Raw genomic sequence first — 141,840 nt, 5'->3', positions numbered from 1 at the left:
CATATCTGAGACCAAAATAAAAAAATATACTTTACGAAAGTCTTCTTAATAAAAGCAAATTAATAAGGAAAGTTTAGGTTCAAGCTAAAACAAATTGTGCGGTAAATACTAAGCTTAGGGAGAGAAAATTATACCAGCAATAACATTCAAAGAAGAAATGGGACGAGGGGGAAAACAAACACAAGATTAATTTTAATATTAAAATCATACCTTATGTATCAAAATAAAATTTACATTCAAGGAAATTGTGAACCCAAGGGCTCCTTTCAACTATTTGCAGCCTACAAACCACAAGTTGTGCTAAGCATGATCAAAGTACTTCACAATTAGTTTGGTTTTAAATCACTGTAATTGTCAGCCTAGGTTGTAATCAGAGAAACATTGTTTTGAAGCAGCAGCAAACTTGCCCTGGTTGTAATCTGGGGAAAATTCGAGAAGAACGCTGGGATCTGGTCAGTTAATGGCAGCACAGTGCTTGGGGACAGAGCTGCGCTGAACACGTTAAACATCAGAGGGACTGTCCCGAGTTCGCCAGCCAGCCTGCCCTCGTCCGCCGGTGCAAAGACCTCTGGGGCTGCTGCTTCTCTGGTCAGCTCCCTGCCTCGGTTTCTCTCTTGGGAAAAGCGGGCGTGACATCAGAGAGTCTTTATAAAGCGCAGGTCATGAAGTGCTGTAAAATACACGTGCCTCGGGTGATCCTGGAAGGTGCTTGCGTACGTTAGTTGTGGGGATGGTAGGAAGAGGCAGCCAGGGGAACGAGCGGCGCAGAACACTTGGATGGAGGAGACTGCGGCAGTGCCAAGAATGCCTGCAATGCGAGTATGAGCCTGCTCGTGCATTGCTCTTTTAATAAAGCTGGCAGCATGTTATCTGGAAGCTGCAATGGGTTTCCTAATAGATTCCTTGGAAGTTTCAGGTTGGAGAGCCCTTCCAGGGGCTTTGCCAACAACACAACAGAAAAGAGGATGAGCTCAAATGCTTTGTAATTAGGAAAAGAGTATTTCTTGCAATTAAAAAGATCTTCAGGAATACAGGAAATAAAGCCAGTCTTTGAAGGAATCATGCTTTCTGGACATTAAAAGGGTAAAGGTAGCTTTAACCTGGACTCTGCTGTGGAGAAACTGAAGGAAATTTCCCCACTGGAAGCCTTGAAAAGAGAATTTGCTGTGCAGTACAAACGAATAAAACAACAAGGCTTTGTGCTTGAGGATCTCAAAGCGTTTTCTGCTCTGCACCAGGAAATGTAATACCTCCTGGGAGCTGTGCTAAATTGGAAACAGGGACCTCCTAAAAGCTAGCTCAGCTCTGCTCCGCTCTGGCTGAGCACAGCCATGCTTCCACCCGCGTTGGTGGAAAAGACAAGCGATGTTTTGACAACTTGAGTCTTCAGTCGTGACTTTTCTACAGGGATGCGGGAGATCAGCAGGCAGCGTAGACTTAGTGAAGAAGCAGTTAAGGGAAGAGAATTCAATTTGCCACCTTGCCACCAGTCAAGTCAGAGGCTTTCCTTGGCCTCAGAATGACAGAAGAATCATCACCTCAGATGGTTCTTAACAGTGACTCTCCTCGCTCCCAAAAGAATGGGGTAATGTTAGGGTGGCAGTGAGGGAATGCACTGGCTGAGGAGGCTCTGCTTTGGACTGGCCGTTTCCCCAGCTCCGTTTCAGAAGAAATGCAGAACTGAAGGAAGTTCAAACCCTGTTTTAGTTTGTATGAATCACCTCCTCTGCTTCTGTTTTCTTCGAGTCGCTAAAGAGACATCAGGGAAGAGAAGACTGAACAGCAGCGAAGGGCAGGCAGTGTGACTGTGAAAGCGGAGGGGAATAAGTAGTGGAAGAGATGAGTACTGTAAGGAGCAACCGATACCTCAGCTTTTCATTTGGGGAAGGTAAACCCTTTCCCAAGAACCCGTTTGGGTTCAAGTGGCACTGAATGGAGAGAGCCCCAGAGGTGGCTGCCAGAAAGGAGGCGATTGTAACAAAGCAGAGGGGCTCAGGGAGGAAGGTGTACCTGTATTGTGCTCTCCTAGTTGAATGTAAACAGATTGTAGCTGTCTTTTTGGTCTACTTTTGCAAAATAACTTATTGCAACTATTTATTTAACAAAATCACAATTAGAGCAAGTAAAGGAACGCTCGGGTGGCGTTGTGCACTGCCAGAGCTCCTAGCGGCCCAGGTTTTATCCAAACCAGGCGTGGCCGTGTGGTCATGGTCCTGCCGAATTACCCAGAGCACTCGGCAAAGTTTTTGCTGGCTTTGCTGTACGAAGTCTGGCACAGCACCAAGAAAATGGCACAGGCAGGTGATACCTGATCTGCCCTATCAAACTGTTATGAATTAAGAATTCGTAGATTGAGTTTATATCAAAGCAATGATTTTTATCTGGTTGTGGCTTTTCTGAACCAATGCTAAAACCCCCCTAACTAGTTTCCACTATACCACTGACTAAGGACTGAGTAGACCTTTTGGCTTTGCTATCAATTTATGTGTTTGGAGGTGCATCACATCAGTTCTCTGTCACAGAGGTGGCAGGAGGATGTACCGGCTAGGGTGTGATGCCATGACTCGTTACCACAGTGTGTTTATTTGCTTCTTTTAATGTGGAGAAAAAGCCTGTTATGCTCTTGCACGATTTTGAGCACCCACACTCACCACTGCAATTCTGAACGAGTCCCAGTAACACGTCAGCGACGCGTGTGTTTGTCTCCAGCCTCTGATCACATACCTCTTGTGACACACGCAGGCTAATGCACCCCTGTAAATTTGTCCTCGGGTGACTCGGCCCACGCTAGTCAATAAAAGATAGTCCATAAATCTGACGGGTGGGAGTGACAGAGTAATAAAGAAAGGGAGAAGAGGTGAACCAAGACTGATGCTGGGATTTTTTTTGTTTGTTTCCCTTTTTCATGAGTGGGTGAGCATCGGAGGGAAAGAGGGACAGTCTGTGGGACATGGTGATACAAAGATTCTCCCGTTGACTGGCTTGACTCAGCAAACCAAACCCTTCCCCACATGGAGCCATGGAAAGCAGAAGGCACAGAGGGAGAGAAGTGATAGTAAAGCTGCACCCAGCCCTCTAGCAGCAGCAAAAGCCAGATACGGAAATTGTTCCCTGAGCAGGCAGGACCCAGAGTTGTTTCTTTAGCTTCCCTTTGGCTCTTCTAAGTTTCTCTTGCTGTCAGGAAGAGCTAGGTGAAAAGGGTGGGGAGAGGGGGGGATTTGTGCAATTCTTCCACTTGAGTGTAGAGAACAGAAAGCAGAAGGTGCGGCAAGAAGCCTTTTAAAGTGGTTGTAGATGTGTGAGATCTGATTCTGTTTTCAAAAACGTATCTGTTAGATGTAAGTGCATGGGAGGTGATTCCAGCTCCGCCGCCTTTCGGGGGCGAGGCAGGAGGGAGCTGGGCTGCAGAACGGGCGGGCAGCAGCACCGTGCTGCCGGCGGCGAGAGCCACCGTGCGATCGGCAGGCTCTGGCAGCAGCGACGAGAGGGGAAAGAGGCTGGTTTTTACTCTCCTCACTAATGTCATTGCTAGTCATGGCCAGACACTTATGTTTAAAATCACACCAGTTGTTTGTGATTATGCTAAGGGTTACTCTGGAGATGAGTACAGCTAGCTGGCAGGGTTTTAAACATAGCAATCCCTGCCTTTGGAGATCACCTAACATCCTGCTGTTTACTGGATCTAAAAATAAAGCGTGTTTTCCCAGAGCAGGGAACCTAGCCTGTACAAAAAGGCAGGTATTTCCAAGCAGGTTTTCCTGGTGGTAGGTATCCCTGGTTCATCCAGCAGCCTATGCTTCTTCCTTAACGCTCCTCACATCGCTACTTGCCTTGGATGGATGGGGACTGGGGGCTTGTCACGTACCTTCTTATTCAATAGGGAAAAAAAAATAGTAGCTGTGTGTAGATTTATTTCTGAGGGAGAGAGAGATGTAACAGTCTGTGTGATAATGTTCCGAGGTTATAGGAATAGATATCCTCTCGGACAAAAAGAAATGGTCTGATATTCACCCTGCACAGACCCAATGTCTTGCAATAATCATACTACTCACTAGTAGTAAGATTCTTGTTGCATCTGAACTAACCTGTGATATGTCTGTGGTGGGCCACAAGTGAAGACAAAAAGGGACAGATATAAAAGGAGAGATGTGATAGGGTCTTAATTTAAGGCTGGCCATGGACTGTATATGACATTCTTGTAAGTAAACTGACAGTGTCCAGGTTTATAATAGCTAAACTCCTCAGTTTCCTTTACGTAAACATTTCACTCTAATGGAATATTATACCCAGGACCATGCTTCAGCAGACATGCATGTATATGAATTGCATAAAGATAGACCAATAGATAAATAGATATCTGGGTTTAATAAACACTCACATTCTAACAATAATAGGCTGGTGAAATCTTACAGAGAGGGAGAGAGAGACTGAAGGAAAATACAAAATAGTGTCAAGAGTTTACAGACTGGCACAACTGGAAGCACTCAGCATCAAAAGAATGAGGGGAGAGAGAGGCCGAGACGGAACAGGCAAATTCTACATTAATAATGTTCTCCCATCTTGCAGTGAGGGATGGTGAACAAGCCACTGAGGTGGGTGCCTGCTATTTCTTCAGAGGTGAAATCATCATCATCATCATCCAAATCAAAGAGTTTCACTTATGAACTATGGAAGTAGAAAGATTCAGATATGTTTATCCAAAGTCAGAAGATCTCTAGGAGTTTATTTTCCTTGAAAGTCAGGTAGATGCTTTTGAAAATTTTATCTTTGACTTCTCTTGAAGGCAAGAATGCTTTTCCAGTAGAGAGAGGTTTTTCTTCTGGACGATCATTTTCCTGTATATGCTTCTTGACGTTTTCCCCACTATCATTCACCAAAAAGGGGGGGGGGGAGTGCCAAACATTTCCTATCCCCTCCCAAACAAATATCTCTTCCAATTCCTGTTCTGGGAACTGAAATCCTGTAACGACGGCAGCTCTCTACTGAACTTGTTGAAATTGTACCACTTGACAGAATGCAGTCCTGACGGCTGGCATGGAAAGTACAAGGATTCTACATCCGAGAGCCTATGTGGGAGGGCTCAAATAATTCCCTTTGATTATTTCCCATGACTTCAGAATTCAAGGTAGCTAGGTGAGAAGAAGGAATCGCTTCCTGACAGTAAATGAGCAATGAATCAAACGGGGGGAAAAAAAGGGCTTAAGCTGGGAAAATTAATTTCTAAGTTCCAGCTTGCCCAATCTGGTCTGTCTTTTATATTAGCATTGTCTGTTACCCAAGTAAGGTCAATGCAGCCATTACCTCAGCCCAGACACCCTTTTTCACTCTGTTTTTACAGTGCCTGGGTTTATTTTTCTTCCCTTTATTTGGCTCTGTGCCATTTCGTTGGCTAACATTCACCTTGGCTGGATGTACTGAGGAAGGGATGTTCATGGCTCCATCTGCGGTGTGCCCAACGAAGCCCGCTCTTCCCAAAGGCTCATGCCATTGATTCTGTCTGCCACCACGCTGACCCACTGCGTTTTGGGGAGCCAAAGACTTCAGAAGCAAGCCCCTTTTTTAGCTGTCTTTAATTATTTTTCTGAGCTATACTAAAGAAAAATTTCCCTCCTTTGCAAAGAAAAAGCAATAAAATAAAGGGGGCTGCATGGCGCAAAGCAGCCAGGAGAAGAGCACAAGTGGAGCCCCTACACGCGTGTGGGCACCGCGTACTCTCCCACCAGGGATCTGGCAATCTTGCATGCATGAATTGCCTTGCAACGGCCACTCAGCTGTCATTCTGTCAGGCCCATTTACAAATCGCATAAGAGGTTTAATTTTGAAATCTCTCCCCCCCCCCCCCCTTATTTTTGCTGAAATGGATTTACAATGAAAGTATTTGAAAAGGAATAATTATCTATATGAGCAACAGCAACACAATGCCTGCAGCCTGCAGCGTGGGGGTTGGGCACAATCAGAAGGAATGAATCTTAAGTCTGAAATCTGCTTTTATATATGTCTACATATTTACAAAGAGCTAGGTATTTGTAAATACCTGTAAAATATCTGGTGGATGTTTGTGATGTGATTTTTTAAGTTGTGCGTGTGTATGTCAGACATGTAAAGCTTTTGTTTTTCTTGTGCTAAACACCACGTTTTAAAATAAGACTCCCGCCATATGATTGTGTGCGTTTTATATCTGAAGTGATATTCACCAAGAAATTGGTTACCAAAACCTTAGAAATGCTTTCCAGAGCATTCCAGCCCAATTTATATTTTAAAAAGGGCGACCAGCTCGCTCTCTGAAAGTGCGGGAGAGCCCGTTTTATGCAGTAGTGGACATGAAGCTGAAGCTTTTTCTATAGTCTCTGTCCATTTCTCTCAGTGAATTGAATCCAGTCAAAGGTCAAACTGGCCAGAGGCACTTTTATTGTCATGGTAACCATGACTTAATCAAACAATCCTGAGATTCCAGGTTTGTGGGAACAGGCAAAGATCTGAAGAGACTGGAATTAATCAATCAAAGGGGGCAGGGAAGAAAATCCTAAGATATATGACTTATCCTTCCAAATCTATTACTCTGTCCTTAAACACACAAGAATTATGCCTTGGACAAAGCCTCTTTTCAGACCAAATACCTCTGATTTTTGTTTTCTTGTCCTTTGCATCAAATTTCCTAACATACCTCTGTCCTACAGCAATCAAGCCTCAGCCCAGATTTAACCAACAAGAGAGAAAGAGAGGAAACAACAATTTAGGAAAGATGAAGATTACTTTGCAAAAAGCTACTTAAGGGGGGGGGGGAGAGGAAAAGGAAAACCAAGGAAAAATGCAATCAGCCACCTTTGATTTGAAAACCTATTTAAGCTTGTTAGTAGTGATCTAATGCAGGTCTACAGGCAGTAAGTGGTTGCTCTGCTTTCTGGCCAACTGCTGCATCTTCTTGGGATCCCAAGGCTGCGGGGCTTGCTGTTGCCTCAAGCACTGGAGTCACTCAGCAGTGCTGAGTTCGTACAGCCTCTGCTCTTTTCTGAGAGCCTGGCTGCTTGAAGACTCTTCTGAGGCATCTGGTGAGCACTGGGGTTTGGTTAGCCTGGATCTCAGCTGGGGCTAAGGCTACTCTTTTATAAGGATATTTTGTGCATCTTTGTGTTTATTTCAGAAGCAATTTGTATATGTCTTACCTCCTGTATTTGGCTTGTGAGTCTAATGGCTGCGTTCCTCTGTTGGAGGAAGAGGTAGATCTGTAGGCTCTGCTCCACCACCGTACTAATGGGGGGAATGTCTTGTGGCTTTTGGGCGCCTGACTGCAAGCTATGTCCATGTGCCATTAAACCCCCAAAATAATTCTTGCTTTGGCTTCTAATAAAGTTAATCTCTTGCTTTGGCTTCCTCTGCCCAGAGAAGTGATAAATAAAATAGTAAAATCATGGGGGTATGACAGGAGTAGGAGGGTTTTGCTAAAGTCTGTGTGGCAGTACATTTGACTTGTTATACCCGGTTAAGTGGAGGTATCACATGTTGTTTTCCAACTTTAGAGAAGAATTAGCTAGAAACCTGAAATATATCTGCTCTTTGAGGCTTTGCTGAAATCGGGTGTCTGGTGGGTGGGACTGGTTGTGTAGTATGCATGTGCAGTTACACACTTTGTGATATACAGTCATGGAAACATTGAAAAGATGTTGACTGCTATGCCATGCTGGAAGCCTGGTTTTATAATGGCGTATAGAGGTGTTCACCTTTCTGCCCTGCTCTCAAATGCAAGGCAGGCTGAGAAGCAGCCGCCTATTGTCCGGTGACTACTCTGTCCTAGGGAGATTGCTGCTGAAATTTTGCTATATTCATGTTATATAAAGAAATGCAGGTAATTACTTGCAAACCCCAAACCTAACTATTTTAATGGCAATCAGAGCATGAAAAGAACTGATTGCTTCTTGTTCTTAATGTAGAGGTATCCTTACAACAAAATGTATCCTCTCGATGCTATTGTGGGTGACCTCAGCAAACAGACTCTAATGGGTGAACTGTCCCAGAAAACAAGCTCCTTTCGCACTGCCAGATGAGCGGGGGGGTCACCTGCAGAGATAGTTGTTGGTAGTTAAAATATGTGGAAAAAAAATTGTGTAACAGAGCATAGCGGACGGATGGAACTCCATGGAGTGCCAGGATACTGGCAGGGCAGAAGAGAAATTACTGAAGCCTGAGCATCAGACAGGGAAAGGGGAAATTAGTAGTTGAGGAGGTCTGGAAAGAAGGAACACTGACCTGTGCCCGAGGAAGACGTGACCTTCGGGTGTGAGAAGAGAGAGGTCCTCTCTTGGCTTGGCTGTAAGGAGGCTGCTGGTACCCCTGGGAGTGCTTTGGAAAGGGGACGCTTGAAGCCACGTGGGAGGAATGGAAAAGGGACTCAACATGGAAGAATAGCAAAGTTTAGAAAACAACAGGATGGAGGAGGCAGAAGGCTGATCATGTCGAGAGAGCCTTTTCCAAGATCTGTACATATAGGAGCAAGCAAAGGAAATAGAAAATAACAGCGGAGATGAAATGAGAGAAAAGGACAGGAGATCAAAAATGGGAATTAGGGGATTGGATGAGCAACTACATGAGTAGAGAGAAAGCAACATTTCTGACGTGGGGGTAAGGCTTACTTAATGGCAGAGCAAGAAAAAAGTTTGAGGAAGAAAGGCTGTACAGGGCCTGCTCTGAGGATGAACAGGGGCTGTAGTTAGAGATACTGGTATCAACAAAATTGAGGAGAGTTTTCCTATTTTTTGATAGCAAAAGGCTTTTCTTCATTTGTTGTCCAGTGTCTCAAATAATCTTTAAAGACCAGGGCAAAGAGCAACACTGATAGAGATGAATCACTGCCTCCTGCAGAAGTGCTGAGCACCCTTGCTATCAAAACTACTAGGAGCAGCCGGCACTCAGCACCACTGTGGAAAAAACCTTAAATCATCTTTGCTCCTAATCTGCTCATCTTCTCAGGACAAGACTGAGGAAATGGGTGAGACGAGGGAGCATGGGCAGGTTATACGCAGAGCCAGCACCACACGTGACCTGTGCTGAAATGAAATGCAAGTATGGGAGGTAAAAGCCCCTGTAAAACTCCTTCCCCTTTGCAAAAATACACTCTAAGTTAGCTTTAACACTTAAGTACCATGGTTCCTGAATGCTACCTTTAAAGGTTAAAGCGTTTAAACTATAGGAACAGCCAGGGGCAAAAAGAGGCCCATTTCAATTTGATATGTTGAGGTCCTGCAGAAAGCCAGGCTGGGGGGTCTCTGAGCTCTTTGTGCTTTCCTTCCCTCCTGAACCTGAGATGGCTCTGAGGCCCAGGCTGGGCTGTGTTTCACTATCCTTCTTTCTTTCTCTCCCTATGTTGTAGTAAATTAGCCATTTCCAAAGGGCTCAAGCAGTGGGGGAAATTCTCCATCCCTGACTTGCATGCTGCACAGGGCTGCTTTGCAGGAAGAAACTGAAAGTAGATCAGGAAAGACCGGTGCATGAGGAGAAGAGCTGCACCTCTGCCAAGGGTTCCAAGCTTTGTGGAGACAAGCAACATCCCTCTGCACCATGATGAGCACTGCCGGGGCCGGGTGGGACTGGCCCCAAGCGGCATCCCTGTCTTCTCAGGGGGAGCTCATCTGCCTTTCATGGTAGATGACAGGACACCTGCCTTCCCTGGAAGGATCAGGATCTGTCCCAGCACACTGTGATAGACAAGAGTTTCTTCCCATTTCCCAACCTTTATCTTGTCCCTGCTCTTTGAGGCAGGCGCAGGCCTGACTCTTACTGTTTTACACAGCATCTAGCCCTGCTCCTGGTCAGTCTGCTAGGTGTTACTGCAATACAAATAGCAGGACTGTTGCAGTATACGATGAATGTTTAGCTTGCAGAGATATGAGAATACCCTGCGGACTTTACCCCACACTGTAATCGAAAGAGTACTCCTCCGTTTACTCTAACCTAAGCCTTTCTGCAAGCTGCTGCCTTTTACTGTATTATCTGGTATGATAGCAATGATATTAATAGCAGGAACCTTCCTTGCAAAGAACCAATTCCAGCTATAGCGCGGCTCCAGTTGTACTCCTTGCCTGCACTGCTATCTCTCTGCACAAGAAAACACTTCCAGGTTTACTCCAGTGGTTACAATTAATGGCGATCTCCATCCATTTATCCTGCATCAGCATAAACAGTCCTATCTGTAGGTGGTGCCTGCTGTCAGCTCCCACCCTTTAAAACGATGCTGGAACTTCCTTGCTCTCAGAGTTGTGAGCAAAGGTCTCCAACACTTTCTAGGCAAGAGCAAGCCTGAAGGTGACTACTGGGGAACAGAAGTGTAAAATCTTCTTTCTGGAAGCCCTGCCACAGAGAGGTCTTCTACTGTTGTGCTTCCCTCTTTTAAAGACATCTCTTTAAAAACCTTTACAAATATATGGAGGGATTTGCAAGTGATCATTTAAGGGATCAGGAAAGCCCAACTACTCGATAAAGTTCTTTTACCTTTAGTAAAAGAATGCTAATACTGGAAAGCTGCCATGTGCTGTCACAGGGTTGACCTTACAAAGAGATGTCTTAGAATAGCTGCTTTTCAGGAAGGAAGAATAGCTGTGTCTGAGCAGGAAAGCTTTCTGGGGGTCTCTTCCAAGGCTTGCTCTTTTTCACAGGAACAGATCAAGCTCTGAGAGCCACTTCTCTGTTACCATGATAGACCTCGCTCCTGCTGTTATAGCTGTGCGCAGTTACATGGGCAGGCTTCAGTCCTTTATAGGGTAGGTGAGTATCTCTGGGGGTGAGAAGTCTGAGTAATGCCGACTACTGGGTGCTTAATAACATACTTTCTGGAATAAATTTTTTGGGAGAAATGTTACCTGCACGAAGCAAAGCCTGTAAACTGTGTGTATACCTTAAACTTATTGTGCAAGTACTTGGTAGAGACTACTCAGAGTCCTAGCAGCTGAGTTTCATCACATTCTCTATCAGATATTCCGTGTCTCTGCTCTGCCCTCTATGCCGCCTGGACTGTGGCTTTGCCAGGGAACTCGGAGTTCCACAAGGTTCTGCTTCCACGTTATTAAGCTCCAATGTGACGTTTCTCAATAGCATCATTTGGAACAAGATCATACTGAGATATACTAATTTCTTTGTCAGTCTTCATCTGGTTTTATAAAATAGTTCTAAATCATCATAAATTCTGATATATATCATTGAACTACCTCTCCAAATAAATCCTACAAAAGTCTATAATAGACCTTTCATCAGATCTGTTAAGGCATAGAAGCAACACACAAAGACGATTGGAAAACTCTGGCATGGAGGTGTTTTCTTCCAAATAATGGTGAGCAGAATATTTTGTTATGAATGTTGAACTCCCTGGTGAAGGACTAAGGGGATATGTCCAAGATGTCTTGCTAGCTGATGTAAGGAGAAAGCTTTAAAAGTTAGTTCCAAAACTTTTGTGTGTGCAGGTCGGGGTGGAAAGCACCTGACTCAGTTCAATCAGAGGAAAATGTCTGATACCTAAATACAAGTCAATTCCTCCTCTTAAAAAAAAAAAAAATCCATTAAAATTTTTTTAGAGAATAAAACTAATTCTGCCTCCCTGCAATTTTTATTACAAAGAAAACCTCTTCCAAGCTCATGAAAAAAGAATTATACTGCTAAACAAATCCTGGAGTCTTGTTCTGACCTCACTTTACAACAGCACGTGAATGTGAAGTTCAGTAGAAGTTGATGAATTTACACCTGTCAGTGTTCGCTTGCAGAGTATGCAAGTATTGAATCGGAGCCCCGGCGGTGCGGACACGCAGGCAGGAAGCTGCATCAAGCTGCTTTTGAGGAAATCGCACTTTTCAGATAAATATCAGTCAGCTGCAAACATTTTTCTCTCCAGGATGTGTGTGCTCTTCGAAAGTTTAGAATAAAAATACGGTGCTAGGAATTGGGAATACGGTTTTCACATATTTGATTACTTCAGCATTCAAGCAGCATGATAATATTAGTGGTAGCCTTTAACATGAACTTTGTTCTGTAACTTCCAGGCTTCAAAAACTAATGAGGAGTAAAATTGGGGAAAAACAAGTCTTCTGACAAGCTGGTCTTCAGCACCTTTTTAATGGATAACAGATTTGCCATCATCACGTATCACTTGGAATATATTATGACAAGACACAGAGGCTAATATAATGCATTGTCTACAAAGGGCTGGTAAGGGGTATATAGTAGTGAATTTCTTTTAAACTTGATAGAGGATGAATCGGTTCCAGTTACAGAAGCTTTTGAATAGTTTTCTCTGCAGAACCTAAACCCAGAGTCTCCCAGTGCTGATACCCAAGGTAACCAGACAGCATCAGATACTTTGTTATAGAAGTTGCAAAATGGTCTCTCTGCTTCTGTGAAATTTGGAAAGCAAAGCATGAAAAGAGCTTCTGACTTTCAGCACTGAAGAACAAATCTTCAGGAAAGCACAGGACCCAGGCAGACAACAAGAAATGTCGGGTTTTCACTGTGCTGAGCTCTGTTCCCAGAGGTACAGTGACTTTCATGCAGCCTGAGTCTGCCTCATTTTCATTTCCAGTATTCCGATGTGAATCCTGGATGGGTGTTTCTCGGCTCTTTTAACTGCCTGGCTGCTGGATGCTTGCTGCTTTCATAGGTTTAGCTGGCAGGGGGTGCTTTAGAGAGTGTAAAGGCATCAAAAGTTCCTTCCCATACAGGGAAAGCAGGGCGATGAAAGACGTGTAAACCTAAAACTTAAAACCAAATACCTTGTGTTATTAAAAGACTAGTACATGCAAAATATTTTTTTATTAAAAAAAAAAAGTAAGTTTGATCACCAGAGCAGTATTACCTGACGTGATGCACGCTTCCCCGCAGCAGGCACAACTATTTCGCTAATCAGCTACTGTCAAGACTCCCTTTTCTGCTCTGTTTCTTCCCTAGCTGTAAATGGCAGATCTAGAAATATATCCCACTTCCTTGTCCTGGCTTTGCCTTTTCAGTCAAGAAAGTATAGTGCACACTTAAAACATTTTAAAAAGCGCTCTTCAAACTTCTCCAGGCAGGTCGATGGATAGTTGAAACTGGAATGACCCAGGAGCACCGAGTAATCTGCTGACTTCCCCCCCCACACACACTTCTGCAAGCAATGATTTGTTTTCCTCCTTCCTCTTAATTAGCTCTATAATACACTCAGATTGTAAAGTGAACTCAATTTTGTGTCTCTTATATTATCTGTAGTGTCTCATTAGCCTTGGTACCATTATAACCCCTCTCTGAGTCATCATTTGTATATGGATGTTTGACATATCAGCTGATTGTCCCTTTTTCTCTTTCCTTTCCCATCTCTTCTGAAAAGCAATGAAACTATTTCTGTTGATACTTAAATATCACAATTTCTCCCACTATCGCTAATAGCATACTGGTAATATGAAGAACCTTCCTGCAGTGCATTTTTTGTGTGACGTAATGGAAACAAGGTGGAACTCAACAAAAACATCATTAGAAGTTACCCTCTTAAAATCCATTCAAATAAGAACGAGCAAGAAGTTTGGACCAAGCAAATGTTGTTTTCCAGGGATTAAACGTTGAATGAAATATTCCCAGAACAGTTTCAGTGAGGGCAGATTTGACATGGGAGAAGGTACCATAACGTTTAGATGCACGTGACCATAAAGCAGGCTCTAGTGCACAGAAAATGGGTGCCTACGTGCCACTGCAGACCACTGCGTCCCAAAACTAGCCCTGTTTTCACCATTCGCATAGGGTGTGGTGAGAATAATTTCCCTAGGGCTTATAAACATTTCTCCAGATATATGCTAAAATGGGATTTAGTGTCTCCTGCTTCTATATATTGGACAGTCAAAGTAATGTTAAGCTCCTTTGGGCTTTCTCTGCTCTGTGTGATGTAGCATGAGATTCTTGCATGCATATTGCTTTATTTTTGTTTTGTCGACACCCATGGTCACAACCTGGTTTTTTTTTTTCTTCTAGAGACCTTTGTACAGGGAGCTGCCAGTTTTTAAAAATAAAATAATTAGAAACATTGTTACTTTTTTTAAACTCAAGATAACAAATTCTGGCAGGTTTTTAGTACTTGGTATCTCACATTTTTCTAATATTTTTCTTTGCTCAGCTTCCCTGTTGTTTCATTCCATGCGGTCTCACTTGAGTCTTGCTTTAACTATGCTAAGTTCTTTTGTTTTCCTATTCATCTTATCTTCACAGCCACGTTTATTTTTCCTATTTAATGTCAGACAAAAATTTCTTCTTAGTGTTACAGTGCTGATGTAGTGGTACCCTCAGAGCCAGAAAATGCTTCTCAGGAAGCACAGCTTCTATGTGCAAGTGACGGTGCATGCAGACGCAGCGTGCACTTCACTGGACTGGGGCTTCTCCTTGATGCGGTTTTGCAGTGTGTTTGAGCAATTACTTTGCTGCAGCAATGGGATGCTGAGCTGCCAGTCTTTCCTCATTCTGTGGTCTCCTGAAACAGCATATGATTAGGAACCATCTTAGAAAGCTACGGGTCTTTGCTCTACAAGACCAGGGCACATTGTGTTCAACTGGTATCCTTGACAGATTTTAGCTTTGCAGAATTTTGTTCTTGCTGATAAAAAAAAAAGTCTCCCTAATAGTTAGGGCTCAGTTAGGGGCTTACTTGAGAGAAGTAGTGCTTGGTGAGGTCAGCCTGCCTGGGGGTATTGCTGAAAGACCTGATGCTGCTGCAGATCTGCTGCAAAGGCACGTTGGTGGCCCTTGCCGAGGCTCTGCCCAGCGCTGGCAGGCGGTGCTGGGGCAGGGGAGCGCTGGCTGCTGTGTTGGTGCTTGGGGAGGCAATGGGCACTTCTGCAGAAAAACTTACTGCCCAGCACCTGCCAGGCTTTGTGTTCCTCTCTGTGTTCCAGGGGAAGGAAAAGCACTGACAAACAGGACAGTGAAAGGTGGCAACGAGCCCATCTTCCTTTGCATGGGTGTGAAAGCGGGTGGTGGGCTTGAGTCTGTGCTTTTCCAAATGCAATAGTTTTGTCTATGCATCCCCTGGCAAGTAGCTCACTGGGGAGATCCCTGTTCTTACTTGGTTAATTAAGCATAACATGTGTTACCTTGCACAGGCAGGTCGGGACTTGCACAGAAATTGGAAGGCTCCCTTTCCATCACTTGCTTTATTTTAGCTTTTGGAATGGGTGAGGATTTGTTTTCCTCTCCTGAGTAGTCATGCCGTTATGATGGAGGAGCTGAAGGGCCCAATTACCCACCCTGTGATGTTGTTTGTGAAGCAATTAGAACTGACAGAGTGTGATTAAAACCAAGAGGTTATCACTTTTTTCTTCAGGCAGGAGGGGTGACTGTTTATAGATGAATATGCACCAAATCTACAATGGGAATAATTTCCTCACCCACTATGTAATCTCCTCTACTTCATTACTGGCTGAATGTATATAGGCGTATAGTTTTTTGCGCCTGAATTAACACTTGTAGCTAATAGCAGTAAACTCACAAATGGACTATTACTTTTTATAGCCTTTTAGCAGAGTCAGCCTAATGGAGCAAAACCGTTAACAAATTAAGATACATTTGACAGGGCTTCAAGCAGGAATCATAACCCAGGAGTCACCGTTTGGGACACAAATGCAAAGCTATCTGTAGAACTAGCCTGTATCTCAGCTGGTGTGTGATGGCAAGTGCTAAACCACAAAAAAAAAAGAGTTAAGACAATAGTTTTCTGTTCTTGGTGAGATTTTCAGAGTGAGGAACTGACTTCTTTTAATGTTTGTAAAGGGCCTGTCACATCTGTAGGGCTACAGCATATAAAATAATAATGATAGTCATAGTAAAAATAAGTCATATTTGTCCACTTATGGCACTGTATATATTTTAGATGTTGTATGATTATCAGGCTACAGGAACATCTGATCTTCTGAGGAGAGCGTCTTTAAGCCATGGGTAGCATATATTTGGCAGTGCAGATGTAGGGCCTGTGGTGTTGGCCCCCAGACCGTGAAACAAACCAGCGTTAAGAATGGCTGCAAGAGCTATCAAATATGTTCAAAACAAGATGCCTTTTCTAGCAGACACTCTGCTATAGCCTAACAGGGCGTGGGGTTTCTTGGGGAAGTACGTGGCTTCAGCTCTGGTTTTTTTTTGGTTTGGTTTTTCAAGTGAAGAAGTGGAGGTGGCTGGGCAGAGACTGCGTTTGCGGAGCAGCTGGATGTGCCCTGGCTCCTCTGGCGCATGGAAGTTAACACAGTAGCTGTCCACCTCAGAGCTTTCTGCCTCTCCTAGTCTGTGGCTTTCAACCTTGTCATTCTGCTTTTTCTTAGGGGTTTCATAGAGTATCTGATCTCTCTTACCTCTTCAAACCCCATCTCGAAGACAGTATTTCAGTCAACTCTAGCTCTTCCCTTGTTTTGGAGCTGGCTGATGGGGCGCTCGCATCTGACACTGGTTGATTTTTCTGCCACACCTTTCCACAACTTGACACTACATTTGATAAGACAGAGATGCGACATGTGCCTTGAAGCCCCAGCGTAAGCTGTACCCTACCAGGGGGCTTTTCTCCAGTGCATTCTTCTTATTGAGGCTTGTTGACTATATGCAGCATCGCATCATGCACCTGCGTATGCTCCTCTTGAGGAGTTCAGTCTATGCCACCAGTTCCTCGATTGCTATGCTAATTAGTAACTCAAAGCCCAAACTTGGAGACATTCAGGTTGTTATTACTCCTCTTTCTCTATCTTGAACCTTCACTCCCCCCTAGGCTTGCTAAAACTTCATTCAACATAACGTGAAGGCTTGTTCTCTTCCTAATACCTTGTGATATTCTGCTAAGAATTTCCAGTGTTACAGTTCCAGCATAATTATATTTCCCCATAGGTGTAAAAAGTGTCTGTATCAATAGCTTATTAAAAGTGTAGTAAAAATTATGACCCCACAATTTTGCTATTAATATAACAGTTCAGAGCCAAGAAAACTCCCTGATCCTTCTTACGCATCTGCTGTAACATGGTACAAGAGCAGAACACCTTAAGCCAGTTTAATCCCTTCTTTTCACCCCCTAGCAATATACATTGGCCCAAGAGAGTAACATGAATTGAAAGTTTAATTTAGTAATATGCAATAGTGATAATGTCAAAAGAACAATCTATAAAACCCACACAGAACAGGATTACACAGTACATAGGGGAAAGCCTAGAGCTAATACTTAATATAGCAAAACGCAGCCAAAAATAACTTCTCATCCAAGGAGCAAAAGAGTGAGAACTCTGCAGGTGCCAGAGCAGAGGAGTCGTGGCAAGCAGCCTCTGCCTTCAAGTGTGCAGCTGGCCCCATCAGCCATCCTCTGGCTGAGCCTCCTCTCTGCTGGGAACCCACAGAGGTCACGGTGCTTTCCATGAGCGCCAACCGTGGGGACAGTGACTGAAGTTCTTAAAGTCTCTCACTGCTCCAGTTTGACAGTGCACTCAAGCATCAGAGCAGCAGACACAAGTGGCACACATGGAGAGCAAGCCATGTCCAGTGCGCAGCAAACAGGCGTCTCGCAGCTCAGAGCATTTCAGTAAGTGAAGCATGAAACCAACTGTTCACTTCAGCTAAATTGTTCACTTAAGCTTGGATGATTAAACTTCCACCAGCAGCCAAAGTATCCTGCAGCCTTAGCAGGGGTACGGACACATTAACGTTTCACTAGCTTTGCCATCATTGAGCAATTTTCTCTATAGTCTTAAACCAGTAACACTCCTGTGAGTGGAAAATGTTTCAGCCTCCAAGGGGCTGGCAGGTTTCAAACACTTTCTAGAGTTTGGTTTCTTGCCCTTTCTCTAAAGAGAAGAACAGGGAAGGAAAGAACAAATGTGAAGGAACAAAACTCAGTACTTTCCTAGCATTATTCAGCATGCAATGTACAGCCTCCACCAGGAGAGCAGAACTCGCTCTTGGAGAAGTCGAGAGGGAGGGATGAGATGGGGGAGTAGATGCCAGCCGGGATCTGGCTGCCCTGCAGGTTTCCTGCTCTGCCATGTGTTTCTTGAGGGATGGGCTGAGGTCCGAGCTGACCATCTAGCCTGCCTGCTGCTCGGCATTGGCACATCCCTGTATGCACACGCCAAAGAAACTGCAACAGCAAATGAGTATGTGGTCAAAATATGGGACCTACTTGTCTCTGTCAGTTGAAGAGTCTGAGTCTGGCAGGTAGGGCTCTGTTAGCTGTTGTGTCTGTACATCATCCCCCCTCTGATTCCTCTTCCGCCTTCCCCAGTTCTGATTTACTTGCTGTCCTTCCCTTTGCTGGAGTTGATCGCTCCCTTCATGGTGTAGTCTGAATTAGAAGAGCCAGGTCAGCCTGGCAAAGCTCTGCTGCTTTAAACTAACTCATCTCCTCTTGAATGCCACACGAGATGCTCAGCTCTCAAACAGCAAAAATCTCTAAAAGACAGGAGGAGGCTGTGGAGATGAGAAATGAGGGCAAACCAGGAGAGCTACTTCTCAGTTGAAACACCGGCAGCTGCAAGAGGATGTGTGCCCGTAGCCTAGCTCTGCTGCATGTTGGGATCAGAGTCCACAAGCACAACGGAAGAAGAAGAAAAGCAGGTGGGATTGTCCTTCTAGCCCCTTCTTCCCTGAGAGGGGTAGATAGAAGAGGATGATGTAGCAGCAGTTTTTGTACAAGTTAGCAATCTTCTCTAAAACTTTTCTCACCAGCATTTCTCAAGTGCCAGAGCCTGGACGGGTTAACGCAGGTCACAGCTGGCCTGTGCCAAGGTTTCACGTCATGCTGCCTGCTCTTATGCATGGGTCTCCCATGATTTATTTGATACTTCTTTCAAAAGCTTTACTTCTAGCTAGTCAGCTAAATTACTCATAGAGTCGTTAACATTGGAAAAGACCCTTAAGATCATCAAGTCCAACTGTTAACCTAACACTGCCAAGCCCACCACTAAACCATGTCCCTAAGCACCACGTCTACCCGTCTTTTAAATACCTCCAGGGATGGGGACTCAACCACTTCCATGTATTTGTTGTCATCCAGAATGGGTGACATACTGTAGGCTGGGCCCCTGGCTGAGCGGAGGAGGCATGTTTCCCTCCTCCTGTGAGGAGAGAGGGGTCAGGAAGGGCCGTGTCTCTGCCCGGCCACTGCAGCCTTTCGAGGTCCTTGTGGTACTCTCCCGCTCTCCTCCTGTGGTAGACATTGCTCTGTAATTTCCTGTATTGTGGTAATTTTTTTGAGTTTTATTTTGATAGTTGTTAAGTTGGTGATCATATTTTGCCCTACTCAAAGCTTTGTGTGGTGTGTGCCAGGGTTTTATTAGCAATAGCCTCTGCGTCAGGCTGCCGCTTACCCAAGGGAAAATCAAGGCTGCAAGGAGGGGGTTTGCCCAGGGCTTTGCATATAGGGTATGGGGCACGTCCCAGTGCAGCTGTGGGCCAACACAGGACCACGTCACCTTGAAAGGGCAACTGTGAATGTTGTGTTCATGGCAATGCAGTTCGGAGCAGGATGAGGGGTCAGGCAGCAGAGATATGACCACCATCAGAACTGTATGGAGTGAAAGTCAACAAGTCCCTTGGCCGCTGAGCCCAGGGCACTGCCAGGTGACATGCCTAGTCCCCCTCACGGCCTTGTACGCTGGGTGAAGCAGTTGCTGGACTGCAGATAGAGTGGTTGCACTTGCTCCGTGGCCTCATTGACCAGAGGAACATGAGGCTGGAGACGGGTAAGGGAGCCCCACTGGTAAAGTGAGTTTTACATCAGTGGCTCCCCAGCTGGTTTCTGCTCTGTTATTAGGGAAGAAAAAAAAAAATCTGGTTTGCACTGTTTCTGTGGTTTTAAATATCTCATTGTATTACATCAGTCAGATGTGGGGATATGATAGATGGGGTGAAAAAGAAAAGTGCCATCCTGTTCAGTACAAATGATTCTGCCCTGGGCTGAAGAGGGCAGAAGGAGAGAATGACAGACAAGTGCTCAACCAGCAGTTGAAAGGCAAACCTGAAAAAGAGCTGAGAGGAAATAGGAGTAAAGGAAAAAAAGATTAAGATCTGACCTAGATACAAAGATCACTCCCATCCTGCCCCCCATTTGCTAGGTCAGGAGAGGTAATGAGGAGAGCAAGACGTCCCAAGGATTGCTACGAAATTCCTTCCAGGTTTTGAGCCCACATAAGGAGGCTCAGCAGGAAACACAAGGTAGCTGCGCTGCACCGCGTGCAAGCTGGCATCTGCCTGGGTGCTGGTGAGGTCAAATGCAGGGGAAATAATCTTGTTCCCTCTGTGTCCCCATTCCTCAACTCCTCACAACATCAGGTAAAAGCCAAGAGGTGGAGGATGGTGCACGTGGAGCAACGGGTGAGCATTATGTTAGCCTGCAAGTGAGATGCTTTTACTCAATGCTCGGCTTAACAGCAGCATTTCAGCTCCCACCGCGTGCAGAATCTGACCTCCTCAGTTCTTTTTATATGCTTTTTCCTTGCCCTGTGAAGGGTCAGGCTCTTCCCGTTGTCCATCTCGAAATAAAGGTGTGTAGCTCAGCGGAACAATGTAATCTAATGACAACCTGCCAGTAGGTGATGAGTTTAAAAATACCAAGAGAGATCATGAGAAACAGCAGAAGAATAGAACTAGGAGTAATAAAATAAGGTCGATAAAGGAAGAGTCACCTGAAAAGTCTCCTGGGAGGTCTGCTATGCCAAGGCATGGCCTCTTGGGATAAATGTGAGTCTTCCTATGAAACCATTCATAAATTATGTGAACTGTTTGCTTTTAAAAGCCTTGTAGCAGAGACAGCCATCCATATCAAGTCACCTGTTAACACTTGGTATTTCCAGCCTCTTTGCTTGTTGCCAGTACCCTGATTACAAGGCTTTCTTACACTGGTGAGTTACCCAGTCTTATCTGTGCCAGCAAGGCTTGCTCTGTGTGGAGCTTATTCACAAGAAATTAAACAGAAATATTTCTTGCTCAGAATTCAAGCTATTTTACTTGGACGTTGATGTCCTATGTTCATATCCTGGACTTGAAGTAAATTTTAGAAGTGTTTGAAGTGACTGTTAAATTCTAGTTTAATTTTTCAAAGTGACGTGGGCACCTCACTCGTGGTATATTCAACCCATTTGAATTTGGAACCATTTAAATTCTGGACAAGGTTTGGATCACATATTCCTCCGGCCAGGCTTGGATCTCTTATTGTAACTGAATCCAGACCTTTGCGCTTAAACTCTCCAGTGTGAACTGTGAAGGAAAAGCACCCATGTGGCCTCTGTTGATAAAACCTTTGGGTACTTGTGTGAGATGCATTTAAGCAGTGTTAGGGTTTTTTTTTTTTTTGTGGAAAAACACATTTGACATTTGTTTTTTACTGGTCTTTAGAGACTGACAGTGAACACAAAAAAAACCCTCACATGTAACATGAAAATAAATCTTTTATCTGCTGGCTTTCATAAACATGGCACACAATGCTTTTTTCCACTTCACAATTTCAGAAAAAAATTGATTTGATCCATTTAAGTGATGAATGCCCACGAAATAAAACCTGTTTTCTGGAATGATGACCTTGGGCAGATTAGAGCAGCTAGGTAAGAAATCCAGCAAGTATTTATCAAAGGCTTCTAAGACAGTGCAAACTCTAGTGAGTTCAAAAGCAAGAGACTTTTAGTCTTCATACAACTGACAGGGTCATAACGTTTCAAGAATGCCAGGAATCCTTGTGACTGTTCCATTAAACACCCCTGATTAGTGAATGTGCTGATAAACTTCGAGAGTCAGAGGTCAACATTGTGGAGCCGAAGGTACCCCAGGTATCTGAAAATGTCTCCAGAATTCATGCTCCTCTCGCCCAGTTAACCCCTTCCATCACTCCACTCACGGAGGCTCAAAAATGAAAAGAGTAAGTGTCTTGGATACAATGTTTTCCAGACAATTCTGCAGAGATGTCGAGTTATTCTGCAAACTATGGAAAAATGACCTCGGGCACCTCCCATGGAAATGTTCTCGACAGCTGGTTGTTCTTTGATTTCAGCTTGAGCTCGTAGTTAATATATGTGTAAAACACTGCATTGCCACTGGCTCATCCAGCCTCTCTCCCCTCAATTTCAGGTGATGCAATGATGGCAGCAGGCCGTGCAATAAAGTACGTCCAGCGCTACCAAACTGCAAACACGACTGCGGTTTCAAAATACTCAGCCAGGACCAGTCACACCACCCTGTCACTGCGCAAAGCTCTCCGCTTTGTTAAGGTTTTGTTGCAAGAGCTACAGCTATATACCCGCCAAGTGCCTGTAGCAAGCAATTGGGAAATCCATAAAAATATGGGCTGTCTGCCTGACCATCGCTTTTACAGGCCATTGGTTTAACTGCAGCACAGTCAGTAGGGTCCCAGGAAGGCTGAATTATCCCAGCAGCTCCCCGGGGTGGTAGCGCATTTTTCAGGCAATTGCCCTAACTGGCAAGCCCACCCCAGTGCGGTATGGACGTTGCTTCTGCCTCAATCTCCCAGGCAGCAGCACAGGGCTCAGAGTTTAACCGGTCCTGCAATATATGGCTTTTCATTCCACGCTCTGACTATGAGCTGCTGGAGGTACTGAGGATTCATGTCCGCTGAGGGCCACAGCGTGACCCCATCAGTTTCTTTGAAAATCAATAGGAAAAATGTTGGAGAATGCAAAGGAAGCAGGAGCAGTCAAAGTAAAGACAAGTGATGTCCTGCGATGGCTGTAACGATTCTGAAACACGCAAGGTCACAGATAATTAGGAACCTAATTCTCCTTTGAAAGAATCTGTCAAGTTACTTCCCTACCTCAAAAACAGTTGCTGATTGATGTTATTTATGGGCTCACAAACTCCTTGAAGGTAGTTCGAATGGAGGTTGTACAGCCTGTACTCTCCAGGTGGAGTTAGGTAGCCACAGCTGTAGAAGAAAACCCAGGTAAAGAGGTTTTCATTCTTGTAGGAAAATAGCCTTGATAGAACGCGTTTCACAAAGGTGCCAACACTGCTACAAGTCAAAGCCACAATGCGGCAATTCTGTTAATCGAACCCTCAACAGTTTCTGCTAGAGAGCTCTCCCCGTTTGGATGCTTTACTGTGCTGCAGCTGTTCAGAAGCGTTGTGAAGTGGGGAGAAAAGACACAGGAACGATGGAGCTGCCTTGGGACCAGGCAAAAGCGTGAAGGGAGCCCAGGGCAGGTGGGGAGGCTGAGCAGGCACTAACGTGAGCTTTACAGAAGGAACCAAAATTCAGGGGCTCTTTCTCAGTGTATATCGCAGTTACCACTTCGGGAAGAGGACGCTGAGCTCTGTAGGCTGCATCTGGTGGGATTTTGAAGCCCATTTGTACCAATGCAGACTACAGTGATGTGCTGCTTAGAGCTGCAAAGCAGGAGAGTCAGTAGTTAACACTAAATGTCAGGCTCCTTTCTCTCTACCACATTTCTACCCAATTGGTTTTGGGTTTACTTCTAATTGTAAAAAGTGAGGGAAGTGCTGGTGTCCTGTAGGAGAGAGGTAAAAGGTTTTCTACTAAGCAATTGAGTTGGTTGAGAAGAGGGGCTCCTTTCCCTGGACTCTGCATGTGCCTGGAGCTGGTGGCGAGGGAGCTATGGCATGGATCCAGACCCAAAGCAACTTCCAAACAGTAGAGATGCAAGGCAAATTTGGACTTCAGCACAAGTGTGGGTGTTAGCTCAAAATCTATAACGCAAAGTTGACTTACAGCTCAAAGGCCAGGGCCGCAGCCAGTGAAACAGCAACCCCACAACTCACAGACAAGGTTTTGGGATTAGGCTAGGTGGTAGAAACAGCCAGGAGAAAGAAGAGGCTATATGAGCCTCTCATATAGGTATAATTTTTAAAACACTGTAATTGTGAACTGTGTTCTGAGAGGTCTCTGGTAATGAGGTGTCTTAGGTTTTTTTCCAAAGCTAGTTCTGCAGTTTTTTCACAGCTGCGTCAGCCTCAGCAAGGTCCTAGAGGAGGAGATGGGTGGTCCTTCTCAAAAAAGAGCAGTGTAGCTGCAGTTGTTTGGATGATTTTAACTTCAGAGATGTGGGATAGAGACAGGCCATAAGAAAACGTGGTTGCAACAAGAAGGATAGAACATATAAAAATATGATTAAGTTTTCAAAATCCTGAATTCTGCCCCATCCTGGGTGGAGTGAGATGTGAAATTCAGGCCACAATGAGCTTTTGGCTGGCTCCACGTGGGTTCAGCTGGCAGAGCTCTTTCAGTACTGAGGATTCAACCCCATTCAAAGCAGAAATTCCAAGTTCTAAACCCAATAAAAACTCTGCTTCGAAAACCTGACATTGCTGCAAAGTGGCAGCCAAGAATTTACCTCACCTCTAGTTTATACAACTTGGACATTTAGAAAGCAAAGACATGAATAATTAGGTATACAGTAAACATTACAAGGCTGTCTAAACCTTCCTATATGGTTATGAATTATAAATTACATATGTCCTTACATCTGGGTATTATTTTTGGCAATGGGGTTGTTTATGGCATGCTATTTTGTTATCTAGATTTGTATCATCAGAACTTCAAAACTACCAATATAGTCAATACTCAGTACAGACACGACGTGGCCGGAGCACGTGAGTCTGTTCTGCCAGACCGGTGCTGGGGTTCTCACAGGTCAACTTGAGCGTCTCCGTGTTGCAGTATAATAGTTGGGAGCATAGAGTACGTATAGGTGGGGGGACATGGAGCAGACATGAGCAACTCTACGTGATCTAGCTCAGCTGGGCAGTTATTAGCCTGGTCTCGGTGCCAGCCCTGCCTGAGCCAGTGCAAGGGAGGGTGGGCAGCAGTAGCTGGTCCTCAGGGTGGGAAATGAGAAGCTCCGCAGTGCGGGGCAGAACACAGCCCGTTTTCTCAGGTGAAGCTCAAGCGCAGCTGGGAAATCCTGTGCAGGATTTGGAGAGCTAGCTCAGCTCTTGAGAAATATAGAATCACAGAATGGTTTAGGTTGGAAAAGACCTCTAAGATCATCAAGTCCAACCATTAACCCAGCACTGGCAAGCCCACCACTAAACCATGTCCCTAAGCACCACGTCTACCCGTCTTTTAAATACCCCCAGGGACAGGGACTCAACCACTGCCCTGGGCAGCCCGGGCCAGGGCCTGACAGCCCTTTCCGTGAAGAAAATTTTCCTAATGTCCAATCTAAACCTCCCCCAGCGCAGCTTGAGGCCGTTCCCTCTCGTCCCAGCGCTTGTTCCTGGGGAGAAGAGACCGACCCCCCCGGCTCCAGCCTCCTTTCAGGCCGTTGCAGAGAGCGATGAGGGCTCCCCTCAGCCTCCTCTTCTCCAGGCTGAGCCCCCCCAGCTCCCCCAGCCGCTCCTCCCCAGCCTTGGGCTCCAGCCCCTGCCCCAGCCTCGCTGCCCTGCTCTGGCCACGCTCCAGCCCCTCCATGGCCGCCTTGGGGTGAGGGGCCCAGCGCTGAGCACAGCATTCGAGGGGCGGCCTCACCAGTGCCCAGCACAGGGGAACGATCCCTGCCCTGCTCCTGCTGGCCACGCTATTTCCGATACAAGCCAGGATGCTGTTGCACATCAATGTCCCTGTGCCAGAGGCGTCCCTGATGTGTGACGTGATGACAGCGTTACCTCTCCTGGGAGCGCTGGGAGGATAAACTCTCCTGACATGGTGAAGCGTGCTGAGTCTGCTGATGGTAGATGATCTCAGGGCATGCCTACACCAAAGCGGTGAGATTGCAACTGATGCAGATCTTTCTACTCAGATAGGCTCCCATGTGGGCTGCACTACCCAGATCTCAGCTTGGAGGTTGGGACATTGTGTGGCCACGGTTAAGTTGCTGTTAATTTGCAAGTAACCCGACGAAAGCAGCTGAGACCTGTGCCTCCTCCAGCGATACCCATGGGTCTGCAGGACAATTAGATACATGTGGGAGCATGGGTTTCTAATGGTCACCATCATGTTGCCTTTGGGTTTCTTTCTGCTTTTTTTTGTTGTTGTTATTGCAGACTGCATTTGGAGAGGGACTGTGTTATCCTACCTGGATTATCGATTATTGTCAATGCCAAAACTGGGCCGGATTATACAGCGGCTGGTGCAAGACCAAACCTGAACAAAATGCGTGTTTGGTTTCTCTTGTTCCATCCCTGTGGATCCAATCCCATTCACACAGATCCCTTCTGTATCTCTTCTTCAATTTAAGATGGCCTTAAAGTGAGAAGAAATGCTGCATTTGATAAATGGGCACTTTAACTTCACAGTCTCTTTATTCTGATATTTCCGCCCCTCATTTTAGTAGGTGAGCTTTTGTTTCTAACAAGCCCTGTACTAATTGGCAGATGTCCGTTGGATATGTATGGGACTGAAGCCTGGATGTGTTCTAACACAGAGCTTTGGTCATCTGTGAACTTTCGCATTTTCCTTTGAACAAAAGGCTACTACTTAAGGGGAAAAAAGAGTCAAGATCCAATGATATGTCATGTATCATGTGTGCATGTGTGTCCCAGCAACTGATAATATCCTATTTCATCAGCATTCACCCTCTTCTCTCCCTTCTATTATTCAAAGTTTTTTTTTTTTTTTTAAATTTCTTATGCGGGGCACAAGCAGAACTTTCAGTCCAGCACAAAACACTTCAAGTGCTGTTGTTGCTCTGTACGTGGTAGGCTCTGTCTCCTGCTTTCCAGCATTGAAGTATCTGGAGCCCAGATTTGTAGTCAAGATTTCAGGCACATTTTTGTGGCTTCATAGTTCTTACTTAGTTTAAAAAAAGAAAAAAAGAAAAACTATTTTAATAATTTGACCTGCATTTTCATCATTTCTAATGTCTGTGGCATCCTTCCAGATGTGTTTCTGCCTGCCTGACCCTCCTGTCAATACTTATTAATTTCATGGAAATCTTTTCAAGTGTGTTTGGAAACACACAAGTTACTGTAGGGTCACGAATGAGCCCAGAGAAACGAAGCAGGAATGGTCATGCTCCCTACAATAGTTGATATTTCTGTAGCTTTTTCTGCCTTGCTCTTAAAAACGGGCTCTACACATACAGGCCTGTCAAACACCCCTGAGGAGGGAAGTTGCTACTTGGAGGCGAGAGGAGGCACCAAGGCATTAGTTACCAAAGTGAATCAGTGAGTCAGTGGCAGAACGAGGAGGTGCGTAAGCGCTTCTGCTGGAGAAGCGAGACGTGGACGCCTCAGTCAGGGTGAGAGCTTTGGCTACTTAAATAACCATCCACTGAATTGATCTGGCGGATGAATGGTGTTGAAAAACTTAGCGCTCCACAGACGGCAGGACCGGTGAGGTCGAAGTGTCCTCAGCGTGCAAAGTGCTTACCCAGAGCTGTAGCTTTCTTAATTTGATAGGCTTACCAAGTCAGTGTAAAACAAAACCTAGCTCATGATTTAAACCTAGAAACAAAACTTGTTTTTTTCTGACACAACCATAGGAGAGGCTACTTGCTTTGGGTTTTTTATTATTCTGCCTCATTCATACAGCTAGAGAGCTTTGTTTATGGCCTTCAGCTTTCAGAAGAAAAGTCAAGAAACACCAGCCAGAGCTGAAAAAATGTAAAGGACGGGGGTGTCAGTAGCCCTGGATGAAGCCTGCCCCAGCGCTGTGGGCAACTGGTGTCTTGGCAAACATGGCCTCTTTTCCCCAGCGTTTCTCCCGGTGGGAATGAAGAGCCTCCCAGGCCCAGGTGCTTGCCGCAGGGGTGGTGGGGTCAGGCGAGACGATTTTTGGAGCCTCCTCAGTACGGTGAGAAGCGCTTCTAAAGAAAGGGTGGCAAACCTGAAGTAGCAGTAACACACGGAGGAGAAAAGCCCTGTGAGGGGAGGTCGTGGCAGGAGCTGGGCTCTCTGGGGCTCTCCTGGGCTGTCACAGCAGGCAGGAGCCGATTCCTGAGGAAAATACGACGCAACTTGGAACAAAGTGAATTTACAACGTCCTGGGCTGCAGCCCAGTGCTGCGCTAGAGAAAGCGATGGAAATGGGGCAAAACCCGCATCCCTGCGAAGTCCTAGTGCGAGCTCCCGCCTCTGCCCCGGAGACCCCCGCGGCGGCGGCTCGGGCAGCGCTCTCCAGCCGCCGGCCCAGGCTGCAGGCGCCCACCCCAGCCGAAGCGCTGTGCCAAGCCTGCGTTGCAGGGCTGCCGAGCTCCTGTCCCCGGCCCGGCCGGGTGATCTGGTCCCTTCGGCTGTGGTGGGACTGATGCAGCTCCACGCCAGAGGATTAGAAATGGGGTGAGGCTTTCCCAACTGCAAAGGGCTTTCCAAAACTGCCCTCTCCTGGTTGTAAGTGCTTCAAAGCAACTATCGTGACCTGATGTCCCAACGTGCTCTGTGGATTAGGCCAAGGAGGGCTGGCATACATGGGCTGTCGGGTAAGCAGGGGCTCCTTCAGGCTGGGGAAATCTTTGTGTGGCCCAATGAAGCAGCCGCACACGCGTCTGTACCAACACAGGGGTACACAGGGACTCAGAGTGCCCAGAGTCCCTCAGCTACATATCGGAGAGACCCGACTGCACTTTCACGGGTAAGCACAAGTCTGAATTTGCATGTTACATTGCACATTCAAAAAGAAAAGAAAGGCTGGATTTTGTGGAGGGCTTTTCCTAGAGGAAATTGAAAAATATGTATCTGACATATCTGAAGACTTGGTTTTAACTTGTATCCTGATTGTTCCAGATGTTCCCCAGATGTCAAAGGGAACCAGGCATTGAAACAGCAGAACACATTTGTTTTAACAAGTTCTAACTTCAGTATTGCCAAAGAATTAAAAGCCCTGGGTTTGTTTTGATTTTTCTTTCACTGGTAACTCTAATATCTATTAATTGTCTACTAATCTAATTGAAGGTGAATTAGTTCCTTTTTATTCCAGGCAGCGTGAGGTCGATACACATCCTGAACCCGCCTGCTTCCCAGTCTCTTCTCTTTGGGTTTGTATGGTACTGAGCAGCTCCTGGCAAAGAAGTGCTATAAACATTGGCAATGATGGATGCACGCCACGGGGGTAGAAAGAGAGAGCTGAGCTCCTCCACAAAGGGCTTATAAAACTCATCAGCTTGGGGCTTCCCTCCTCAGCGCTTTCCTCCACAGATACATTTGGGGGCATGTGGAAGCGCTGAAGGCGGCAGGAGAGGCGGGGGGCTGCCCCCGTGGGCTGGCAGAGCCTCCTTCGCCGGGCCGGCTCCCCCGCGGGGGGCGGCCAGGGCCAGGGGCCCCTGCGGGCCCAGCTGCGGCCCCGGGCAGGACCTGGCTGGCGGCCCGGGGAAACGCGGGTGAGGGAAGGGCGTGCTTCTGCCGGGGCCTTCCCTTCCCGCGCTCCTCTCCCTTCCTTCGCTTTCTGCCTAAGTGAGAAATCAACATTCAACTAAGATGTAATGTGCAAAAAATGCATTTTTTTCACGAATCATTCCAAAATCAATATTGTTTCCGTTACCTCATCTGTGTCCCAGGGAATCAGGTGCTCCTAACGCTCCTAGGACAAATTTCTTTGCAATGAAGGAGATGCTGTCAGTGGCAGAGACTATTGATAGTGTTTTAAGTCCATAGAAGCCAGAAGCTGGATTACGGACTGTGCACAGGTGCGCTTCTGTAAGTTAAGCTCCTTGAGCAACGCGGATACAATTTGTGCGCGTGGATTTTCTTAGAGAAGTTTGATTATGTCTGTTTTGCGTGCACCTTTGGCAGCGATCAAACTTACCGCCGGCAGGGAAGGCTGTGCGCGGCTGGCCCGATGCGAGGCACCGCGTACGAATCGGGGCCGGTGCTGCCAGCGGCAGAACCCTCTGCCCGGGCTTTCGGAAGGAAGCGGTGGCCGCCCGCTTCTCCGACGCCCTCGCGTTCGGCCCCGGCTCCGGCTCCTGCCCCGGCCCCGGTACCGGTACCAGCTCCGGCCCCGGCCGCGCCCCTCGGAACCGAAGGCACCCGGGAGCCGCCCGCGCCGCCAGGGGGCGCTGCCGCAGGCGGCCGCCGGCGCGGGGCGGGGCCGAGGCGGAGGCGGGCGGCCTGCGGGGGGGGGGGGGGGGCGCCGCGCCCGCCCCCCGCCCGCGCCTTCCGGCTCGGTGACCCGGCAGCGCAAGCGGGGCCGCGGCCGCCCGCTGAGGTGCGGAGCGGAGCGGGGCCGGGCCGCGGCGCCCCTCGCCCTCCCTCAGGAGCAGCGGGGCGGGGCGGGGCGGGTGGCGGCGTGGCTCCTCTGCGCCCCTCTCTGCCGGCAGGCCCCGGCCGTTCTTTAAGCCTCGTCCCGAAGCGGTTCCCTGGCCGTGCGGCTGCTGGGCCGCCGCTCCGCCCCGCTCGGCTTCTCGGCGGGGGTCTGGCGCGGCGGCGGAGGGCGGGCCCGGGCACCGGGAGCTGCTCCCGGGCCGCGGGGGGCTGCAGCGTCCGTCAGCCCCTTCCCCGCTTTCGCAGCTGGTTTTCCCTGGCGGCGGTTTCGTGGTGACGCCGTCCTGCGCTCTCCCGCTCCAGGCCCAGCACCGGCCGTGCCCGGCAGCTGCGCGCCGCGGCCCCGTCAGCCCGCCCCGCCCCGCCGAGCCCTGTGGCGGCCCGCGTCGTCCGCTGAAGATGAAGACTGTTCTGATGGTGGCGGAGAAGCCTTCTCTGGCTCAGTCCATCGCCAAGATCCTCTCGAGAGGTGGGAGGGACGCGCGCGGTTCCGTCCCGCTGCTCGCTCCGCCGGTGGCGGGGGTGAGGGGCTGCGGCGCCGCTGCGGGCGCGCAGGTTCCCGGGCTTGGCCGTGGGCGAGGCGCGGCTGGGAAGCCCCGCGGCCAGCCGCCGGGGGTCGCGGGGCAGCTGCCCCCGGAGCGGTGGCGTAGGACGGGGGGCGGTTCAGCGATGACGGGTTGGCGCTGCGCGTGCTGTTTGTGCCCGTGTGCTGATGTCGGTGCAAGTCAAGGACAAAGGAGTCTGGTTTTGACATCTCACGTAGCTGACGTGTGCGTTAGCGCATGTGGCTTCTAGAAAGTGCCGACCAGGTAACAAGTTGCTGTTCCGAGATTTTTGAAGCTATAGTAAATATCTTATAAATCACGTGGAAAGCAAAATATGTTGACTATAACTGTACTGGTTTAGAAAACTAGCTGTATTCTCCTAAGGATATCCTGGTGGGAGGGAAAGGATGGAGGGGGTAATGGACAGTTTCAATTGAAAATGACATATGCTTTAAAAAAGGTCTAAAGTGATAATTAACTGAAAAGAAAACTTGATCAATGAGTAGAATTTTTTGGTCAGGTAGACCCTAGCTGTAAGATGTAAGAAAAGGGGGATGACATTTCACAGTAAATAACTGTTACTTCAATAGGTTTTTTTTGTCCTGTTGACGTTTATGATCTTATTTCCACAGGAAACATGTCGTCTCGCAAGGGACTGAATGGTGCGTGCTCCGTGCATGAGTACACTGGATCCTTTATAGGACAGAGCGCCCATTTCAAGATGACATCTGTGTGTGGTCACGTCATGACTTTGGATTTCATAGGTATTTGTTCATGAAATGTTTTAACTGACAGCGTTTGTAAAACTTCTAATAGGGCTTCTAATAGGAAAATACTCATCGTGGAAATAATTCAGGAAGAACGTTAGAACTAGAGAGAAAAGCACAATGAAAAGACCGCTTGCGGTCAGCAGTTCTTGATTTTTGTTTCTAGTTCTCTGGCTGGCTTCTTGCATGACTTTGGGCATGCCACTTACGTTTGCTGTGCCTGAATTATGTCCCTGGAAAATGAGGGGAGATGAGGCTCAATTTGCTAGCCTATAAAAGTGTTTTGGTACTTTGGATGAAAGGTGATTAAGGAATGCAGAGTCTAAAGAGATGTTCTCTAAAGCATTGTAGCGTATTACTGCAAACTAGAGACATGGTAAGGATAGTGGGCGAGGAATCCTGTCGCTAACTTTGAAGTGTGGGACTAGTCATGCGACTACTGTATTTCCTCTAACGATAATGACCTCACAAGTTTTATGAGAACTAGATTTTCAGTTATTTACACAGTGCTTTGAAGAGGTACACTTTAATGTAATTGCTAAGCAATATTACTAACTGTTACTTCAGAAAAATAGAAATGAGCAAATGCGTTGATACGAGAAGGTGACACAGGATGCTCCATGGCGTAACAGGGCTGAGACATAACTCGCCGTAAGTAATGAACAGTAAACCAGACTGCAGTGTGCACATTATGCGTGTACTGTGAAAACAAAGAAAAATAGCTCCCTCCCCTTCACCTGATCGATTTATTGTACAAACAGAAGGTGTTTTAATAGCTCACGTTAAAATTTCTGAAAGGTGTGTAGTATGGTGGGTTTTTTTTCTTTCATATGTTTCAAAACGATAGCTGCAATTCACACAATGCTAAGGGGTCCCTTGACATACAGTAAAGCAAGATGTGTTAGGGTAGAAAGCTTTCCAAGGCAAATCGTGAAAGCCAAGTGTTTTCCAATGTAATGTTGTTTGCTGTTGGTTTATTTATTTATTTTTTAACGTATATTAGAGCTCTACTTAATATACTTCTGCTTTTCAGGAAAATACAACAGCTGGGACAAAGTAGATCCAGCAGAACTTTTTAGCAAAGCTCCCACAGAGAAGAAAGAAGCTAATCCCAAACTGACCATGGTGAAGTTTTTACAGGTATTCTTTCTTATGAAGTTTGAGATATATCTTTTTTTTTCCATTGGCATTCTTTTCCTTTATTTCATCCAGAGCATATTCCATCTTCAAGGATTCATTGTTCCTATTCTTCCTCTGTTGGGGGAAGCAGTGAGACCTATTTTTATCCCATCAAGAAAAATAAGTGAAATTATTCTGTGGTTCTGGAAAGCAATAAAAATTATTAATAAATGTTGAAAGAGTAGTGTAGCATTTTGCTATGAATTAGCCTTGTTTTTTTTAAAAAACCAAATTCTTACAGGTTAGCTAGCTTTATTTAAGAACTAGAAGTGTAACCTTCTCCCAGCTCTTAGAGTGGGTCAGTGGGTCAGTTACGTTAGTACAAGAAATTGAGTCTGTCTTCGCCACAGGTAGTTCTCTGTTGGAGGGTAATGCCAGAGCATTCCATGTCCTTCAAAACGTTCATTACCTATCTTCCCTCTACTGAGGCAGACAGGCCCTCTGAACGCACTGGTTCTCGCTCTGCAGGTTGTTGAATGTTTGGTTTAGTGGGTCTGTTCACTGGCTTCCCAAAAGCGGGCAGTGTTTGGCAAGACGCTGTACAATATGGTAGAGTTATTCTAGGGTCGAAGAGAAATGAGTACGTTCCTAAATAAGGGTTTTCTTCCCTGCAGGAAGCAGCTTTTTGTCAAGGTTAGATCTATTTTATTAATTTTACTGGTTCTTACGCTGTCTGAAATCTTTGCCTTGTTGAATTCACTTTTGCCATTGCCTTGTGAGTGTTTTGACTTTCGATACGCTGCTTCTCAAAATTGGGAGTGTTGGATGCATGTTTTGTTTCTAACAGCAAGTGCCAGGAATGGACTTATTTTAAAAAAGGCATTTACAAGCTATGTTGGTTATTGTTTGCTCTTCACATGCGCCCCTCTGAGAGGAAAGTGGTAGTTTGGTTGCTTTTACAAAATATACTTTCTGAAAGGCAAGTATATGTGGCGTAAAACTGATTTCTGTCAGATAAATTTAGACTTCGTGATATCTTTATGAACTAGGAAAGTATTTCTTGTTTTGGGTTTTTTTTTTTTTTTTTTAATGATGTGGAAGGCATCAGAAGGCACAGAAGGGATTGTGCCCCAGGCTGTACACACAGACTGGCAGTTTCAGGAGACTTTCACTGCTATAGAGCTATGCTCATTTTTTTTCAGGTCCTGCAGAAAAGCATCTTGTAGGCAGACTTCTGGTCCCACGAAGCACAGCTTGCTTCCCTCTTCAACCACTGTTTAAGTACCTGCAGACTTCTTGTCGCTTCTGCTATATTCTTCTAATCGTTTTTTCACCAAATAAATTATCTCTAGTACTTTAAAATAGAAACAGAAAGTATACAGTCAGTGAGGAGGTAGGTCTTTTTTTGAATTGCTGAAGAACTGTGCTAATTTTTCTCACAGGTGGAGGGAAGAGGCTGTGATTGTATTGTCTTGTGGTTGGATTGTGATAAGGAAGGAGAAAACATCTGTTTTGAAGTAAGATTTCCATGTTGAAGACTTATAATACCATAATATATTTGTCTGTGACATAAAATACTATCGGCGTGCTGTTTTATGGATATACAGTAAAATTCAAACGAAGTTGGATGAAGTCTTAAAGGCGTGGAGGGCCTTGGTGGAAAAACTCCTGTGCTTTTGAACTCTTAAGATGTCAGTTAAAGAGTATAAATCAATTTGATAGCTGTTGCTCATCTGAGATGAACAATAAGGTCTCTTAAATGTTTGAACATTCTAGTGCTTTGAGAATTGGTCTGTATTTCACAGCTGGATTGGTATTTTTGCTGTCCTTATGAAACTTGATCTCTATTGTCTTTTGTTTATTAAGCAATTAGACACTTTTGAGCACAGAAGCTGCTTTTAAGTGTAGGCTTACCACAGAAATGTGGACTCTGCACATAAAAGGTATAGAACTAAAACTTTTTAACGTCCTGTTCCCAGAAGTCTACATGAAGGTATTTTTTTTGGTTTTTGTTTAAAGAAGCACATTTTATCAAGTTCTTTAAATACCACTGTATCATAACTGGGCCCTGGTAATACATAGAATAAACCCAGATACAAACTGATACGTATTCACCAAAAGGTGCTGCAGCTGCACTGGTGAATTTCTTTGCGCTTAGCTAAGAATATTGCTTCACTTCCAGCAGTTGCTGTTTAATGAATAAATCCTCCAGTTTTGGTACTTCTTAATACTCTTCTGAGTGGATAGACAAATACTGCTCTTGCTTATCAGTTAGTGTATTGGCATGACATCTTACTGAATTAAGAAAGTAGTTACTTATCAGCAAAGATTTTGTGGAGAGTGAGGTTTTTTTCTTTAGAGAGAATAACTGGCTTAAGCCCTTACCTTTCAAATACTCTTAAAATATGCTTCTGATCTTCATTAGGTTCTTGATGCTGTTCTTCCTGTAATGAACAAACCTCGTAGCACCGAAAGGACAATTTATAGAGCTAAATTCAGTTCTATTACTGACACAGACATCTGCAATGCCATGAATCACTTGGGAGAACCCAATCGCAATGAAGCTCTTTCAGTGGATGCCCGCCAGGAGCTGGACCTTAGAATTGGCTGTGCGTTTACAAGGTGACAGCATAGATTACAGATAGTTTTATGAAAGATTCAGGAATACTGCTGTGTCCACAAAATATGTCTTGGAACTCTAGTGGCTAATTCTGCTCAGCACCAAACTGAAAAATTTTATGCACGGACAAATAAAAAGAAATAATTGTGTTACGGCTTTGAGATAGGTAAAGTACTATCAGCAAGTATGGTATGAACTTATTTTGTGATGTTCTCCCATGTTTCTTTGGGAATAAACAGGATTCAGTGAGGCAAAGTAATTATGACTTAATTAGCTGTAAGAGATGATATTTCTCAGAGTGCTTTTTTCCTAATGCCTGACTGATTTAATAGATTACTCGTATTTGTGTGTATAAGTTAATGAAAACTTCTGCTTTTCACGGGAATGAGGATATTGATGTACTTTTTCCTGTTTTTTTTTTTTTTTTTACCCCTCTCTTAGATTTCAGACTAAATATTTTCAGGGGAAATACGGGAATTTAGACAGCTCCCTCATCTCCTTTGGGCCGTGTCAGACCCCAACACTTGGATTCTGTGTTGAAAGGCATGACAAAATCCAGTCATTTAAGCCTGAGACCTACTGGGTGTTGCAAGCTAAAGTAAGTTTTACAATACTTGTTTGTGTGTGAGGAACATATATTTTTTACCAAAGAAATGCATTTATATTTTAATTTTGTTCATTCACAAATTTGTAGCTGCTGACAAGAATTCACAATGCCTACAATTTACTCATCTGTTCTCATGCGGTTCACATGTGTGTCACCACTCTCTCAAGGACAGATTCCAGGATGTCAGTTTTGTGTTAAAGTGGTTATTGTCCGCTGCTTATAAGAATTCTTTAGTGCTAACCATCTAAGCTTAGACTCAGCCAAAAAGACTACTTAAAATGGTTTTCTTTTGTTCCCTGGGGTCCTTGGACTGAGTGTGTTGTTAATTTGAATCCAGGAATTAATTAGGCTGCCAACAAACATTGGCATTGCTGAGTATTGGAATTTTAAAGCAAATAAAATGCTCATTGTGTTAATTGGCAATTGAGTCCTCTGAATACTTTGGCAGCTTATAGCAGTTTTATAGCCTCACTGCTGTCCAAGCTCTGAGAGCAAACCAACATGGTTTTACTGCTTGTGATTACAAGGATTTTTTAAACAAATAAGGGATAGATGGTAAAAAGTTCCCATTTTTAGATTTTAAAATAATAATAAAAAAAGATTAAATCTGGTGTCTGCTGTCATCTCTTTTCTGATGCGTCTCGTGTGTCATGCTAGGAAATAGTTGGTGCCTGTTTTTGGGGAGTTGTGTGCTCTCTCATATTGGTTGCTTCATATTTGTTTTTGTACATGGGACTTAAAACATGACCTAGTTACAGTTTAATACAAATGACTGATTTTGCTAAATCAAAATGGTAAACTTTGAATTTTTGCCCGCTTCAGCCTTTACTATTCTCAACACTAAAAATAAGAAAAGTATTTCAGTTAACTGCAGTAATAATTCCAGTCATTCCCCGTGACCCCAGAACTCAAAGTACTCCTCCTTTCTCAAAAGCCCCTGTGAAAAAGTACAGCTGCACGTTTGGAGCACTTGTGTCCTAGTACAGGTATTAATAGGATTTGCTTATTGGATTGTTGATGGAAATGTGCATTCTCACACTTCTAGTGATAGAGTTGGTGGGAATTAATTTTATTTTTTTTTGTCTAATAGGTGAACCCTGAAAAAGAAAGTTCGCTCACTTTGGATTGGGATAGAGTGAGGGTGTTTGATCGTGAAATTGCTCAGATGTTCCTGAATATAACAAAGATGGCAAAAGAAGCAAAGGTAATAATATTTACTAGGTGGTAGTAGAGCCATGTTTCATATAAAGGAAATACAATTTAATATTTCATTTGCTGCATATTGGGGTGTTTTTGTTAAATAAGCACGTAGAATATCTGTATCTTGTTTTTTACTCCATTCAAAGTTGTGTAAATGCGAATAAAAAGCAAGAGACTTTCTTATTGTAGTTCGTATTATGCTAGTGTGGTCATCTCGGCAGAAGCCGCTTCTTAATATTGACTTCAGAAATAATCATCACTGAGGGTAGGAAGTCTTCATTGCTAAACCTGCTAGGAAATACTGTTCAGACCTCTCCAAGCAGACCTCTTATTTCCCATGAGACGTTGTATAAATCGGAATTTAATTACGTCTATGGCAATATTCCTGCAGTTAAATTTTTAATCATGTGTATGGTACAGTCGTTGTAGCCAATTAACTTCTAATTCTGCTCTGTTCAATACTTGTTTGACAGTATGTTTGGATTTAAGTGCTTATAGCCATCAAGGTTCAAAGACTTCATGAAGCTTTTAAAAATCAGGATCCTTATAGTTAGGACCATTACTTGGAATAAGCACTAAATCCTTGTAGCACTGAAAGCACATGCTGCTGAGGTAAATGGGAAATAAAGATAGCGATAAGCTACCTTGCTGCCTTCACAGTTATAGGCCTCAGGACTGTAACTTTGGAATTTGGTAAAATTGCCTCCAGTCAGATTTCCTAAAGTAAAAATATATTGGTGGTTACTGCTTTAAGAGAACAAAACGGGTATGACAAGAATAGATAATGGTGGGTATGCCACATGTTATAGGTATGATTGAAATTATACATTTACCAGTTACCAAACTTCAAAACTTTTACTGGGAAAATGCTATTTTCTAGGTAGAATCTGTGAGTAAGAAAGAGAAGGTGAAGCAGAGACCACTGGCTCTGAACACGGTAGAAATGCTACGAGTGGCCAGTGCTGCTTTAGGTATGTGTAAAAGTTCAGATTTTCACACCGTTTTAAAGCAAAATATTTTGACTTCTCAGACGAAATAATCAAGGACGTATCAAATATAGATTGATATCGTCCTCTCCCTATAATATGTCATTTTGAGGGAAGGATCAAGTTTAGAAAGCTTGTCAAAAGTGAAATGTTGTATAAGATCAAGGTGACAAAAGTCTTACGGAAAGGCCAAATGATGATTTATTTAAATGCTTTGATAAGGTATACTTTTAGATGCAGCAAGCAAATCGTAATCAGAGTGATGTGTAGATGATTTTTGTTTCCTCTTATCCCATCTTAGGAATGGGTCCACAACATGCCATGCAAATAGCAGAGCGTCTTTATACTCAGGGTTATATTAGCTACCCTCGAACAGAAACTACCCATTATCCAGAAAACTTTGACTTGAAAGGATGTTTGAGACAACAAGCCAATAATCCTTACTGGGCAGAAACTGTGAGTACATGAAGCAAAACCTGTACTAACGTTCTCTGGTCTGTGTTTTAGAATGTATCTTACTTGATATATTATGACCTGTGGGTCTTCAGAAACAATAAATATCTGTAATTGCTTTTATTTATGGATGTTGTGTTGCTATGGATTTGATCTGAAAAGTTTCTTGACCTGCTAAGAGAGACCTGTTATCCACTTCAGCCAGCCTGTTTTCTCTCTCTTCTTTCACCCAGGTGAAAGCATTACTGTCCGATGGCATTAATCGTCCCAGGAAAGGCCATGACGCGGGAGACCATCCTCCCATCACTCCAATGAGAGCAGCAACAGAAGCAGAATTAGGTATAGGCAAACTCAGTAGTGTTGGAACGCTATGTGAGGAAATTAGTTCCTTGAGGTATAGGAGCCAGTTTCAAAATCCCTGAGTTTCAACAGAAAATATGATTATTTGAATAGCAGGAAGTGAAGAGAGAGCAATCTTTATCCTAACTTAAACTCCTGGTGACAGTGAAGTTCAGAGCTGCTCTGCTGTTCAGCAATTGATCCTAGGGACCATAGTACTGCTAAAGCAAAGGAATAGCCAACTTAGCAACTTAATGCCTACTTCCGCTAGGAGAAATTTGCCCCAGAATAGTAGCTTCCAAGTATTGAAATTTTATTGTATTTTTGTGCTTGAAAGTCAAACATCAACTGCATTTTAATTTAGTCTCTATGGTTTGTGTTTTTTATATTAAAATGTAACATTTGACTTTCTGTACACTGTGTTCCCTCAAAGAAGGATTTTAAGATCATAAGAAACTGTGGTGAATGTATGGTATTGTTTATTAGGAATAGGTAAGATTGTAGTAGAAAACTAGTAACTTCTGATTTTCATGAATCAGTGAAATAATCTCTGATAGAAAAACAAATGCTTTAAAATTGTGAGTAATTGTACAGGATGCTGAATGGCCGTGTAAGATTTTTTTTTTTTTTCCTTTATATACACAGCAAGAAGAAATATGCAACGCCCAGGACTAAGAATTAGAAGCTGTTCATAGCAGTGTAACCTTTCAACTGTTCGATTTCCTATCTGTAGATTGTGAATAAGGAAACTTTTTGCTTTGAAATTTAACCTATATTAGTGTTAATAAGTAGTATTTTAGAGTGATCTGTTGCAGGACTTCAAGCTGACCAGTGTGGCAGTTACCACTAGAATCCCATTTTAGGTTTTAGATTAGGGTGTGATCTCCAGAAGCCCTAAGCAGTAGATCATTATATTTTTGTTCATATGTCTCTTTTTTTTTTTTTTCTTTAAGCAAAAAAGAAAAGTCTTTTCTACTTTATCCTCTTATTCAAACACATTGCGAAATTGGAGATGGGCTGGCTAAGTTGTCAGTCTTTCTCCAAGAGCATCTGGACACAGCTCGTGTCTGTATGACATGACGATTCTACAAGCAGGAAATTTTAAAGGGGAAACTGGATGGACTTTTGAATGTTATTTTCTTTTAGGTACCAGTTTTTCCTGTGATACCTGTGGAAATCTGGTACCTTTCAGTGCAGATTTTACGTAGAGCTGCAGGACTTGAGTTTTGTGGGTAAGATGTTGTTTATCCTCAGGTGGAGATGGATGGCGACTATATGAGTACATAACTAGGCATTTCATTGCCACCGTCAGCGCTGATTGCAAGTACCTACAAACCACCATTTCTTTCAGTATTGGCCCTGAACGTTTTACCTGTATCGGAAAAGTGGTAACTTCACCAGGTAAGACAAATCAGGGAGTAAGTAGTTAGCTACAGATTTTTTTTTCCCCATTAATACATTGAATGTATATAAAAGTGAAGCTCTGGACGCAAGTACAATTTTGCAGACATTTTTTGAGCTATTAAGACCAGAGAGCAAATCTTTGTCTTCATTTCCATACTTCAATTACAATAGAAAAAGTCTTATTTTTCATGTAGTGGTCTTAAAGACTGCAGCCACGTTTGCCTGCTGAAGACTAGTCTTTTTATAGACAGTGAATGCCTTTTGAGGGTTAAATTACAGAAAGGTAGATTTTTTTTTTTTTCCTTGGGCTTCTGTAAAATGAATGTAGCACCACCACTGCGATTTTTATGGTAAGCTGGCCCGATAATCCTTGTTACATTAATATGACTTGCTATTTGTATTTCCTTTTTGAGAAACTCTTCCCATCCGTTCTGGCACTGTGCTTGCATTCAAGGAAAGCATTTACTGTTTTTTGGTACATCAACCTGACTCAAGTCACGCACAACATAGATCTGATGGAGTGTAGTGGGAGATACCGTCTTGTGCTATATTGTCTCAGTATTCCTAGCCTCAGATATTTTCTGCATGGTGTGGCAGGCAGCCTCTTAACTTTGATCCGTATAACGTGGCCCATGTTAAATTTAGAAATGTATACCTTGGCCTTTTGAAAGCTGTGAAGAGCTGCTCTCATTAGTTTTGTTTGTTTGTTTCTTTACCTCCAGGGTTCACAGAAATTATGCCATGGCACAGCATCCCGTTAGAAGAGAGCCTTCCCCACTGTGAGAAAGGAGATCTTTTTCCAGTTGGTGAAATAAAGTTGCTGGAAAAGCAAACCAGTCCTCCTGATTACCTGACAGAAGCAGAACTTATCACTCTGATGGAAAAGCATGGCATTGGTAGGAACTTGCTTAACTTACATTATCTTGTAATACGTCCACCAAGAGTGCAAAGAGTGTGAATCGCTCCTCTGAGCTCTCTCTGTCGGTAATGACCTTTCAGTATTCATTTGAATAGGTCCAGTAACGATCTTTTTTTTTTTTTTTTTCCTTTTCGTTCAAACCACGATGCCTGTAGCACCTCTTCGCAGGTGGTAGATTGTCCCTTCCTCCACATTCCTTTCCCTTTCTTATCCTTATGCCTAGTTTCTGGCCAAAGCAGTATCCTTTCATAACACGTCCTTCTTATTGTCAGAAGGAGCTGATGTTGTGTGGAAGAATGCATCTCCCCATTCTTAGGAATTATTTCCTTTACAGCTTGCTCCAGCTTTGCTGGCTCCAATAGACCTTATATACCTTATTATTCAATTTACCACAATACTACTTTTCTTTTTTAATCTGACTTATTTGCGTTGATGCATTTTCAGAAATTTGTCCAGTCAAAACAAACATAGTCTCTTACTCCACTGTGTTTTTCCAGAATAAGTGACTGTGAGAATAGGTGTCTTCCCAATAGTAATTCCTTGGAAGAGTTGAAGAATTCAGGTTAAAACATATGTTTCAGACTTCTCAGAACTACAACGGACGTAAGAGTTACTAGAGAGAGAAGTTACCCACCTGAAGCTGGGTAACAGTAAAAAGGTATCTGAATTGTAAGCAGTCTCAGGAGCACTATAATTAAATAAGTCAGAAATGAGTAATTCGATGAAAACTTTGTTTTGTTGAGGATGGATATATTGTTTTCCTTTGTGTGGCAGGAACCGATGCGAGTATTCCAGTGCACATTAACAACATTTGCCAGCGAAACTACGTCACAGTGGAGAGTGGTCGGAGACTAAAGCCTACAAACCTTGGCATTGTTCTGGTTCATGGTTATTACAAAATAGGTCAGTTACACGCTCTTCCCTTACCATCCTCTTACCTTCTTTTCCCTTCAGTATGTTAAGGGCTGTTGTCACTGTATAAGTAGCATTTCTGTCTGAAATAATGCATTTAGGAAAGTATTACTGATTCCAAAGACTATAATAATTAAAACTTATTTGTTTATTTTGATGGCAGTTTATGTATGGACAGTTTGCTACCCCCATTTGTTGATCTTTCATTGCTGCTTCCCTGTTGCTGTTGTCTCTGGTTTTCTGTTAGATGCAGAATTGGTTCTTCCCACCATCCGCAGTGCTGTAGAGAAGCAACTCAACTTAATAGCTCTGGGTAAAGCGAATTATCATCAGGTCCTAGAGCACACCCTTGACATTTTCAAAAGGAAATTTCACTATTTTGTGGATTCTATTGCAGGTAAAACTTTTTACATGTGGAGTTCCCTACAACTACTTAATTGTTGCAAAGATGCTAGTAGAAAATACTTATATATTAGGTTCCTCTCAGAGGTTTAGGCTTACTGAAAAGTTGTGTACCAGGACTGGAAGTTTCCAGTTGAATTAAGGTGCTTTCCAAAAGGAAATGGACTGAATCATGGCTTCAAAACTGCACCTCAAATTTATTTTGTGACTCTGTAGCGGGGAGTTTTCAAAAACTTCAGACTAGCTGAAGTACTTACCCTTGTGTGTGCGTGCATGCTCACTGCAAAACACCGTGTATTTAAAAAGTCTTCCTAAACAAGGAAGAGCATTGTGAATAAAATATTTTCATTCCCGCTTCTTCTTCACAGGTCCTGTAGATGATTTTGTGCAAGATTTCCTCTTAAGAACTAGAATTCTAACATAAATGTGATTGTCTCTTTTGCAGGTATGGATGAGCTGATGGAAGTGTCTTTTTCACCCTTAGCTGCCACGGGTAAACCTCTTTCCCGCTGTGGTAAATGCCATCGTTTCATGAAGTATATTCAGGTAAGTTCAGCTCATGCTTGGAATTTAAATTTCAGTTGTTGGGGGGCACTTAGTAGAAACCCCTTTTCCATTATTGAATGTGGATTCCAATGTGGTTGTCAAGAGTGCATTTCTAAAACAAAAAGCCTGATGGAGTTTTTCCGTGGGGAACAAACCAGAGAGCAGCCCCGGTTGGATTTACTGCAAGTTTTGAACTCTGTTGATACTACCGTTTTTCAGAAGATTTGTATTCTATTTCCAGGCCAAACCAAGTCGTCTGCACTGCTCTCACTGTGATGACACTTACAGTCTCCCGCAGAATGGTACCATTAAACTCTACAAAGAGTTGCGTTGCCCCCTAGATGACTTTGAGCTGGTGCTGTGGTCGTCTGGATCCAGAGGAAAGAGCTACCCGCTCTGTCCATACTGTTACAACCATCCTCCCTTCAGGGACATGAAAAAAGGTAGGAATTCTGTAAACATGCAGGGATCAGCCTCACTTGAAATAAATTAAGTGCAGTCTATACAGTGTGCTTTTTCGTAGTTTTTAATCAGTGTTGCTTAATATAAAGGGCTGTTCAAATTAGATTACAGGTACCTAACATTCACATCAAACTCGCTGACCCAAATTTAGTAGTTAACTCTTTTCCGAATACTTGCACAGTTGGTGACCTTCGTAACACACAGTATGCAGTGAAAGACGCTGAGATTCTGCCACCTTGCGAGTTAGAGTATGCTTGGTATGGATAGGACTATAGATTAAGACCAGGTCTTGAGAATGTTTTGATACTGAGGTAGATGGTATGTCAAAAGCTGTTGAAGGATATAAGAAGGGGTAAAAGTTGCAGTTTGGTGACTGTGAGACCAAAACTTACTTAAAGTAGTGCTTTGAAGATCTGAGTATCAGGAGCTTTTTGGCATCTTTTTATTACCATCTTCTAATTAAAAATGTCTTGCACTAACGGTGTATAGTGCAAGTATAAAATAGCATTTAGTTAGGAGCCATACATTTAATTGAAAACATTATTAGTTTTCATCACTCATGTGTCCAAACCGCCTGTTCTGTACAGTGGCAGTATCTGGCAATTCTGAAAGCCATTATAGAAAAATTTTCGAGCAAGGGATTATTCTGGATCTGTGAAAAGGCAAGTTGCCATTTGGGGAGTGGTTCCATTTTTTTAGTGATTTAGAAAACCTGTAATATACTAAGCTGTCTTTGACTTCTGTGTCTCGCTTCCTCCAAACTGGGTACTGTGGGTAGCGATATAAAGGGTTCCTCGTGGTATGGTTTTACTCTTCTTCCACCAGGAATGGGCTGTAATGAATGCACCCACCCCACGTGCCAGCATTCTCTTAGCATGCTTGGAATTGGGCAGTGCGTTGAGTGTGAGAATGGGGTTCTGGTGCTAGACTCGACATCGGGTCCCAAGTGGAAGATGGCATGCAACAAATGCAATGTGATTGTGCACTTCTTTGAGAATGCCCACAAAGTCCGAGTGTCACCGGAGACCTGCGACTTGTGTGACGCAGCCCTTGTGGACGTAGATTTTAACAAGGCCAAATCTCCTCTACCTGGTGATGAGACCCAGCATTCAGGCTGCATATTCTGTGATCCTGTGTTTCAAGATCTGGTGGAGCTGAAACATGCAGCCATGAGGCACCCCATGCACCGTGGGGGACAAGGAAAGAGGCAAGGTCGAGGAAGAGGTAAAGGCCGGAGGCCTGGAGGAAGACTCAATCCAAAGAAACCCAAGGACAAAATGGCAGCTCTGGCTGCTTACTTTGTATAATGGCCACACAACAGAAAAATAAACTTCTTATAAAATTTTGTTTCCCTTTAAGTTCATTTTTAAGTATTTTTGATCTTCACTGCCTTCCTGTTCTTAGAGAAGTTAAACACCTTGATTTAATCACAAAACAAATTCTTCTGGATGATCAGTTAGTAACTGAGTAAGCCTTTAAGCTTTTAATTGGAATTCATTGGTCTAAGTAGAGCTCACAAACGGCAGGGAGATTCGAGCAGTCCACCTAGACTGTTACCTGTGGCTGACAGAAAGGAAATTAAATTTCCCTCTTCTGTCATTTCTGGGGCCTTTATCTGCAATACAAGTGCCGGGAATATAAGAGCTGATTAAGAGCAGTGTTATGCTGCTGTAGTCTTTAGGTGTGGAATGAGACTTGCTTCATCTGAATCTTCAAGAATAAATGATTAGTAGCTGTCAGATTTTTAAATTGTATCTGCAATAGCAAGAGCACTACTTCAAATCTGTCACTCTGCTGCATAAGAGAATAATGCCAAGAGACATACAAAATAGAAATTATAAATGCGTGGGGGAATATCTGCATTGAGCAGTGATGCCCAAATTATGGTCTGTGCAGCCGAGTTAGTATCTTCTGGTCAATGGGCCCCAGTTAAATGAGACCTCCTGCTGCTGGAGGTCAGGTAGGGTACCCATGCTGCTCTTTTCCTCTGTGTTCACACAGCTGATCATACCTGATCGAATACAGTTTGTACTGTCTGTCCCCTAAATTGTCATTTCAGTGTTGGTTCGTTTTGTCACCAAAAGGAGGGCGTCCTCTTGTTTTTATAGGGAGCTGTATCTAACCACTGTGGCACCGGGTGCCACGTTACAAAATCTAATTGTATAAATATATAATACTCTCTCCTTTCCTTCCATGTGTGCATAGCTGATCTTATCTGGTCACCTGATCAAGTACAGTTTTTGTCATCTATGCCCCCAAAACAGTTTCAGCACTAGTTGTGGTTGGATGGGAGGATGCCATCGCAGTTTAACGTGGCGCAAAGGCTACTGCATTTGAACACAGACTGTGCAGAGAGCAACTTGACACGTGATTCACTGGCAACAGAAAGGAAAGACAAGTCCCTGCAAAAGGTAATGTACAACTCTGTTGTTTAAATTGGCACAGTGTGTGCATTGACTGAACAAGAGAACACAGACGAAACACCGCAGCCCCAAGCCTGTTCCTCTGATCAAATGATTATACAGTTACAGCTCAAACATGAACTATGTTTTAATAGTATTGCTTAAAAGACCAGCCATAGGTGGAAGTTTCTTTTTGTAGTTCTTGTTTGGTTTTTTTTTTTCCCCCTAAATATTAAATGTTCTTTCTGGTAAAAACAACTGTCTTTGCATCTCCCTTAGCCTGGAGCGAGTAGCTTCGTTTCACGTTTTAAAGATCATCTTGCTGTAAGGTCTCAGAGCCATAGATCTTAGCATGAACTATAATAGCTTTCAGGGTGCTTGTATTGATTCAGTTGTTCCGGTCCCCTCCCACCTCTGTAGCCTGCTCTGGTACACTAGGATACGGCTCTGAAAACACCTGTGTGCTCAGCTAGCTTCTGCTGCTGTGTATGACACTGGCTGTTGGCTGGGACTTCTGTGATACTTGGAGACGGTGGCCCTGGAAGCGTGGGAAGCCTGTCATTAGTCATTCTTCATGGCTTTTGAGCTGTGTGAGAACACCTTCCTTTCTCCAAGCATGGCTTTTATTTTGGCCATTTGCAGGCAAACTTTTGCTTGTAAAATCTCTTTGCTGTATTAGTCCCGGTGGAAATAAATTGCTGGGATCTTTCTCTCGAGTGCCTAGAATGAGCTGTTCGCGCGTTCTGGCCGATTTCGGTGGCTCCCTCGTAACCACCACAAATGGCGAAGCTCTTTCTGATACGGATATATTGGTAACTGCGAACAGTCATTCAAACCGTCGGTGCCTGTGCCTGAGGGACGAAGGCATTGGTTTTGCTCTGCCCCGGCTGCCAGAGAAGCTTGTTCTCGCTCTGGAGCCGGGCAGCGCGGGGTGGCCACGGCCTGGGAGAGGGCCGTGCGGTGCAGGAGGTGCCGCCGCGGGCTCCCGGTGCTGTGGCCTGCACACAGGCTGGTGGTGGCAGTTGTCTCCAGAGTGGAGTGGACAGAATGCAGAGGTGATGAGCGCTTTCAGTTTCTGCTTAAAACTTAGAGGCGTATTCCTGGGATTGCTTTAAAAGGTACAGGAGAGCAAGAAACTTGTTAAAATGATGAAGTCCCTGGAGACGTGTTTCTGACATTAAGGTGAGCACTACGTGTCTCATGTCTATGGTTCTTACTGGAGAAAAGAAAGGAATTATGGCTTATGCAATAAATCTTCTTTCGGTTTATATTCCATGGGAAAAGCTCAGGGGAAAGCTTTTATTATTTAGGAAGTTACCTTTGAAATAGCATCATTCACTCGAGAGGAAATTGATTTGGCTCCCATAGCTGATGAAAGAATAAAAGTGAATTGATCCATATGGTATGTCTGCACACTCGTCCCTGCTGAGATGGCACTAGCGTGCTCTAGGAAGCTTGCTTTTGTCAGCCCGGGGAGAGGGAGTAGCACCTGGTCTGCCTACAGAGTTGCTGCCAAAAGACAGACAGACAGCACAGCGCTCGGGATTAAGAGTAGTATCAAAATACCAATTTTTGATCTGATAATTATTTTTGTGTGGAAGGAAAAGAAGGATTAGATCTCTGATAGGAGCCGAGGAAGAATGCAGTACAGACAAAAAACATCTGTCTGAAAGTGACCCGTAGCCATTTTAGGGCTAGTAATACCGAAGCGGTGATTTCATTCTGTATCTAGGGTTGCGCTCTCCTAAATCATTCAACTATTTTACAACAATTTTTGTTCTTGGAACTGCCAGTAGGGAGTGATCATAGCAGGGACGTTGCAGGATAGAGGCTGCTATAGTTCAGCATGGCACTACCGGCTAGGGAAGAGGTGGGATAAGAACCTAACTTTAATGGCTTAGAAATCTCTAAAAACCTCAGCAGCCTCTGTTGCTGAACCCAGTTAACTTTGTGCCCAATGCTTCAATCTGTTACGAATCCTGAACCTGTACTAGGTTCAGCAGGAGTTCAGAGCACTCAGATCCTTCACAAAACAGCATCCAACCACGGAATTAAAAGCCTACTTAAAACAGTGTGATAGTGGCCCTCTCTTTTTCATAGATAATTTATTTTTATGGGATCCTCTGTGGAGTGTCCCAGTATAAAAAAATAAGCAAGTTTTGAAAGCGTTAATTTTGCTTCCCCTTTCTTTTTCAGAGAGCTCTTGCGATTTAAAAAAGTGTGAAGTATATTGTGTTTGCTAGCTTGTTCAGTAGAATGGGGACGGCACACGAGCTAACGGTCTGAAATAGAGATGTCTGAGAAGGAGAAAGCAAGAAATCAAGGTACTGCAAATGCTTGCAGCACTATTATTTCACTGAACATGTACTAGTGCTTCTGGGTAATGTGTTCTCTGTCCCGGCTCTGCAGCATCTGGTATTTTATTCCTTCCTCCTCTAAAAATGTTCTATTCTATCCAGTTACCCCTGGAAGATATTGTAATGTGAGGACAGAATCCTTATCACTCTCTTAATACCTGAAATAAAAAGGTATTTCTAGTTGTCCGTGCTGGAAGCTGCTGCTGTTTGGAAGATAAGACGTCTCACCTGGTCGTGTCTAGATGATGGAATATCGAAGAGGAGATGGGAATACAGATAGCATTACAGGTGTTGTCACTGGGGGGGAAAGAGTTTTGAGGTTTGGGTTTTTTTTCCCCCAAACTGAATATTCAAGTAAATGTCGTGATAAAACTATTTAATGCTTCCCAAGTGAAAGGCCCATGTTTTTATGGTATTAAAAATCGAAAAGCCAGTAGACAAAGTAACAAACTAGAGTCCTGTTTTTTGGGAAAGCCTTTTGCTGTTTCTTGGTTGTCTGAGATAAATGAACGGCACTGCACTTTGGCGCTACTCTTAAGCGAGTTAGGCTGTTAACTCGGCTGTGCGCGAGGCAAGAAGGGTTTTAGCTGATACGCTGCAAGTACCCCAAAGGGCCTGAAGGACCTGGGGGAGGGGGCAGCGCAGGCGGCCTGGAGGCCTGCGTCCTGCTGACCTCACTGGGGGCTTGGTACCCTGTTACCTTTGTCAGTCTAGCGTTCGGCATTTTCATTCACGCTTTTCTTGGAAGATTCCAGCTTGGGACGAAGATTGTTCCGTCTCCCTTTTCTAAGCCAGAGGTGCTCTTAAGTGAGCAAGGAAAGGTTATAGTTGATTTGGTGGACGTAGTTAATTAACTACAACTAGTTTGAGAAGCAGCTCAACTTGCTATCGCTCTTCAAAATCGCTCCGCCTTTAGCCGACAGTCATTTGAGCGGCGGCACCTTCTATTTTTGCCTGTGATGAGGTTTTGAAAGCTCGCACGTGTCTCTCGCCGCGAGCTCTTGCACGGCGAAAAACCTGGCACGGCCGCGGCATCCGGTCCCCTGCAGCCTCTTCACGGGCATGTCGGCGGGCACGGAAGCGGCCTGGGAGTGCGAGTAAGGAGGCGGGGGCGCCGTCCCGGGGGGCGCCGTCCCGGGGGGCGCGGGGGAGCGTGTGGCCCGCGCGCCCTTGCCAGCTGCAGCCTGCGCGCGCGCGGCCGGTCGGGGCCTGCGGCTCCGGTGCAGAACCAGTTGGTGTTTCGGGACGGAGGAAGCGCCGGGCGGCGGGAGAGCTCGGTGAACGGTGTCGCCTCTGAACGCGTCCCCGTTCCGAACACCCCCGGTTCGAACCCGTCCCCGTGTCCGGTGGCGGCGGGCGGGGAAGGGCAACGGGCGGGCGGCGCCGGGAGGGACGCGCCCGTCCCCCCCGCGGCGGGGGCCGGGCCCCGCCCCGCGCCCGTCATCGCGTCCGGCCCCGCTCTCCCTCCTGGCCCCGCCCCCGCGCCTCGTTTAAAGGGGCCGCCACCGCCCGCCCCCCCCCCCCCCGCGCTGTCCCCGCCCCTCGCTGCCCCCTCGCCGCCCGTGCCCGGCCCGCTCCCGGCGAGGCGAGGCGGCGGCGGCCGGGCAGCGCGCCTCAGCGCGGCGCCGCCATGGCGCTGGGAGTGGAGGCGGCCGGGGCTCCCCTGAGCTCTTTCCTGAGGGACTTCCCGGCTCCGCTGGGCCCGGGGGAGCCGCTGCCGTGGAGCTCGGCGGGAAGCGGCGCCCTGAGCAGGGCCGAGGTGCCGGGCGCGCTGGCCGAGCGGGCGCGGAGCCTCCTGGGCGGCAGGTGAGAGCCCGGGGGCGGCGGGCGGGGGGGGGCTCCCGCCGGCCTCCCCCCGGGGCGGCGCCGCGCTGACAGGGGCCGGGGGAGCGGGGCCGGGGTCGGCGGCGGGAGCCGCTTCCTCCCGAGGAGGCTGCCCGGCCCGGCAGGGCCCGCGGCGGCCTTCTGGCGCTGGGGGCGGGCCGCTTGACTCCCTCGGGAGTTTTAGCGCTTTTTAAAAAATTATTATTATTTTTATTTCCCCCTTCTTAATTGTTCTCGTAAATATTCTCCTGGAAGCTGGGCTTTTAATAGCGTGCTTCTGTCACGGGCCTCTTGCCGAGAGACCTGTGCCTTTGCAGTAACGTTTGCGTGCTCTCAGAAATATTTCTTTCCCGCTCGGTGCAGGGGGGGTTGAATTGCAGCCCTGCAGTTACCCTGACAGGGCCGCTCTTGCGGTGCAGCGCCGACAGTCCGAGCTCAGGCCCCTGGGGGCAGCCGCCTGGAGGCCGGGGGAGGGGGAGCCGGGGGAGCCAGCCCGCCGGGGGAGCCAGCCCGCCGGGGGAGCGGTCGGCTTCCCAGCCCTCCTGGGCTGTCCTGGTGAGCAGGACGGGCTTGCGTGGGTTTCTCAAGGCGGCGTTTTCTCAGCACTTGGCGAGCATGGTCGCACCACCGCTGGAAGACGCAGCCCTCCTCGCCGCGGTGTTCCGTCATCCCCTCCCCTCGGGGGATCTGGCAGCCTTCGCCCTTACCCGTTCAGACTTCAACGCCGCTAAGGGCTTGGATGCGGCTGACTTGTTTTGGCAAGCTTCACCAAGAACAAGTGGTCTGGCTCTGGCCTCTTGTCTCCGGGTGCCCTTCTGTGCCCGCCCCCGAAGCGCTTCGGCCGTAGGGCCTGCGCGTTCTGGGTTTTGCGAAGCTCCTACCGCGGTCTGCTTCGTTAGAGTGTTTGTTAAGAGTCAAGAACAGGGATTGTGGATGGTCTAAAAAAATCTAAGCGGGGAGCTGGCTTTGTGCTGCGGTACGGGGGATAACTAATGAAGACGGGGAGTTAAGGGAGACTGGTTCTGTTTAGGTATGCTGAGCGTTACCTGGTTACTAGAGGAATTTGATAAAGGGATAGGAAACAGGGTTTGAGTTACTTGTCTCTCTAGCTGCCATCTGGTGCGTTTATGAACACCGAATAGATTTTGTTGTTGTTGTTGTCAAAAGTGGTTAGGTGATTTTTAGGTACTTAAATTGCCTTCAAAAAATCAAGTTACTTCTGTGCTTTATATTATGTAAATGCTCCTGAACATAGCATCATTCAGTTAAATGGTGTGCCTAAACCTAAAAGTGAGAAACGCATGTAAAAAAAAGTTAGTTTTTCAGGCTGCAGTTGGAAAAGACCCAGTTGATGATTGCATTACTTAGTTGTGCTTTGACTAAATTGCTCTTGAACAAAACACAGCTGTTGCGTTCCTAAAAGAGATTGGAAGTTCATTGTGTGCACTGAATCTTTGAACTCTCGGGAGCAAGGGTGGTTCTGGATAAACGCTTTAAAGAACAGAGTAACGCCAGTCTTGAACAAATAGTTATCGTATGGCAACCCATCTGCCACGTGGGCCAGGCTAGTGTTTTCTAAAATTGTTTTAGAGAGTATGAAGCTGTAGAGATATGGGATAGGTTCTTCAAGCTGTAGTGATTTTTAAACCCAGTATTTCTGAGTTACATATCTGCGAACATTCTGTTGTTCACTGCTGGGCATATTCACAAGTGGAAGCAGAAGCAGAGTGCTGCTTTTGCAGTGCTTTCACCCCACCTGTCACTCCTGGTGTTTACGCAGAAAGGAGCCTGCCCTGTCAGAAGCTGCATTTTTCACATACCTGCCCTGCGGCCAGTTCTGGTTAGACAGCCTGCTTTGTGGAGCTTCTGAAGTCCTGAGCTGGCAAGGAAAAAAAAAAAAAAAAAAAGGAAGGGAAAGATAGCTAAAGAAAGCAAAGCAGAATAAAAGTGCAGAAATGTACTTATTTATGCTTCTTTTCACAAAATGTACTTGGAAAACAGAAATACGTAAGGAAAGTGTTTTTACGGATTCTCGTGGCTGCCTGCAGGGAAAACGGTGAAGCAACCCTGTGTGTGAAGCTATGTGCTTGGGCACAGTGCTGCGTACCCCAAGCGTCAAATGTAGGGATCCCAGCAGACTTGCAGCTCAGTTTTGGTCTCCTGTGAGAAAGAGAAACCTCATTTTGCAATCGCAAAAAGGCTGCAGTTTCCTATTGGGTAGGCGAAGTTCTTGCATGTGGGGGAAAAGACTGGTAGAGCACAAGGCCAAGACAGGAATCTAGTATGTTGAAAGTACAGGCCCTCTTCTCATAATCCATGCAATTAAGGACCAAAACTAAAGTCTCTGTGTGAGAAATTGCCAAACATTATGCTTTCTTTCCCATGTTCCCGGGTTCGCTACTGCAGATTAATTCAAAATGCAGCTTCTAAGGTTAAATAAACTTTTCAATTGATTTGAATCCCCCAAATCCTCAATAAAAAAGATCAGGGAATGTAAGGAAATAGGAGAAAGAAGGATGCTAAAGATTTTAAGAAAAGGAAAAATAAGGGGAGGGATGACACAAGACATACAAAAGCTTGTGTAAGAGTTCTTAAAGATGCAGAAATGATGCCGGATTAGGAAGCGAGTTCACGAGAGGTCACTGTAGCTTAGATCCAGCGATCTGCTGTTGCAGGCTATCACGGTAGCATCCCTAACAAACAGATTGGCAGCTCAGTGGAAAATATGCACATTCAAATATTACAGTGTAAATAAAGCCAGGTTTAACACTATGAAGATGTTATTGGATGTACCTTGCTGACTTCTGGCATCGATGCTTGTTCTGTATTTCCTCAGTTTAACACTCCAGCATCACAGAATGTATTTTACATGATGATTAGTAATGATGAAGGGTTTCTCTATATATCAAAGTGTTATTGGGAATAGTGTTTGGCACACAGTTCTTCTTCTTATTTCTGCGTTGTCAGATACTTCATTCACACCCACACAGATGTGTGGGTCATGCCTTGAAAGGCCCAAGCCAGTAAAGGTCCAGCAATATCCTTGGTTCGTGAGGCAACATATGGTGATGTTTAGCTTGTCCTTCCAGTTGCTTGGAGGCATAAACCTTTGTGTCTTTGCAAGGAGAAACATTCTTCACCACCCATCAGGATTGCTGGTGAGAAGAAAAAGGGGTAAGGAATAACGTTTGTTAGGTCCAGTGAGGAGTTTTTGAATGCTATCGCTTCTCTAAGGCTACACACATCTCTTACATGGAAGCAGCCAGATATCTCAGGCTAACCCCCTTGAATGTCTTTACTAATCTAAAATGAATTATTTTAACAATCTTCTGCAAATGCAGCTAGCGTAGCCAAACACTAGCTAAGACAGCCAACCACTTTCGCTTCCTGGCAGGACTTGCACTTAAATTGCTCATACGGTGAAGCTTTGCAGGTGTTTCTACTTCGAATAATTCGTTTAGATCAATGGAACTGCCTGCCTAGTATGGAGCTAAATACATACATAAAATTCTGAAGAACTGGGGCAGGCTTAAGTAATCTTGTTTTGCAGAATTTTAATTAACATAGGCTTTTGGGTGAGAGCTGTGTGTTCTGACAATCTGTGGAAATGGGTGAATGTGAATGAAGAGTCCATATTGGTTACTTCCAAAGCTTTAGAAATTAACCTGAAATTTTACTAACCTGTACTGAAACAGAGCATGAGATGAATTCAGACCCCCGAATACAGAAATTTCTCCTTTCCCTTGGTAGCAGCTGAAACTTGTATGACCATCCTGTGACATAGCCAAAGAACAATGTGAAATTCCAGCAGCCTTCCTGTTTGGGAAGACTGTACTACAATAACAGCTGTGAGACTTGGGCTTCCTGTTCTGCCCCCTCCCTTCACATCTCTCGGTTGCCTCAGCATCCTGTTTTGCGTCTTTGTGTTTTACGCTGTAATGCTTACACCCAAGGTGTGGCCCTGGCATCTTTATTTTCAGCATTTCCCTGCTTTTAGAATAGTTAATTCAGCAATTCTGATATTTTGATGTTTTTATGTGATGTAAGCTTGAAGAGGGGGGGGGGGGGAAATCTTATCTTGCCTCTGGTTTACCCAATCTCTTCTTAAAACTCCCTTTAGCCCCTTCCTCTGTGAAAACTGCTAATACCCTGTCTACTATGACCTCTGCTTTTAATAAATCCCCTGAAACTTACTTCCTTATTCCTAATTTGTACCATTTAGTGTATGTTATTGTAATGCACTAATACTTCTCATTGCTAGGAACATGTGTACAGTATCAGCGATCCGTTCACTTCAGACAAGAAAGTGAATTTCATGTGTGACTGCCTGCAGACAAACTTTCTCGTTTTCCTGGGACCGGTTGTGCTTGGTAGCGAAAGCAAGCACGGGATTAGCAGAAGCAGCCTACTCTTTCAGGAACACCAGTGTTCTCACGGCTTTATCGTTAATAACGTTAGAATTGGAAGCCTTGATAAAGTTAACACATAAGAGGAACGTGGTACTCTGCTGTTTACTAGTTCATGTAGCAAACAGTTAACAAACCGGCTCCGGTGGTTTTGGGTGGTGGTCAAAACTAGCTTGTTTTCTGTTGTGAGTGGTTTGTCCCCTGCTGCTTCTGAAGCTGATGGCAGGACGATCAATAGCTTGAGAGAAATGATGTGCAGCTCACGCTGCATGTGTGCAATAAAGTTTTTGGCATAATAAAGTTATGGATAATAAAGTTTTTGGCAGTTCTGACCTGCCTCCAACAGTATATAGAGGCTGGACAAACCGTTAATTTTGTGATCAGCAAATTGCTTTTCAGAATACATTTCTTAATTTAAAGCTCCCGGGGAGTTTTCCCTGTTACAAGATACCCTCAACAGTAATTTTGGGAAAGAATCGCTTTGCCTTTAAAAAGAAAGCGTATATATGGGGATGCCTGCAATACAAGAGAGAAAAAACTTGATGAAATGCTGAAAAAAAGGATCAAATCTATAACGATGAGGACACTTTTAAGGCTGGCTTGCTGGTGTTTAAATCAGTTTCTTTGGTTCTGCTTGAAAAACTGAAATTGTCTTTCTCTAGAACTTGCGTATTTTGCTCTTGTAATCTGTGTAAAACACCCTTTCTGTTGCTGTTTGAATTGGGCATCAAGATAAGAAATACTCAATTTTGAAACAACAGGTCTAGGGCTTAATTGAAAAGTGGCTTTTGTGGAACTAAGCCTCTCCTGTGCTGCTGTGTAGTTTTTCTTCCCGCTGAGAATGAAATGGAAGTAGCAGGTGACTCTCCATTGCACGTTTTCTGTAAAAACTGTTTGATGATGACTGAAGGGCCTAAACAGATGGATTCTGGATTCTAAAGCTGCTGCTTCTGATAGTTTCAGAAGAAAATCTGGAAAAAACTGCTTCATGTAAAGATGGAAACATAAAAGATGGAAGTTCTGTGTGTGGCATTGTTTATACATAGTTTGTTTTGATTCCGTCTTGTTCATCTACTGTAAAGACCTGATGTCATTAACACAAGAAACAACTTCCTATGCATGGTAGGATGTCGGACGTTCTCTCCTCGACAGATATATATTTGTACTTTTCTGGTCACTGTCACCCCGGGAACTCTGGGTGCTGCTGTAATAAATACTAATGCTTAGAGCCACTGGAGTGGAAACATTCTGTAGTTGATTATAAGAACAAAAAGGGGGGAGGGAAATAAAAGTGACAGGGTGGGGAGAAAATACTGAATACAAGCAGCTTTTGTTTATGAGGAAACTTGTGACCTGCTATTATTTTGGCAGTATGAGAGGATCTTTCACTTAGTAGAGAACTGCTAGCATTTGCAGATCTGCACTAAAAACACTGTGCTGATAGAGCTGTAACGTGCTGGAAACACGCTCCGAGTCCACAGTGGCAAACTTTGCTTTACTGGCAAAGCTGTGCCGTATGTGATCTTACGGTATTACAGAGCCTGGGTAGCAAGTAAGTGCAAAAATATATCTTCCCCCCGATATAAGTCAGCTGCAGCTGACTTATGCTAGAAGCTTTTGCTACCAGATACAGCACCTCTTTGTTCCCCAACATATGCATATATGTATATATGCATGCATAGATCTATATGTGCGCTCTGAAAGGAAAAGAGGATCGTACAGTGGTGCTCTGGCCTGCAATACCACTGCTGCCTTGTTGCCGCTACTTTGGTGATAACACCTAGAAAGCACATTGTGTAACTTTTTTTTTTTTTTTTTTTTTTAATGGGAAAGGTGACAAGCGCCCAACTTGGCCAATACAGTTAGTAGTCTCTTGTGCTTCTCTTTATACAGACAGAGATTTCCCAGCAGTACTGTGGGAGAGTGTGTGTTTGGGGCAGGGGGATGTGAATTATTTTCCTTCCAAAAAAAGTAAATAAAAATTCAGAAGGCTTTGCGTAAACACTGGGTGTTTGGTATGTCCTGGTGAGGCTTTGTACCACTCTCCACCAGGTTACACAGAGCTTGCTTCTCTCTGCTCGACGTGCTGAGGAGCAGCTGTTCAGAGTCTGCCATCTGCTGCGCTGCTCTGCTTTCTCAAAGCTGCGGGAAGCTGTGGACATAGAGCACAACAGAAAGCCTGTCAGCTGTGTTCGAGCCTTCGAGAAAAGCGTAGCCGTAGCTGAGGCTCTGGACAAGATGTGGTGGCCTGACCTGTGATGCTCTAGATGCTTTCCCCTTGCCCACAAAGCTGTTCGCTAGAGACGTCTGAATGTACCCTCTTAAACTGGAGGAGAAGAGGCGGTGGGGGCATCTTTGAAGCGGTGACTTGTTCGCAGCACTCACTGCAAGTGCGCGGTGACTTAATGACCCAAATAAAACCAAATAGGAAGCGGTCTTGCTAGAGTTTCTGCTTCCTGAAGAAACTTGTGTATATTCTGTCTTTTCTTTCTGACGGCTGGTAGGTAAGGGGTCAGTAACAGTCTTATGGTTGATCTGACACATAGGAATGCACCGTGGCTGTGATGGCATGGCAGCTGGTCTTTCAAAGTGAAATAAAATGGAGAACTAAATTGTATTGCAAAAGAGAAACAAGGTGAACAAGAAGAGAAGTAAGTTCTGTTCTGTACCTCATGCCAAATCTACGCTATGCAAAATATCGTAATTGCTTTCTGCTTCCGTGTGTAACTTTATTTTGGCCCACAGGTATGTATATCAACAGAAGTTTTGCATAGCTCCTTTCAACAGTACTGTATGTGTCCAGTAGTCCGGAGTCTTTCAAGGAGGAAGGTGGCATATAAATTTAAGTGTGTTCTTTATTGGCATAAGTATTGCTTTACTCTTTAACTTACCACTTTTATCTATATTCAAGTTTTTAAAATGAGGCTTGTATTTCACCATGAAGTGTCTGGAGGATATGAACTCCATGCTCCAGCCGCTGGTGATCTGACTGTAGCTGGTGGTGAAGCTACAGTGCCTCATCTGCACTGTTACAACATGCATTAATTATTTTAAAATATTTTTATTGTGGTCAAAACACACCCTTTTTGTTAGCAGAGAAATAGCCTGTAGCACAGAAATTCTAAGTTTGTTTACTACTAGCCTGTGTAGGCTGAGGCTAGGTAATTAGTGTTGCATGTGTCATAGAAATGGGGCTGACACGTTTCTTCTAAGACTCTCTTAAGAGAAGGTAGCATCCTTTCCACGTAACATACCCCACCAGCTTTCCTCTTCGTCCCAACACAGTTGTTTTCCCACTTAGGAAACAGCTACAGTATTTCTTCTGATTCGTGAAGATTAAATTATGCTTGGTTCAGCCTGTCAGCAGCGTGTCTTGGGCTTCTGTGAAAGGAAGATTTTAACAATAAGTGACATTCTTCTTTGCTTACAGAAGAAGGTTTGCAGTCTGTTATGGTAACTGCAGTGGGCTTCTACTTTTACGCTGGTTGCCATAGGTACTGTTTCTGCTTCCAGATAACTCTCTAGCCAAGTGAGACCTTGTAGCTCTCAACTAAAGAAGCAGTTGTTATTCTTCTTTAATTATATATTTTGTTAACTCTTGAAGCCCCTGATTCAGAGGATGAAATTAGAACCAGTAAACATCGGAACTGAATGGAAGATGCCAGTGCCTTGGAGCTCCATTTACCTGAGCTTGAGTAAAAAACCAGGCTTACCAATATGGTCATACTAGTATTAAGAGTTTGTAAAGTAATTGACAAATACGTTCTGCTGGGAACTGAGGTTGAACTAAATAGGTCGGGTCATTTTTTAGGCTTTTATTTTATCTTTTGTCAATGTGTCGGAATCAACTGCTCAGTGTTGTTGTTGCTGGCTGCATAACAAATAAAATCCCAATAAGCAACCATTTTCTTTGTATAGATTTGCAAAACCATGGAGGGGGAGGAAATCCATAGGAAGCAAAGCTGAATGAAGCATATCAGTACTGAGGAATCTCTGAATTTCCTTTTTAGGAACTGGGTGGCAACTGGAAAAAGTTGAAGGATGTGACGTAATAACTTGTAAACCTTTTCTTTGTTACAGGCATCCTGTAAGCAGAGGTTTATACAGGATTGGTGAATTATAGCACTTACTATATTGCCTTTTGTTTAACCTTCTTTTTATGGACCCAGTTCAGCAAGCCAGGGCTCTGGAAAGCAGAAGTCTACGAAGTTCAAAATCAAAGCATTAAGCCCTCTTCCGATGCTGAGCTGGAAACCCAGGCTAGATTTGAATGTTTCCTCCAGCATAGCAGAGGAATTCTGAAGAGGGCTGAAGCTGTGGCTCTCACTGTGCATTTAAATGCATAGCTGTTTCACTTAATATTTTTTGTCTCTGTTCTTGGAGCTGAAACCTACTTTAACTAAAGCTTCTGACTTCCAGCAGCATCAGCTACACTCCTGAGATTGTTTGCGTGGCTTGTATTTTCCTAGTCCTTTCTCTTCCACCTACACAACCAAAACTAGGAAGCAGGATGGGGGGGTTGCTGCCTCCGTTTCAGGTGTGCTTCCTGCCTGACCTTCTAAAAGGTTGTCTGCTAGTGTCGGAGTGATTATAAGCAGGCATCGTTGCTGTTAACCTGGGTGGGAAAGGAACTGACTCCCCTAAACATATTAGCCTGAAGAAAAAAAAAAAAAAAAAAGCCAATTTCTGCCTTTCCTTGATGCGGTATGACTGCAGCTAGCACTGAAAGGGCCGCAAACACGTTGCCGTCTATTTGAAGTACCGAAATGACTCATTAAAGTAGGCCATCACTGCTACAGAATGTGTAGCATAGAACACGCTTCTGTCAGCAGCCTGCTGACTAACACAATGCTTTCTGTTTGCTGCCACAGGAGGTACTCGTACGTGGCTGTGAGGATATGACAAGGCCTCTCTTTGAGAAACACAATGGCAAATGCATTTCAGCTTGTCGTCACTGGGATCTAAAACCTCATGGTCTCCCCCTCCCCGCTCTTCTGTACGCACAAAACCAGTCATCTCTGTTGAACCTCTGCAGAGACCAGTTGCTTCCACCATTTCTTACTCTGTAGCCAACCAGTTTTATGCAGGACTTCCTAAACGTTTCCCGGCAAAACAGTCTTGTCCTTGACTTGCTGTAGGTGCCTTCGTGTGTAATTTGCTTTGGTTGTATAATTTGATACTTTGTGGGTATCAAACACTCCATGAACAATGGATAAAATGCTTTTTATGGACGTCCACGCTTATTCTTCATTGTGCTCTTAGAAAATGTCTAGAATGTGTGTCATGCGCTGTAATTGTTGGTGCCTGCCACAGGAATATAGCGAATATAAAAGAGTTATTTTCTAGTAGCCCCATTTTAAAGTTGGATGGGGCTTATTTGTTTACAGATTCAAAAGCAGTATAGCAAGTATGTGCTTCCTATAAAGCATGTAGCTTGCATAAAGTGTTGAGTAAAAAGGAGAGGGTGTGTAGATCGCGTAGCGTTATTGTCTTCTAGATGCTTACCTTCAGCTGGATCACAAGTCTTGGAGTCTTTTCTTAGCCTAGTCTCCAGTGCCAATTCTTTGCACCTTCTTCCTGGGTGATTTCTTTGGGGAACTTCTAGTCAGGAGCAACTGAGTGTTAAAGGGCTGCAGGTCAGTGCTGAGCATGACTTTCTTGTGGAGGGAAGGGAACTGCCGTCTTAAGTAACCTTTTTGGAGATTTGCGTGTACCACAGTGCAGAGATCCCGATACTGGCTGTGGTGAGACAGTTGACTGCAAGCAAGAAATGTTGTGTAGTGAGTAGCAACAAAATGTTTGCATTCAGAGGCTAGGATTGAAGGTAGCAGTTCCCATCTGAGAGCTCAAGAGAAGGAGGTACCATCTGCGACTGGAGCGTGAGGCAACAGTTTGAAAACATGATTCATACGCTTCTTCCTCTTTGCATTCTTGAGAAAGCAGTTGTCTAGCTGAAGATCTTACTAAAGATTTGTATGAATAAATATTGAACATATGGTTTCTTCTACTAGTTTACTAACGAAGTTGGAATTATTGATTGTGTGTAATGCTTTCTAATTCTGAGGTCACCAGCCATAAACAATGGGGTTGTAGCTCAATTTAAACTAATGCAGTCTATTTTGCTTTCCCTTCCTTTTCTTACCGGCAGAGGTGTTTCACCACTTCTTGCAGCATCGTTGATCCATGCTGCAGTTGATGAAGTCCTCCAAACAGACTTGACTGAATTTAAGCAGCAAGGTGTGGAAACAGAGGGAGAAGGAGATGAGGAAAGGTTCACCTGTAAGTATACTTTTTTCCTTCTGTGGTTTTCCCAGAGGCTGTCTGTTGGAAGACTTCAGTGTTTTGAAATGTTTCCCAGAATATTTGGTTAGGCTGTCTGGCAAGCAGCAGTGAACAGAGCTTTATTTGCTCCTGCTGGGTATCTGTGGGATGAAAGGTAGCTATGCTAGTTTTGTGGGCAAGATGCAAATGTGGCGATGTCTGGAGCCCTGGACTGATCGTGTGGGTTGGCTTTCTGGAAAGGGAAGAGAGTTTCTCTTCCCCAAAAGAATTAATGACTGTGTCCACTGTGCTTCCTGAACTGAACTAGTTAAGAACTTTTCTTTTTTTCATTGGATAATTTCACTTAAATTGAACTAGTTCAGTTCCTATCTTAAGCTGATAACCTCTTGTATTTTCTGAAGTGCCCTTTTCTCTTTGGTAGACTGACCTTAGCTAATTACTCCTATGTTTTGACATTGGCATCATCACAGTTGCTATTGTGCAGCCATGCTGACACCGTAAATTCATCCATATAATCCATCTTGCTTTTGTCTGTTCTTGGGGACAGATTTTGGGCCCTCTACAACATGAACATCTTGAAACTCCAGATCTTTCTCTTGGCAAGCTTCTCAGTAGTCTCTGTCTTTATCGATGATTTCTTCTCTCTCCACCCTCCCCTATGAAGGTCACCAGTCCTGCCAGCAAACCTGCTCCAGCCTGGGCTCCTCTCCATGGGGCCACAGCTCCTGCCAGGAGCCTGCTCCAGCGCGGGCTTCCCATGGGGTCACAGCCTCCTTCGGGCATCCCCCTGCTCCAGCATGGGGTCCTCCATGGGCTGCAGGTGGAGATCTGCTCCACCATGGACCTCCACGGGCTGCAGGGGGACAGCCTGCCTCACCATGGTCTTCCCCATGGGCTGCAGGGGAAATCTCTGCCCTGGCGCCTGGAGCACCCCCTGCCCTCCTTCTGCACTGACCTGGGTGTCTGCAGGGTTGTTCCTCTTGCATATTCTCACTCCTCTCTCCAGCTGCCATTGTGCAGCTATTTTTCCCCGTTCTTAAATCTGTTATCCCAGAGGTGCTACCTCCATCACTGATGGGCTCGGCCTTGGCCAGTGGTGGATCCATCTTGGAGCCGGCTGGCGTTGGCTCTGTCGGACATAGGGGAAGCTTCTGGCAGCTTCTCACAGAAGCCACCCCTGTAGCCTCCCCGCTCCACCCCACCTGCTACCAAAACCTTGCCACGCAAGCCCCATACAGTGGTGTACTGCGGAAGAATTTCTGGTGTTAAGGTACTAAATTCTATGTCAGGTTTCACAAGCTTAATCTTTAAACAGCAATGTGTGTCTAAGTCTTCTGGTCGGTATTAGTCAAGACATTTACAAATATGTAAACTAATAGCTGTAGACAAGGCTGTCTAAGATGCTGTCCTATTTAGTTATATTTGTATATGGGTTGACTTAATATTTAAAGGTTTTAATATCTTGCCCATTCACACCTGCATATTAAGCAAACCAAAAGTAGTTCTGGTTAATATGTAGTGAGTGCTAATCAAAGATTTGTGTTTAAATTTAGGCTTTTAATTCTCCAGGCCCAGCGATGCATCTGAAGCTGGCCATCCAGCATTGCTGAGAAAAAGAAATGCTTGAGAACCAGGAGTTATAAGAAGGAATTCTGAGGACGCTTTAATGCTGGCAGTGTTAGCAGGAGTCAGGATAAAATAGAAATAGGAAAGATAGTTCATGCACTGCAGTTCTTTAGGAAACACATTAGTGACCAGCAAATTATTTTTGCTCTATAGATGATCTTTTCAATGCTTTTTGAAATTTGTTGATTTAGCATTGAGGCAGGGTTCTTACTCAAATAACAAAACTTTAAATTATTACCTATTCTGAGAGAGACTGCATTGCAAAGCGAGACCCAATGCCAAACACCAAACCATTCAGTCTGATGAACAATGAGTTTGGATTAATTGATCTTTGGGACCTATCCAGAAAAGGATTTAAGTGTCTGGCCGGAGCTTTTCACACTGTGCCCCATGGGTGTTTACAGTTCTGCTCTGTAATGACAAAGCAGGGAAGTGGCGGAAGTGTTCTTCTGTCCCTCTAGCTCCTACAACCCCGTGTATTTAAAAAGATAAAGACAACAGCTTAAAATTCTAATCTGTTCAGCTCAAGTACGAGTTGAGCTATTGACCTCAGTAAAACATTCTCAGACTTCCTTGTTGGTTCAGTGGAAGTGGCTCAGTAGGACATAACCTGACCCACAGCCAGGCTAATGCTTTTTCAGTCCTTGTGTCCAAGATAACAGCAATCTCTTATCTTGAAGGCTTTTCTGCCCGCTTGGTTATTTCCTTTTTTTTGGTTTTTTGTGTTTTTGTTTTTTTTTTTTTTTTGTAGGGATGCGCTCCTACCATTATATCTTGTGCATTTTACTTACATAATAAACATTTATGTCTAATATGCCAGACTGATTTTGGGGTATTTGTTACGATTTTTGTAATGTAATCACCTACTTGGTAAGCCTCTGTTTTGAAAGAGAAGTAGCAAGTAAAGAAGCTGCTCTTATCCTTACTGTTTCCCATTGCAACCTTCTCTCCACATTATTCTCAGGAGCCTATTTTAATTCTTGCAGAGCCTGTAAAGGCAGAGTGCTGAATGTGTGTATGTAGCTCCAAGGAAAGACAGGCCAAAAGACGGGGTAATGTAGGAAAATGGGGCACACAACTTCTTGTTTTCTCTTTGTGCTGTCAGTGCTGGATGGAGAGTCGTTGCAGCGCTGCTTCTTCAACAAGCTTCGGGATGTTTGCTGTGAGTGGCAGCAGCAGTTGCCACCACTGAGACCACTGAAGCGGTTCCTGCTTGTTTCCATCCACGCCATCCGTAACACTCGCCGGAAAATGGAGGACCGCCACGTTCTGCTCCCGGAGTTCAATCAGCTGTTTGGTTTATCAGTAAGTCTGGACAAAATTGGGGGGGCAGTTTGTTAGCTTTTGAACAGTCCTGTAAACACAATGACCTAGTGATGGACAATCTGTGAAATGGTGAGAATTTGTTGCCACAAGTTATTTATCATGTGGGTGCTGGGACAAGGACTTACTGACTCAGATTGCCAGGGGCTAACTACTGCCCTGATAAAGAAGGATCTTGTGACCTTAGGTTTCATGTCATAAGTGATACAGAGAGACGGGAAGTTCACCTAGTGTTATGGTGCTGGAGTTACAATGCTCTGGTGACTGAGGTAACTGATACACTAAGAAAAGAAGGGGGGAGAACAGCAGTTGTACAAGTGCCAATTAATGAAGCTGCAGTGGGACTACGTAACCAGCTGTCTGCTGTTTCAATTCCAGATTATATTCAAGGATCTTAAATGACTAAGAGCAAACAAAGAAAAGTAATTCCCCTGCAAAGTACCCATTTTATCCATTTTGCACATGGGTAGGCTGACTTAAATTTCCCTTACCTATGCCACATTGCATGGAAGAAAGCACAGAATAAAGAACCTTTGCTTGCTGCTACCAGTCTATGAGCTGTTTTGGTTTTGAACATGAATACGTCTTCCTCTCTCTCCCTCCCCGTAAAAGGATGACATCGATCGCGCTTACTTTGCGGTATTTGATGGCCATGGTGGAGTGGATGCTGCCAATTATTCAGCAACCCATTTACATGTGAATGTTGGGCTACATGAAGAGATTGTTAAGAATCCAGCTGAGGCCTTGAAATGCTCTTTCCAGAAGACAGATGAAATGTTTCTTTTCAAAGCCAAAAGAGAGGTGAGTGGGTAGAGATTAATTCCATTGTATTTAAATAACACTGAGAACTGTTGGGCAACATGGTATTATCCAGAAAATTCTGGCAGCACAGTTTCTTTGAATCACTGACTTCTTTATGAAATTATGCTACAGGTAAAGGTTTTCTTTGATCAAATTATTTCTTCTTTGAGGAAAAACAAAGTGCTTGCAAGTTCAAGATGAGTGATTGAAAAGAAGTGTTAAGTGGTTTAAATGATCCTGACATACCAATTATTTCGGAGAACACTCTGCTGCCTTTTTGCCTAAATTAGGCAGCCTCTAGATGTTCTGTTGTCCTACCTCTCTTCCTGATAATATGGTCACTATCTTCCTCTTTCTTGTCCCACCATTAATGTCACAGGTGGTTGTAAGCTGAAAAATGTATTCTGTGATTTAAATCAGACTCTTCAGTTCATTGAGCTTATTGATCAGCTTTGAATCAAGTTGGTATGAGGAACATTCTTTCTTCAAATCCACATAATGGGAGGATGGTTTATTATACAGTTTAATGAGAACTCTTTTATTATAGCAGTAACTGAATATGGAAGTATTCACTGTTAATACCTTCATTTCTGTCAGTGAGGTACAAAAGAGGGACCAGCATCTTCATGAGGTCTGACTCTCGCTGTTCTTTACAGGGAATCTGGGACAGTTAGGTTCCTTCCTTTGTTGACATCCTCATTTAAATACCCAAGGATAAGGGGATGTATGCGGAGCAAGGTGTCCGTAGCTGCTAGTGGTAGAGTGGAGAATGTGAAAGGGACTGGGGAGACCTGTGTGTGTTTGTGAAATGTTCATACTACTGAAGGTCAGATCCTCTTTCTTTTCGGTGTGTCTCTGTGTTTTGAACAAGGTCTTAGTCTCCCAGATCAGTTTTGGAATTAATAGCAGAGAAGGAAGAACATAACAGAGGCAGTATTAACCATCTGCATGTTAGAATATGTAAACAGTTTATTGCAAGTCTGTCTAATATCTTGTACCTTTTTTCCAGGTACCTGAATTATGATTGGCAGGTCTCTTCTACTGCATTTAAGTGTGATTAAAGCTAGGTTTACAATATTGCCATGTAACCTAGTAGGGCTTGTTGAATACTCGCCTAACATACCTGTTTTCTTCTGTAGAAGCTGCGGAGTGGTACCACAGGTGTATCTGCGTTGATTGTAGGGAACAAGCTACACATAGCATGGCTGGGGGACTCACAGGTAATGCTCGTGCAGCAAGGAAAAGCTGTGACATTAATGGAACCTCACAAACCAGAAAGAGAAGTAAGTCTGACTTGTTTTTTTCTGCCATGTCTGTGTTGTCAGAATCTCTCTTGAAACCTTTTGGAATCAAGCCTTCTTAAGTGTTCAGTGCTTTCCGTAATAACATGTATTGTATGGTAGGATTCAGAGAACTGACAATTTCTTTTTTTCCATCCACTCCTGTGTCTTGAAAAGGTGATCCCTACAACTATGCCTCCTTGACAGTACTGATGGTACTGGTAGTCCTGACTTCAGCTCCTGCTCAGACTGTCTTTTCAAAATTTGTAGCAATTAAAGACTTTCACAGGATTTTTTTGTGTGTGAATTTAAAACTGCCTGTTATAAATTAACTTTTAATTTGAGATTAACAACAATTTAAAATGTTAGCATAATGCAAGTCTTTCATAGTATGCTATACTGTCGTTCAGAAGCTAATGATAATCTACTAGCCTAACTGGCTTAAAGTGTATTGCATTTTCTATATATTTTAAATAGCCAGGTATTTTATTACATTAAATTTGATGGGGATCTTGCGAGGCTAGATAGCATTGCATGACCCTTTGCCTTCATAGCACGAATATTTGTAATAACTGAGCAGTTAAAGGAATATCAATGCAAATGCTATTGTTACATAGCCTAGTTATCTTGTATGCTGTTTTTACCCAATTGTTGTATGGGATGGGAAGAAGTGGCAGGAGAGGGTACTCATCCATATGGGAAAGAGCACAACGATACAAAAACTTAAGAACTCTGCTTTTTTATGGACAAGCCATGGTATTGTTGGGAAGTAGGTGGGTTGTTTCCAGTAATCTTAAGTGCATCTTTCCAAGCTAGATTCTGATGTGTGTCTTCGCCGTATTCATAGTATAAATACAGAAGGTGAAGCAGCGCTTGTTTTGGGTTGTGCCTTTTCTTCCTCTTCGACTGGATAACGACAAGGTCAGTAAGCCATGGGTAGGCTTTCAGTACAAAAATTATATTCTACTGTTTTTCAGGATGAGAGAGCACGTATTGAGACTCTGGGTGGTTGTGTAACCTATATGGACTGCTGGCGGGTTAATGGTACCTTGGCTGTTTCCAGAGCAATTGGTAAGATAAACCATCAGAATTAGTATAGTTCAGATTAAATTTGATTAAAACACACCACCTGAGACTGTATGTTTTCTGTAAATGATGTTTTGCTCAGCATCAACCAAATAGTAAACCATTCGTACTGTCTTTGCCATAGGGCTAGCTTACAGCTATACAACTTACATAGCTTGCAGCTATATAATCTTATGGGTTTTACCGTAAACACAGAATATTGTTTTATTTTACATACTAGCCATGACAGTCCTAATTCTTTTATACTTCGAAGTCTTTTGCTTCTTTTAAATGTCTTTGATACTGTGGCGTTCTACAGTAGCTTAACAAACGTGGAGTATTTCGTTTGTATAAGTGGAGGAAGTAATAAATGTTCATCTGGCCTTCTTTATGTGTCTGAATGTCTGCTTTGTGGGTTTTTTGTCCGCTTCAATATTAATATATCTTTCTCCTGACTGCAGTTCTTAAGTCAGATCTCTGCATCCTCCTTCAAATCACACATATCCAGCAATTTAGGGCGTTTAAACTGTAGTATTCCAGAATCTTATTAAACAAGCTTACTTTGTTACTCACCAGTTAGGGCAAAAAGAGAAAAGACACTGGACAAGTACAGATAACTGTAACGTGCAAGTGGAAGCAAATTAGTATAAATTTGTAGAACATTATTTGGGTGAATAGCAACCCATGTTTAATAAATATGTCCATATGAAACTGATGAACTAAACACAATGAGCAGATTCTTATGGCATTGTGCTCTGTATCTGGATAGCTAAGAAAAATCTTATTTTCATAGAGTTCTGAAGGCTGTACAAGAGGCACACCTGCAAAATGAAGGCCTGACTATCTCCTTGCACAAATATATTTCAGAGAGAAAAATCTTCGAAAGAATTTCCTTAGTTTCCCCGCGAAATTGGGAAAGCGTGAATTAGAGTAACTCCTTAGAAACCCACTGGATTTGGGGAGGTTCCAAGCGTTCTTAAAGGAACAAAGGCCTTCCATGCTTATTCCATAGCTTTTCACTACCCTTGTCCTGCATCAGGTGCCTCTGGAATGTGATCTGGCTGTCCTTGAGGACGGTAAAAACAATTGGTGGGTGAAGAAGTAGCTGTTTACATTTGAAGTAATAAAGCCTTTGTTTTGTTTGTCTTAGGTGACATATGTCAGAAACCCTACATCTCTGGTGATGCAGATGGAGATTCATTTGAGCTGACTGGTTCTGAAGACTACTTGCTCCTAGCCTGCGATGGATTCTTTGATGCTATCAAGCCATATGAGGTTGTAGACTTGGTTCTAGATCATTTAATGCAAACCAAAGGAGTGGGTCTCAAAGCAGCAGAAAGACTGGTGGCTGCTGCAAAGGAAAATGGATCCAGCGATAACATCACTGTTCTAGTGGTGTTCTTGAGGGATCCTCAGGACATCTTGGCAGACTGTCTCAGAGACCCTAAGAGCCTCGGGGCTGGTGATGATGCTCGGAGCTCACCCTTTAATTTCCTCAGCTGTGAGGCAGCAGCCACACAGTGACAAAATCTGCTTAATCCAGAACGTTCAAATAAATTCACGTAAGGAACCGCTTTCCACTGAAGAAGCCTCTAATACAATAGGCAAAATGTGTCAGGAAAAAAATGACAAATGGACAAATAACAGAAAGGCAAGACTCATTTTACTGAGTTCCCGTTTGCCTTTTCCTTCCTTCCCCCTCCGTTCAAAAAACGCTGAGCAGATGTGGAGATTTGTACAGCTATTTCGTCTCTGGGAGCAGACTTCTAAAGTGTGTCCCAGGGCTGCTGGTCATATCCCTCTGCCCTGGGAGTGGTAAGAAACCATAATATGTATAAGCTAATGGGTGAGAATGCCCGTTTGTGAATTCTGAGTGAAAAAAGAACGCTGTATGTTGTATTTAATTGTGATGTTACTTTGGAGATTGGGCGGAGAGAAGCTGTCAACCATCACAGAAAAGCTTGTTACTGTTTGTGGTCTGTAGGAACAGGCTTGGTGTGCGAGAGACTGGGTGACACCATTATGCTGTGTAAGTTGCTTTTGTTTTGTACCAAAGATGATATTGCAAGAATGATGCGACCTCTTTATGCAGATATTTAATTTTGTGTGTATGGAGAGGAGAAAATGAAACTCAATGCTCCAGAAAAAGAGCATGAAGGCTAACTAGAAATATCCCAGCTGCTTTCTGGGATGCTCTGGTTTATAAACTGGAATCCAATATTTAAGTGCACTGGATTATTCCTCCCTAACAAACACACTTTATTGGCTGTTTGGCAACCTGAAAAGAAAGGACCCTTATTGTTGTACTTGAGAGAGATCTTTACAGCGTGTATGCTCTAGCAGTTAAATATGCTCTGTTTCTGCCACTTTTTTGTGTACTATAACAAATGAGAATTTTATTTTTATTCTAAGTGTTTATTTGTTTATTTACTGAACTTTACAGTTGGAGGAATGTTTTGCAGTGTTACTTTATTTTGTTGTGGTTTTTATTTAAATTAGAATTTTAAAGTGGCTGTGTCTTTATTATCTGGTTTTAAAAACTGACTACCCTCAAGTGCCTTAAATATTTCACCCAAGGACTGCTGGCTTCCTATCATATTCTGGTGAGCCAGTTTATAGTTTTTTTTAAAATGTGACTTTTTTATTTCATTAATACTAATGTTTAATGCACTTAAATGTTTCATTTTTGTGACTGATTTTAGTGGGAACTAGGTTTCAAGAAAACGTCTTTCATTGTTGTCAAATCTTGTGGCTTGTAGTAAAAGCTTCGCAATACTTACTGTGACTTACCCCCTGCCCCATGCAAAAAGCTCTGGTTAGTTAACCATAAAGTAACAATCTGAGTCATCATCACTTTCATTTAAAAACAAATCCACTTCTGACCTTCACAAGAAAATTTAATAACACAAACTAGGAACAGCTTAGTAACCGTTTTTGATTAATAGATGGTTAATTTGGCCATACTTCATGAACTTTTCGGGGCTAAATAACTTTCTAAGGATATGTGAAGCTAAGGTGAGGATGAAAGAATCTTAATGAATGTATACGTTGTTGTGCAACTGTTATATATCCATTACAGGCTAGAGCCTCTGGTTGTGCTTTGCCTTGTCTTGCCTTGGTAGCCTGGCTAGCAGGACGCAAGATCTGAAGGCTCAATGGTAAACGTGTTAGTAATTTCTGTATCCAAACAAGAGCTGCTCTACATCTGGCAGCAAGATTGTGTGCCTAATTTAGAGGCACATGGCATTGCAGTATGTCAGTCTTGTTTATTAAAATGTGTTGAACATATTAATGTTGCTTAGGGAGGAAGTTCAGGTAGAAGAGTTGAGATGGCTAAAAGGAAGAACAGAGCAGCGCTGTTCGTGTCCATAGAGTCTCTGAATCGTTGGCTAGTGTGGGGCAATGCAGTTACCCGAGCGACTTGAGTTTTTTGCTGGATTACTATGGGCGATCATACGGTTTAACATAGAAGCTCCTCAGTGAGCTACCCTCTCATTACATAGCGACTCAGGGACTTCCTTGTCTTGCTATGCAACAACAGGAGCTTTTCTTCTGAGAAGGTTGCAAGCGCTTTTCCATCCTACATTTTGCTGTCCTAAAATAGGTGGGGAAGGCTTTCTGTGATGGCAGCCTGGTAGGGTAGGTGTTAATTTTTGTAGTGAACCTACTTCAGTTAAGGAAGCCTTTAGACTTGCGTAGTAATCCCTTTGGATTTACCTCTCTTACCTCTTTGATTTCTAACCCAGATATTCAGTGTCATGCTAAATTCTGATGACCACTAGTGCCTCTTGGTGTCTTGGAAATAGTTCTCATTATTAATATGGTAAGAATCATGCAGAATTGTTTGACTTCACTGCTATCTGAGGTTTATCAGGAGAGGGGGAAGCTATTGTATTCATGAAGGGAGGTGTGAAATGTTGGTAGGTTCCTAGTATGGTTTAGTTTCTGAAATTTGCCAAATTCCCTGGAACGTGGAGGAAACTGAACAAGCCAAATTCTTTGTAATGATCTTTTCATTTCAACCTTTTTGGGGCAGATTTGTATTACAGAGGAAACAAAGTCTTAAGTCTTTCAATGCATTCTTACAGCAATGGGAGAATATCCTTTTTGGTTTGAAATTTGATAGATTTCTTTTTTTTTTAATGGAAGCTAAGTGAAATGGGCCTTTAGAAAGCTGTCTGTGGTAATCAAAAAACTTAATTCTCAAGCTATGCTCTAGGGAAGAAATTCTGCATTCTGAGAAGCTGTTCCCTTATATAGATGTTTTCATTCTGAATGACTTAGTGCCTCATTTCTTTGAGATCTAAGTGGATAGGAATAGTCTTTGGGAACTCATACAGATTGCAGCAGGGATAAAAAATATTTCTCTAATTTTTCAGAGACTTCTTACTAGCTTTAAAAAGTCTGGTCAGGTCTATAGGAGTTGTAACTGGGTCAAAAATGGCAGTTTGTATCCTATCAGTGGAATAAATAAGTTGTAATGTGTCATCTATAGTAAAATTCCAAATACTATTTGGGGGGAAAATTGGTTTTGGAGATGTCTTACCTATTGTTGACAGCCTGATCAAAACCTATGGAAACTTCTTTTTTTTTTTTTTTTTTTTAACTGAAAAACCAACATTTCAATTTGATGTTAAATCAGTAACAAAAGTATGACACAGCATGCAAGTATGGATTTTGGAAGTACGCTTTTAAAATTCTATTGAAAATGGTCGTCAGGATGGTCTTACCCTTGGGATGGCAAGGCAACCTCCAATTATTGTTTCACTTCTGACTTTGGTATCGCTTTTAGAAGCCACCAGCTATAATGCATAATGCTGTTACAAGAAGTGTCACTAGTATGGGTGGTGAGGAGAGATGGGAAGGAGCTCTAGCAGAAGGTATGAAGTTGAACTACATAATCCAAAATATGGAGTGGTGCTATGTTTTGAATTTACAGTACTAATCTGCTACGTTAGCTTTTCTTATCTTTCCTCTTAAAACTTCTTGGATTTCTGGTGCTGGCTGTTCTGCTCTGTTTTCTTTCCCTCCTTTGGTTAAAAATAATATGTAATTTTGGTGAGAGAATGCTCTTGCCTCTCTGGGCCTTCCCGGTGTCATGTACAGTGTACTAACACTTGTCCACCAATGTCAAATCAACTAATGACAGATTGACTAATTTGCCTGTTTCCTTGTTGTCTTTCTAACGGACCTGCAACAAAAACAATTCTTGAGTCTAGCCAAAATCTTTGAAGCTGTAGAAGTTAGCCAAAGGACTCCAGACAAACGTTCAACGAAAAATGAAAGTATTTCATATTTTACTAGACTCCAAATGAGTGTCTGCTGCTGCATTTTCGCACCCAGCATCAGAAAAATTGTTCCTTAAAGGAGCCTGCATTTTTAAAACAGAGCACGCTTAAATTCTTGTATTGTGCTTGATTGAAAACTAGCTTTAGTCATTCTGCTTAGTGGGTATCCAACATCTCTTCTGCTTATGGGTAATTTATACTTTTACATTTCCTTCCCTTCCCTTCCCTACCCTGCCCTCTCCTACAAACAAACATACTGAAGACAGTGAAGTCTTCTGGGTCTGACATAGACAAGATTACAATTTTACAAATTACATTTGTTGGGGGATTGGTTTTGGGGTTTTTTTGAGAATACAGAGGATAGAAATGGAGGAAAATTTTTAGAACAGAGGGAGATTAAGTAGAATCCACCCTCTGAGTGATGGAGGAGTGAAAGAGAGAGACAGGAATGCATTTAAGTATTATTAATGCCTATTTTAAAAAGGAAGTGGGCTGGAAAATAGAGCTACAAACGTCAGTTCTTTAGAGCGAAATACCAGTGCTTGAAAGAATTAGAAGCACACCCATTAAAAAGGCAACACTCAGATGCGGTAACTCTGTCTTCAAACAGCCATGGAAGGAATCGCAGTAAAAGCATCCGAGGTGACTTACTGTGACCCCTCAACACTGTCTTGGAAGCTAATGCTACTAAATGGATTTTTCTAAACACCCTTAGGTGTAAGGTGGTGCTACGAGGGAGCATTCAGCGTATGCAGTTACTGGTCACTGTGCAACTGCTGCCATGAGTAAACGCCACGAAGTGTGTTAATGAATCGATACGGCTGGTGAGCTCTCATAAGATGAGTAACTGGGCACGGAGTGGTTACAGCAGAGTTGGCAGTTGAATAGTGTTAATCACAGTGATGACTTTAATAGCATTTAATAGACACTTATCTGAATTCAAAGTCAGATGAGATACTGCTCTATTTAAAAGCATTTCCAGTGCTATTAGCTTTCTGTCATGAAAAGCCACTAAAATTTCCATTTTTTTGTTGGATGTTGGGAAAAATGCTTCTCTTGCTTTCTGAATTTTGGAGATAAGTTGGCTGTCTGCACTGGAAAACCCATTTTCAGTTGATAGCTTAAAGCAGCTCTTTGGGGTTGAAACTTGCTTCCCAGGCGATCCTTTAAAAACTAACAAAAAGGTGCTTCCAAAACAAGTGGCTGAGGAACGTGGGTATTTCTAAATGGCGTTGCACAAAAGGTAACCAGTAAATACCCTCAATCTGTAAAGGGCATGGACAGTTAGTTGAGCTGCTTAAAGTCTAAATTAAGATTGCAGCTCCACTCTTTGTGTAAGTGAGACTTTGTTGGTTCGATTACTGGTGTACTTGTGGATGCAGGTACTTACTGCGCAGCACCAGACACAGTCTATTTCGGTTCTTACAGTACTGGAGCATCAGGCAAATGCTTTAGGGAAAAGGTGGGGGGATGTTAGCCACAACAGAGCAGATTGTGGATGATTCATATATAATTTAGCTCTAGTTAAGCCTGAATTAAATTTCCCTGCTTAGTTCTATTACTGTCCCTTTTAGAATTGGGCCTGTGCTGTCAGACAAAATCCTACTAGGAAGTAATGGCCCATTCCCCCTTTTTGAGGAGCAAACAACTACTGATGGACAAAATGTCATTCAGGAAGGGCTGGAGAGGGAGAAAAATGAGCTTTGAAATGAGTGCAAAACTTCCCAATCTACACTAAGTTATGTATTCTGTCGAAACACGTGTTTATAGCAGGTCTGATTGCATTTGAATAGTTGTGCTGGAAAGCAATGGGGTTTGTGCCAAGCTGGTCATAACCTTTAAAACTGACAGCAGCAAACCCAAGAGGCTAGTCTGCCCTCTTCCCTAAATCGAGCCGCTGTAGCCCTGCTGAGTATTCGTTTTGCAGCGTTGACAGCTCTAAGAGCTAAGCCAGCCACTTTCTGCATATGTTTTGGTTGTTTTAGTATATTTATTGGATTTTACTTTATCTAAAGTTATTTCTGTTGATATCAGTCATGTCAGCTGAAAAGTAATCAAATGGAGACATGAGGGAGTGACTGGACCTGAACACCTATCTGTCATAGACACTTATTAAAATACTACCTTAAAATGAACTGGCAGGCTCTTGTGATAACCTTCTCTCTGAGTAGAACAGGAAACCAAAATCCTACCGAGAATCACTTAAACCTTTATTCCGGTGTGACCCATCAGAGCCTGAACGCTCACAAGCCTTCCCCACAAGCTGTTCAGTGTTGCTAGTTTAATGTGTTTTCCAAGCTGTGCATGCTGCTGCTGGTGCGCACAAAAATAAACAAAAGACAGCTGTGTTGGCAGCAGAGAAAATTTAGCAAGACGCAGCTTTTGTCAAACAGAAGGGGACAAAATCAATAGGAAAAGAAATGTTTTCAAGCTTCTTGGAATGCAAACAATGGAATAAAGAAAAAAGCAACCTAGAAGAGTTGGCAGCGCACTGTCAGCTTAAAACCACTGTTTTAAGCAAATGAATTTGGCTGCTTTGTAGCATCTGCTTTATTTTGTTAACAAACTCCTCTCAGTCAGGGTTTCATGTCCTGTTGTTGATACGTGCTTTTTAGTCTGAAGAGAGAAGATACATTTAACTTTCTAAAAAGCTGAATGTATCTGGGCTTTGTGACTAGTTAGATTATGATTATTGAATTTTCTCTCAACTATTAAGCCTGATTACTAATTTCCAGGAGATATTAATATAGCAAGTACTGAACTTATTAATGATTAAATGGTTCTGAGTTTCCACGCACGAGAACTTCATCAGTCTTTCCTGATCTAGCAGATCACTTCTTGAAGTTTATTATCATTTGCGCGGCAATACGTGAGGCCTGTGGAAGGTCTGTTGCCTTGGCAAATGGAGCTGGAAGGTGTGACCACCACGCCCTGCAGGAAGTATTTATCCTTTTATCTAAGGAATCACGGTTCCTTTTGGGTGTCTAAGCATAAAGAGAGAATAGCTAGGGAACTGGAGAGATCCTATGGGGACCTTCTCAGGGCAATTAAATACTATGACTTTTTCATCTTGCCCTTTCTAACTTTGTTAAAAGGCATTCTGTTTAATACTAGATGATTCATGCTGCTTTCTTTTTTTTTCTTTTTTTTTTTTTCCTTTCACTGTGTTTCATAGTAGCAAGACGTTTGTTTTGTTGGAGGTTAAAACTTTATACTGGCAAAAAAAAAAAAGGCCAGTATAAACGTTTACGTACTTTTAACTTACTTAACTGCTTTAACTACTTTCATCTTCCTCTTCTGAAAGCCAGTCCTGCTCTGTCTCCTCCTTATTGTCTTCCCAGTTTTCTTTTTCTTCTATCTTTTATGTCCTTTTACATTGTCAGCCCCCCTCCCCAGAATGCTGCTTCTTAGACTGTAAACTCCATTGGCTGTTAAGTCAGTTTAGTTGCCACTTTATAATTTTAATTTCATCTGTGTTCTTAGTGAATGTGGTCTGATCTTTGGAGGCCTGCAACACCAAGAGTGTAGGAAGTACCATGTCAGCTAGGAAGATAAGAGACTGCAACCACTGTTGTGTCTTTGGCATTGACCAGTATTGGATGCGTAAGAAGAAAATCCTGTTATTTGCATGTTATTCCGTAGGAATACTTAAGCTTATTTCAGGTAACAGTAGCTCTCATCCTGAATACAGGACTTCAGAAATATTCTTGTCTCTATATGTCCTTGTTCCAGCAGATTGTTTGTGTTTTCAAACATTTGCACTGTTTAGAGTGGGGGAAAAAGCTGTCTAACTTTCTTCGCCTCTTCAGTTCTCTCTCTTTCTTGCCCTAGCTGGCTGGACAGGCAGGTTGGTAACTGCAGCGTGCCACGTGGCTAATCAACCGCTCGGTCAGTGTAGTTCTTCAGTGTCTGCTCCATATGATAACTTCAATCCTGTGCTTATTTAGTGGTAAGTTAGACCTCTGTCACTATTCCTGCTGACTTAAAAATATGTGTTCTTATCAGTATTAAAATAGTACAAGAGCAGAACTGTTGCTTTAGGCACATTTCTTGCCACTGTGTTGGCTAACGAACCTTGAATGAAAGTAAGAGGGCCAGTGACTTTGAAATAGGAGCTGTTAGCCAAGTGTTGTAGAATCGTAGTCCTTATTTATTTTGTACGCTAATCTGCACTTGTGACCCTGAGCAGAAAAGCTGCAGTACAGCAGGTTTTGTAAGCTGTGGCTTAAGCAGTTATCTAGTATCTTAAAACTCGTATTTAAGCTGACTGGTTTTCTGCTCAGGTCAGAAACTTGTTGTCGTTGATCATTAAATGCTATGCATATTGTACATTCGTTTATATGGATTGTTCTAATAGTGCGTGTGTGTATTATGCTACATGACAATATTTTTATATATATGTATGTATGTATTGCATGAGGTTTAATTGTTGGGGTTTTTTTGTATTGTCACTTTTGTATTCACACAGTGCCTCATGTATCTATTTGCATATTGCAAGGAGTTGTTTCAAAGCAGTGATTGGAAGAGGTGGGGATAAGAACTCTCCACTGTAGGATCTGATGTTTCTGAAGTATTAATAAAGTCTAGTGATTCGAAGCACTGTTTGTTTCTTTTCTTAAATGTATTTTTCATTCTAATGCAGTGGTCATATTGCATATCTTTGAGTGGTTACCCGGTCACCAAATCTTACCTTCTTCCATAGGGCCTTTTTGGGAAAAGAGACCAGGGCACTAGAAGGAAGAACTAGAAGGAAACAATCCTTGGGATCACAGAGCATGCTTACTTGAAAAGATGATGTCACTAAAACCATCTTAGAAATGGACTGTGTACCTCTAATTCATTGATTTGGTCCAAGTTTTCTTTCATTCTTTTTACCAGCTAACGACAGTAATAATGCGGGTTAAGTTTGGTCTACTACCTAATGTCTTACAGTAAAGGGATAATAATCTGAAAGTCCCTGTTGCAGCACAGATCATGACCATTTGTTGTTTACTTGCATACTTGTTAAAGAAGTGGTCTTTAACTGCTGAAGTGTAAGGATGGACAGTGAATTCTTGGAGTACGTTAGGGTTAATTTACTGCAGAACACAGAGGAAGTTTTGAGAAGGATGGTAACTTTCAAAATGTAAGGATGGCTTGGAAGCTAAGGTGGTCTGTGTGATTGTTTCTGAAGTGCTGGCGTTCATATCCTCGAGAAAGGAAGATGTAAGGAGAGTAGGACAGAGATAACAGACTCGACAAAAAGCAAGCTTTAACAGTCTTGGGGATCTGAGAGATGCAGTCTTTTAGGCAGTTTGTCTAAACACTATTATATTTATCCTAGTGAAGAAGAAAAGGAAAAATCTAGTAAGAGCCCAGGATGCTGCATCAGAGGGAAGCAGACAAAGTATTTCTTGAAATACAAAAATAAGGATAACCATAATCAATCATCAGGTAGGTTCTGCTCAAGATGCCGTGGGCATACTTGAACCTACTTCAGATCACACCTCAAATCTCTTTAAAACATCTCCCATTTCATGGTTCTAAATGTTTTGTTGATTGGGGGTTGGTTTTTGTTTTGTTTGTTTGTTTGTTTGTTTTTACCAGTAAGAATTCCAGGGGTGAATTTTCACTTTTAATAATCTCTAGAAAAGTAGCAAATTCTCAGAAAAGTGAAGACTGGGGATTTGCTTGACTAGGTTTAGCAGCAGTTCCCTAGCCCGTGATTCACCTGGCTCACCAGGGAGCATAAGCAACAGCTAACTGCTGCTGTTCTTTCATGATTATGTAAAGCAACTATGGGTATCCATCATCCAGGTAACTCCACAATCCAACGGCAACTACAGCTACTCTTTGCTGATAACAACACAGAGCTGAACAAAATCGCTCCAGTGTCTTGTAGGCATCTTTGGTACTTCCTAAAAAAGGGTCCTGTCTTCCTATAGATCGGAGCCCATTCCAGCTGCAGTTGAGAACAGGACTGGACATCACTATTGTTTCTCCTTGCTGGTGCCCACCATTGGCTTCACTGTCTCCTTTTGATTCGTAGGAGGTGAAATCCAGACGTTGCTGATTCTTGTTGGCTGTGCTATCTTACTCACGAATGTTTTCTTTTTCATCTAGCAGATCTCCAATAGACCATGTGTTCAACATGGGGCTCCTAGCCAACCTTCTGCTCTGTGATAGCAGTCATCTGCAGTCTCCGCTGCTGGTGGGTTTGAGCAAGAAGCAATCAATAAGCCCATGGAAACGAATGTAAAGCTTTGATTTAAAGCTACATGAAGCTGAACTCAGATGCCATTGATGGGGTTCACGACACAGAAGCATTACCCACCTCAGCTGTTTGAGCAAGCAGTGGCAAATCTTCGTGTCCTGTTTAACCACCCCCATTTGATGTATGTCTCTTTGTGGACGATGTGCTGTAAAATCTGTAACCACTCATTTCCTAGACTGTAGAAAGTAATGAAATACCAGAGGTGTTGGGGCAGATGTTTCTGGTTTAGCCCGAATTAGTGACTGTTACAACACAAATGAGGGGTATTTAATTCTTGTAGAGCTGCTCAGTTTGCCCTGACTAGTATTTGCTGGTTTCATCCCGGTTCTCTAGGAAACTTCACTGGGGGATGCTATGCAGAAATTAACTCTACCAGATCAGTCTGCAAATGCCTGTCCTCTACACCTGGGAAATGGAGTGAGCAGAAGAGCTTCTTCAGAGACTACGAGAACTTCAAGAAGTATGGGCTCTCCTCTAGTAAGGCAGACTTCACATGTCTCTGCTCTTTGGTGAGGGCCAGACAAAACATTTTCTGCATCTAGATCGAGTTTGCTATTCAAGTAGCACTAATGTAGATTACAAGCTTTCATGTTACTGTCTCTAATATTTTTTTTTTTTAAGAAATCAAACATAATCTTGAACATGTCCTGCAGAAAGGTGCTTGTAAATTATGTGTAGAGACTGTGATGGGTATTTACCTGTTTCACCAAACTGATAATGCAGTTTTGCATATGTAACTGTGCAGATGTCTTACAGTCAACATCCCACATATTAAAGAAAACTTTGGTTTTTCAAAGTGTTAAGCTGTTCTTGAACTTTTCTGTTTTGGATATCTAACAAAATCTGTTACCTGTTGCACTACAACGAGTTCTTAATATCTTGTTAGGTGCTTTTTGATTTGATAGTTGTGTTTTGTTTTTGTTTTGTTTTTACTGGAGTTAAAATGTTTTGAAGTTTGGGTTCGCCTCATTCTCAGGTTGAGCTGTTTGGAAAGAATCTTAAGTTCTCATTAGAATAAGAAAATATTTAAATGTTTAAATGGTGCAGCTGTTATCTAGCCTTCAAATAGAAGTAGCTCTTGGAAAGAAATATTTTGAACGTGCCTTGACAAACATAAACCTGCTCATTTTATACAAGAGGTCCCTGTATGCTTGAGGCATATAGTAAGGCAAAACCAAGTCTTTTGCATAGCCTAAAAGAAAAAAATTCTAGCTGTGTTGGGGTGGGCCCGACTAGCTACCGTCCTTCCGTCTGCAGCTTGGTGGTGGTCTGCTTCCCTTGGAAAAGGTTACGCAAATGACAAAGGGGGCCCCGCTTCCCGCGCCGCGCTCTGGGCTGCGGAGCAAGCGCTGCCGGGAGGGAGCCTGCGCCCGCCGCCTCCCCAGCCCGCTTCCTCCGCGGGGACCCGCGGGCGCTGCGCGGCCGCGGAGCGGAGCGGGCGGGGAAGGGGGGCGGCCCCGCGGGCGCCTCCGGGCCGCGCCTCGCCGCTGGGGGGCTCCCGCCTTCCCCGGGCGGGCGGACCGAGCCCTCTGCGCGCCGCGCCGGGCCCCGGCAGCTGCCTCCTGCGGGCAGGCACCGCAGAGCCGAGCGGGAAAAGTTGCTTTGCATGAGAATACCCCTTCCCCCTGCCCTCCCCTGCCCTGCCCTGCCCTCCCCTCCCCTCCCCTCCCCTCCTCTTCCCTCCCCTGCCCTGCCCTGCCCTCCCCTCCCCTCCCCTCCCCTCCCCTGCCCTGCCCTGCCCTGCCCTGCCCTCCCCTCCCCTCCCCTGCCCTGCCCTCCCCTCCCCTCTTAGGAAGTTGCAGCGTCTCTGGCACTAGTTCTGTGCTTTGCTTTTTACTGCTTAAAATTCAAGGAGTTGGTTCAGGCTGGGGTACAGATCCCTGACAGCCGCCAACAGCAGTAATCTGGGGAGGGTGCAAAAAGCCTTTTAAATGGGAGGCAGGAAAGAAGTCGTTCATGTAAAGAGTGGGACTAAACAAGTATAGGTTAGAATAATACTCCTTTTTGTATCTATTAGTCAAGATTAAAAAAACCTGACGCCTTGTTTCTCTCTATATAAGACATAAAAGGTATTTCTCTGCACGTTTATCAGGCTATAAGAGATACCTCTCTCTTAGTCTACAGCCCAGTTCCTCTACGAAACCAAGTTCTGGTGTCAGTGTGGGGAAAGGGAAAAATCTTTAAACAATGGACCAGAAGACACTTCAGGCTTTCTGTATAATTAATTATAGTTATTTAAAATCTTGTGCAAAGTCTATGCTTGAAGAAGTTCTAAGTTATAATTAAGCCAAGCTGCTAACGATGGATCTAATTGTTGGGTTACAGACAGGCGCAGGTAACGCGAGTTGGGCCGCTGACAGATATTTCACCCAATTGCTTTCTCTTGATGCAGCTAATTCTGCACAACTGTTCCAGCAGCTGGAATGACCGGCATGGCGTGAAGTGTGGATGCACGTCAAGAGCTTTCCCTGACAGACTGAACTGGCGGAACGTCGTTGGTCTTCAAAGGTACCGCGTCCTTAGCGCCGGCTCTCAAAAGGCTCCCGGGAGCACAGCTGCTTTAGCGCTGCTCCGGTTGAACCCCTGCTATTGAGGGTCTCGAGATGGGAGAACGAATTAGAGGCTGAAATGGCTCTGCCAGTTCCCCTTTTCTGTCGTATCAGTCACCTGAAGTCTCCTATCTTTCTGAAAAAAACGAAACGTTGCGGTTGAGGCAAAGGTCAAATTCAACAGCGTAGGCAGGCTTTGTTGTTGCATTGGTGAGACTGCTTTTAAAAACAAAAAGTCCTCCTCTCCCTCTCTCTGTCCCGCCTTTCCATGGATTTTCATCTCTTCAAAATGTTAGAAATTAGCAAATTGTGCATGGACAGACCTTCCTCTTCCTACAGATCTAAAGCTGATTGCCTGTGGGGGTGACTGATGAGGACACTAAAGTAAACATCACACCCCAGACATTCAGTATTAAGGTTACGTTTAAAGTCTAAATAGAGCGTGTGTGGAAGTTACTGGCTGAACCCTTGAAACAACGTCCCTGCTGCACGGTGCAGTGTATACTAACCAGAAGATTATGAAGAAAGAGTTTCAAATGCTTGGTTTTGGACTGACATTAAAACCTTTGAAAAACAGTTTAATCTTTTTTTCCCCCCATTATGTTCTTCCTCCTGGAAATGTTTATAAGGCTGGTTTTTGCCTTAAATTTAGCATCTCAATTTGTGTCTTGGTTTTGTCTGCTTTCTAAGGTAAAGAAATCATGGATCTGTATTCTCAAACTTAAGCCCCTTTGTAACTGGTGGCTTTTACTTTTTTATTTATTTGGCAATGCTAGCAAGAGATTTGAAAGTGGGTGTTTTCTGCAGGGTAAAAGAGAAGGGATCCAAGCAATTCAGTGTTTTTTACTTTGAAGTAGTTTAAGGAAAGGTTAATGAATAAATCCCAGTACAAATACTAACGAAAACTGTTCGTTTCTTCCCCCTACTAATAATCACCTTTTGTAATGGGAAGATATGTTGCAAAGGCCTGTCCCTACCCTCAGAAAATTGTCTTCTAATATTTTCTTGTTAATGAAATTTTAAGTCAATGAGCTATTCCCAAACAGCAATCAGCCAAGCCAGGATGTGCATTAGCAGGCTAATGGCAGGCATCCTGCGTTGCTGAAGGCCGTGTGTCTCATGGCAATGCTCTAGGAGCTGGCTGCATCGCTTGAGCACTTAATACTGGCTCTGCTAGAGCACTTCTTGTGCTGCCGCTGCCTCCTTTGGGAGCCTGCTCCATTGACTAACAGACCTCGCCGTCAGGAAGTCCTTCCTGTTCTGCAGTCTTACTGATCTCCGTTCCAATGTGTATATATATATATATATATCTATCTCAGTTCCAATATATGTCACCGTAACTTGTTCGACTACTCTTTAATGAAAAATTAAAAAAGAAAGGCAAAAAGCCATCACGCTTATATAAAAAATGGAAACTAATCTCTTTTTCAGTCTTCACTGTAAAACTTGTAGAACTTGTGGTTTTTTGGTTAAATGCTGCCTGCATACGTTTTGGGCTGATGGCAGCAGGATCTGGAAGCTGGCTAGCATGAATCCCCTCATAAATAAAACTACTGCGATTTGGAATCTGTCAGTGACCGATGCGTGCGCCTGTGACACGGACAAAAGCTGGTGGCTAACGAAAGCCGAGCTGGGCTGCTCGGGGCTCAGGGGAAGTCTGTGAAGTTGCACAACGCGCTAGTGGAGATGTCACGGGGAAGCCGAGGGCGGGGGTGTGGAGGGGAGACCACCGGGGCTGCGTTTTGCAAGAAAAAGGGTGTCGGTAGAACAGCGGCCTGCGAAGCTCCCTGGCTGGGGCAGCGGGAGCTGCTTGCAGGCATCGCCAGCCTGGGGGAGGCTGGGGTGCAGGAAGCAGCCGGAGAGAGGTTTTCACAAGGACCTGTTGTTTGGTTGCTCTGATTATATCAGTGTTCTGGCTACTGAGAGGGATTTGGCCTTTGGGTTTTGCTTTCAGCTTTATTTATTTTTGCCTGTTCTCAATTCTCCTTGTGAATACCAGTATTCTGAGTCACCCAGAACGATTTCTACCTTCATTAGAGATTCCTTCCAGCTCCCCTTCAACTGCCTGTAGGCTGTTGCCTGCCCCTGCCTCCCCCTATGCACTTTGCGGCACATATTTAGCTCTCAGTATTCCATCACGCGTCAACTCCTGCAGCTCTGTCGCTTGAATACCTTCAGCCATATTAAACTATATTGTACCTTTGGTTCTTTGTACAACTTGCTTTCTTCACCTGACCTGTTCTGTGCTGTCCCTGCTACTTCTGAAACGTGTTTCCAAGCATTTGAGATACGGTATGAGGCCATGGTTTATCCTGGTCCCACAGCAGCTGTGCTTAGAGCTGATCGAGTGAAATGGTGACGCCAGGAAGGTGGGCATCCAGACCCTTTAGTCTGTTTCTGTTACGTTGCATCCTTCTGTGTCACCCTGGATAAATCCATTTACCTATTCGTGCTTTTGTTTCTTCGATACACGTTGGTGTTTAAATTGTCTATGGCATCTACACCAAACAAACAGGACTAAAAACCAAACTTAAAAGATGCAATATAAAAAAGAAGTAATTGTGTAGTTCTTTAATGGGTATTCCTACATGAATTGCTGATCTCTGTGGTGCTCCAAAGCTCGTGTGTAAGAAATTCTACAAATCAATAAAGAAAATAACCTGGCAAGGAGGATGGGTCTCTTGTTACAGCACTAAGTGTCAATACTGTAGACGTCTTAATGCTAGTTAGTGACCGTCCCTAATGGCATTCAAACAATGTACATTTGCTGTAGCTTTTTTCAAAGTCCAGATGAGCCGCTCGGAGCTCTTGTAATGATGCGAATTATTTAACGCTCATTTGTATGCAGTATGCTCCTGCTTTGAAAGTACTTCACGGAATTCGAGCCAAATTCAGCCTTGCAGCTCCACTGAAGTCAGTGCCTGTCTGTGCATCTGTTGGTCGCTTTTCTTTTTGGTTTTGTTTGAAAAGTTAACTTCTTGTGTCGATCTTATGTTTTTAAAGGTAATATCTGCAAAGGGTTTTTAGTCGCCCATCTCTCCCCCCCGTAAAGTAGCCGTAAGTACAAATGCAGTTCTGTTGATTCTCGCATCTCCCTCTTAACCGCTGCGAAAGGAGGACAGGCTCAGCAGAATATAATTTTTTGTGTTCTTTTCTTTCCTCTACTTTGCACCTCCTAAGCACAGTTTTGGTGGTATCTGGCACTTCTCCTAAAAATCATCCTGCAAAGAATCTCTGCCATCTGATGTATGCGAGTTACTGAGTTCCTCTCTGTGGCCCATTTCTGGTTCAACACGACACGAACTGATGGAGGCCCAAGTCACGTGCAATTCTGCAGGTTAGTTATGCTCAGTGTAATGATGTCAGGATGCACTTTCTTGCGGCTGAGAGCAATATGGCATGGGAGCCTGACCTGATATTTTGAATTATATCAGCTGCTGAAAGGTGGAACAGACATTCTTAGTTCAGGCATATACTCATTTTTTAGCATTGGACCTCATAACCGCAATATTCTTGTAACGTAATTTTTAACTCCATCCCAACTATGTTTTTAACACACACATTGAAAGAAAACTAAAAATCATCTGCTGCCATATCATTCACTCCCCCCGGGTAATGGGTAGGGGCGTGATTTTCTGCTTACAGCACAGACCCGCAACCGTCTTACTGCCTGCACGGAGTAAGTGGGAGTAATGGAAAAGCATCCTTCCTAGATGTGCCCGTCACGAGGATGGGCAGAGACGTTTCTTGTCAGCTGTTGGATATCTGCTGGCAGCACAGGGATGAGTGTTGAGACATGGGAATAATGGGTTTATTTCCAAGCTCCACAGCGGATGAATCTAGATGCTCTATGGCCCTGTTTTATACGATACTGTTACAGTACGTGGCTGCTTCCCCTCGCCCTTTCCTGCAGCACTGTCCTCCGGCTCCTGCCTGTGTTCGCCCTGATGCTCTCTGCAGTGTGGCTCCTTCCTCTCCCCCCCACTGCCTGCCCATCCCTTTTGGCCTGCATCTCTTCCCCCTCTCCTGCTGGGTATGGATGTCATCCCCGGAGGAATGTGGCCCACAGGCCTCTGCAGGACTTGGGCGTGTGAGTCTGGAGAGCCTCTGATGGTGAATGCAGAGCAGGAAAAAGCAATCTCACGTCACCTGGCAGCACAGGGAGGGAAGGGCTGGGGGTCTGTGGGCTGTTCAGTGCGCCTGGCTGTCCGGATAGCTTATCAGACGAAAAAGAGAGGCCAGACTTTTCGGCTGCGTGTGCTGTTTCCCTATTCATTGTGTCTGGGTGATGTATTCCCTGCCTGTGGTTTCAATAAATATCTTTCATAGCTACTTTCTGCTTCAGTCCCCCTTGGGATAGCTCTTTCCAACTCAGCTGCATCGATGTGCTGAAGATGTAAAGTCCAAGTGTGCGGAACAGTGGAAAAAGGAGAGGGAGCTTCACGTAGAGCATCTAAGAAAGCTTGAGCCTTAACCATATCTCTGTGAAGCTGCTGTGTATTACACAAACCTCGCTTGCAGTTTAAGTTGCACAAAGCACTCTCACTTAATCATATTAACTCTTCTTCCCTTTCCTTTTTGTATTTATATGTCCACAGAGCATGCAAAAGTGTTGGCAAGGAGACTCTCAAGCTACTGCGAGGACCCAAACTTGTGTTGGTTTTTAATAAGGCCTTGCACGTAGGATGTTGCTGTGTTTTAGAGAGTATCCTGGAAATTTCAACGGGGAGGCAGGGAAAAAAAAAAAATAAAGATCACAATTCTGTGTTTGGAAACTGACTTTTGTCCTATGTAGTAAGCACCTGTCTTAACCCTGCTGGAGCAGAGCAAACCCCCTTCTCTAGCAGAAACCAGAGCTGTTGTTAATTAATGTCTTGCTGAAAATGAAGTCTTTGCCATCTGTTCCGCCCCCTCACTACGAATGCCGCTCTCATTATGTTGATTATGTAATTAAAAATGAAAATATATTTTGGTAGAGTGCTGCATAGGCATCTGTGCCGACTCTTCTCCCGCTCCTATGTACCATCCCCTGCCCCCGCCCCACGTGAAGAGGAAAAGGCGACAATGGTTTGGCTGCTCAGCAGCTTTCCCCCGGCGCTGCGGCGCTGGCTGCCGCGCTGGTGCGCGTGGTGGGAGCAGCCGCGTCACCCCTGCCGCGCCCGAGCCGCCAGCCCTTTGGAAGCCCTGGCTATCGGGTTCGTGAGAAATCCGTGGCAGGAAGCTGCCCCTTCGACTGAGGCCGCTTTAAGTTCTTGTGAGGGGTTAACTTGAATCCAGAAGAAGAAAAGCGAAAAGAAAGAGGCCTGGTTACTTCATAAGTGATGGCATGACCTTTGAGATCAGCCAGGCTGCTCCTGTTACAAATATGGCCTCTGTCTATCTAAGGGTGGAGGAAGAGAGAAAGAGGAGGGGTAGCTTTCCTGTAAGTGGGTTAGAGCAATTACCGAGGTCTCGTACAGCAAATGAAGTTGTCAGCGTGAGTCACATTCCCTTTTTTCCTCACTGCCAAGTTTTAGGCAGTAACCAGACAGAGGGAGAAAAAAAAGGGAAAAGCAACAATGGAGAAAAGTTGAACTGAAACAACCCTTCATTCGGGGTATTGTTTGACATTTTAGTTCTGATTGTACGCAGAGATAAAGGGTCTATAAATATCCTGTCTGCTGAAATTCCTTATCACAGCATCGCCTGTCAGCTGAACAAATAGGTTAGGTGGTCCAAGTAATACATAATTACGTATGTAAATACAAAATCACTGATTATATCCCTGCACCACACGGAATGATGGCCTGATCCCTGGAAAGGACAGGAACCTTTTCTGTTTTACTGAGAGATGCCCCGGTCTCAGGACAGCAAATGGCGCACGCAGCTGTCACTGCTGAAGCGCGCGAGCTCCAGGACGGGGCTGAAACGAGCAGGGAGATATTTATCTGACTGACGAGACTAGATGAAAGCATCTTCTGACCCTTTTGGAAAGTATCTAAGCATTTAGTTCTGTTTAACAAATGGCTGGAAGCTTTTCTTCTCTGCTTTAGAGCTTTTAATGAAGCATTGTGATTCCCATTGTGGTCAATTGTTTGACACTGTTATTATTACTGGTATGCATAGCGTTTTTTAATGTTTGACAGCTGGAGAAAGAAGTATTTTGTGCATTCAAACTTTTAGCACAAAGCTGCTGTTTTCCATTCTGCCTTTTGTCTTTTATTCTTGCTGATGCAAATCAACGAAAGACAGAACTGATTAAATTACGTTTGTTTACTTTTTCCTTGATGATAATAAGACACAGGCTGCCTTTTATAAAAGACAGACATAGAGGATGTGAATGCTTCTACAGTATTTCTAGAAAGGTTTGGGTTTTTTTCTTACAATATAAAGGCATTTATTTGTTTCTTATGTCTCGATTTATCAGATAATGCGCACTTCCTAATGTATGTGGAATAAGACTAGAGCGATGAACAACAGTTAGCAATGGATTCCATTTGGAAAGCTTCTATCTTGTTATTTTTATTAATTCAACAGTATAAATGATCAGACCACATCACAAAACAAACACAGCAAGATACTTCTGTCCTTCACAGCAGGACTGCCTCTGATCGTTGCTGTCGCTGTACAGAAAATTCCCCTCCGTTGCAGGCTTTAGGTTTATACATAGGCAGTTGTTATTGGGTCCTGGCTTCGGCACGTTGGTACGATACTGGAAAGAAACAAGCACCGAGAGGCAGGGCTGCAGAAATAGGATACCCATGATTGTTTTGGTGAGTAATGCGCATGTCTTGCGGATTGTGTAATACTTTTTTTTTTTGAACGCTTGTCCTGAGAACGGAGGCCTGCGTTTGTCTGTCTTGCTTGTGCAGTGTGTTTGCAAGGAAAAAGATCTTGGATCAGGAGTGCGTTTCTAGAGGTCAACAGCTGCTTGCGAAGGTGGTAGGACGAGGTCACCGGGAGCATGGAGGATTACAGCAGAAAGATTTTAGGAGGGGTAAACAGCAGAAACAGGAGAGGAAGGGGACGAGCAGAAAGGAGGTGGGAAGGAGTCACTATAAAACTGCCCTCATGATTATTTTTTCCTGCATTTTTCCAGAACAAAGAAAAGTGCAGCAAAGGATGGCAAAGGCAAAAGAAGCGTCTGAGAGCTTCTCAGCAGTGTGGTCAAACCTCCCTGTTTCACAGATGAAACTAGACTTAGGGAGTGATATCACATGGCAGCCGAGCCAAATCTAATGGACTGCTGGTATCAAAAAGGACACTTGGGCTCCCAGCCCTGCTGCTTTCTTTGTACAGGTCTGGTGCTTGTCAGGCCCTTTGATGAGCTCGTGCAGCTCAATACGCGGTAAGAAAATGAATTCAGCAAAAAATATACTAGCCCAGGAAAGGAGGAGAATTGAACGCTGTGAGGATGGAGACTGGAACTGCAATGAGTGGGAGAAGTACAGATGTCAGATTTTTGCTGCAGATTTGGGGTGTGCTGGGGGATGCCTCGCTGCTACTCTGCACCTAACCTCCCACTTCACCTCCTAGGTGGTGCTTCCCTCAAAAGGGCGCGAGATGAACACAGCCTGATCAGGGATGCTGACTGGAGAGGTGATCCACGCGGCAGAGGAGGGAACGAACGGGACTGCAGCAGCCCAGGAGGACGTTGTCATGGGTAAGAGTAGTGGAAGAGGAACCAAGGAGGGAAGAGGACGTGTTCAGGGTGACCACAGAAGGTTGCTGCAACAAGCACCGTAAAATGCTTGAATACAAGGGCAATGGTCCCATCTTCCTAATCTAGCTCGTGAAGGGTTTATTCTTGTGTAACCACGTAGCTGTCCCTGAAGGACGAGTCCTGTTTATGTCCCTTATTTAGGTATATGTTTCTCCAAATTGGGATTTGATAAGAGGACAGCTGCTGCATTTTTGTTATCTGTGACAAGCAGCAGTAAAAGCTGTTCAGAGTTCGTGATGGAAATGTATCTGTATATTGGCATTTATCCAGCTGCACTTCACAAAGGTAAATGGGACCTGGGAGTGGTACTGCCCCCTTTTAATCCATTTTCTACAGATGGGGGTACTTTGCCTCTCTGCGGGAAAGGCTGGCACACTACTGTGCTAATAAACACTCATTTCTCACTGCAGCATATGCGCTTCCCAGACTCATAAATCCAGGCAACTTGTAGTTGAATAACAATTAAATATCCACACACATTTCCATACCACGGTCTGGTGCGCAAGGCATAGGCCTAAGTGGCTGGACATCTGCTGTCTGCTCTCCCACACTTACTGTTTGGCAGAGCATAATCACTTAATCTTATCCTGCTGTCATTAATGGTACCTGTAAAATTGGATGCAGAGCATCATCCTACAGATATTTTGCCATATCCTTAAAAAAGAGCGGTGTTCTCTCTCTCTCTCTCTCTCTCTCTCTCCCCCCGCCCCCCCCATAGCAGCCTTTATCGTAATAAAAATACTTTTCATTGCTTTCTCTGTCTTTCTCAGGATTGCCAGGCCAGGGATTCAGTTTGGCTCTGTTAACATCAGCGGGAAACGAGACATCGTATTGAAAAGTTAGTTGAGATGCAAGACGCTGATAGATCCTCACAACAGTTTTGCGTCACTTGTACAAAACCCAGAGACTCAGTAATGCAGTAAGATAAATATAGCACTTGATTACAATGGATGTATTGCAGTTATAAGAGGCATCTCTTATCATTAGGATCTGCATATCTGGAGTAATAACTACCATATGTCAGGTAAGACAACGATAATGTGAGCCAGATAATTTTCCCACTGTTAAAACTTTCAAAATCCAAAAAGCTACAGAAGTCTTGGTTATTAATTCAATTTAGCTAGATCTAGTGCTGGTGGCCGGAGGGAACATCTTTCTGACATTCAATCTTTCCCCTGGTCTAACTGATAACCGTCTATGTGGCAGAGTTTAAAATGTTACAGCCATTTAAAGAAGTAAGAATTGTATACAGTCGTTACCCATCTTGAATTTCCTTGCAGCAGGGTTACCACGTGAAACTGCAGTTCAGATCTTCCCATTTGTCCCCGAAAGCTTGAACAAATAGTTAGCCTTATAGTCTGCTCTGAACTTAACGAGCCCCCTTCAGTGGTGAAGCTCCATGAGACACAAGGCCTGTCTTTGCATTGTTGGTGTATAGTTACCTATCAAAATGCTTATTCCCTATGGAATTGGCAGAAACCTTGAATTTCCTCCCCGGCCCCCACCCTGGGTGCCTGTCAGCTGCAGACCAAGTCCTAGCCATGATCACAAGAACATCCTGAATCAGTTTCAATAATTTGCATTTCCTTGCCAAAGATGTTATCTGCTGAGGGCGCAAATTGCACCATCAAGGTTGCTAGTGTTGAAAAATCTGCACCCTTCTGCTGCCCAGCTCTATGTTTTCAGGCTAGGTTAATTTATCCAGAAGAATTAATTGAGACAACAAAGCTGTCAAGTGAGAAAGGCCACACAGCAAGACAGCACTGCTCTGAACATCTGCACAATTTGTATATTTGATTAGGTACCTCAGCACTTGCAGAATATTGTTAGAAGCAAATCTTACTGTTGCCATTTTCTTATAAGGCTCTGTGCTGTAATTCTGCAGATGTTCGTTCTCTGTATATCCGCATTGTTTACAAAAATGACAAATGCTGATAATAAAAATTACATTTGCTCATTCGAACATCTTGATATTTACATATAAGAAAAATCATATGCCAGGGGTCCAGTGACCTAATGAGAGATGCAGCATGGACTTCAGCAGTAGGTGGACGGGGCCCTCAAAATCTGCTCCTCACACCAACAGTCCCCTGGGATATATAATGAAATATATATAATGAAATTCTTCTGTGTATGATGACAGATGCCACAGGGGTTTGTATATTTGGATATTATTTTTTCTCTAGGAGTGTTTATTAACAAATGCTTGAAAGTTTTATGATGTGGTGAAAACCATCTCTCGTGATAAACAGGAAGCGCTCAGAGGTATTGCATTACCCCTGTAACGCAACACAGATTCCAACAGCTTGGCTCTTTTTTTCAAAATACTGTGACACCACTTCCTTCAGGAAATCTCTCTCGTCTGCACGGCTCTTATCTACTATAGATATGCGAAATTGCAAAAGAAATGCTTTTTTTAAAAATGAATGATGATTCATCAATTTCGGACCGTAGAAACGGATGTCTGTAACTTATATAATATCTATTAAAAAAACGCAGTACAGCCTCTTTGGGCTCTCAGGTCAGGGGACTGAACAACGTGCAAGAAGAGACTGCTAGCCTGCCTTCCCTCCCGCAGCACAGGTGCAGCCCAGAGAGCAAAGACGCAGATTCCCTGCAGGTGCTTGAAGCGTCTCGGCCATAAATCTGGTGGTGCCTCTTCTGCGCTTCTGTTGTTGGGTGTCAGCAAGGCCAGGATCTGGCCAGTAAAGGAGAAAAGGCAGTCCTGCTTCCAGTCAGGTCTTGTTATCTGCCAAGTCTAGCAACGGGAAAGCAAAGTATGACAGTTCTTATGTGGAACCTTATATTCAGAATAACTGTGCTATGGCCGCCAACTTGTTCGTGAAGGCTGCCACGCGCTTCTCATGGGATGGTGTATCAATGTTGCCTGAATTTTGAACCCTGGTGACTTTTACGTGAAAATCTCAGGATCCCATTAGCGTACTGTTCCCTATCGCTTGTTTCTGTTCAGCCACTGCCCACCATTTAGACTAAATGTAATAACCGGAGACAACTAGGAAGTATACCTGTGCCATCACAAAATCATTAGCTACATGTTTATTTGCGATGAACGTCATCCCAGCTGACCACAACGTCACGTGAAACCAAGTCCTGGTTAGCTCTTTTTAGAAGGTCTGGCACCGTTCCCTAAACCGGTTCCCCATGAGGGACGTGTGTGTCTGCCAGGTGCTTCACTCGCACAAAGCCAGATGCAGCGGGGTCTGGATGTCACCCCTCCAACTACAACCCTTCTATTCCCATAGCTCCTTCCCACTACCTGTTCATCTCACTTTTATTTTACATTCTTCCCCCCCTCTGTATTCTCTTTTATTCTTCCCTTCATAATCCTTTCTCCTCTGCCCTCACGTCAGCCAACTTCTTCATCACCAATGCTCCCTAAATTTTTAGCTATGAGAAGTATTAAAAACGGAGTTACTGCAATATCTGGACAACATAAACCCCTAATAATCCTGTTTCTACGTTCTTTGATTTCTGCCTCTGTTGGAGGCATCACTTGTCCTGTCTACAGCTGAACTGAGAACAAGTGGGGGAACCAGACTGCGTATTTTAGTATTTGTAAATCATTAGACTTGTGAGGTTTTGTAATAATCTTATCTCCTTTTTTGTATTTTCTTAGCAATCAATGGTATCAGAAATACAGTGATCAAGAGACTGATATTATACACTAGCTAAATCTTTTTGTAACAACTTAATAGCCTTCCAGCGCACAAAGCTTGGGCACAAGAAAACAACGGTCATATACCGGGACTTCAGTGGCATCCTCGCCAGTCACTGCAACGTTCTGTATAAATACTGCCTATACGTATGGGGTTGTTTTAATCAGTCCTGTAAAATAACTTTTTATCTGGTGGTTCAACTCTCCTATCATCCACAGCTTGTTTACTGAATTTTAAGTCTTGGGCAAGATGAAGCAAGCTCATGAGGAGTCGCTGGTTTTCAAGAGATACAAGCTCCAGATAACCGAGGACAAGTAAAGCACACAACAATATTGAAATCGCTCAGAGTTGTGTTGCAGCTGACTGAGACAGAGTGTGCTTTGAGGCTGGGAAATTTCCATTACTGAAGTGCAGGACAGTGCCTGGATACTGCTGCTACTGCAGCTGAAAAATAAAAGCAACTTAATTTTATATAGACAGCAGCGAAGTGTCAGTTTATTAATTAAAATTGTTAGAATTATATAATAAGCTTTAAAGAGTGCTGTAAAATGGATCCCTTTTAAAATATTTAGAGTAGAATTGTAAACTAGTTGCACAAAACTAAGGAACATGAAAACGACTTGAAATTGCAGCTGTGTTTTCAAACTATATTTGCAAGCAGCCAATCGAACAAGAACACGATAGATAATACAAGACATCTCCTACGACAGTGACAGAACGATACCCAGTGCAAGATCAAGGTTGTTACTGACAGTATAGTTCTGCAATTAATAATCTTCTGGGCTCCCCTTGGCATGCACAATACAAACATAGCAATCTGCTTACTACTTCTAACGCCATCGTGTATAAGCTATCATAAGCTTCCCGCAAAGTCAACCAGAACGCCGAGTGGGGAAAACAGAAAATGCTGGGGGGTGGGGGGTGGTGTAAATTTGTTTTGGCATCAGTTGCCCGGCCATTTGGGTGACGGACTGTTTTTACCTTCCCAGCGGCGTAAGATTACAGCGAGATCCTCGTTTTCGTGGAGGTCACTTTGCACTGTCAAAGCAGTGGCCACATTACAATGAAAAGCAGTCTCAAGGGATTTCGGCCGTATGCCACCAGTTAAATCGAGCCCAGGCAGGTACTGACTAGAAGTTATTAGCATCTGATGCTCTTTATGAGTCTTAGGATAGTTCCCTGTGGATCAGAGCTCATATCTAAGCAATTTAAGTTTGTGTCACATTCATCACCATGGTTCCTGAGTGCCTTAGAAGTTAAAATACATCTTTATAAAATATCTTACGTGTCTTATTTCACTCTCTCGTCACCCCCGCACAGAGGCTTGAGGTCTTTTTTGAATAATGCTGGGAAAATTGGTTTATATACTTAATGCCTGCATTTTGTTGGGATGATGGGGAGGTTCGGGGTCATGCTGAGGTACTCTGAAAGCAAATGCCATACTCCTACAGCAGCTACCAAGAAGCCTATGTCTTCCATGTCCCCACGCAAATAATACAACTAATACAAGAATGATGATTTTGGGAGATGTAGCTTTAGTTTTAAAGGAGCGGAAGAATTTGAAATCCCTCCCGCCCCCGATAAAGAGCGGCACTGTAGGGCGGCTGCACGGCGTTTGTCCTTTGCCTAAGCCCGGTAATGCTCTTTCCAGGACGCGTCGGGCCTTTCACAGCATGACATTTACTTTTCAAGAGACCTGTTTACAGAACACAAAGTTAACAGTTAAAGTAGATACGTGTAACAGTACAGAGAATTTCTAGACCCTGATTGTAGGATGAACTCATCCATGTGACTCCTGAACTTGATATGGAGATAGCCCAAACCGTGGCATATTTAAACTGACCGATTGTATGGCTTAGCTGTTTCCTAATACAGCTTTCAGACTGAAGATACTGCATTTCTGTTTGGACAAACTCTTCCTAGCAGTGCTTTTATTTCTTTTTGAAACAGAAGGGTTATTTTTCCTCCGGCTTTTCATTATCTGCTATCATTTTTTAGTAAGTATCACCTCTTCTCCCCCAACAGAACCCTTTATTTTGATCACGGAACTAATAATTTTCTTAAAATACATTTACGTTCTTTCCAGAACTGAGGCTTTAATGTCACCTTGTTAAGGTAAAAGACCCAACATTAAGTGCAGCTAATGGCAGTGTATTTAAATAGGCTGAAAAGCAACTGATAATGCTTCTATCTGGTCTGCCTCTCTCCGTAACTGTAGTGCTTCATTGAAATACATGCACTAAGTTCTGTTACAGGAGGAACTGTTGGGAAAGCATGCCATAGCCTTTCGACCACTTATTTGGGTTTAATTGGATTAGACGTATATTTGAACACAGCGCTCGAAGGAGCTGACAGTCTTTCCACAATTTCCTGGTCTGCCTGGTTGGTTTCCTTTTTGATCAGACACATCCTGGTGAAGGTAGAAAATAATCTAGATACACGCCAGTTCTTAATTAAATTTGCTATGACAGGTTGTGTTTAAGCTAGATTCTCTGTAATAATTTGTTTTGCGTTTGCTGATGACAGATTTATTTATGTATGTAATCAGAACTGTAAGCATAATTTCATTTTTAGAGTTAAGAGAACCTTTGAAATAATATTTTACTTGGTTTCAGAAAATTTAAACATTTATTCACATTTACTGCTGTCTAAAATTTCTGAGAAAAATAATGCTGTGTTTCTAACGTGCAGAAGAACACATCATGGAAAGGAAAGCATTACATACAAGTAAAAATAAATACATCAGAAGCATTGTCCCACTCAAATGCATAAAGAACCAAGCTGCATAGTTGAATGTCTGTTAAATACAGCGAGGAGTCCATCAGGTTATGTCGGTCATCCGTGACAGCTTTCACTCCACCAAACCAGGCTGGGGCTGCATCTGAAGCCCAGACCCTGCTGGGTAGCTCTGCGTCAAAGGAGAGTCCCGGGGCTGCAGTCTGGCTAGCTGGCTGCGCAGCTGAAACCAGAAACTCGTCCCTCTTGACTTCTGGTCAAACAGCAAGCCCAGTGCTCTGGGGGACGGGACGTTAGCAACTGGTAATCAGGAGATTGTACAGCATTCGGAAGCAGCCATGGAAAATTGCAATTTGTCAGTCGATGGCAAAGGAAGCTGGTTTGCAGCAAGTAGCGACAGAAGAAGGTGGGATGCCAGATATGACCCTCCGGCAGCTGCGAAAAGGAAGACGGAGTACATTGGCAAGGACACCGTCAAGGCAAAGACAGAGATGAAGCAGCAGGACTGTCGGCAGAGATGTCAATAGTAAAAATGTCAATAGAAAGAGAGAGCAGAGCTGAGAGAGAAATGTTGAAAGAAAGAAAGAGAGGGCAAAGTACAACGGGCGATTGTCATGCAATCCAGCAACTGGACTGTCATGTACCAGCTTCTGGCTGAGCACTGTTAAACAGGAATGCAAAGTTAATAACTACTTGTAAGGAAAAGAGCTTGATAGTCAAGGGGTAATTGGATGATTCCACACTGGGGTCTTCTGACAGCCTGGGATGGGTATAAACGTGGAGACACAATCACGCCGAGATGTATAAAGGTATGTATTTGAAGGGCTTTCCAAAGGAACAGAAGATACGGCACATCTCAAGCAGGGGTGGCAATAGCAGTCAAAGCAAGTAGCAGCAGGATTGCAGACCAGGGGTTAATGCTTCTTGCCAAGATCGTTACAGAACTGCAGGAAAAAAAAAAAATCAGAAGTGGCGTTAAGATCCTTGTGCATAACTTTTGCAAACTTCCAGATCAAGCAAAAGCTACTTTATGAAAAGTGAGCCTTGCAGGAAAACAGAGGGTGGACACTGTTGCAGGAGTGACCATCGCACGATACAAACCATCATCAACCGCACTTTCACCTCCCATTCAAAGCCTGGAGTTTGTTTACATTTATACGGGAAACGACCAACAGGAAAATGTAATTCTATATAAAAACAGTTTGCTAACTAGAGGTTGCAAAACTGCGCACCGAAGTTCGGAAACGTCAGAAATAAACTTGTCCTTGCTACAGTAATTCAGTTTTCGCGTGTAATAGCCTTGTGCTGCATGACGTCAGAGGGCCGCGGCGTCGCCGAGAGCCGCGCGGGGACCCCTGGCTCCCAGACCGGCCAGGGCAGCGCTCTCTTTGCCCGCCGCTGACTCACTGCCGGCCCTCCTGCGCCCCGCGGCCTGCAGCGGGCGGAGGCGGAGCGCAGGGGCCCGGCGGCTCGGGCCTCGCACAGCACCGGGCGGGCGGGGAGCCCCCGAGGGCCAGGGCCGGGGCCGGGGCCGGGGCCGGGGCCGGGGCCGGGGCCGGGGCCGGGGCCGGGGCCGGGGCCGGGGCCAGCGGCGGGCGGAGCCCTCGCCTCACCCCGCCGCCGCGCGGGCTCCATTTCCCGCCGCGGCCCGCCGTCACCTGACGCCTCTAATGGCGCCGGGCGGCCGCGCGCCCGCAGCGCCGGCACGCCCGCCACGTGACCCGCTCGCCGCGCCCCCTCCCCAGCGGCTGCGGTTACCGCAGTCCCCGGCCCCGCCCCCCGCCCGGCCCCGCCCCCTTCCCCGCCCCCGCCGCTCCCTCCGCGCGGGCCCCCGCCCCCTCCTCCCCTCCCCCCGCCCGGGTCGATGCGCGCGCGCGCGGCCGGCGGCGTCTCCTCACAGCGGCCGCGGCGGCGACGGCGCTGAGGGGGCCCGGGAGCCGGCGGCAGCGGCCGGTGCTCCGGAGCGCGGCGGAGCGGGCGGCGCCTCTTCTCCTCCCTCCCGCACCCTTCTCCTCGTCCGCCTCCTTCCTCCTCCCCCTGCCTCCGCCCCCCCGCACGCAGTCACCGCGGTTCCCGGCACGGACAACATGGCGGCGGTGTCGGGGGCCGGGGCTGCGGGCGGCTCTGCCAACGCCGGGGGCCCGGAGATGGTGCGGGGCCAAGTGTTCGACGTGGGGCCGCGCTACACCAACCTCTCCTACATCGGCGAGGGGGCCTACGGCATGGTGTGGTGAGTGCCGGCCGCCGCGCCCGCCCGGGGCAGCGCCCTTGCCCTGAGCAACTCCCTCCTTCCCTCCCCGCCGCCCTGCCTGGCCGCAGCCTCCCCGGGGCCCGGCCCCGGGCTCCGGCCCGCCCTTGCCCTCGGGGGAGGGGGAGCCGGGGCTCAGGCATCTCTGCCTCACTCGGCGCAGCCCCGCTTTTCCCTGCGTGCTCCCGAGGCTGGCCCCCCGGCATCACCCCCCGCGGCCGCCCCCCCCTTCCTCATCGACGGGCGCAGCTGAGCGGCTCCTTTCCTCTCGGTCGTGCGATTATTTTCTCGAATATTTTTCGTCCCTGCCTCGAGAGTTGGTTGCGCTCTCTTTTTCCGTCTCTGTGGTGCGATTGCAGAGGTTCAAAAGGGGGAAAAGGTGGCAAAACGCTGCCGGCAGCCCCGCGTTTCTTTCTGCCCGTGCGAAGGCTCACCTGGCTGCGCGTCCCCGCGGTCAGGGGCGGTAAAAAAAGTGAATCTGTGCACACGAATTGCTGCCCCTACCTGGCTTCGCTTAGGACGTGCTGCCTGCGCTGCGCAGCCTGCCGGGTTAGCGTCTAAATTACGGTGTGCAGGGGAGCGTCCTCCTCAGCCCGTCTGGTTCTTTTGTATCGTGAAGACTTGCGCAGAGTCTCGCTAAAAAGCGATCAGGTGTGTTCGCTTTGGTTAACATCAGGCCTAAAGAGCGAGGTGGATGAACTACAAATTACTGAAAACGTAAACTAACCCGATTGAGAGTGTGAGGTGGGGTTTTTTAGCAATCTAAATGAGGTGGGATGATGCTCTGTGATGGTACATCTAGCGACTGGGTTATAAATCTGACGTGCTCGGTGACCTGACTTAGGATTTCTTATTCTGTCTTCTGTTAGTAGAACAGGTTTTAAAACAAAAAACTTACTTCTGAAATAATTTAAGGGATGCAGATGAAAAACTTTTTTTCTTATTGTTCTGTCAACTTTCTCCCAGCGCTGCTTCTGTTTCTTCAGCATGTTTTTTGACCAGAGGTACTAAATGAGGTTTACAGGCTATGACCTCATGCAAGCTTTATCAGCATTAATTTCTCTCTCTGATGCTTAATCTTTTGTAAACTAGTGCATTTCTCAGCGAAGGCTCTTTGCAGCCTTCACCCGTACGTTACAGATTTGTATAGCTATAGGTTTTTGCATATAGTCATTGAATTGTGCTGGCCTGTTCAGATGAAGTCATCCTGCATTTCAGGGTGGAAGCTTTCATCTAGGCCTGAACTTCGCTGGGAGACGAGCCTCTCTTACAAAGTTTTGAGCTGCGGCCTTTACTTTTTTGCTGTGGGAATAACCTTCAAAATGTAAATCAGAAATCCTGTTTACGGTGTAAAAATATCCTTGTTATTGTTTTAGTGTTAGAAATCAAGGCAATGTACCCAGTCCGAAACTTGTTAATGTAGCTTATGGTACAAGCTGTATTTTGTTACGGTGTACTTTATCATCTGAGTTAGGGCAAGTAAACCGGTGCAGATAATCTCGGTACTAACTGCACCGGTTTACACTTGCAGTCTGATTTAGGAAGGTACTTGGGAATAGTACTCCCAGGGTGTATGCTGTGCATAGTCCGGTTGTTTAACAGACAACGTGTTAAAGCTAAAATATTTCGCCACAGATCAGAGATTACAAGAAGCAGTACGATGGCAGTTGATGGCCTTTTTTGGCATCACTGTGCTAGTGAGCAGATACAGGGGAAACGGGGCCGCTTTCTGCCCCTCCAAATGGTATGTTATTAAGTTCTATACTGAAACTGTTTCCCCTCCAAAACTAGATAAGGTTATCTTTTATTTACAAACTTAATTCTGATACAGTGTGTCTGCTATGAATGCTGTAGAAAATTACTAGCAAAAAAATCCAAATCTCCAGTTCGGTTGAAATATGCACTTGGCTCCTGTGTTTTCTACTCTAGAATTATTAATGCTAAATACTAAATTTGGTATGTTGTGCCATTATTTATATTTATATTTATAATTATTGCTCTTCTGCCTTGGGTGTGAAATGACAGGGAACAAAGTCTCAGTTTCTATTACATACTTGATAAGGAAAGTGTTGGATGCACTTGTTGTCGTTAAATGCCATAGCAACTGTAATGTTTCGTAGTGCCTAACATACACACACTCTTATGATTAAATAAGACTAGTTATCAGTCAATGGAGGTATAGGTTATGCAGTTTAATACTACGTGTTTCTTATCTTGCTTTGATGGGTAATGCAGTGAGGATCTGCAGAAGCTTCTCCCTTGGGGGGCGGAGTAGAGGACAAGCTATGAGTGTGCAGATGGAGATGTTGCCCGCAACTGCAAAATCCATTTAAATTTGTACACGTTAATGAAGGAAAGCAGAGCAGGCTCTGATGGTTTTGTTTTAGACCCACGGCTAACGTGTATGACTTGGGAGATGCTAGTTATTTACAAGTGCATTGTACTGTAAGGCTGGTTATATGGAAAACAAGTGACTTAACTCTTAAAATCTTTCACTCTTTTCCTTGTTTTATCTCATTCTTATATTTCTGGATTAAGGAGTCGAAAACAATAAAATTCTTTTAATTATATTGCTGAATAAAGGGGCAAATGAAGTATTCTTAGGATGATGATGTTACGGTCGGTCTTCCATTTTGATTTTGCAGCAGAGAGAATAACGTTTGAGAAATATTGATCGTAACATAATATAACAGCCCAGGAAATAGAGGAAGATGTTGACTGAATAGACTGTACGCGAATGTTCTCTCATCTGGATTTGAAAACCCTTAAAGGCGTTCAGCTATTTTCCCTAGTGCAGTCGTTTCTAACATAATCGGGTTTTGAGTAAAAATAAACTTAACAGAGCAGTATATTTACTGCTGTGTTGTAGTTGCACTTTCTCAGCTTTGTAAGCAGAAAAGGCATGTTACCAGGCAAACTCCATCTTAATGTCCTCCAGTTAAACTCCACCAAAAATGTTCATTCTTTGATACAGGTTTGCATCTTACTCGGAAGTTTTGTTGCTGGGGGTGAAGTGGTAAATAAGTGAATATCCATGTCAGTGTCCCTTTCTAACCTATTTTTTGTTTTCAGCATTCCTGCATGTAGAACTAGGGGGTGACCACAGTGCAAAGTTTTAGCCAAAGTCCTCAGCACTTCCCAGGACTGCAGGACCTTCTTTGAGCAATTTAGTTATACAGTCATGGTTGTTACTCTGAATTAATTTATCCAAATACATGCAAATGTTGTGTTTATTTTTTTTCCTTCCCCTTTTTTTGCTTAAGAGTTGTTTTGAGGGGTTTTGGTGTGAAGTTCTTTATGTGACTTTCCCTTTCTTTCAGTGATAGGGGATTATCAACCTCAGAGTCAGCTGGGACTGACTTTCAGACCAAGTCTGAAGTTTCAGAACTACCCTTCAGACACAATAAAGTGTGAAAGGTTTTTGAGATTTTTCTCCTCCTTCCCAAATGTATGGGGCTTTTTTGTTGTGTTTTTTTTGTTGTTGTTCTTTTTGGGGGAAATAAAAAACCAAACGAACCAAACACCCAACCAAAATCAACCTCTTAACAGGCCGTACTTTAAACATGCTGAAACAGTGATAAAAATAGGACTGTGTTGAGCTTTAAATTTCCAGTGCAAATTGTTCTCTATCCAGTTGGTCAGTGGTAGTTTGGCAAGGATGATCATTTGACAGTTAAAACAAGTCATCTTTTTGGAAAGAAATGGTGAATGGGAATGTGATAGGGATGTTCTGGTTTATATTCTGTTTCTTGGAAGTCCTTTTTGTCATCAGGCTTATGTGAATGTGAAGTATTATCACTGCTGCAAATAACTGCATATAAATAATAAACATGAATGCAGTTGGAAGAAAACAATCTTGAAGCTCAGATCTTGCATTTCTTGGCCTGAGTTTGACGGGGTTGTTACAAAGACATCTTTGTGTTACTGATGTGCTATGGAAGAGTGATATTAGAAGTTAAGGTAGTCAATAGATGAACGTTAAAGTAATACTGAAAAGAATATTTAAAACATTTGGCAGTAGTTTTTTCAAAGTTCTGCTCCTTTCTCCTGTCTCACAGAAGAGCTGTGCTTTTAGAGGATGGGTCATTTAAAATGAAATCGGAGAAGTATATGCATGAAGAGGCTGAAAACAGGAAAAAAAAAAGAGGAATAGAATGATCTTCAAGGTGTAGATATTTATATTAAAAGACGAAAATAGAAAACTTGATGGGATTGATGGTTGCGTAATATTTTCTTTTGAGACAGTTCCAACACAAAAAGGTAGTGTTTGCATCCCTCTGGGGTGGACTGCTTAGTGGCAAGGATCAGAAACAGCCTATAATTTTTTTTCTGCTAACTATTGCATTGATCTGGAGAGAGTACCCTTTAATGACAGAGCAAGTATAGAGATTTGTGTCCCTGTTTATATGGGCTTTTAGGGAGCACAGGTTGGGTATGGGTGTCGATACCTGGTAATTAACATGTTCCTGTCTGTGTGATAAGGAAAGCAGGGAGCTGATACACGTTAGCCAACCCTAGTAGGTCCTCCTTAGTGCAAGGATCAGAGTAGAGAATTAGGGAATGTAATTGGTGGCTAGTTATCAGCTTCTTCCCTCTGGGGAGAAGGCTGAGGGAAGCATTTCCCTTCAGTCACTCAGACTTCTAGCACTTGCTTAACCTGACGTGGAAACACGAAAGGAGCAATTAGAGCTGCTTTTCCTGCTCTCCTCCATGGTGGGCAAGCTGTGCAGCAGGCATTAGGGACGGGACAGCAGCTACTCGCTCTCTGCTCCTATCGGAGCTGTCTTTTAAAATTTATGGAAGGTAAGAGGTAGCAACTTTTCCTGTCTGCCCAAAGTAATGGGATACTAGCTTAAGAGTTGAAGAGTGTGGCTCAGGGACACTTGCATTTTATAAATAAATACACATTTTCTTAATGTAGCATGGTCCAGCCCACAAAAACAGAGATAACTTGTGTTATTTTTTTTAAGCGTGATTTATTAAGGAAATAAGGCTTATATGTTCACAGTATCTGTACGTGGTTGCATCAGTCTGTCTCCTGTACCCTACATATGATTCTTGAACCTGTTGCCTGCCTTCCATCAAATTTGACAGATGGTAGAAGTCTTAAAGATGCAAAGTTTCTGCAAGTTTCTTAAAAATAGGTATTTTGCTAGAGTGAAGAGATCCTATATGCTGCTCCACTGAGGAAGAGACTGCATCAGGAGGTCACATATGAGAAGTCAGACTCCCCCAAAGAGACATGACAGATGCCCCAGTTTCACGGATGGATTTATTGGTACTCTCGAGACCAGGAATGTGTATTTGTAGGACACCAGGCTCTGGTAGTTCAGGGAGCGCCTTCTTTAGGAGTGCCTTCTTTAGGAGTGGGGATCTACAGCCCACAGAGGAGTTATACTTACCAACTGAGTAGGTGTACAGCTCAACTTGAGTTGAAAACTAATACATAGTAATTTTTTAATGCTTTTTATGTTGATGCTTTGTCATAGCTTTCAGCTGTGATCTAGAAATGAAATTAACTGATCAATTTGATATTTAATAAAAATATTTTATGACATCTTGCTGTGGAATATTTCACAAAATAATGTAGTTTGAAAGAGACTTCCTGAGGTCATGTAGTCCAACCTCCTACTCAAAGCAGGGCTGATGTCAAAATTAGATCAAGTTGCTCAACCTGTCCACTCAATATTTCCAAAATCTCCAGGGACGGAGGAGATTCTGCAACGTCTCTGGGCAACTTCTAGTTCTAGTGTTTAATCAACTGCCCAGTGAAACTTTTGCCCTTAAAAACAAGAGAGTTTCCCTTGCTGCGACTTGAAATCGTCACCTCTTGTCCTTTGTACTTTTTACCTCTGAGAAGAGTCTGGATCGGTTTTCTCTGTAATTCCCCTTGATGTAACTTAAAAGAGCAATTAGATGCTTTCAGTTTCCTCAGCTTTTTTCTTGTATGTCATCTCCTTCAGCCCCCTGTGCGTCCTAATGGTTTTCTGCTGGACTTGCTCCAGTACTGGGAGAGGGGAAGACTGGATGCAGCGTTCCAGATGCGGCCTCACAACAGTAATCACTTTCCTTGACCTGCTGATTACCACTTAATAACGCAGCCTGGTCCGTGGTTAGCCTTCATCGCTGTGAGCAGGTGCTGCTAACGGATGAAGTTGGATGTTGTTCTGGTAATCTAGAAAATACTTTTACTTGCACTTAAAGTGAGGTATTTTTAGGAACTTTTCAAATAATGCCTGAAAGAAAAACCCAAACCCCACAATGTTTTATTAAGCGATTTCAATTGTATTTAATTTTGATTTCCAAATCACTCAAATGAAGCACATGGAGCCATAAACATATTTTAGAATATAACTTTTTTTTTTACTGTGTTATAGGGTAAATTAAGTTAATAGTATATGTGAAATGCAGCAAAGTGTAGTTTGTTTCAGGTGATTTATCTGTGTCAAACCTAGATTCTATTAATTGTTAGGCCAGTTATTAAGAAGAGTTGTTTGCTTGTGAATTAATCCCCTTTTCAGAAGGGAGCTTATTTTCCTTTGCTTTATTACGACTTTTGGGCATATAAAGAAGCTGTTTTCAAACTCATATTTTTGCAAGGTGCGTTAAAAGCCAAATATGCGTTACTTCATTATCAGCTTTGACCAGGCAAATGAGTAAGATCCAAGTAGTAATAAATGTCTAATTCAGATGGGGTTATTTGCGGAGATACCGGTGGATACTTTGGCAAGACGAGGTTTCTCGTACTCCATCAGCACGCAGTAGGTTGGTTTCTGTTTCGGAGAGCATTCCTGTCTCCACCCCTTTCCGCTGGGCTGCTGGTGGCTGGGTGAGAGCTCGAGCAGAGGCAGCCTCGCGTCCCCGGCGGAAGGGACTGCGCCCCGGCTTCCACCCGGGCCTTCTGCTGCCCTGGCCACCCGAAGGAAGAGCTGTCGGAAGGCTGCTGTGTGCCTTCCCGGGCCCGTCAGTGGTGGGTGAAATACTGACTTGTGTCTGCACACATGGCTTGTACAGAGGCTTTACTAGAAATACTCTTCTGTTAGATTTGGGCAGAATCTTCCACCACAGTCCAGTTTTTAGCGGAGTTGCGCGTGTGATTTTACTATGTATCTTGCTTAGCAGTACCTAAAATCACAACAACCTGAGTTGTATTAAGGGAAAGTCTCTTCTCCTGGAAGTTCTTTTTTTGTATTTTAAGAGAATTTTCATAAAATACTGAAATACTCTGTCGTGATTAGAATGCAAATGAGAGTTTTTGTTACATTGTAGAAAGTAATTCATCTGTGTTGTGGGTATGTTTTAAGTACCAGCAACTTGCAATTAGGCTTACAGTTTATAATATGCAATTACTTCATTTTGCAGTTTTCCTTAAAATTAGCAGCTGTCACTGCGCTACCTTACTTATCACTTGTTTGGAGGGAAGGCAGTTTTCTCCACCAAATATTGCTGATGTGTCCTGAGTAAGACTCGAAGTCATTTGAGCACCACAAATCAATACTCCTCAGTCTGGAATTTGCCCAAATTTATTGGGATTTGGATGGTGCAGAGAACTCCAAATGACATTCAGGCTGACTTTTATATTGGATTTTTCAGAGTGTTTCATAATTGTGAAATATCTTCCTTTTAGTTACAGTAGCCAGTATATCTTAATGCTGATACCCTGTCTGAACAAAACACAAAACTGTTAATATATCGAGGGGCTAGGGTTTACTGTTGGCATGTCTTTTTAAAAAGATGGAAAAAACATGCAAAAAATGCCTTGTAAGTTGATACTGAAGGGAAGTAACTTCTGATAGTGGCGAGATGCACACTCGGTGCTAGTGGTTTGGTTTTTTGTTTTGCAAGTGGAATACTGAACTAACCGTGGCAGAGCGGGCAGTAGCAATGAGCTTGCTTTCTCTAGTGCTTTGTGATAGTTTTCATTTTGCACTGATGTTTACAGGTTTAGGAAAACCTCTGCTTCTAAGTATGCATGAATTATTTTGTTCAGTGATTTATTTCTTTATTTTCTGTTGGAGTGAAGTACTATGAGCTATCTCTTCTGAAGATTTATATTGTGTGGAATCAATTAAATAAGCTAATTACTGAAAAATGTAGTAATTGTCTGGATCTTGTGTTTTTCCCTTTTTCTAAAGCTGATTTTGGGAGGAGTATTTGGGATATAAGTCAAGTTAGAACCTTTTAGACAAAAGAGTAAACCACATTGGGGGATTTCTTAATGCAGTTACCACTGCCAGCTCTCTGGTAGTGCTCTCTCTTCTCTCTAGGAAAGGGGAAATATTTCCTACACACATTCATAGTGCCTGCTTCGCAGCTAGGGTGGCGGCGGTGGTTGTTTTCCAGGCTCTGGAGTAACAATGGTTATGGACGTGACCTGCTGTCACTGCCTTGGTGGCTTTTTGTTGCCTCTTGAGAAGCCATAAGCACAGGAGGAGGCAGTCAGCACTTCACTGGCTGATGTGTGGAGGTTTAGCTTTCCTGACAGTCGGGCCTAGACACTTCAGCTGTGGTTTGCGTGACTGACTTGTGCTGATCTCAGGCTGTGCTGCTTCTAAAGGGGCAGCCTTTCCTTCCCTGCCCCGGGTTGTGTCATTCCTTCCTCCGCTCTTGTGCTGGTGCTTACAGAGCTGTAGAGTTAGCTGTGGTGGAAAACCGATTTAGCTGAAAAGTTATGTCATAAAAAATAAAATAAAATTTAAAGGTGGTAAGTTGATGTCACTGATGCAAAACCCTGTAAATGCTAGTGCTGACACAGGAAGGGAATAGGAATACGCAGGTAAAGACTTCTTTACTGTTCCTGTTTGTAAGCTGCTTTGACTTGGAGCTGCCTCAGTTCTCTGAACTGTCACAAAGAAAGCCATCGCTCCAACCAAAAAAGTGAGAAAGGGGCAGGGTTGTCAGGCACAAAAAGGAAGGTGAACCACAACCACTCCTTTTAATTGACTGAGCCCTTAGGTTGTCTCGGGTGTTGTCGAGCTCTTACAATTTTACCCTGAAATGGATTCCCACAGGAATTGTCTTTAAGTTTATATAGAGAGAAGAAAGCTAATGATATTTAATATCATAATATCTTATCAAAAGCAATGGGTGCTTTTGGAATGAGGAGTTTATTTCACAGATGGCCAAAGGGCCCTTAAGCATAACAGTGCAGTTTGCCTAAATGTTAAATTTGGCATAATGCTATCAAAGGAAATATTGGGAGCACAGAACCTGTAAACCTCTAAAATGGGGAGGATAAGTGGGAAGGCAAAAAGTAGACAAAATACGAAGATGTAAGAGTTGTCTATTTTTTGAAGACCAACTTGAACTAAAGTGGCATAGAGTAGAGTAGGCATATATGATGATTTGAAGTCACAGTGCTTCACAGCTGAAGGTATAGAAAGAAAAATACATATTAGAAGAGATTGAGAGAAGTGATCACTTCTTTCGAATGACTAAGATTGATCAAAACACCATGAAGCTAAATGACATCTTTAGCAGCACAAAACAGAACCTTGGGTGAAATAGCTACTATTTTTCTAATACTGATGTTAAGGTGTAGTTCTAGAATTGCTGCTCATCATAGTTCTGCTTAGTAGGTGCTAACAAAACACAAATCATCTGGTCTGCCACACCCGGGATTATGCATTGCCTGAGCTGGCGAAAGTAATTTATTTAACAGACTCCATTTTGCACGGCTAGCTCTTTGTTTTCAAAATACTAGAAGTGATCTAAGGAATTAAACTTTTAAGTCATTATTATGTGCATAGTGAATAGTTTAAAATTGTAATGCCTTGGAAGGTTCCATCAGATTTTACTTTTCAATATTCTGAAAAAGAAAGTTGTGCCTTTGTGTAACCTATTAGAATTATTTGAGTAGATATATGAAGACAAATCTTCTATAGAAGGTTACAAAAGTGCCTTAAGAATTTGTGGCATGAAGGGCAATAACCTGTAGTAGATCAGAAATTGCCAAAGAGTAAAATCACTTATGAGTAATTATTCACTTCTGTCATGGAAGGTAAGGGTTGGCATAATTGTGCCAGAAACCTTTAGTATTAGGATTGATTTTCAATGTTATGAGAAAGATGACTGAAAAAGTAGGTGGTAAAGGTGAAGGTAATGCAGTTTCATTTTGACCCAGTAAGCGTCAGAGGTTAACTAAAAGCATGATAGAGCAGTCTGCAGAGGTTACTTGGGCATCTTGCTATGGACTTGTGATAAAATAAAGGACACTGGTCTAGAAATTATATTTATTTTCCCCCTTACTGAAAAAGAAAAAAAAAAACACAAACGTTTATAAGAAATACCTAAACAAACTATTTTTGTTTTGTTTGTTTTTATTACAGAAGATACAAAACAAAACCATAGCAGTGATAACTTTGTGATGAGCAACAGACAAAAAAGGATTAGGAATATGGATAAACTCATAAAGAGTTTGTAAAGTATGGCAGTTGCTTTGCAGAGGGGTCGTAATAAAAGGTTTAGAAACAAGGATTCATGTTTTCTTAGCCCCAAAGCAATAATCTATCCACTGATACTAGAATCCTGACAAATGAAAAACTGCTTAAAAAAGCCCCAAACGACAACAAAACAAAACCACAATTTTTCAAATAGCATGCAATTAGGAATTTTCAGGTAGAGCCAGATTAATACTACTGCAAATTGGGTCACATCTACTATATAGTTATTTTAGTGTTCTCTTGTTGCTCAGTCTTCCTCTGCTGCCATTTTTGTAGCATGAGATGCAAAAAAATGGGGAGAAATTGTCAGTGAGTTTCGGTGTCTGCAGGCAGCTGCATGTCACAGCAGTGCATATTCTTTTTCTTTTCTCGACAAAACCAAGACTTAAGATAAATCTGAGGTTATCCTGTAATTTAAAATTTGAGGTAGTTTTCCAACACGCTTGACAAATTCAAGCAGAGAGAATTCAGCGATCAGATAACTATGAGGAGAGGTCTGTTTCTTGAATGCTCGAACTTTTGGCAATTCGGTATGTAGTTCTTGTATCTAAGCTTACTCTGAAGTATCTCAATTTTCAGTTCAAGTTTTTTGGCCTCTTCTTTCATTATAAGCTATTAGTGCTTATGCGTGTTTCCCAAAGACTGAGAAGATAATACGTACCGCTGTCTTTTAATAATCAATGGGGAGTGTCTGTAGCATACCAACAGATAATGCAAGAGGGCTGAGTTACAACTTTGATGTTTGTCCCTCGGAGTAGGATGAAAAAGTACGTGGTGCTGATGTTGTTATAATCTTTTCGTAGCTTGAAGAGCAACTAGAACCTCAAGGCTGAGTTGTTGGGGTTTTTTGGGAGGTTTTTAAAGAATATAATATTTAGGTGGCTCTCCATTTTCTTGGATCTACTAACTTTCCTACGTGGTAGGAATTAGACTGTAAAACTGAATCTTTAATGGGAGAAAAGTAAACACGTATTAAGATGCCCTTGTTTCTATAGCTTATTTCCTGAATTCACAGCTGAGAAGCCTGGGAGGTGTTCCGTTATTGAGAACCTGTTCGACGGAAAGCTAATAAATCAAACCAAAAACTCTGAGCGAGACATGGGCTGTCTTTTCATCAGCTGAGGTCTGTTAAAACAAGACAAAGATATCTTAATATGAATAGGCATATGTTCCTTTTAAAACCAAGTGCTGATTCTGTAAGTTAGTGCTAATAAAAAAGGTGTAATGAATAATATACTTACTTATGTTCAAAAATATTATGAATAAATGGAACAAAGTAACACATATTTCTAGTAACTATAGATATTTACAATTGGAGACAAAACATATATTCAGCGGTATAAAAATGACACATTACTGGATGTCCTCAAATCTGAAACGGTCTTTGACTACTTTTATCCTTCTTCCAGTCTTTTCTCTTTGGTAAAAGAATAATACGCTGTAGCTGCTCCCTGTATTTTAGTCATCTAGAATCAGAAACTAATTATTCTGAAGAATCTGAAAGGGTTAATATTTGATTATAAAAAAAAAAAAAACCAAAACACACCAAGCCCAAACAAACAAAAAACCAAACAGTCCCCTCCACAGATCTGCACCCATAACACTGCCTTCCCCCACCCCCAGAAATTGTAGCGAACAGTCCGTTATGGTACTGCTGGTTATTACTATATCATAGTACTGCATTATTTTTCTTACAGCAGTCTTAATATAAGTTTAAGCTATTTGCATTGTAACTTGATAAGTGTCAGCATGTTGTAGAAATGTCTGCCATTGAGCTGAATGTAGACTGAACGAAAAGACTGAAGATCTTCATAGATCAGCTTGTTTGCTGGGAATTATTTTTGTCTTTCCTCTCCTGGTTGCAAGCAGAATTATTCAATATTTCAGGAAGATTCTTATCCCTGGATATGCCCTTGGAATCTTGTTTCCACAGCAACACAAAGCTACTGATAAAACGTCCCTTTTAAACTTCAGTCTTTTATTTAGAGCTGTAATTAGGATGTTTGCCGGTAGCATTGTGTATTTTTGTGTGTGTGTACGCATATGCTGAGAGCAGCCTGTAAAACAGCCATAAGGTGAAGAATCCTAGAAGTGCTGGAAGAATATCCCATGATGGGGTGAGCCTTCAGGCGGCGTGGCAGAGGAGTGTACTGAGGATGGGGGTGCCGACAGAGTAGGCAGTTGTTTTTCAACGGCTGTATGAAGAAACAGCCCTCTGTGGGATGTAACCATTGCCAGGAGCTGGCTCCTTTCCTCCCGGCAGCTGCAGCATGCTCTCACTTGTTCCAGCTCTGCTCCGAAATGAAACATGTGAAGAATAGAAATGGATGGAAGAACATGCAGCAGCCATTGTGGGTAGAAGGAGCTAAGCTTTGGCACTCGTCCCGATCTGTCTGGTGAAAAGCTTTCCTTCCTTGAGAAGGAATTAATGGAAGAGGGGCTACATGTCAGAGGTCCATCTTAGCAATTAGCGTGCTGTTCTCTGTGGGCCGCTCAGATACTGCAGTGCACGTTCTGGTGGTTGCATTTGGAAGCAGCCCCATCCTGGGCTTCTTTTTAAAAAGGAAGTTGGTACTGGAGCAGTAGCAGGATAAAACGCTGGCTTTAGAAGTTGTGTGGCACAACTTCTTGGGTTATAAATGCTCATTTGTTTATTCTGAACAGCTGTGCAAGGTGTTTTACTTAGTCAAAACTTCATTATATATTTACAAGACACTTAATATTAGGAATCATAAACTGCTAGGGCTTGTATTGATTTTCACGTGGTGTCTTAAAAGTATCTAAATAATGGTGCTATTGCAGGTTGTCACAGGATAGTAACCACAGCTTGAAAGAGGAATGATGTTGTGTATACTCGAGTTGGGCAGTGGCAAAATCTATATTTAAATTTATCACATTACAGATAAATAGCACTCACAGCTGAATGGTTGCATCAGCTTGTGAAGCTGCACATCATTGGGGTGGAAATAAATCCTTCCTTCTGAATATTTAAAGTGTCAGTAACTAGATTCATTGTAATGTGAATAACACACAAGACTGTTAAAGGGAACGTTCTACGTGCAGTGATTGGTATATGTGGTTAATGATTAGAAACTAAAAGCTATATATTATCACTGTAAAAGTTGTATGTGAACTGTTATTCCCACTTTACAGATTTTTATCTTCTCTGGAAAAAAAGTCCAGATAATTGAAGGTTCCTGCTTTGAGCAGGAGTCCTAGTTAACTGCTTCAGTGAAAATATAAGTTGTTGTGAGATTTAGTAGAAGCTGAAAGTCTAGACAACTAGGTTAGACTGTGGACACTGGGACAGCACTTCCAGAATGCAAATAATCTAAATTTAAGACGCACTGGGTGGTCGATGGGATGTATGTGTGGAGCTATTCCGTTTTGGACTGTAGGGGGGGCACAGGTGATCATTAGTCATAAAATTAGATCTCTAATTCTAGCTAAGGCTAAGCAAGATGAATCCTGCATTAAGTGATAAGTAAGCTGTTATATTAACTGCAGCGAGTTAATGCATCGAGGGTTTGGATTTGCACTTTTTATAGTTGTTCCATTTGCAACCACTACAAAGGGACCCTGTGTATGAGCAGCATAGTTCTTCAGCAGAGTTCTGGAGAGTAGTGGGTAAATCTGGTGTGATGGCAGGTAGCGATTGGATGGAGATTGTGAGGAACAGGGAAAACTTTGGGAAATGGTTCAGTCTGACCTATAAAGGACCCAATTTTCTTAGTTTACGGTGTTTCCTAGGTAGTGAAATAGGTAGTGCTATATGGTTTCGTAGCCCAAATAGGTGTCTCATTGTAGCATATGTGCATGAGAAAACACATGACTCTTCAGTTCTACTGAAGTTCAGTCTAATATGTAGCTTTTACAATTTTCTATAGCATGTGTCAAATTGAAAAAGCACTGTTTTTTAAAGGTCACAGCGTTTATTCAAAGCTGTATTTGCTTTGAGGGCTGTAACTCTGAGAATATGAAGTGACGTTAACTTTATAATACAGATTCTCTATACCTGTATTATGCATGGTATTTAAAATATTATGCATAAGCAAGCATACCTAACTACTTGTATGATTGGCTTCTTGTTCATAGGAATTGAGATAATCTTTCATATGTTTAAGCAAGTTATGGAAAAGCTCATATTTCAGAAAGTGTGACAACAAAAATGAATCCAGTGTCCCTTTTAATGTTTCAACTAGGTAGTAGTTCGGTTTTGCTCTCCTTAGCTGAGGCTTTGCAGTGGTAACAGCAATGCATGCTTAGCTACATTAGCATGGCGAGATCTTCTGATATGAAGAGAAAAATGACTGTACGCTGGAGAGGAAATCGATTGCATCTTTACTGCAAATAGTCAGCTTTTTTTCCACACTGAATCATCTGTTTTATAGTTGAGCCATCTGAAAGCAAAATTACCCGTCCTTTTTTAAATAACAGCATAAACCTTTTGCTAAGAAAATGCTTCAAGAACTGTAAGTGAAACAGCTACAAGAGAGGAAATCTTGATATATTTAATTGATGGATTCAAGTTCATTGAATCTGTACAAGGAAGGGTGCATTTTTTTCATCAATAACCAGCCTTTGCTTGAAAAGCAGTAGCTTAGAGATTTATCAAATATTGTAAGAGATTAGGAGCTTTTATTTAAGCAGCATCAATTGGTAAATATTGGCATTTTGCCTTTCTGCTCTGCATAGTTGCTGCTGTCCAGTACTTTGAAAGGAAGTAAGATTCTGCACTGTGGGAGAAAAAAAAATGCTTAACTCAATACAAAGAACGAGGTAGGAGGCTTGTTTATAACGATAAAATGGTTCATAGGATTCTTTCATTTCTTTCCCAAATACAGGTTGTTCATGCTTCAGAATTATTTCTAGTTTTGTTTTCTGCTTGTGACTTACCTTACTGGTATATTGTAAACACCGCAGGTGATTAACTGATTAACTAAGAAAATTACTGTAGACGAAGTGCTCTTGAAGGCTATGCCAAGTTCCACTTATGGCACTTTGTTATTATCTATTTTGAGACTTACGAACTGCTAATGTGTTATCTATACATATGTAATAGCAATAGTTGTAATGAATACTTGCTTGGCATGTGGAATTTCAAAGCACCCCGTGGAGCATTTGAGTTCAGTGTTTCTAGAGGCAAATAAATTGTGCAGTCTGTCTGTGGTTATAGACCGGAGTTAACAGATGCAGACAGGTCAAAGTGATTCTGCAGAAAAACCATGCAAAAAGGATGTCACTACGTATGCGTGAGCTGTGTGAAGATCTTACTGGTGGCACAAATTCTGTCTCATTTTTAATAATGAAAGTGAGAAATGTTAAACACTTTTGCGTACAGTGGTAACAGTACTGTCTCAAAAACGCCTTGTTGCACCGTAAATCTGCTTAGTGGTAGAAGAACCTTGACGTGGCCAGGCATTTGAATTCCTTTGAGGTCTCCTTTTCTAATTGGATTTTCACATTTCATTCTGCTTTACCTGGTCACCAAATACCTGGATACCTCAGCAGAGTAAGGCCAATTAAGAGAGTTTCGAAGAATGTTCTGGGACTCCCTTATAGAAAATTGGTGGAATGTAAAGCCTGTTTGGCTAGCATGTTTATATTTTTTACATGAAATAGGTGAGGCTAACAGGAATGTTTAAATGTAGGCTTGATTATTTTTTTAATTTCCAAACAATGCAGTAGTGAGCAAAGAGAAATTTGAAAGGAACAAGAATCATATACGCACATTTAAATTCTAATTAATTAAATTACCATATACTTTTAATACAAAGAGAAATTATTTTAATGAGATGCTTTGTCATTCATATAAGCAAAACATCCTAAAATTTGTAAGTATTCATAACATTTTTACTAAATAATAACCTGAGTCCCAATTTTAGAAAATTATGTATGTTTTACTGAGCCTTTTTACTAGGCTCAGGCTGTGATATTCTTCATAAATGCGTAGGCATTTTGAACAGAAGTACTGAGACTGCTTTATTGGTGTAGCAAGGAATGCTGCGCCGAACTTCAGAAATCACAGTACTGTAAATGTAGCAGCCAGTGTGGCGTTGGATACGGGTCACAATCAGCACATTACCTCCTACGGCTGCTTGCTTCCGCTTCATGTGTGTAGTCTGATACATTCTTTCTCTTCTGGAACTCTGTTCTCTTTGGTATTGAACTTGGAAAGGTGTTTTCACAAATTCTCCATTCCTTTTGTTCTTCCGTGTCTGTTCTTCGTGGAGGTGCCAACAGTGTAGCTCGACGGAGGAGTAAAAGGTTGTGGCAATTGGAATTCCTTGCAGGAGTTAGACACAGGATGTGGAATACTGCTGCTTGAAAGATGCTTTCTGAAGGCTTTTCTGCGCCCCAAAGTGAATGGGCTAACTCAAGATGAACTTTTTCTGTCAGTCGTCTTCTTGATTACAGCATGTAGAAAAAGACTCACACTTGTTTGTTCCACAGGCTGATAAAGAAGATGAATGCTACTTTCTTTGTTCAGGTACCCGAGAATCAGCAGATTCTAAGCCAGCTGGGAAAGCTAATGACTTGTAGATACCCAAAGAGGCTGGTGGTAGTACCACAGTGTTTTGTCTGTTCATCAAACCAAAAGATATGTGCTGCTGTCGCCTCTCTTCATTTGATAAAAATAAATGTAAAATAAACGCACTGCCCCTGTATTCAGTTGAATTCACATTCTTGCTTTCTGAATTGAATGAATTTAGTATTCCTAATAACTAATGTTATTAATTCCTTTCTAGTTCTGCCTATGATAATGTCAACAAAGTTCGAGTTGCTATAAAGAAAATCAGTCCTTTTGAGCATCAGACGTACTGCCAGAGAACTCTGAGAGAGATTAAGATCCTACTGCGCTTCAGGCATGAGAATATTATTGGAATAAATGATATTATCAGAGCTCCGACTATTGAACAAATGAAAGATGTGTATCCTTTCAAAGTTTTAAGTTATTCTGTGTAGTCAGTGATGGTTGCAGTCTTCTGTGTTTTGATTATTTCTTCGTTGTCATCCTCTTCCTTACTAAACTTTAATAAAAGTTGCCTTCTGTTATTGTAAATTGAAAGGGAAGTTCCTAGTGTTTGATAGGTTTATAGATATGTAGATAGATTTGATATGTAGGTGAACACTAGTTTTGTTTGTTGTTTTTCAGGAAAAGAAAAAAATGTTAACGTCTGTCTTGCAAGGCAAAGAACTGAACATTGTAGAGATGATTTAGTTTAATCGCTTAATCCTAAAACTATATTTGCTCTTAATAGAGCTGTTGTTAGAACTGATTGCTTTGAGGAGAAAATAAAATGGCCAGACTCTGCTATAATTGTCTAAAATTTTCTTAAAGAATAGAATGGATACGTCGGGGGGGGGGGGGCGGGGGGCGTGTTAAAATAAAGCAAAACACAACCTCCAGTTTTGCAGTGCTTCCTGCATATGTGAAAAGTCTGAAACTGCACGTGGGCAGGTAAACATGCTTGATTAATATATGCAGATCTGGCCTTTTTGTTAATCTAATTGTTCTTTCATGGGAAACTTGGCTTTGTGTAGATGTGACTTCATGTGCATATCTAACGTATGAAGTAGTCTTAGCTGGGAGACTCTACCTGAGATACAAAGCCTAGTTTAAGAGTCAACCAGCTTAATTTCCCAAGTCCACGTGCATTGGTTCCTGTTGGTTTTGTGGGGCTTTGCAGATGTCTGCCGACTAAAAGGCCTAAGTGCATGAGGGCAGAACTTGAGTTGAATCTAGGTCAAATGTTTTCACTTCATAAATTATCAATATATTATTTGAGTTCAGTCGGTCTTATGTGGGCTTCTGAGGCTGCATTTCTGTGGCCATTTTGGCTAACGTAAGCGCACACTGCCTGTAAAAAGATGTCCTAGTTGTGTGATCCAATCTCAGTACCCAGAGGAGAGGATGGGAACGCCCAGCTGGAATGGCAATAGTAGTGTGTTTTCACGAAATCCTATTTTGGTGAAAAGTGATCATGGAACTACACCCCAAGGGTTTTGCAGCCAAATTGAATTAAGGGAGAAGAAAATTTCACTTAACTCATTCCTGTCAAAGCAGAAAAAAAAAAATCCCTTTTCTTTATGTTCATCCCAGTCTTGGGAAAAAAAATTATCTGACTGAAAATATTAGGATTTAATTTTGGTAAGCAAAGGACTGTTTTGTTCAATGTAGCATAATAAATATATAGTAAAGGAGAGCAGCAGCTGAATTTTGAAGTGGAGAGGTGGCAGACTGATCAGAAATGATCAGATCTTCTACCTTCATGCTTTTACACAGCTGGAAGCAAGTATCTCAGAAGCTTATTACTCATTAAACTAAAAAAACAGTCTTTATTTCTTGGCAAGCAGGATAAGAATCTGATCGTATTAAGATTCCAATAAAAATCAAGCTCTAATATAAAGAAATAGAGGTTTGTGATCATTAATTTGATAGGACGATGTGCTGATGCCCCTTAATTCTATAAAGGGCTGCATCATGTAACAGGATTGATTTGATTCAAAACTTGTAAAGCAAGAAGCAACTGCATAGTTCATAATTGTTGTGAAACAGACAAGACAGAAAAATTGTTACAGAAGTTTCATCTGGTACTGTATGTTGATATCTAACGTGACACCACGTTTGTTTTGCTGCCTTACATCTGACGCCTGACAGATACATTGTGCAAGATCTTATGGAGACAGATCTTTACAAGCTCTTAAAGACTCAACACCTCAGCAACGACCACATTTGTTATTTCCTTTACCAGATTCTGAGAGGGTTAAAATATATCCATTCAGCCAATGTGCTTCATCGTGACCTCAAACCTTCGAATTTGCTGCTTAACACCACTTGTGATCTCAAGGTTAGTTGAAATTTCTTACGAATTTTGCTCCCGTGGTCTTCAGAAACTACCTGCTATAACCATGAATGTGGTTTTGTTACTGGGGATTAATGTGCTTTGTATCCTGGAAAGATTGCTAAAACATTACTGATTTTGATAAAATAACTATTAAGATTTGAGTGACTAGGAACTCACTGTTATGCTGTTTTAACGAGTGCATCACTGTTTCCATCTGGAGGCTGACTTTGAAACAGCCTCTTTGAAAGCCAGGTGAAAATACTTACCTGAAGCAGAATTGTGTTTACCTAGAAGGTAAACTCAAACTGTGTGTATTTCAAGTCTTGGTTTCTCTGTGTTTAAACTGTTAATTGTTCAGTTTTGGAAAAGGACTTCACATTAGTGCCCAACTAAAACAGCACGTGAAATTCAGTGCTGATTAAATGCACAGCAATTACTTGGAGAGAGAACGTACCTAATATACATTTCCAGTGATGGGCTCTGTACTAGTTAATACTACAGAAGGATGATCTTAGAGCTGTTACGATTCTTGGAAAATGTCAGCTCAATGCTTAGTGGCATTCAGTAAAGCAAATCAAGTGTGAAGAATTAGAACAGAAATAGAGAATAAAACAGAAAACATGCCATTTTATAACTTTCTTTGGTTTTGAGTCTTCAGTGCCGTGTGATGATAGTTATCACACTTCTCTGTATGATATGCTTTTGAAATGAGGAGACCGGGACTTCAAAGTACTTCTCTCCATATCACGAAGAACTATTTAGCCTCCTCTGCTGGGAGGTGCTGCTTGAGGAAAAGCAGGAAAACAATAGAATTTGATAAAATTGTTAGGGGCATAGGGAGGGCGAATAGAGAACAGTTGTTCACTGTCTTTACCTGTTAAAAAGGGAGGGGGCCTGGGACGCGGAAATGAAAGGAGCCGGTGGCACACTCAGAGCGAAAGGACACGGTGGGTAACTGGCAGCGTTGTTAAGCAGTGGAATTTGGTACCACAGAGCACTGTAGATATTACAGATAATGTGACTTAAAAAAATACCAAGCAAGTTAGTAGAAGAAAAAGCTATGGAATGCTGCCTCTGGTTTAGAGTCCCACGGTGGCAAATCCATGGCAGATGAGAGAGACTAGTAGAGAAGCAATGGAGTATGTTCCCTTTTACGCTTTACGTTATGTATTTGCTATTGGCCACTGGTGGAGCAAGATTGCGGAGCTTACATTACTTTGATCTGAGGTGGTACAACTGTGTTTATTGCATACTGTGTTGCACCTAATTACACTTCGTTTTTTATAGGAGTTCTGGCTTTCTCATTGAAAAACAAACAAACAAACAAACAAACCAAAAATAGCCTCTTCAAAATTTAAACCAGTTGCTGGCCATACAAGTTTGTCACAATTCCAAGAAAAGTCCTTGCTGTTCATATGCTGGTCGATTCTAAGTACTGGCTACACGATCAATTTGCTTTACATTCCCACCACTACTTGTCAGCTTTTCCTAATGCACGGTACTGCTGGACTGGCCACCTCTGACTCTTGCTGTGGGATTTCAGCAGCTGTTATTACATCAGATCCCTTCAAGGCATTAACCCCTTCATGAAAGAAATGGAGTAAAATTTACGACAACTATGTGATAGAAGCAGGAAAGAACAGTTTGAGTGTAGCTCTGGGTTATGTGCAATTAAAGGTAATAAAATAATGAAATGCAATGTTTTAACACAAGTAAGATGGTCATGAAAAAGAAGGTAAGCTCCCTGTGTGGCGAAATAATACAACACAACCTTAGTGAGTACTGTTCCAATTTCTTTATAAGATTTTTAAAAACAATATGCCACTGCAATATGTGCTTCCTACTGCAGAAGATGGTAGTCTATATGACAGAGCATATGCTTTTTCATAACCTAAAGGGAACTCTGGTGTTGTATTCATACCGCATCTAAAGTTTAAACAACAGAATTGGAGAGAAAACTAGTACATGTTAGGCCTTGTCTGATGAATGCTGAACTTGTTCTAACTTGTTTCTTTTAGGGCCGTTCTGCAAGTCTGTGTGTCAGCTATGTACATGTGCATGCTTACAAAGTTGAGTACTGCACATAAACTCGAAACACAGCATACTGTGAAAATGAACAACTTAAAATCGCACTTTCAGAAGAAAGTTGGTTCATCTTCAGTGGTAATGCTGTTAGCTGCTTTCTTTAATGGCGTTATGAGAGAGTGCTGTTGATCTCTTCTGGACCTGAGAGTCCTACAGGTTGTAACAAGAGCTGCTTCTTTCTTCTCCCTTAAACATGATCTTGGCTTCTGCATCATAGATTCTGTTTCCAGGAAAGAAATGTGTGAGTCTCTATTGACACAATTTGTCTGTGAGCCCTGTAGCTTGTCCTAAGCAGCTGAAAGGCTCAGGGCAGAAGTGCAAAACCTGAAGCTGTTTCTGTTTCCTTGGGCTGTGCTACAGACTTAAATGAGACCTTAAATATAACTTACCACAGAGTGAATGAAAGTTTGTGAAAGTACGTCATGTGACTTCACTGTCTCTTGTTACATATTTTCAGTGAAAGATTAGATTTGAGAGTCCATGAAAGCTGCTACCTTGGAATCTCTCTCCAGTGAGAGTCCTGGGCAATAAAGATACTGGTCTTCTCTTTTGCAGCCTGGCATCTTTCCCGTGAATGAGATTAATGTATACTGACATGCTACGGGTTGGAATATACTCTAAAATAGTATCTAAGACTTTTAGAAATATTTTCACATGCTTTCATGATGATCCGCATCGAGCAATTTGACCTGTCTTGCAGTTTTGTGAAATAAGTTACGTAAAAACTATCACGACCATATAATTTTCCTAGGCCGGTGGCATTAATATTTCAGAAAATGAGGTCAAAGTTATTTTAAACAGATTCTCAACTAGTATGTTGCAAGTGTCTTCAGTGTACCAGTTTGCTGTAGCTGAGAATCTACTTCTTTGACTTGGTTAAAACATTAACACACTGTATAAATATTATTTATGAATACTCCCAAGTATTAAACATCCAGGAATTGTTAGATACTTCAATAGGCTTGAAAGGGAGGCGATGAGAGAGGGTTTTTTTGAGGAGAAATGCAAGTTATTCTATGTTTTGGGATTTTACCAATTACTCTAGAGATGCAACTGTTTCAACTACCATCTTATCATTAACAACTAAACTTAATGGAAGCCTCTCCTTTTCCTTTTGTACAAGTATATACATACGCACACACAGACCACTCAATGATACAGCCTCAGATATTTCAGTGTATTAGTAGTGCTATTGAGTGTCATCCTGTTTGCTTAGTAAATGATCATATGTACATGATCCACGTAAATCTTCCATCTGCTTGATAGCTTCATCCAATTTTAAGTCATCTCTGTTTAAAAAAAAAAAAAAGCATACCTGATAAAGCATACCTGATACTGATGACAAGAACGTTGTTTTCAAGAAGTGGAAGCTAAATATATAAATAGGATGCTGGCATTTTGTTTGTTTATTTATTTATTTAGTGGGGAAGTTATTCCTTCTCTGTTAGTAGCATCTGTTCTGTCTCTCCAAGGCGTGAAGCGCTGACTGACATACCTGGGTCTTTCATTATGCAGTTTTTTATTCTCTGCTATGACTTAGTCAAAATGCCAAGAAAATTTTGCCTGTCATTATGTTGCTGTCACAGATTCTTTCTCCTTTTGTTTTAGTTCTGATTGAGAAGCCTACCTTCTTCTGGTGCTTTGACTTTTACCAATTATTTTTTGAACAGGCATGGTGGATTCAGATTTTTTTTCCCCTAAATAGGGTAGCTGCTTTGTTAAATGTGTTCTGTTGCCACAGGGCAAGAACTGTCTGCCCTCGCCAGGGTACAGCCAGTTCCGTTGCTTCGTTCCTTGCAGCCGGGACTTGAGGCAGAACGCCGGCCTCTCCAGCTTCTCCTTTATTCTGCCCTGCTGGTGCTCCCGGTCAGCTCTGCAGCTGCCGAGAGCACTGCTAACAGCCAAAAGCCTCTTTCTTGCAGCTTCAACCTTGATGCCTTTCTCACTAATGGTGTTTCTTCTTTTCTGCTTAACTTGTTTCTGCTCTAGTCAGTAGGGGCTTTTTGTCATTTTAATGAGCTCTTTGTGTCATTAATCTTCCTTTCCATCCCATGTGCATTTCTCTACTTGAGTTGAGAGAGTCACAGACACCTTCTTTAATTCAGTTCTTTCTCCTCACTGTGGACTGGAGAGTGTCTTTCTTCTTTTGTCTTACTAATAACAAATCATAGCGCTTTGCTTATGTGCAACGCGATAATTCTGCACAAGTCTCCTTGCCTATAGTCTTATCTAGCTTTCTTCTGAGGTTAGGAGGAAGAGGTTGCAACAGTTTTGTCTGCCTGCATAATTATTTTCTGAAGTCCATAAAGCTGTCTTCTACAGTTTCTTCGCCTCTGTCTTTCCAGGAGAGTCTTCTGATTATTTGTACTGGTTCTCTTTATGTAAGCTGCTAATTGCACACAAGGCAGCTGCTCTGTTTCCGTAGCCTGGGAAAACCTTGCCGTGCTTAAAAGGGTTCTTTTTGGTTTTGTTTTCTAAGGATTCAGGGTTTCGGGGGTTTTTTAGTACGTAGCTGAAGTCAGAGGAGTCATCCCATGCAGCCTGGCTTATGAATTTCATCATTGCTGTTTCTTCAGTCCCTCTGTTTAACAGTCAGCTGCTGAATCTTGTTTTTCAGATGTAGCTTTTAGTGGGCTGAATCACTTCTTCCTTAACCGATCTGTCAGTTGTTTCACAGGCTGTCCCTCCAGGAAAATAAAGGAGTAGGTTGCCAGAGCAGAATGAGGTGTCTGCGGTTTTGGTAGGATTATCCATTACAGTCTTTATTGACTACAACATATTATTACTTCACATTTTCAATACAATCAGTGTACACAATTAACTATCAAAGAGTAAACCATTATAAAACGCATGCATCGGAGGAACCTCCTGTTTGCTACTCCTACGTTTGTTGCCTTGTTTTGCTGCGAGTACGTATTCTTTCGTGCAAATACACTTTGTGTAGAAATTGATCGTTATCATAAACTGGTATTCGTTTGGTGGTAGCAGAAGCACATGAGTGTGTCTAATGTGCCGCTCAACAAGCTTGCCATTTACCTCTCGGAAGGCAAGAAGGGAACAGCTGCTGTACTCTAGAAGACTGTCTTTCTTCACGTTTTCCGTTTTCTGAATTCCTCTCTGGAGAGAGGACACTAAATAGCTCTGAAAGCCGTGGAGCCTCCTTACCAGAGTATACATAAAAACACGTTTTCCTTTTTGCTGAACTTACTAGTCTGGATCAGAGTTTATTTTTCTTTTCACGGTTAGATAAAACTATTTTCCTGATGCAAGGTTGAGAAATATTTTCTTCTGTGTTGTTTGGTTTTTTTTTTTTTAAGCTCATGCTTCCTTCAGCAACCTATAATCTCTCAGTCTACCATTATCTCATAATTGGACAGGATGTTTCTTGTGCAAAGATGCAGTTATGATGGTAGCTTTTGTAAAAAGGGGTATTGAACTTTGCTACAAATGTGTTGGTTGGTAATTTTGTTTTCTGGAAATCATCTCTTTCTCTTTCCGTTTTCTGGTAAATTTCTAATACCAGGTTGGAACAATATATCTTGCCGCCTATCTGGCAGAGAAGGGGTTAAGTAAGGGGAACATAAATTGTACACCAGGAACATCTTTTTTTTCCCCAAACCGTTTATTCTTCCTGGCCCCTGCGTGGCCTAGTCGGATACTCTTTTTACCCAAAACATTTTTCTTAACCTTTGTGCAATAATTTGTTTCTAAAAATACAGGTCGCCATCCCTGTATTTGTAGGTGTTACGTCATGGGTTGGGGAATGGCGGATTAGTACTGTTGTAGTCTTGGAAGCTGTATGTCTGATGTCTAATAGGCTTTTTTTAAATTTCTTTAAAACCAGATTTGTGACTTTGGACTGGCTCGTGTTGCAGATCCAGATCATGATCACACAGGATTTTTGACAGAATATGTGGCCACGCGTTGGTACAGGGCTCCTGAAATCATGCTGAATTCTAAGGTAAGAACCACAGTGGACCGCTGCGGTGCTCCTGTCGCTGGTTATTCACCTGTGAGTACCAATTTTGCTTCCCCCCGCTCTGTGTTTTTAGGATCAGAATGCGTGCGTAGTCTTGAGGAAACGTGGTAATGGATTTGCAGTGTAGCTGCTGGCTTGCAATGAATTTGTGATTCCAGATACCGCTGTAGGCTGCTACAACTGAGTAAACATGTGCATGAGCCCCCGTGTGTCCAGTTCCGTGCCAGTCATGAGACTTCTTTCCATCAAGTGCTTTTCCACAGAGCAGGACAGAAGTACGAGCAACAAGAGTGTTTTACTACTGTCTTCATCGAGGCTTGCAAATGTTGCCTTAATATTGTCTTGACATCTTGATTTAGGCTCAGAATGTATAATGAGGGTGAATCTGATTCTGAGGGCATGGGATCTTTGTTGTGTGCCGATCTTAATTGCATTCCCACAGCCTTAATGAAGTCATCCCTTTGGGGTTTTTTATATTTGGAATTATTCTTATGTTCTGTGGCTGTTTTAAGGTGTATCCGGTCCCCGTATGGCGTGAGTAGTGGGTATCCTTCATAGCCTTCGCATTAGTTTCTACAGCCATATGCTTGTTCGCAAAATACCTATGTGACACCTGTGTCTGTATTTTATATTCCTCAAAGACTTTGTTGTTTCTGTAGGATTATTGCTTCGTTGGTTGTTGGGTTTGATTTGTTGTGGCAATCGTGTGTCTAATGCGCTTCTAGAGAGCAGTCATCTGACCAGTTGAGGGGTTTTTTTCTAGCTTCTTATATTTTGAGCTCTCATTGAGGCCATGAACATAGGGCAGCTTAACCTTATTTCTGGATATCCACATACGTTTATCAGCGGCTTTTGCAAGAAAATATTTTGTGTGTTTCTGAAGAGGTGGTCAACTTACCGTTTTCCTGGCCTGCAGCCTGATTCCTTCTAGAATTACAGTGCCGTGAAAACAGACGGTCACGTGACCCCGTCCCGCGAAGCGGGTGCTGAGGTGGCTTGGCTCAGCAAGGTGTTAGCTTCTGTTGGGAGCTCCCAGCTAATGGCAGGGGGGTAGTGGGCAGCAGGCTCTGGGAGAGTAAGGCAAGGCGCTTACGGGGCCAGGGGTTCGTGAGGTAAACTTGCCCCTGTGTTACCCAGGCACTGGTGTAACTAGCGTGCCTCTGCAGAGCTGCCACAGGTTATCCGTACAGGGGAAACTAGGGCCGTTCGTGCCGTTCTCCTTATGTCCCATCTGCTGCTGTTGGCCTTCTCCTATCATCTTTAGTGCTTCCTTACCTGTTGTGTTTTACAAGTCGGCTAACCAGCAAGCTGTTTTGCCCTTTTGCCCCTTTGATGCTGAAGGCTTCTCGCTTGTGTGGTATTCAGAGCCCATTAGGAAGAAGGGTGGCTTTTTTTCACGTGTTTCGCATACTGTTAGGAGATAGACAATGAAGAAGAATAGCTCGTTTCCAAAATCTGCTAGCGTAAATTTGCTATAAAATTAGGGAGTCTCAAAAATCTGCAGTCGGTAATATGTTTAGCTAAACTTAGAGAATCCTTTTGGAAAAGCATATCTTGCATACTTCTTGCTACCCCTTCAAAATAGTGTTTTGATAGACAATTCTTAATTATTTCATTCTGTACGGAAAAATCAAACAGCATGAACAAGCATGACTCATCTGAAAAAAAGATTTATTTGCATGCACTTTCAAAATTTACTGAAGTAACGTGTTGCTACAATCATGCAAAAAATTATTTGACAAAAACGTGCTTTTGCTTTACTTGCAGGGTTACACCAAGTCTATTGACATCTGGTCAGTAGGCTGTATTCTGGCAGAGATGCTCTCCAACAGACCTATCTTTCCAGGAAAACACTACCTTGACCAACTTAACCATATCCTTGGTAAGCTCCATACGAAAGTAGCATTTCCACATCCGCCTGTCTCTCGCCATCTTTTCTGCCAACCAAACTGGCCTTGGGCACTCATTTCTTTCTCTTGTTGGCCAGCGTACAGCGTACAGACCGGTAGGTGTATCATCTGTTCCCTGGAGTTATTTCCGCAGTGATTTCTACAACAAATCATTGATTTGGGGGACAACTAGGTGATACTTACCAGTTTATTTACTACATCAGCAGAGATGTTTTTGAAATAATATGGAAAAAAAAAAAAAGAGGCTCAAATACACTATTAAGTCCAGGTCAAATCTTTTTTAAAATGTCTATAGATACGCCACTCAACTGGATCTTTTAAACAAATTACTGATCATTAGAAAACTCAAATGCATTTGTTTACTTACAAGAAAAAGAAACCTTAAAACCTTTTTAGTAAAGGTTTCTAAAAAAAAAATTCTAAGGTATTCTATACTCTTAAAACATTTAGACTGAAATCTTCTTCCCAGCAGTTTTAATATTGACTTTTAGCAAATGTGATAGAACTGTTTTCACGTGTTTTTCACAGTACTGTTTGTATTTTTTTTTTTTTAAGGCATACTTGGATCCCCTTCCCAAGAAGATTTGAATTGTATAATAAATTTAAAGGCCAGAAACTACTTGCTTTCCCTACCACACAAAAACAAGGTACCATGGAACAGGCTGTTTCCAAATGCTGACCCCAAAGGTATTTTATGCTCTATTACATTGTATCAGATCTTCCGAAATGGAAATGAGCACCAAAAGGAATGGCAGGGTGGGATTTTTAAAACCACCCTAAGAATTTATCTTTATCTATATTGGAAATAGAACATGCAGGTCCCTTAGAACGGCAGTATAAATCTAAGATAAAATCATAAACCAGCATGAAACCCTCATACTAGCTTGTCTTTTTAAAGCAATTTTTAGTAGCTCTAAGATTACATGTTGTGGTGTTTGATCTTTAACTTACATGTAAAATGCAAATCCTAACTCTCGTCGTTGTCTTTGAAAGCGTGACACTTTGCTGCACATAGGCATTGGAGTTTGACATAGGCGTCAAACAAATCTTGAACTTTGTTTCTAAAATCAGATAGGGGATAGCTGCTTATTGCTGAACTCAGCGTCGTTTGTGCAGGCTGCATGTCAGTTCTAGGTCAGACAGGGTAATTTCAGTCAAAGTATGGGTCCTTCGGCAGAATGAAAGGTTAAAATTTAACGGGTTAAAGAATCCCGGTTACAATAAGTGGAGCAAAAGTTATAAAAGCAAGGAATGTAATAATTGCTGCCTTTCGTAACAAGGCTTTAGTAAAGGGTAAATATGATTTTGTTTTGCTGTAAAGCTACTAACTTGCCTTTTAAATTCTACTTCGTACAGTTTAAGGGTGGTTGTATTCACGGTACAGCACTCTTACCTGTTCTGACACAACTCCTAAGTCACTTTTTCTTTTTTAAATGGTATGATAATTTACTCTTAGTGAATATGATCAGGTACTGAACTGCCATCTAAAAGCCGGCTTCTGCAGATGGAACTGTGTAGAGCTGATTATCCGTATCATTCAGAGAAAGAGCAGTGATTTATTCTGCTTTTATAATAGTGCTCATCAATGTGAGAATTTTTACCGTGGGCTTCTGACAGCTCAAATTGTAGCAGTCTGATACGCTTAGCTGCTAGGGGAGCACGCAGTTTGCATGACTTCTGCAACACCTTGTCATCTAAATCTTCAGAGTAGCTTTGACAGAGCAGTTTTTCAAAAAGCTGTTTGTCAATCATGTCAGTGAAAAGCGTTGTGCGCGACACGCTGTAGCATGGACTGAGCACGTGAGTTTCCAGTGTTCAGAAAACTGCATCAAAATATTTAATGTTAATTGCTGTGCAAGTTCGCAGCTTTTTCAAACCGCCACTGAACGCAGCGGTAAAGTTCTCTCTCTTCTGCAATGCTTGGTACGCATCTTACCCTGATGCAAAGCTACAACTACTTTACTGCAGCGAGAAGCCTCTATTTATGTTGCGTGTCGTAAATGATGTGGTGGTGAGAAGTGGAATGGAACCTAGAACACTGCAGATCTCTTGCTACTCTAATCCTTCTGTTTCCTTCTCTTGGAGAAGGAAAACGTGTTACAGTCAAAGCAGCTGAGCAATTGCAGTAACTTGTAACGTTTGTCCAGAATTTCATCGGACCTCGCTCTCTGCCTTACTGGATCTTTGAGTTCTCTATGGATTCTTTACGAGTTGTCTTCAACAGATTTTGCCTGAATCTCATTAATATTAATATATTTGCATCTTAGCTGGAGAGCATCTTCTGGGCTGCTAGTTATGCTATACTAGTTCACTGCGACGATCTAGAACTCTAAGGGCTTCTGGATGACACTTTTGTTATTAAACAGCCAAGTTTTCTTTTCAGAATAAGAACGTATTCTTGATTACTTAGTCATTTCAGAAAAGCTCGCTCTCGGTTTGAGAAGCAAAGCATCTATTTGAGTGAAGAAAGAGCCTGACCTATTCAATTTCTGCTGTAGTTAAAACCAGATTGTACCACAGGGTTCTGTGCATTTCTTCTCTCAACATTCATGCTGACGCTGAGGAGCCTCTGAAAGGGTGCACCTCCATCCGACCGGGCCGTGCCAAAGGCAGCTCTAACTGGGAGTGGCGATAAGACGGGCAGAGGAAGATCCTCTGTCAGAGGAGGCAGTCTGCTGCTTCTGGCACTGCTGCTGCAGCTGGGAAATTCCGACTGTAAATTGAAATTAGCACAAAACTCAGGGTAGCAGGTATTTTCTATGTGATACCAGCGTTTATAACGCTTCTGTACTTTGGAGTGTGTATTAAACTCTTGCTCACTTTTTTTTCCTCTTAGCACTTGATTTGTTGGATAAAATGTTGACCTTTAATCCTCATAAGCGGATTGAAGTCGAGCAAGCTTTAGCCCATCCCTATCTGGAGCAGTATTATGATCCGAGCGACGAGGTAAAGACATTGTTAAAATGTAAATGTTGATTAAATGATGTAACAGGTTACTTTCTTCATTAGTTTAAGAACAGGGTTTCTACTGCTCTAATGGAGTTGAAGAATGGATTGCCTCAATTTACCAAAACTTTGCATTTCTTGTTGTGTTACAACGTTTTGGATGTGTAACACAATAAATAGGTGCTAAGGTGTACTCTCCTGAGAATGGAACTGCTCAGCTTGCTGTGGTTGTTTCATAATGTCTGAGAGAAAGGAGGAGAATAACTGAGCTGGCCATCGGATGATGCATTTAAAGCCCCCAAACCTGAACTCGCTGTACTTTAGCGTACGGTTCTAATGGGATTTCAGATTGCTTTTGGTGAAGAAGTAGGGGAGGAGGAGATCAGCTAGTTTTTCTTGAGGGGCAGGTATGTTTATTCCAAGAAATACAAATGTTTCAGATAACTTAGCATCTACCTGAAGAAAAATTATGAGCCTTTAACAAATATTTTAACTTGTGGTTTAGATTCGAGTAGCTGTGGTTTGATTTAAAATTTGGTAAACTAATATATAAAGCACACAAAGGATTAATAGAATGAGTTCTCCCTTGAAGACTGCGCAGTATTAGATATTTTTGTGAGGTGCATTTTCAGATTTTTTTCCCCATACAGGGACTACATGAAATTCAACAGAACAGTAACATTTAACAAAGTAATAATGTTTCTTTATGTTATTAAGCCTGTAGCTGAAGCACCCTTCAAGTTTGATATGGAGTTGGATGACCTGCCGAAGGAAAAGCTGAAAGAACTGATTTTTGAGGAAACTGCTAGATTCCAGCCGGGATATCGATCTTAAATTGTGCATAGGTAAAGTCACAGCAACACGAAACCACTTGGGCAGGGGGAAGAATTTTGGAACTCTGTTACCACTAGTGAAATGTAGAACTTGCCTTTTCCGTTGACACGATACTAGCTGTTAAAGGATTGCTTTCTGCGTGTTCGTTTGACCTCGGTCCTACTCTGTTATTGAAGAAACTTTAGTTTTGCCCGCAGCGTTGAAGTGTCTACAGGGAAGCCAGGCAACTGTCTGAGACGTTTACCTAGTTTTCCGGTTGCATTTAAGGAATAAGAATTACATTTAAATAGTGCTTCTCTGAATAAAAGCCCTGCTAACACTTTGAAATGCAGATTTTATTCAAAAAAACATTTTAAAGGGGTAATGTTCTTCCTATATTACAGACTATTTGGTCATATGGCTTCAAATACTACTTAAAAACATTCTTCCTTAAATGTAATGTACAGAGGAGAAATCTCTTAAATTATTTTAAAGGGGAAAAAAAAATGAAGCTTCAGTATGATTTAACTTCAGTTTTAAGTACCTCCAAAATAGTGTGAGTAAGAAAGAATAGGTATCTAAATATTCATAAATTAGCTATGATTAATCTTCTTAATCTTTTGAGGATTTAAAATTTTAACTTAAAATGTAATGTACTGATATTCACTGTCTCTGACTTTTTTTTTTTTTTTTTAAATCAATGAACTTAACTGTTCCTCATATACCACAAGGCTTGCAAGTCGCAGCAGTTCCATACAAAATTGGTCAAACACTGACTTGATTAATTTTTGTGACACTCGGGAAACTTCTGTGATACTAATAGTTAAAAGTGTCAAAGTTTTGTGACTGGAAAAGGAAAACGAACCAAAGACAACAGCCTAATCTGGATTGCCTGTTTTATGGTCTTTAAAGTAGTTTCTGTGCTACTCTCCATCAGCAGCAGCGTTCTACAATCACCGGGTTTTGTTGGCCGTTCCAGCAGAAAGGTTAAGTGTTGAGCCAGCGAGCTTCCTCACGGCAAGAAGTCCCTGCCTCCGATAGCAGTGTGTAGAAGCTTTGTTGCTTTGCTATAAGCAATAATTCTTCTGCACTAAAAACGGCATTTCAGTTTCTGCGTTGCATATACCCCCAGTTTTTTATTTAATGATGAATTCATAGGAAAGAAAGACAGACAAAAAGTTGAGGAAACTTGAAAATACAGTTTTTACTTAAGTAGATGTTGTGGTTTAACCCCAGCCGGCAACTAAGCACCACCCAGCCGCTGGCTCGCTCGCTCCCCCCCGTGCGATGGGGGAGCGAATCAGAAGAGTAAAAGTGAGAACTCGTGAGTTGCGATAAAGGCAGTTTAATAAGTAAAGCAAAAGCCGCGCACGCGAGCAAAGCAAACCAAGGAATTCATTCCCTCCTTCCCACCGGCAGGCAGGTGCTCAGCCATCCCCAGGAAAGCGGGGCTCCATCGTGCGTAACGGTGACTGGGGAAGGCAAACGCCATCGCTCCGAACATCACCCCCCCTTCCTCCTTCTTCCCCCAGCTTTAGGTGCTGAGCACGGCGCCATACGGTGTGGGACAGCCCTGGGGGCAGCTGGGGTCAGCTGTCCCAGCCACGTCCCCTCCCCGCTCCTGGTGCCCCCCCGCCTGCTCGCTGCTGGGGTGGGGGGAGAGGCAGAAGAGGCCTTGACTCTGTGTCGGCCCTGCTCAGCAATAGCTAAAACATCCCTGTGTTAGCAATGCTGTTTCCAGCACAAATCCAAACCATAGCCCCCCACTGGCTACTGCGGAGAAAATTAACTCTTTCCCAGCCCAAACCAGTACAACAGGGTAACTTCTGTTGCCACTGGCTTGAATATTCAAATGTATAGAAGTTCACAAATGTAATTTTGATCTTTAGAAATAGTGTGTTTTGTTTATTTAAGCTGCTAGCTAACATTTGAAACTAGTTTAATAATTAAAAGTTAGGTGAATCTGAGGTTCACGCATCTGGCTCTTACTAGCTGGGCATTGCCAATGGAATTAGACCTGGGACACAGTAACATGCGTGGCGCTTGTTTCCCGTCCGTGTTTTCTAAAGCCGAGCCTGTACAAGAGGCACTAGCAGCACATGTACACGTTCTGGAAGAAAATGACATAAGTTTTTAGGAGTAAGATGAAATCTGTTACCGACAGGCCGTGGTATGAAGGAAGGGAGAGCAAGTAGCTAACGTTGGGGTAAATGGTAGTTTATGCTCTCTCCTGCTTGCCTCTTTGCCCAGACCATACTTACCTCGGTTGTATTAGGGATTAAGGGATAAAGGGATCAGGGATAAAGACATCAGCGATCCGGTGCTAATGGAAATTTCTGGTTTGCTAAAAACGTTACCTTTAAATGCTGCTATGAAGAGTTGATTTGGCTGACACAATATTGAAATGTAAATCTTGTACTCGGCTTGATAATGATATGCTGGTACTTTGTCCTAGTCAGTTGTGGTTAGAATGATTAGCTGTTCCACATCACGACAGTTTAAACATAAGTAGCTGACGCCCTAATGAAGGCCAGTCCCCAGGAGCTGGCTTAAAATGGACAGGAACAGTCTCCTCCTGCGCGTTTCTGCTCCCTACCCGCCCCGTACTTCTTGCGTGGTATTTCTGGAGATTCAGGAGTTCCCCCTTGACTGCAGTTTTGGGAATTGAGAAGCAATGTGAAAATAACAGATTCTTCAGATGACCAAATAATGTACTTTCGTTAGTTATGATTAATCTTCCTAGTCCTTTGAAGCTTTAAAATTTTGACTTAAGCCGTAATGCACTGATATTCGCTGTCTCTGACTTTTGGTTTTTTTTAACATGTATTGGTACCGCTGTCTCTGACTCATGGTAAAGATAGTGCACATAAAGCCCAGAACTAGGAAAGTGTGCTTGTTATAAAAGGCGATGTTAAAACTTTCTTCACTGAAATGTGTCTCTGCTCTTTTTTGTAGGACAAGGACTTAAAGGACTGGGCATGCTCAAACGTTGCTGTTCCTCTTCCCAGTTCTTTATTGTCGGTCATGTCTTGTGGCCTCTCTCAGCTTATCCACTAACTCCTTTGAGCCATTCAGGAGGGCAGTTCCTGGTAGTTTTGGCTTTTCATGCTTTCAATGAATCTTTTAAGCCTGAAGAATTGTAATTGACACTCCTACGCGTAACGCCCGTGTTGCAGTACTGTACTGTAAGTGCACCTACTGCTGGCCGTATTTTAACTGCTTGCTTTCTGGTTTGAAAGATGCAGTGGTTCCTTTCACTCCTGGATCAATATCCAAGAAGATAATTCATTAACCCGTAAGAAGTTTACACCATGAACTATGTTTTTCTGACTTTACTGAAGTCGCTGGCATTTTTTTTTTTAGAAAAGCTACTATTCAGGGCACTTTAAGTCAGTGACATCCCAGATTTTTTTTGCACTTCCTTTTTCAATAGAAATGGTTAGCGTCCAGCGGAGTTTATACCATTATGCTATGGATTACAGCATAAGTCGTGTTCACGTTAATCTTGCTTATGCACTTGTTTGGGTGTCCTGTGCTGTACATGCTGGTGTTCTATACAGCGTAAGAGCCGCATAGGAACCCAACTTAATTGAATTCATCTGAGAAACATTTTTTCCATGTATCGACAAAATTTGTACCTTTTTCTCCCTGCCTTTTCTAAAAGAGATCGTTTAAAGTTTAACCATGTTGGAGGCCTAGTACTTCCAAAATTCATACCACGTAGTAGTGTTTATATGACTTGTGCAAAGAGAATGAGTGGCAGCTCGCCAACTTACACTTACTCACTGTGCGGTGGAAGATTAACAAAGAACACAGTGGCATGATGACCTAAAGGTGAATGCTTTTCTCTGTGGAAGGCATCCGTATGTGGTGGCAAGCGAGAAACCAAAATACGATGTTAATAAACTCAGCCGACATCCTGCATACCAATGAAATGCTTCAAATGAGGATTGATAGTTTTTACATTTGACTCTAATCACTGACATTCAGGATTTTTGCAGAGAGGAACACTGCATCTTTAAATGAGAAAGTTTTTTGATTTTACTTTTGCTCCTACAGCATGTCAGCATCTCCAGTTCATTTCTTGCAACCTACACTATGGTGATTTGTAATCAAGCCTCCATGAGCTCGTGACATGAAGTACTGTTCTGTTGTCAAGTACTATCAAACTTTTCTGATAATGCTGAGTTAGGACAACCAAACAAAGCTAGCACTAAATAATGTTTAAAATTGTATACCTTTTAATGATCTTTTCAAGTATTTGTTACTGAAATTGTATAATGTGGAGTTTACTAGGTGTTATGTTCCAGTGCAGTGCCTCCTTTTCTTTCCCCACTGCTCTCTGTGGTGAGAAATTTGCCTTGTTTAAAATAATTACTGTGCCCTCGCATGACTGTTAAAGCTTTCTGTGCAAAGATGATTGTCTAAGTGCCACATGCCTATGATTGAGAAAAAAAATAATCTATTGTTACCTCTGAGTTGTGTTCAACTGAAATGCTATTCAACAAATAATTTAGGAAAAATAGTTCTATTTTTAGCTTTTCATATCTCTGCTGTCTTTTTCTCATTTTATTTTGGCAGCAGTGAAGAATGGATTGTATAAAGACTGCTTGCTAATATGAACAAAATGCACTTGTAATTCCTGGAAATAAATTTAAATCTTATATCTTCACATTAACATTAAGAATTAGTTCTTGGTTTCCTCTTGGGTAATGTGTTTGAATGGAAATCAGGTTCAATTGCTACTGTAGTATCTAAGGACGCTTGCTGGTTAATAACTCCAGGCTTCCTCATACCGTTTAGTCTGCTTTTCAAAGAAATCTAGAAAGCCATTAACTTAGACTTCAATAGATAAGGGTGCTTACAAGATTCCATTTCAAAATTTTCTTTTCCTATCGTTTAAGTGTTAGTCTGCCAAAACTTAATTTTTAATAAGCAAGGGTTCGTCATTAAAGGGCATTTTCTATTAGGAGGTTCCTGTGGTACCTGAATCTCTGTTGCGGGGAACGTATTAGGAGCGTTGTCAGGACACTGCACAAGCGATCATTGAATTGTGGTATGGAACCTATGCTAAAAACATTTCTATAGAAATATGCACTTGACTGTTGATACTAGTGTAGAAATTTCTCTTGACGTTTCTACACATCTTTACCAAAATGCTTTTCTCACTCAGTTTTGAAAAGTTGAAATATTTCTAGAATCTCTGCTACTTGCACGATCGTCGTTACTACAGGAATCATTTGTGGCGTGGTTGGAAAGATGACTGTTACTGAAATTAGCTTGTAACACCTCAGTTTTAATTTATTAAGGAAGAACTTTGGCAGCTTGCTTCATCCTTCTCTTTCCCAATTCTTTTTTTAATACTTCCTTTAATTTTGGATTTTTGGGGAGATGTAGGCTTACCCTTGCGTTCTGTCTCTCGGGATGAGAAGCCGAGGGTTTGCTTTACCCAACAGCTGGTGCTTTCGGGCTTTCTTCCTTAGCTATTCTTGCTGAACCCAGTTGGCATCCATCAGTATCAGTAACCACCTTCATCCGTCTTTTCCTGAATTCAGTAAACATTGTTGGGATGAATTTGTTGACGTGTCAAATGCAGAAGCATGATTTTTTTTTTTTTGTCAGATTTTGAAAATAGTTTAAAAGAAGGTGCCTATAACAACACTGTGTTAGGTCAGCTATTTCATCATTTTACATTGATTTTTTTTTTTCCTTTATGTAGTTTTTATATTTTAGAGCGGAGAACAGCAACTCTTAACTGAAGTAACATGCATATTTCATGGTAAAGATGTTTTGGGAATAAGGAATGTAAACAGGTCACTGTCAAAAACATTCCAACCTTGCAGCTGAAGAAAAATATGCAAACATCAAATTCTCCTGGATGCTTTGGCAAATAAGCATCTTACTCTGCTGTCCTGACTGTCGCCAGACTCTTCCTCATCAACCCCCCGGTCCTAGCAAACCTGCAGTGCACGACGCGCTACCTGGGCTGAGCGGTGTGGTGCACCAGGGGCTTTCAGGAGTAGCGGTGAGGACAAAACTCGGCAGTGGCCAAATGAAACCCAAGGAGCTGAGCATGGTTTTCCTTACAGAATGAGAAAAAGAAAAACCTGTTGTTGCTGCCCACTGTAATATGCTACGATATATTTATACCATGTCGAAGCTGTTTGAGCAACTGTACTATAGATTTAAACTTTATTAATATATATTTGCTTATGTTAGTGTAGTTTATATAGGCCTTGGTTATCGATAAATTTATTGTGTTGTTACGGCACAGTGATATGGTATAAATATAGGTCTGTACACACACACCATAGACTCATGAATTTGGTCCCTTGCATAGTACTTTTATATTTGTACAGCAATGTCTTCAAGCAATCCCAGATTTTAGGGGAAATATTTTTGTAAATGCAGTGGTTTCAACAAAAAAGTCCAAACAATCCTTTTACTAAGTTTTAAATACATTTGTGGTTCAAAATGGTTTAGTTAACAATTGAAATCAAGACACTAAATTAGTGAAAAGTGCACATTAGTAAAGTGAAGCTTACAATGGTTTTTGTAGCATGTGCTGTGATCAAACTAAGTGAAATCGGCGGAAGTGTAGAGGCTGGGCTACCTTTGTAAATCTAGAACAAATTTCTAAAGGTTGCAGCTGGTTTACTTACTATTGTTGCCTTTTCTCGTGTTGTATCAGTGTAGAGCACTCTTAAAATACTCAAACTGCTTTGTCTTTGCTTTGTACTGTTGGTGCCTTCTTAGTCACGTACCCCACAAGTCCTGCATAGCTAATTTAGTTAATGGTAAGTTTAAAATAAAAAAGCAAAGGAAGATTTTATAAAAAAAAAAAAAAAATCATTTTCTGTATGTTCTTATTCATTGTAACAATTAAACGTTTATATTGTGACAGATGTGTGATTTGGTTAATCTGTATAGATCAATTGTAAGTAGCAAAGGTTTATATTTCGTCTTATTCTTTTGATGTTGTAAACGTATGTGATTTTCTTTTTTAAATCAGGTAACTTAATGTTCTGTTTTGTTTTTGGCATCTGAATCTTGTAAAAACAAATGCAAAGAAAATCATTAAATTGTGTCCCTGTATTACCAAATCGGCATAGTACTGTGCATATATAGAACGGCTGGAATTTTGCTTGGAGATGACCTGCTGTTGTGTAACCCAGAACTACACTGCTGCGGTACATGAGCTTATCGAAAGAGTGACTGGCACTTGAACCCTGCGGCCGCGAGTCGCCTACCTTTACTATTTGTAAATATGCAAGCCTGCTTGCTCCGCTGTATGATTATACCGGCTTGAAATTAGATTAGGGAAGCCATCCAAAACACCACAGGGGTAAGTTTCTGTATGGCCAGGCAGAAATGTGTTCTCTTTGGTGCGAGAAGGTTACGAAATCGTCAGCGTGTTGAACTGTTGAGCGCAGAGTAATGCACATCGATCCCAGTGGATCTGATGACTCACAGGCCTCTTTGACGCTTTACATTGATATTCATGTAGCTATCGCCCTCTTCCCATGCAATCTTGACAACTACTTGAGGGATCCCTAGGGACCAAATGTTTTCATGTTACTACAAAAAGGTTTTTTCTCAGGCCAAGGGTTTGAAACGTGATTTCTGGGAGCGATACAAGTAAGCTTCTATCGCTGTAATGGGCTTTTAATGATTTCTTTTTTTTTTTTTTTTAGCCTAAAATCAGACTGTGCCAAAGAACTGAACTCTTAAAAGGTGTAGTTGGATAATGGCAGCTGGAAACTTCTCTAATTAATATGAAAACACAGAAGATGTGACCTGAAATTAAAGAGAGCTTAGCCGTAACTGACAGGTCTGCAACAGCTACAAGAACTGGCCTGTCAGAATTCACCTCTACATCTTCCTTTGTGGTACTTTTTCCCAGGATATTAGAGAATTTCATTTTGCTGTAGATAGGTTTATGTGTGTTCTTACTTTTTTGTTGATTGTAGCTGCCTCTCACTGTCTTCGTTCCCTCTAGCAGGACGCTGCGTTCACAGTAGCACGTACTTCAGGGAGCTACTTCAGGGCGTAACCAGACTGCAGCCTGTCTCAGTGGGGGTTTTGACAAGCTCCTGATGGACTTAACGCTCTTGTAATCCTTGTTTAAGTAGGGTTCGTTTGAAATATCATGCATGTTTCCTGTATTTCACCAGAATTGGATGCTGATCCTCTCCATCTGTAAGCCCCAGGTACATGGGCGCTCTTAAACGGTTGGATTCTGACTGCAGAGACGGGGCTGGGGTCTGGGCGTGGGCTCGTGGTTTGTGCGGGCTGGCCTGCTTCAGCGAGAGCCCCCGGCCGCTCCGGGAGTGGAACCGCCCGCTCTGGGGGCTGTGGTGCGCTCGGATGCTCACGACGGCTTGTGAGGAACTGCTTCCGAGTACGAGCCCTGTTTGTTGGGAGAGAGACGAGCGTAGGTGTGATGGCATCGAGCGTTGTAGAGCTCTGACCCCGGGACTTTCTCTGCAGACCAAAGATGCCAGCTTCTGTGTTGCGCGCATTTCGCTTTCAGTTATTCTTTCTACTAAATTCCATATATGTAACGCTTGACAAGCTTAAATAAGAAAAACGTTTGAGGTGTGTAGGAGACGTGGAGACTTTGTCGCGTAAACGCGTGCCGTGTGTCGTGATGGGCACCTTGCGCTGATGCGTCCTTTCCCAGACGTGAAGCTCTCCGGCTGGCGCCAGGGGAGTTCCGAAGCTGGAGCTCCGGTCCCGGAGGCAGCGTTAGCGAGCCTGCAGAGCAACACCCTGGTGCTCTGCCGGGTGCTGGAGGGGCCGGCGCTGGCATCCCCATCCCAGATGTGGCCCCGCTCACGCGGTGCTCCTGTGAAGGCTCATCCTGGAAGTCGGATACGAGAATCCTTCTGGAACCCCTCTCTCTTTCCCCTTTAGAAATTACTCGTGCCGATGACTTTCCCTCAGGAGTTTTCCAGACCTCTGCCTGTTTTTTCAGTGTATCTTGCTAGTGACAATTTACTTTTCGTCTTCCTACTCAAGGCGAGTCTAAGCAAGTCCCAGTTGTTCCAGAAATCTTTCTTCTGTACGATTCGTGAGCTTTCTGATGGTAAACAACAGATTATCGATCCCATTAGTTAAACTGACGTAAATCAGCGGAGAGGTAAGCAAGAAAGCCGGGAAGTCTCCTGAGACTCTTCCTGCTGGAAGCACAGCATGCGATCTGGTAACTGTACGTGGATTTCTGGGAAGGCAATATCAAAATAGGTGTAAGGAACAGAAAGGAGCAATGCGTTCGGCTGAGATGTGGCATGAAACCCAGTTCCAGTGGGTTTCTCTGCTGCTGTTGGGACCTTCTGCCTGAAGTCCACCAGCTGCTGGTTCACTTTTCTCTTTTTGACTCTCAATCTTGAAATACCTTGTGAATACTGAAAGCTTCCTGCTCCTTCCCTAAAATTGCCTCTCGTCTTCCTCCCAACACACACGCACGGCCCATTTTCCTTAAGTCCCTTCCCTTTCCATCTAATTAATTAGTGTGGCAGAGAAACGGGCGATCCTTCTAGCTTTCCATTTTACTTGGTACAGAGGTAGCTTGTGTTTGTACGTGAAGGCTGAAAAAGGAGGCCTAAAGTATTCTAGTTCTGATTTCCCAGAAAAGAGCAAGAAATACCTTGACAGCATGTGGGGTTTGCAGCATTTTCTCATCTAAAAATACAGAGTTAAAAAGTACTTTCATTTATCTCGAGTCTTTCTGTGAGGTTGTGCGATGCTCAGCCGTGTCAGCTGTCGACTCCTCCTCTGTGTCTCCTTCCCTCGCTGCTGGGACGGGGCTGCCTTTGATCTCGCTGCGTTACCGTCTTCCAGCGACGCTTCTCTTCCTCAGGGCTTTGCGCTTTCCACGTTGGCATTCTTCTCCAAAGCCCTTTGACTGCTATGACTGACTCGGCGACTGTGCTGCTTTGTTTTTACTTTTCTTTATCCTGTGTGGCTGTCGATTACCGCTACGGTCTCACCGCTCAACTTTTGTTTGCTTTTTTATTTTTGTCCTTCTGTAAAGCTGAGCCAAGGCCGCAGGCGCTGGCCTTGGGGAGAAGGCCCGGGCAGCGCAGAGCCGCCCCCCTCCCGCGGCCCGCACGGCCGTGCCCGGGGTGGCACCGACCGGGCGCTGCGCGGCGCAGCCATCTGCTGACTCCACCTTAGGATCTTAATGCTGACCTTGAACACACAACCCAGAAATAACGACGGAAAGTTTTAAGTCTCTCTAGCCACGATGCGTGCTTCGGCACATCTGAAAACTATTTCAAAAGTCAGGCTTTTCTAGCAAAATAATAAAACCCAAAGCTGTAAGAGAATGCCATAGAAATTTTAAACATTTGCTATTACTAAAAGACTTGAGGTGCACCTTTTCGGGTTTGGGGTTTTTATTTTGTTAGATCCAAGACTAAACGGCTTGTTCTGAAGATGGTTTTCTGCCTTAAAACTGCAAATGCAAAATGCCGAATATTCAGAATTTTGGCTTAAGCGTCGCTGAACTGATTATAACGCAAGTGAGCTGAACAGTTCAGGGGAAGGTGTTCTAGTCCAGCCTTTCTCCTAGTTCACCTTTAATTTCAATAGCTAGTGCTTAAAAGGAAATTTTGACTAAAAAACCTTTCTATGTTCCTGGAAGTGTTAAAACTCACAAATATTCTCACTTGTAGTTGAGACATCATAGACTCAAGAGTTCGAACTTTAGACTTTTTAATGCATTCTGTGTTTCCAAAAAGCTTTTTGTTAGTTTTTGTACACGTATATACTTTTGCAGGCTTTTGGAACAGGTATGCCGCAGATGCGGAGGGAACGCGAACTTCCGCAGGCCGGCCGACTCAAAAGCACTTAAATGAATTTGTTGATGTCACTATAGCTACGTGCTCTGACGCCGTTTGCTCTCGCACGCAGCATAAGCGCAGCGCTCCAGACAGAAGTGTGGGGATTGAGGAAAAAAACTGTGGTCATTTCTTAAGCATTCTTTTGTAGCTAAACTTAATTTATAAACCTGTTTTTAAGGGTATGTTTGGTATTTTGGGAGAACTGCATTAAGCTGTTTTTACAGCTGACTCGGTGAGATTTCTCTAAGCGTAATACGCTGTTGTTCCAGCATGGCGAAGGTCTGCATAATTCATGTGTGCTCAACTTAATCACTGGCTTTCTTCTTGCGACAATAAATGGCATTGTACCAAAAGCAATATATCCTGTGTGCAGTTAGTGGAAATAATTATTGCTGTGCAGCTTTTATTTTCATTGTCTTTCCAGCGGTTGCCACTAGCATGGATCGTGTGCGCTGACAGTTGCTCCAGGCTGTTAAAGATGTCCTGGGGGGGGGGAGAGGTCCTGAATAACACGTGTGGGCTTTCTGGAAGCTGCTGCTGTGCTTTGAAGCAGAAAAGGGTTGCATCTGATGCTGCAGTAAGCTTATTTTCTTCTGAGTCTTATCATCAGAATCCATCTAGATCTAGAGCGTTTCTCCGGAATTGCTCCTCCACATTTCTCCTCCTGAGAAAGGCCCAGGCTCAACACCAGCTTCGTTAGAGCCAAGGATTATAGGCGAGCGGAAGGGCTTTTTTTCTCTGCTTGATTTTGGGATTCTGCTAAGCTATGCTCAGCCTTATTAGATCACGGCACTGTAACAAGACTTGTGGGATGCTGCAACTGGTTTTACTCACCACCTACTTAACTCGAGACCAGATAAGACCGCGCGGGCAATATGCGATGCATGGGAACTTTCTAGTCGTGAGTTCTGTTCCTCCTGGCCCCCAGCAGCAATTCTGCGCACCGGCTCTGCAAGTAAACCAGCCCTGGAGAACTCTCCCTTAAAAGAGGGAACCTTTGTTTTTCCTTTCTGCGTGCTCGAAACGGCAAGATGTTAAGACAGTTATCTCCCCACCACTTGCATTTGACTGCTAGTGTGTAGTATTCGTCATACTCAAGTGTCACTGTACACAAATTTTAACGCTTTAGAAATAATAGGGCTGAAGAACTTGCTCTTCTCAACGTGTGTATTCCTCCTCACTTTCAAAGTTTGTAGAAAAATACTTACTTTCAGTTATAACTGAACAGCTTTTCTGCAATCTCTGTGCACATTTTTCTCTGCTGCCTCCTACTCTTCCTAGATGTGACTTATTTTACTGCTAATGGTGTTACGAAAACTGTAGTACTACAGGTGTCATGTGGTAACTTGTAAATAAAATTACTGTAAACACATGGTCAAGTTATTTGTGGTGCTGCTCTGTAAACGTGTGACGTGACCTTAGCTGTAAATCTTAACTGTGCTTTCCTGAAGGACCTATACGTTGCGCTTGGTGATTATAAAGCCAGCGTCTGCGCCTTTTACAAGAAACCTTTCGGTGACTGGCCTCCACAGCAATCTGGTCCTGGTAACAAGTTCCAGGCAACCATAGCACTGACAGCAATTATTCCCAGGCAGTAACTTTGCAACGTAATTTGCTAGATGACAACAAATCAACACTTACGTCAAACTGATTGTCAGTGGGGCAATAATACATTTCAATGTAAATATCTCTCACAATTTGTTCAGCAAGTAGAGAACGCAAAATTATTTACGGTTGGAAGCTGATTAGGAAGCTGTTGCTGTGGTAGCATTTTGTCCTTGGAGCCTATCAGCTCTAGCTAAGGCCTGCCTGTTTCCCATCCAGTTGAGAGGGCGGCGGAAAAAAGTGGAAGAGGCCTGACCTGCGTAGAGAGCACAAAGTGCTGTGTTTTAGTCAGAAGAACTGACTAAACAGAACAATTTGCCTTCGTGTATGCGTGTGTTGCGGAGGGCCTGTCATTGGCCAGTATAGCAGTAGGTAAAATTTGATGTTTAAGGGTTTTCATGCCTTTTCTTTGGGGGATGAATGTTTTAGTCAGTCCTGTGGAATACTTTAAGAAAATATTCAAATGGCTGAATTTTCTGCAGTGCTGGGGAGATAAGCAACTCGTCATTCCCAACTACCCGAGGCTGCAGTCAGCTGTATTTGTGCACGCAGGTAAAAACCACCTTCTGCTCCGTGCCCTGGCCACGGGCTCTTTGTGAACAGCCGGCCTGGCCGGGGCGGGCGGGACAGGGAAGCAGAGGGGTGGGCTGTGGGACATCCGCGGTCCTGAACGCTGCTCCTCCTATTGGGGCACCTCTATGGGATCACCCTCTGCAGTTCTCTCACCTCTGTTCCTCTGGCTTCACCCCATGGTTTTTCCTGCCCGTGCAGACTACATGATGTTGCCTGTCGATGCCTTGTCTGTGACTGATTAATTAGATTTTCCTCCCTCTTCCACTCTAAGTTCCTCTGGAAGCAGAAGTTCACTCCAACTTTAATTCTGAAATCAGTTATTTTCCTTTTTCTTTTGTGAGAACTGTTGGTAGTTATTACAGAGTTGAGTTTTTTGCTAGGCAAATGACACTAAGTGAGACAGTAATACCAACCTGGGCAAGCACCTTTGCCCATGCTAGCTTTGTTTTGTACGGTGGAGTTGACAGAGACAAAGCAGAACAGATTTTTTTGCTTTCCTTGTGTATTGTGGTGACAGTCATCAAGAGCGTGCAAATTTGGAAGAAACTGTTTTTAGAAAACTGCTCAGGTTTAGGAAG

At 43.1% G+C, this 141,840-nt stretch overlaps 3 protein-coding genes and 2 long non-coding RNA genes across 24 annotated transcripts; 3 read left to right on the top strand and 2 right to left on the bottom strand.

Moving 5' to 3' along the window:
* The first annotated feature begins 30,010 nt into the window (after window positions 1-30,010).
* TOP3B (DNA topoisomerase III beta) lies at window positions 30,011-44,996 on the top strand. Of its 3 annotated transcripts, none has more exons than XM_087754512.1 (17): window positions 30,011-30,582; window positions 31,291-31,422; window positions 32,459-32,565; window positions 33,987-34,061; window positions 34,970-35,166; window positions 35,606-35,762; window positions 36,862-36,975; window positions 37,852-37,942; window positions 38,259-38,413; window positions 38,644-38,749; window positions 40,004-40,150; window positions 40,876-41,049; window positions 41,847-41,975; window positions 42,232-42,381; window positions 42,832-42,932; window positions 43,174-43,375; window positions 44,220-44,992. In XM_087754512.1, exons 1-17 carry the CDS (start codon window positions 30,513-30,515, stop codon window positions 44,699-44,701), a joined length of 2,589 nt encoding a protein of 862 aa, XP_087610638.1. In that variant the 5' UTR covers window positions 30,011-30,512; the 3' UTR covers window positions 44,702-44,992. The 3 variants fall into 3 exon arrangements, with proteins under 3 accessions (XP_087610638.1, XP_087610640.1, XP_087610639.1); XM_087754513.1 differs by lacking the exon at window positions 30,011-30,582 and adding an exon at window positions 30,638-30,922 and having other exon boundaries at window positions 44,220-44,987; XM_087754514.1 differs by lacking the exon at window positions 33,987-34,061 and having other exon boundaries at window positions 44,220-44,996.
* Window positions 44,997-45,809: 813 nt separating this feature from the next.
* Window positions 45,810-49,548, bottom strand: LOC148056098 (uncharacterized). Its single transcript, XR_015704065.1, has 2 exons — window positions 48,854-49,548; window positions 45,810-46,905 (listed from the first exon to the last, which is right to left on the bottom strand). It is a non-coding gene; the product is annotated as an uncharacterized LOC148056098 (long non-coding RNA).
* A 146-nt stretch (window positions 49,549-49,694) lies between these two features.
* Window positions 49,695-92,700, top strand: PPM1F (protein phosphatase, Mg2+/Mn2+ dependent 1F). 18 transcript variants are annotated; one of them, XR_015704049.1, is made up of 16 exons: window positions 49,695-49,959; window positions 60,532-60,662; window positions 63,397-63,596; window positions 64,227-64,415; window positions 65,555-65,698; window positions 66,673-66,766; window positions 67,911-68,575; window positions 77,372-77,481; window positions 78,154-78,238; window positions 78,635-78,778; window positions 80,694-80,809; window positions 83,854-83,907; window positions 84,036-84,187; window positions 85,449-88,492; window positions 89,323-89,576; window positions 92,448-92,700. XR_015704049.1 is itself a non-coding variant. In XM_087754516.1 (8 exons), exons 1-8 carry the CDS (start codon window positions 49,784-49,786, stop codon window positions 75,532-75,534), a joined length of 1,062 nt encoding a protein of 353 aa, XP_087610642.1. In that variant the 5' UTR covers window positions 49,695-49,783; the 3' UTR covers window positions 75,535-76,644. The 18 variants fall into 18 exon arrangements, 2 of the variants coding, with proteins under 2 accessions (XP_087610642.1, XP_087610641.1); XR_015704054.1 differs by lacking the exon at window positions 92,448-92,700 and having other exon boundaries at window positions 85,449-87,768; window positions 88,366-88,492; window positions 89,323-90,708; XR_015704051.1 differs by lacking the exon at window positions 92,448-92,700 and having other exon boundaries at window positions 85,449-88,177; window positions 88,366-88,492; window positions 89,323-90,708.
* A 2,030-nt stretch (window positions 92,701-94,730) lies between these two features.
* Window positions 94,731-96,712, bottom strand: LOC148056097 (uncharacterized). The gene is made up of 2 exons (XR_015704064.1): window positions 96,198-96,712; window positions 94,731-95,909 (listed from the first exon to the last, which is right to left on the bottom strand). It is a non-coding gene; the product is annotated as an uncharacterized LOC148056097 (long non-coding RNA).
* Window positions 96,713-96,826: 114 nt separating this feature from the next.
* MAPK1 (mitogen-activated protein kinase 1) lies at window positions 96,827-135,340 on the top strand. The gene is made up of 9 exons (XM_087754517.1): window positions 96,827-97,195; window positions 114,405-114,587; window positions 116,318-116,507; window positions 122,434-122,550; window positions 124,336-124,450; window positions 125,034-125,165; window positions 127,315-127,424; window positions 128,142-128,269; window positions 131,193-135,340. Exons 1-8 carry the CDS (start codon window positions 97,053-97,055, stop codon window positions 128,256-128,258), a joined length of 1,107 nt encoding a protein of 368 aa, XP_087610643.1. The 5' UTR covers window positions 96,827-97,052; the 3' UTR covers window positions 128,259-128,269; window positions 131,193-135,340.
* Window positions 135,341-141,840: the final 6,500 nt, after the last annotated feature.

The sequence above is a fragment of the Nipponia nippon genome, unplaced genomic scaffold, assembly GCF_047370975.1.
Source record: "Nipponia nippon isolate SJK-2023a ecotype South Korea unplaced genomic scaffold, ASM4737097v1 scaffold_18, whole genome shotgun sequence".
In the NCBI taxonomy this organism is placed as follows: domain Eukaryota; kingdom Metazoa; phylum Chordata; class Aves; order Pelecaniformes; family Threskiornithidae; genus Nipponia; species Nipponia nippon.
The sequence above is the reverse complement of the archived record's forward strand: the minus strand, read 5'-3'. Positions and strand labels throughout refer to the sequence as shown.

Bases quoted from the DNA above. Each gene is read 5' to 3' on its own strand.
- TOP3B (XM_087754512.1), top strand. From the start codon at position 30,513: ATGAAGACTGTTCTGATGGTGGCGGAGAAGCCTTCTCTGGCTCAGTCC. The intron at 40,151-40,875 runs GTAAGACAAATC...CTTTACCTCCAG, and splicing joins AAAAGTGGTAACTTCACCAG to GGTTCACAGAAATTATGCCA. The intron at 42,933-43,173 runs GTAAGTTCAGCT...TTCTATTTCCAG, and splicing joins GTTTCATGAAGTATATTCAG to GCCAAACCAAGTCGTCTGCA.
- MAPK1 (XM_087754517.1), top strand. From the start codon at position 97,053: ATGGCGGCGGTGTCGGGGGCCGGGGCTGCGGGCGGCTCTGCCAACGCC. The intron at 122,551-124,335 runs GTAAGAACCACA...CTTTACTTGCAG, and splicing joins AAATCATGCTGAATTCTAAG to GGTTACACCAAGTCTATTGA. The intron at 124,451-125,033 runs GTAAGCTCCATA...TTTTTTTTTAAG, and splicing joins CCAACTTAACCATATCCTTG to GCATACTTGGATCCCCTTCC.
- PPM1F (XM_087754515.1), top strand. From the start codon at position 49,784: ATGGCGCTGGGAGTGGAGGCGGCCGGGGCTCCCCTGAGCTCTTTCCTG. The intron at 60,663-63,396 runs GTAAGTATACTT...TTGTGCTGTCAG, and splicing joins AGATGAGGAAAGGTTCACCT to TGCTGGATGGAGAGTCGTTG. The intron at 65,699-66,672 runs GTAAGTCTGACT...ACTGTTTTTCAG, and splicing joins CTCACAAACCAGAAAGAGAA to GATGAGAGAGCACGTATTGA.